The following is a 144,179-nucleotide window of genomic DNA, read 5'->3' as shown; positions in this document are numbered from 1 at the left end:
TATGAAGTGTTTAGGAAATGGAAGCTCAATTTTTCTCATTAGCCCCATTAATATTTGCTTCTTCACATATGGAACATTTATATAGCTTATAACAGCTACTAAATTGTAATTAGTATACCTAATTTTCCAAGCAAATGCTAGAAAAAACAAATGCTATAATCATAACTCTTATTTAAAAATAATTTAGGCAAAAATGAACTACTGGGACCTCATCAAAATAAAAAGCTTCTGCACAGTGAATGAAACAAGCAGCAAAACTAACAGGCAACCGCAGAATGGGAGAAGATATTTGCAAATGACATATCAGATAAAGGGTTAGTATCCAAAATCTATAAAGAACTTTTCAAACTCAACACCCAAAAAACAAATAATCCAGTGAAGAAATGGGCAAAAGACATGAATAGACACTTCTCCAAGGAAGACATCCAGATGGCCAACCGACACATGAAAAAATGCTCAACATCACTCAGCATCAGGTAAATACAAATCAAAATCCCAAAACTCACACCTGTCAAAATGAATAACATTAACAACTCAGGCAACAACATTTATTGTCGAGGATGCGGAGAAAGAGGATCTCTTTTGCATTGTTGGTGGGAATGCAAGCTGGTGCAGCCACTCTGGAAAACAGTATGGAGGTCCCTCAAAAAACTAAAAATAGAACTACCCTATGACCCAGAAATTGCACTACTAGGCATTTATCCAAGGGATACAGGTGTGCTGTTTCAAAGGGACAAATGCACTCCAATGTTTATAGAAGCACTATCAACAATAGCCAAAGTATGGAAAGAGCCCAAATGTCCATCGATGGATGAATGGGTAAAGAAGATGTGGGATGTATATACAATGGAGTATTACTCGGCAATCAAAAAGAATGAAATCTTGCCATTTGCAACTACGTGGATGGAACTGGAGGGTATATATGCTAAGTGAAACTAGTCAGTCAGAGAAAGACAAAAATCATATGCTTCACTCATGTGAGGACTTTAAGAGACAAAACAGGTGAACATAAGGGAAGGGAAACTAATATAAAAACAGGGAGGGGAATAAAACATAAGAGACTCTTAAATATGGAGAACAAACTGAGGGCTACTGGAGGGTTGGTTGGAGGGGGGATGGGCTAAATGGGTAAGGGAAACTAAGGAATCTACTCCTGAAATCATTGTTTCACTATATGCTAATTAACTTGGATGTAAATTTTAAAAAATAAAAAAATAGAAAAAAAATAAAACATATATTCACAAAAACAGAAAAAAAATAATTTAAGAGGCACATGGGTGGCTCAGTAGGTTGAGCGTCCGACTCTTTTTTTTTTTTTTTTTTTTTTTGAGAGAGAGAGTGTGCAAGTGAGCAAGGGGCAGAGAGAGAGGGAGAGAATCCCAGGAGGGGAAGAGGGAGAGAGAGAGAAAGAGAGAGAGAGAAAGAAGTAGGGCTCACCTGAAGTGGGGCACGAGTGGAGCCTGCTCAAGATTCTCTCTCTCTCTCCCCCCCACCCCTTCTCACCTCCTGCTCCTCTCTCTGGTTTGCACTAGCTCTCTCTCTAAAAAATAAAAAAAAGTGAAATATAATAAAAATTATATATGTATATATATTAATGTATATTTATTTTGAGAGAGAGAGAGAGAGGGAGCACAAGTGGGAGAAGGACAGAGAGAGAGAAGGGGACAGAAGATCCAAAGCTGGCTCTGTTCTGACAGCAGAGAGCCCAATATGGGTCTCGAAGTCACAAACCACGAGATCATGACCTGAGCCAAAGTCAGATGCTTAACCACTGAGCCACCTAGGCACCCCTAAAATCAAAATTTTAAATAAAAAAGATAATTTAAGTATTTATTTTTGTTTTAGTATACAAACTTGATAAGAGTTAAAATGTATGAGACTAACATAAAGGAATGTAATGGGCTGAATTATGTTCCTCAAAATTCATATGTTGAAGTCTTAACCTCCAGTACTTTAGAATGTGACTGTATTTGAAGATAGAGCATTTAAAGAGGTAATTAAGATACTATATGGGTGGGTCCTAATCTGATAGGACTGGTGTCCTTATGAGAAGAGATCAGGATGTAGACATGCACACATGAGAAAGACCATGTGAGGACACAGCAAGAAGATGCACATGTGCAATCCAAGCAGGCCTCAGAAGAAACCCAACTTGCTGATACCGTGGTCAGAACCATGAGAAATAAACTTCTGTTGTGTACATGACCCAGTCTGTGTTACTTTGTTATGACAGCTCTATCAAACAAACACAAGGAGTTTTAAAGTATTTTTTTTCAAGGTGAGTTGAAAATGCTTCCTGTTTGCTAGGCACTGTGGGAAATATGAGCATTTTAAGAAACAGTTATTTCACTCAAGAAATTTAAAATATTCAGATTTAACTGGGCTGAAGACCACAGTGGGAGATCAATCCTGTATTCTCTAACAAGCAGAACAATAAACAATATACGTATATATTCTCTTACATTCTTTAATAAACAAAAGAAAATTGAGTTTTCTGTTCATGATCACTAAAATCTTAGTGCTTTTTGACTGTAATACGTAAATCCCCACAATAACATGTAAATGTAGCCGAATCATGGAAAAATTATTAAGGAAAAACATTTTTTTTTCCAGCTTAACCATACTACTGCAAGAAGCACAAATGCAAAAATGATAAAACTTTTACTACATTTAACGGAGAATGTCCTAATGATCTCCAAACAGGTGTTCATTAACAACTAAATACCCCCTGAAAGATAAAAATTTGAGGCCTGGAAACTGATACCTAGAGCTGAGTAGAGAAAGCGTCCATGCACCAGTAGAGCTAGAATCCAAACCACGGTATCTGGGACTTTACTATTAGAAAACAGGAGCAGCTCTTGTATTTGCGATTGTTCTGAAGAGTAATTACAGAGAATTCCTCTCCAGTGAAAAGTTTAAAAATTTATATAACTGCTTTTTCCACTTAAAAAAAAAAACACTGGGTTATTAGTTAAAACAAGATATGTTGATAAATGAGTTTTGTCTGTTCCCTGTGGCTTGGTACAAGCTGTATAATCTGTTCCAACCTACTCATTTACATGACTTCTCTCTATCACTGAATAATTGAAAGTTAGCTTCACATTTGGGCACTTACTGCACTGTCTTCTCATACATTCTTAATATTGTATTGCTAATAAGTTGATAATGTACCCCCTTATATTAGAAATAAATAATTAATTAAAGGTGCTGAACTCTGGGAACATGAGCTAGCAGCTTTCCTTTCCTCCCTAAATATTGAGTTTATAACTTTGATCACTTGGGCCAGTGGTTAAGTCCATCTTTGGCTGAACACTGAATAAGCATCTGCGGGAAGCTCCTTCTGCAAATGAACTAATTAATTTTATCAGAAAAGACAGAAAGAAGCAAGTTTACAGACATATTCATAGTACTTGCTAGGAAATATTCCCAACACATAGTAATTGCGGAAAACTACATGAGACATTCTAAGGCTTTGTCTAAAACTTTTATGATGAACACCGAACAGATTCACTTCATTCATTCATTCATTCATTCAGTCCACAAAGATTTGCTGAATGCCTTCTGTAAGAGGTTATCTTGTATCAAGTCCTAGAAGCAGAGCCTGAGATGAGGATTCTTATTGAAATAATTAGTTGAGGAAGTGATCTCAAGAGGTGAGTGAGAGAGGCAAGGCGGCACATGGGATAAAGGTTAGCAAGGATGTAATCTCATCAAGACATTAACTTCAACTTTAGTCCAGTCCCCCAGTTAATTCTCATCCCATCTTGAGGGAAGGGGCCAACTTATGTGCCCCATGTTAGCCCTTCAAGGGTGTGGCTGCTCCAGTCTCTCTCTGTTCTGCTGAAAGGAAGAGAGCAATTTGCCTGAGATGGGGACATCTATGAATTGCTAACAGCAAATACTCCTAACAGCTAGGGGATTAGGGGTAGACAAACCAGCCAGATCAAGGGAAGGTGGCCACCAACATAGTCCAGTTGATGACTGTGTAAGATATGGTCATGACTTATTAAGCGTTTAGAGGTAGAATGTACTTTAGAGATTAGACAGAACATGACCACTCATTTTCTACATAACCAGCACTGAGGCTCAGAGACATAGTTTTAGGAGTACCTGATTTGGCACAACGTAGATTAAAGATTAAACAGGGGTGCCTGGGTGACTCAGTCGGTTAAGCAGCCAACTTCAGCTCAGGTTATGATCTCGTAGTTCATGAGTTCAAGCCGCCTGCCAAGTTCTGTGCTGACAGCTCAGAGCCTGGAGTCTGCTTCAGATTCTGTGTCTAATTCTTTTGATTAGTATATAGGTTGCAGAAACTTCATCTCTAGTATTTTTCTTTCAGAGAACTAAAGAAGCAGATAATAGAGTTTGGGACTAAATTGAGTTTTGTAATAGGAAAGAACTAATTGCTTGAGAACAGTAACTGGACTTCTCCCACTTGCAATGAATTTAAAAAGAATTCAACATCTAAAAAAAGAATTCAACATCTAAATATAGATGAGAATGAAAAAATTAAAAAGGTAGCCCTAAATTGGAAATAAGAATAAGAAACAAGAGATCAATTTCTTCTCGTCACAAGTGATGAGGCAGAAAAAACCAAAGCTGCAAGAATGCCTAGTAATGAAAGAGCAGAAAGAGATGTCTCATCATTGGAGTTGTTTTTTTGGTTTTGTTTTGTTTGTTTGTTTGTTTGTTTAACAGCACTGAGTCGTTTGACCATGTTTTATGAGGCAGAACTTGAAAGAAACTGAGAATTAGGACTCTATTTTCAAGTGCTTTTTAAAAATTTTTTTTTGAATGTTTATTTATTTTTGAGAGAGAGAGAGAGAGAGAGACAGAGCATGAGTGGGGGAGGGACAGAGAGAGAGGGAGACACAGAATCGGAAGCAGGCTCCAGGCTCTGAGCTGTCAGCACAGAGCCTGACGCGGGGCTCGAACTCATGGACTGTGAGATCATGACCTGAGCCAAAGTTGGACGCTCAACTGACTGAGCCACCCAGGTACCCCTATTTTCAAGTCTTTAAACTTGACACAGATGAAACCCAGGGAATTTGACTTTTCTCTTAAAACAACCTGGCTTAAAGATGTATTTACATTGTCTTTAGGAACCCTGTACCAAATAACCAAAATGTGAGAGTTTATGAATTCTGTTCAATTTATCTATCTGTTTATATCAGGAGTTCTTAATCTGAACTCCTTGGGTACCCAAAAGGTCCATGGATAGAATTCAGAAAGTGTTTGAACTTAATGGGTAAAAACAAAATTTATTTTCAGTAACACTTAACTGAAATTTAGAGAGTCCTTCAAACATGAATGTTGGCAGAAATCTTGGTCCCTGTGACCTTGTCACCATTAGAATCCACAGATACTTTCAGATCACAGTGAAGTTGTTATAGACATATTAAAATATTATTTATGCTAATCACTCCTCAAAAGTACTATGGTATTAACTTTCAGCCTCCCTGTCCATGGACACTCTTGCACTGGAGTACTAATCTGGGCCTTCACCTAGTGAAGCTATATAACCTCATAATAGAACTTTAACTCAACAGCTTCAAAGAATTTTGGTATTCCTTGGGGGAACCTATCCACTTCTTGTTAAGCATCCTCTGGAAACTAATTAAATTTATGATAATATATTTTTGATAATCTGGATTGTAACCAAAAAATTTTTGATAATCTTGTAACCAAAAAAACCCCAAACTGGAAATCAATCGGATATTTTACATGACATACACATTGCCCTGTCAAAGAAAGTTTATTGTTCTTATTCATATTAAGTAACAATGGCCTTCACATGGATAAGTGTTATAAAAATACAATTTAACTTTGATTTGCCTATATTTGAAATCTGTTATGTAGCATATTTTTAAAAATTCATATATTGTTACATTACAAACATAATTTTTTTAAAGTAGGCTCCATGTCCAGTGTGGGGTTCAAACTCATGGCCCTGAGATGAAGAGTCACATGCTATACTGACTGAGACAAGCTGGTGCCCCAGAAAAATAATATTTTATAACGTCGTCAATATAGTTACTTTTTTGGTAATCCTATATATTTTATGTATTCAAAACATTATTCTTAATAGGAATCCACAGGCTTTACCAGACTGTCAAAAGGGCCTATGATATAAGAAAAGGTTAAGAACCCTTGAGTTAGAAGTTATTTCTTATTTATGTAAATCATGACATTTAAAATTTGCTTTCACTGGTCTTTGTTTCTGGGTTCTGACTCAAATCAGTTAATTATTTCTTTAACTCATACATTTTTCCTATATTTATACCTTCATGCCTTTAGTGAAATATGTTTTACATATTATAAAATCCACTCATTTCAGGTGTACAATTCAGTGACTCAGTAACATTATTGAGTGGTGCAACCATCCACCATGAGTCAGTTTTAGAACACTAACATCCCCCCCAATAAAATCACTGGTGCCTATTAACAGTCCTTAGTTCATTTTTAGGCATATTGAAAATGTATCCCATTACCTTATCATTGGTCATCATGCTTTTTATTTATTTATTTATTTATTTATTTTTAATTTTTTTTTTTTAACGTTTATTTATTTTTGAGACCGAGAGAGACACAGCACGAACGGGGGAGGGTCAGAGAGAGAGGGAGACACAGAATCTGAAACAGGCTCCGGGCTTTGAGCTGTCAGCACAGAGCCCGACACGGGGCTCGAACTCACGGACTGTGAGATCATGACCTGAGCCGAAGTCGGCCGCCCAACCGACTGAGCCACCCAGGCGCCCCGATCATGCTTTTTATTTTTTATTTATTTATTTTGAGAGAGAGTGAGCAAGCAAGGAGAGGGGTAGAGAGAGACAGGGAGAGGGCTTGGTTAGTGCAGAGCCCAATGTGGGGCTCTATCCCATAAACTGTGAGATCATGACCTGAGCCAAAGTCAAGGGTCCAATATTTAACCAACTGTGCCACCCAAGAGCCCCTGATTATCATGTTTTTTAGCTTATAGGAATTCATCTATAATAAAAGTCCCATGATTATGCTAATGCTTAGCATGGCATGAGTGGTATACATTTTGGAAACAAGTTTATTTGAAAAATACTCATTCTAGGGGCACTTGGGTGGCTCAGTTGAGTGTCCAACTCTTGATTTTGGCCAGGGGATCATGATCTCACCGTTATGGGATCAAGCCCTGTGTTGGGCTTTGCACTGAGTGTGGAGCCTGCTTAAGATTCTCTGTCTCCCTCTCCCTCTGCCCCTCCCCCGCTGGCACTTTCTCTTAAAATAAATAAACATTTAAAAAAATTCTTATTTTAGTTAGTAGTAGGTAGTAGTCATCAATGGATGCCAAAACTAGTGTGTAAATGTCTGAGGAGTGACAGGATAGTTACAGAATCTCAAAGTATCTTTCCAAAAGTCATTTATTAATTATAAGAGGTAGCATAATAATGTCAGAGTGGAGACACATGACAGATACCCCTTTAGTCAAACGATCAAGGTTAAGCACAAGTAGTGAGACAAATGAACAGTATATGCCTTCTGATGTGCACTGTGAAGAACAGAGCATCCTTTCTGTGATATTCCTGCATAACTTGAATCTAATAACAAGAAAACATCAGACAAAACCTAATTTGAAGGACACTCTACAAAACAATTGTCCTGTACTCTTTAAAGATGTCAGCTTCATGAAATACAAAGAAAGTCTCAGGACTTCCATATTCAAGGAAAGTAAAGAGATACGACAACTGAATGTAATGCATGATCTTAAATTCCTTTTGCTGTAATTGTAACTACTGATCTATTAGTAAGAGCTGAATAAAGGCTGTATAGTAGGTAATAGTGTTGTATCAGTATTAACTTCCCAATTTTGAAAATGTGCTGTGGTCATATAAGAAAATGTTCTTGGTTTTAGAAAATACACACTGAAGTATATAGAAGGAAAGAAGTATTGTATCTGTAACTTACTCTTAAATGATTCAGAAGCGCATGTGCGTGTGTGTGTGTGTGTGTGCATGTGCACATTCACGTGTAGAGAGAGAGAATGAAGAAGAAGATTATGAGACAATAAAAGTTAACATTTGGGGAATCTGAGTGTAGGGTTTTCTGGAATTCTTTGTACTACTTTTGAAATTTTTCAATAAGTATGACATTACGTTAAAACAAAATAAAAGACAGCCAGCTCTACATGTACTCACTGTCATGGCAAATACTGAAAGTTTTAATACCTCAATTTACACACCACTATTGGTTATTTTTAGGTACTGGCAATTTTTCTCCGTAGATTTTTTGGCTGTGCCCTATTTGCTTCTTTCGTTTGAGTATTTGTGCTCTCTTGTTTTGTTTATTATTTCCCTAGGGCAGATGATGCTGAGCTTCAAACATATGGTCATTTTCATTTTCTGCCATTCACCTACAAAAAAAAATGCTAAAAAGGAACAATCATTATGATAAACTAAAATAAGGTATAGAAATGTGGAGCAGAATGAGTCATATTTTGGGAGTCTCCAACTTCAGTTAACTACTAATTCAATTCGTGACCTTGGAAAAAAACCACATCACTGCTTTGAGCCCCATTCTCCTCATAATCTTGTACAATACAGAGTGTTGAAAGGATTAACTTATGATTGTGCATCACTTTAAATCTCTTTGATTTAGGTATTAAAAGAGTTACCACAAATAAATATCCCTATAAATAGCATACTTATGAAAAACTTCTTCTTGGTATATTGGTAGTTGTTTTAGAACTACAAAAGCTTTTCTAAATTTTTTTTTTCAACGTTTATTTATTTTTGGGACAGAGAGAGACAGAGCACGAACGGGGGAGGGGCAGAGAGAGAGGGAGACACAGAATCGGAAACAGGCTCCAGGCTCCGAGCCATCAGCCCAGAGCCTGACACGGGGCTCGAACTCACGGACCGCGAGATCGTGACCTGGCTGAAGTCGGACGCTTAACCGACTGCGCCACCCAGGCGCCCCTACAAAAGCTTTTCATAATGCTCAAAGTATTACCAGCACTGGCCTAGAGTATACTTTCTTCTTGTGGACACTGTTACTGAATAATATTGAGAGAATAGGAATCATGCAAGGGATTCATAGGTCACTAGTATTTTGCCTATTTTGTCTTTTCATTTCTGGACTGAAAATACCTGAATTAAACTTTTTCTTCAAAGTTATTACCCTCTGCACCAGGCCTGTTGTTTTTGTCTGCCTGGCATCCATTCATCTTTTCTCTAGCATTGAGTTTAATTTGGAAAGACATACCTCCTTCAACTCAGTTCATATGGTTTAGCTGGGACTGACCTGGGAGGATGAGGTCCACAGCACAGATCTGACCAATCGAAACAGCACATACTCTTATCTACAATGATTATAGGATTAGGGCACATGAGTCCCTCTTATGATTCTTTCTAAAATGAAGAAACAGGTGATCTCTTTCCACTGAGATCGCTAAACTGGGAGAATGTAAGATCATTATTTCTAGTAGTTATCTTGCCACCAGAAGGGAAGAATATGTCAAAGCCTATTTCCATCCCAGATAAAAACACAGGTGGCAGATAAAGAAAGTGACTTCCTAATGCTTATTTGAACATCTAGATGGGGTATGCCTGCATAGAGACATATGCATGGACATATGATGGTTACAATTCCTGTTGCCATCTTGTGACATTGAGGATAGGAGCCATGAATCAAGAAAAGCACTGTAGACATACAGAAAGTCCTGGATTCCTGTTGTCTTTGTGGAACTCCATCTGGTGTGGAAAGCCCACAGTTGAACTTCTCTTATATAAAACAATAAACACTAAGGTGTTTAAGTCATAGTAGTCAGGTTTATTGCTAGTAGTTGTCAAAATTCTTATGTAATATGATACATCTCTGCAGTCAACTATCAATGGTACTCCATGAAATGCTTCGATTTATTTCCTGTAGTGGAAACTAAGGAGAAATGGAACAAATATTTTTGCTTCAACCTATCACTAATTTCTTTTATTTTTACCTCATTTATAAATTTTTTGTGACAATGATTCTGATTGCTACTACCTCAATTCTTTTTCTAATTCTCTCTACATGATAGAGAAAATTTTAGACTGGTCAAATGTGGCAGTTCAGAGTTATGATACTCTTAATATGAGCTTGTAGATGATCCTAATTTTTTGCCTTCTCTATTCTTATGCTCATTATTCCATTTCAGACCATCATCAGTTTATTATGTGGAATTTCTTGGATCCAACCTTTGTTCACTAGACCCAATTCTCTGCACTGACACTAATCATTCAAATACATCATAATTTCAAAAATTCCTTAGAAAACAACTACCTAAATGAACTGAAGAGTGACCAAAATCAGGCAGAAACTGGAGGGAGGGCAACACTTGAAGGAAGTGGCTACAGGTTTAGATATTTATATATAATTTCTATCTTGAGGGCAGGCTCCAGTGAAGGAGCTAAATTTTGGAGAGAAACCCACATTTTAGCTTCAAGAAATAAACAAAGCATAGAGTTTGGGATGACAACTATAGCTGGAAAGAAAAAAGGAAAATTTCATATAAGAGAGGTCCAGAGTTCCAAATACTCTGCTCATATTTTAGTTGAAGCCTAAGCTCTAGCTGTTCAGGGTATATTTAATGTAACCCAGGGGCACTTGTGTGGCTCAGTTGGTTGAGCAGCCAACTCTTGATTTCAGCTCAGGTCATGATCCCAGAGTCCTAGGATCAAACCCTGTATTGGGCTCTGTGCTGAGCATGGAGCCTGTTTGAGATGCTCTCTCTCTCTCTTTCTCTCCTTCTCTCTCTCTCTCTCTCTCTCTCTCTCTCCCTCTCTCTCTCTCTCTCTCTGTCCCTCTCCCCTGCTGATGCTTTCTCTCTCTTTCTAAAATAAAAAGAAAATAAAAAATAAAAACATAAAGTAACCTAGATAAGGCCAAAAGATCTGAACAGAGATTGCAGCTGCTGCCCTCCATAGGAAAGATCCTGTGAGTTCAGTGATGTTAACTACCTTAAACAACAACAAAACAAAACACAACTCTTAGCCAACTAGGAATAGAAGCAGAACTTTTTCAATTTGATAAAGCACATCTACAAAAATCTGAGAGCGAATGTCATACTTAATAGTGAAAAACTTGAAGTTTTCCTGATAAGATCAGGTACAAGGCAAGGATGTCTCTGGCATCATTGCTTTTCAACATCATACTATAAGTCCTAGCTAATGCAATAAGACAAGAAAATGAAATGAAAGTTGTACAGATTGGGAAGGAAGAAATAAAGCTGTTTTTGTTCATCGATGACATGATTGTCTATGTAGAAACCCCCCCCCCCGGAAATTGACCAAAAAAAAACCCTCCTGGAACTAATAAGCAACTATAGAAAGGTTGAAGGATACAAGGTTGATATAAAATCAACTGCTTTCCTATATACCAGCCATGAACAAGTGGAATTTGAAATTAAAAATACATTTACCACATTAAATTAGCAGCACACCCCCCCCGGAAAAACCTATGTATAAATCTAATGAAATATGTACAAGAGCTGTATGAAGAAATTCCAAACAATGAAGAAAGATTTTACGAAGATGATCTAAATGGAGAGATATTCAATGTTCATAGACAGCAAGACTCAGTAGCATCAAGATGTCAGTTCTTCCCAATTTGATCTATAGATATAGTATAATCCCAAACAAAATGCCAGCAAGTTATTTTATGGATTCTAAAATTTATATGGGAAAAAGTCCCAGAATAACCAACTAAACACTGAAAGAAAAGAACAAAGTTGAAGAACTGAAAGATTTACTATAAAGCTACAGTAATCAAGACAGTGTGGTACTGGTCAAAGAAGAGACAAATGGACCAATAGAACAGAACAGAAAGCCCAGACATAGACCTACACAAATATAGTTAACAGATATTTTGTAAATTGAAGTATGACTGACATATAACATATTAGTTTCAGGTGTACAATAAAATGATTCAATATTTGTATATAATGTGAAATGATCACCACAATAAGTCTACCCAAATCTGTCATATAGTTAAAATTTTTTCCTTTTGATGAGAACTTTATATAAAAGATTTTTTAATTAAGTTTTTCCTTTTTTAAAGTAGGCTCCATGCTCAGCATGCAACCTAACACAGGGCTTAAACTCACAACCCTGAGATCAAGACCTGAGCTGAGATCAAGAATCAGACACTTAATTGACTGAGCCACTTAGGTACCTCTTTGACGAGAACTTTAAAGATCCACTTACTTAGCAACTCTCAAATGTGCAATACAATGTTATTAACTATATTCACTATGCTGTACATTATATCCCCATGACTTATTTACTTTGTAACTGTAAGTTTATATTTTTTTAATGTTTATTTTTGAGAGAGAGAGAGGGAGAGAGAGAGAGAGAGAGAGGAGGAGGAGGAGAGATCGTGAGTGGGGGAGGGCCAGAGAGAGAGGCAGAATCCCAAGCAGGCTCTGCACTGTCAGCACAGAACCCCAAATGGGGCTCCATCTCACAAACTGTGAGATTATGACCAGATGTGAAATCAAGAGTTGGACACTCAACTGACTGAGCCACTCAGGTGCTCCCAGAAGTTTGTACTTTTTGACCCAGTTAACCCATCATGCCTCTACCCCCCGACCTACCAATATGTTCTTTGGCAACCACCAATATGTTCTCTGTATCTATGAGCTTGTCTGTTTTGTTTTTTTTAAGATTCCACATATAAGTGAAATTATATGGTATTTGTTTTTCTCTGTCTGACCAATTTCACTTAGCATAATGCCCTCAAGGTCCATCCATGTTGTTGCAAATGGCAAGAAGTCATTGTTTTTTACCGTGGAATAATATTCCAGTGTGTGTGTGTGTGTGTGTGTGTGTGTGTGTGTGTACCTTTTTTTAATCCATTCATCTGTCAGTGGGCACTTAAGCTGTTGCAATGTCTTGGCTATTGCATATAATGTTGCCATAAACATGGGAATGCATATCTATTTAAATCACTGTTTTCATTTTCTTTGAATGAATATTTAGAAGAATTGTTGCATCATATGGTAGTGCTAATTTTAGTCTTTTGAGAAACCTACATGTTTTCCATAGAAGCTGCATCAATTTACATTCCCATCAACCGTGCACAAAGGTTCCCTTTTATCCATATCCTTACCAACACTTGTTACTTTTTGTCTTTTTGATAATAGCCATTCTAACAGGTGTGATGTAGTATCTCACTGTGATTTTGACTTGCATTTCCTTAAGATTTGTGACAATGAACATATTTTCATGTGCTGTTGGCCATCTGTATGTCTTCTTTGGAAAAATGTCTATTCAAATCTCTGCTCGTTTTTTGATGAGATTATTTGGTATTTTTTGCTATTGAGCTGTATGAGTTTCTTATATATTTTGGCTATTAACCCCTTATCAGATAATGATTTGCATACAGGCAAATAGGTTGCCTTTTCATTTCACTGATCATTTCTTTTGCTAGCAAAAGCTTTTAGTTTGATGTAATCTCACTTGTTGATTTTTGTTTTTGTTGCTTTCACTTTTGGTGTCATATCCAAAGAACCTTTTACAAGACCAATGTCAAGATCTTTTCCCCTAAGTTTTCTTGTAGAGGTTTTACAGTTTCAGGTCTTATAGACCTTAAGTCCTTAATCTATTTCAGTTTAGTTTTTGTGAGTGGTTTAAGATGGGGGTCCAATTTCATTCATTGTTTTGCATGCTTTCCCAATACCATTTATTGAAGAGACTATCATTTTCTCATTGATTCTTGGCCCCCTTGTCAAATATTATTTGATCATATATGCATGGGTTTATTTCTGGGTTCTTAATTGTTTCATTGGTCTGAATGTCTGATTTTATGTCAGTACCATGCTGTTTTGATTACTATAAGTTTGTAACAGAATTTGAAATCAGGAAGTGTAATGCCTCCAGCTTTGTTTTTTCTCAATACTGTTTTGGCTACTTGGGGTCTTTTGTGATTCCATACTAATTTTAGGCTTACCTTTTCTATTTATGTGAAAATGCCATTGGAATTTTTATAAGGATTGCACTGGATCTGTAGATAGCTTAGGGTAGTATTTTAATAATTTTAACAATATTAGCTTTTCCAATTCAGAAAACTGGAACATTGTTCCATTTGTTTGTGTCTTCTTCAATTTTTTTTCTTATAGTTTTCAGTGTATAGATCTTTACCTACCTTGGTTAAATTTATTCCTAAGTATTTTATTATTTTTGATACTATTGCAAATGGGACTGTTTTGTTTCTTTTTGTTGTGTATAGAAATGCAACTAATATTTGTATGTTGATTTTGTATCCTGCAAATTTACTGAATTCATTTATTAGTTGCCATGATTTTTTGGTGAAGTTATTAGGATGTTATACTCTATTGGCAGTCGTGGAACATTTTGCTACCCATTTGGAAAAATGAAGTTGGTTCCATAATTCACATTGTGCTTCAGAATACAGTTCAAATCCAAAAATCAATTTAAAAAAAAGCCCCATAAAATTATTGGAAGAAAACATGGGAGAATTCTTTATAACCTGGGAGTGGGGATGGATTTTCTAATTGTGACTCAAAATCTAAAAGGCTGTAAACAAGATTGATAAATTTGACTATGTAAATATGGAAATTTCTGCATGCTAAATATATACCATAAGTCAAAAGACAACAAAGTGGCAACACATATCACAAAGGGCTAATTGCCCTAATAAGAAGAGAATGCAATGTAATAAGGACCAACAAACCAACAGAAAAATGAGCAAAAGATTACGAACAGTAAGGTCATGAAAAAGAAATACAAATGGCTCTGGCACTGATGTTCTATTCACTCATAATAAGAGAAATGTACATTATACCTAGATACATGTCATCTATCAGATTAGCAAAATTCAGAAGTTTGATAACATTCAGTTGACAAATATTGTTATGAAATAGGTACACTGGTCCTGAGAGAATATAAATTGATAAAAATCTTCATATATGGTAACTTGGCAATATCCATCAATATTATAAACTCATATGTCCTTTTACCTAGCAATCCCATTTTTGGGATTTTATCCTTCAGGTATACTCTTTACATATACAACTTGGTACATGTATATAAGGTTATTATTGAATAATTATTTGCAATAGAAAAATATCAGAACCAATTCAAAATGTCCCACCAAATGGGAACATGTAAATAAATTGTGATATATTCATAAAACGCTTGCTATCCACTATACAAATGTTTTAAAAAATGATTAAGTTCTCAATTGTAGACTATGGAAAGGTTTCCAAGATATATTAGTGATAAAACCAAGATACAGAATAGGGTGTATGAAATGCTACTTATTGTATAGGAAAAAGTGCATTAGAATGAGACTTTATATTCATATGTGTCTGTGTATTCATAAATAAATTCTGGAAGGATACTTACAAAAATAATAACGAATGGTGTTTTTGTATGTGGAGGAGATGAGAAATGAGTGAATGGGAATATGTTCCTGTTTTATTACATATACAAGAATTAAACTTAAAATGTGTCATATTTTATCTACCATGTTTAATGTTTTTAGCTGGAAAGTTTCCATTTTAGTTTCATCCACCTTACCAGAACCAGAAATCTTGGTTAGAAAAATTTTTTGGAAGTGCAGGCTATTGGAAAAAGTAAATGGAAAGAATGTAATTTCAATTGCCTGACATTTCTAAATAAACTAAGTGATATTGATGTCTTCTATGTGAATATATTTTTAACTGAAAGACTTTTTATGAACACATTTTATTATTTAAATGATAACTACATATTTTTCAGAATCTAACACCTTTTAAAAGAGAAAATATTTTCAATAGTAAGTTAAAAAACATAGCAAAAATGTTTGAGCTCCCTCTGCCGGCTCTGTAGTAGCATATCAGAGTGTATTTTGGTTTTATTTAGAAACAAACTAGCACATGGTTAATGCCATTAATTCATTTGCCAATATTAAAGAGAGTAGTTTTAAACTGTGTGTTTTCCATAATCTTATATACGTTAAGTTCTGCTAATATACCACTAATATTAGCAAGTAAGATGAGCATTTCAATATAAATGTTAAAGTTTTATTCAATATGTCCCTGTTCCTCTTAATACATCTTTAAATATGGTACCACATAAGTGGATTGTACAACAAAAAATCTCTACATGCACAATATATACACGAAGGAGTATTTTAGCTTTTTAATTTATTATGGCTTTCAAACTACAGTGAACATAAATGTTACTGTTGTTAGTATATTAATGTTTAATAGATTAAAAATATCATATGCATATTTTGAAGCTAAGAGGAATATAAAATATTTGCATAGCTAAAAAATAATTTACATGACAATTCTGAGTATCTATAGTTTTTTGTCATGGCAGCGCAATCAATGATGTACTAAACTACGATGTGCTTTGCAAAATTACAAGTTACCTCTTCTCTTTTTATGATTTCTATTTTTATCTTCCAGATCATTGATTAATGTCTCAGTGGTGACCATCTTATCCTTCTCTTTATCTACTAAATTCTTTAATTTTGAGAGGGGTTGAACTGAAATCTCTTTAAGGATGCCTTTTAGAAAAAACAATTCAGGGGGAGCCTGGGTGGCTCAGTCGGTTGAGCATCCGATTTCAGCTCAGGTCATGATCTCACAGCTTGTGAGTTCAAGCCCTGCGTGGGGCACTGTGCTGATAGCTCGGAGCCTGGAGCCTGCTTCAGATACTGTGTCTCCCTCTCTCTGCCCCTAACCCACTCTGTCTCTGTCTCTCTCAAAGATAAATAAACATTAAAAAAAATTTTTAATAAAACAAAAAAAATTCAGGTTTTCATCCCTCTTTTTTATCAGTTTCATTTTTCTCTTGTTTGTTCTGACCGATATTACTCTCTTAAACTACTTGTGCTTCTTGTTTCATGTGTTCAATTCTGGTTGCTGAAAAATTGAGAATACCTCATATAGTGGAAGGTAAAGGTGTTTCCAGTCAATGGTGTGCTGGAGCTGGCTGTTAGCACCCTGTAAGAGCTTATTTTCAAGAATTTTACAAGCTAGAGGTTTATACAACTTGTATTAAAAACTATCTAAGCTTAAAATTACATCAGTTGTATTTTAAAAGGCAATAAATACTAAAAATTTATCACTTCTTATTTATTTTATTATTATTTGTACACCTTAGGTTATTTACAGCTATTGTATCTTCATGGTAGAAATACTACTGTATAATGATGTGTTCCTGTGAATCTCTTTCCAACTCTACATTCAGTGATATGCTGATAACCCGAAATTGGCTATTTTGGGAGCATTTACACCATGGAAATTGGCAATTGCTACAGAGCTGGGCTTGATTTTTTGTTTCATTGATTGTCTAGATGTAAAAAAATGATGCATACAATGTTACAGATACAAGCATTTGGTAAAAGTCAGCAAAAACATGGTCAGAATTGATGTGTTATATGGAATTCATAATAAAGAGTATTATATATTTTATCATTTGTTGTGTGCTACATATCTTTTACAGCAGTAAAACTTATATACATACATATGTATCCATATATTCTATTTTCTAGAAAGCCAGTTGCTAAATATTAACCAGCACACCACCAGTCTCTATCTGCAAAGGTAGTATACGCGGGCAAACAGTCAATTCTCTGCCAGGGTTCCTGGAGGAATCACTGATGTCCTACTCACCCAGTCTCATTAGAAGTGCTGTGGTTTTCAAATATGTCCACACATTCTTTGATGCACCTCCTTTCTAAAGATGAGGCCTAATTCTCTTCCCCACCAAATGTGGGCTGTATGGTGACTCTAAAGAATGGAATGTGGTGAAAGTGACAGTGTTAGATTTCCCATGCTAATTCATAAAAGACACTGTGACTTCTGACTTGCTCTCTCTTGCATTGCCTGTCTTGGGGAAAACCCACTGCCATATGATAGAGGACACTTAAACATCTATGCAAAGAGGCCCATGTGGTGTAGAACTTAAGACTCCTACCAACAACCATTTTGGAAGAAGATTCTTCAGCCCCAGTCAAGGTTTCAAAGACTGAGGCCCCAGTAGCCATCCTGACTGCAACTTCATGAGAGACCCTGAGCCAGAACCTATCAGCTAAGCAGCTCTCATTGATCACTACTACTTCTTCAGCTCCAAGTAAGTCTTATATGATGATAATTTCTATTGGTTTTGTTTGGGGGTATTTGTGAGCCTGAGTGTTTTATTTGTGATTTGAATTTGCCTTTTGGACATCAGCTCTCAAATTAAATTAATATCCACCTTCTAGAAAATTATATGCAAAGAAGATCTTTTATTGAAGGAAAAGACTCAGAATTTTAATCTTGTTAGTGTTACTGTTTTAAAGTTGCAACTTTTAACATGCCAACTGTGATAACATGCTTTGTCCTACAACTTACGTTGGAAGTAAAATCGCTCATTGGGTGAATAGGAATATATTAGATAGGAATATAATCAAGCTAAGTCAATTAGCTTCTCTATACCTATTATTCGTGTCTTGAACAGAGAAGCTCAGAGTGGGTGGTTGTTATTGTGTCATTGGAATGCAGGAGCATTCAATAGAAAAGGTCCAGGAAGGAACAAATTGGCTGGTACGATTCTTAGAGGTGTGCTGGTTCTGTTGCTTGGGAGGCTTGTTGTTAAACATTTTTTGATGCCATGAGTTACCTTAATTTTGTTTTAAAAAATCTCCTTGATATACATAAATCAACTATGAATATTGGTTGAATGAATGATGGAATGAGAGTTAAGTCTGTGTCAAAAGAAGAGTATATGTTGATAGAGAGTATAGGCCTCAGTGTACATTGGCGTTTATAACAATGTTTATATAACTAGCCAACTCAAACTAACCACCACCTAGTGGCTTAAAGGCATTTATTATTTCTCATCATTCTGTGAGTTGCAACTCACATTATGAGCATGATACCATGATAATTACCACGCAGAAGACCACCAAAAAGCAATAAATGACAATTTAAAAATGTATCATCTTGTTACTCCCATTTTAGAAATGAAGAATGTAAGGTGCAGAAAGCTTAAGTAACTTGCCCAAAATAAGCCAAGGCATCATGATTCAGACTCTGGTGGCCTAACTACAATTCAGGCTCTCATTGGCCACACTATATACCACTGCCCCTAGTAGGAACAAATATAGGGCAAAGGGACCAGGTCATTCTTAGGTTAAGTTAACCAGTTGATACAACTAATCCACAAGCACACTCTATAGAAAAAAAAAAAAAAAAGATAATTCCTTCATTTTCAAAATGTGCAGTTGAGGGCTCATTAGCTGTTGCCACCACTTTTCCCTGATGCTGTGAAGACCCTGAATGCCATAACAAAAATTGACACAGATCATCACTTGTCCAGAGTCTGCAAAGATCTTTCTATGGTCACAGCTCCTGATTGAGAGCACCTGTCATTAGTTAAATAAGCAAATCACTAGGTTGTAACAAAAAGGTCAATACAAATATATCTGCTAACTGGTTGATGCACCCATGTTCCAACAAACCTGATTGAAGCTCCACCGCCCAAGGGCAATCAGCATTTCGGTTCTTAGCCTTTTGGATTATCTCTTGCTGTCCAAGGAGTAACACTGGCTGAGGACACTATTTTAAACCAATGAATCCCAGTGATGCATGCAAACAGGGGCAGGTCTGATGCAGAAAGGGGCAGGGATGGATAAAGCTCTGTCAAGTCCCCTCCTCTTGGCCCTGGCACTGCCCTCTCTCTCTACACTGCTAGCTCTCCAGACATCTGACTGCCTGCTCTGTTCGGGATGTTCTGTACTTCCACAAGCTAAAAGATCTCAGACTCCTTAAGGCCATGTGGTAGAAGAGGCTCTGAAATCAGGCAAATTGGGTTGAAAATTTGGCTCTACCACCTCCCACTGTGCTATGGGCCCAAATCCCTGCAGTCCTCTCTGCCTTGGTTTCCTCATCTCTACAGTTGAGGAATGAATAGTATCTACCTTATGGGATTGATGTGAAGAATAAATGCGTGTCAGCTCCCAGAACCCCATAAATAAAAGCTCCTATTCAGGAACCTGGATTGATTGAAGATGATGACATATTTTTTCTTTAATTTACAAGGACATAGACATTCAAATGGGCCTTATGCTCTACAAAGCAATTGCTTTAAGAATATCTCTAAGCAGCATTTTTTCCCTAAAGGTCTCTTTGCTTAACACATTCTTGGAACTTTTCTTCTGAAGTTGCCTCCAGCATGAATATCTTTACTGGTGACAAATCTCTTTCCTTTGGGGATGCATTATGACCAGAATGGTCAATCAGAACCAAGTTCAGTATTAAGAGGGGAATCCTTTTGGTTAAATGGGGGCAGGGGACGGGCAACTGTAAAGTCCTAATCTGGTCCCAATACATGTGTCCAGCTCTATTCAGCTGCCACAACTCCTCACTCAAGGCGCTCAGAATTTCTCAAACCTCACCATTTCCTGAACAAGCGGAGCTTTCCTGCTCCCAGGGCTCCACACCAGCTATTCCTCCTGAATAAAATGGCATAGCCTTCTCTCTCTGATCCATCTGGAAGTATCCTGCTTAAAACTGTCCTGCTCCAGCCCACAGTCAACTCTTTTGTAAAGCTTCTCCTCTACCAATGAGGCACATCAGCACAGTGGTTAAGTAAAAAAGATGTGAGAGCCCAAGAACAGGGCTCAAGAGAAGCAGCAAAGTGGCCTGGGCCTGAATCCTGCCTCTACAATGTAGTCACAAGCTCTGTGATCTTAGATGAGTTACTTTATTTCCTCAAGAATCAGTTTCGTCAACAGTGAAATAGGATAAAGAGTGGTAGCTACTTCAAAGGTCTGTTTTGGAGATTAGATAAGCACCTAGAACAGTTCCAGCAAATATTTGTCTAATGAAGTCCTAGATCTATAACATCTTAGCTAGGTTAACCATTTTGCATCTCAATTTCTTGACTTTAAAATGAGGATAAGAAAAATAACATCAATTTCATAGGATTTTTGAGGATTAAATAATGTATGTAACTTGCCTAGTACATTATCATATATAGAGCTTTACATATGGCAGGATTTCAACAAATGGTAGTTGAAAAAAAAAAGTTGGCTGTTTCTTCTGAACTCCACAATGCTTTATTCATATCTCTATTATATCAAGTTATAATAGCCTAGACTGGGAGCTTCTTTAGAGGACAGGAGCTTTGTCATTATTCTTTAGATAAAGGGAAAGACTAGTTAAGCTGGCAACCAGGATGTGAAAAGGGAACTAAAAGTTGAAACAGAAACCACAACTTGCAAAACTGTATTGTCACTCACAAAATAGCAAAACTGTATAAACCCATGACATGCACTACAAACTATCTTCGGACCCTTAATACCAACTCATTAGACCCATGGTATTCTGAATAAGACCACAGGCAAACAAACTAACCTAACAAAGTCATGTGTCCTAAAGATAAGACCACTGATGGTTCTAGCAACTTTCTAATTTACAAATTTTGACCAATTCCTGCCAAGGCCATCCTGACTAATTCTGGTCCTTCAAACTCTATAGGTATTCTTTCATAACTGCCACCTGTTGAAATTTGAACTCTCCATGGTGTACACTCTCCCTTGCAGCAGCCACCTAGTAAACCTAAATATGAAGAAAAATAAAGGAAAGGAAAGGAGAGGAAAGAAAGGAAAGAAAAAAGAAAAATACTGTCTATTATACATTAGATATTTGGAATAAAACAGTGAATGGTAAAAAAGCTTTTGCCTTCAAGGAACATAATCCTTCAATGTGGTAGACAGACAACTATTAACCATACAAGGTGATATAATTATAACAGGAATAAATACTGTGAACACTCAGCCCAGTCAGAAAAGGTATCCCAGAGGCAGTGGTTTTTAAGTTAAACACTGAAGTGTGATTAGGAGCTAAATACAGAATAGAATTGGGCATGGTAAATGCTCTAAACAGCAGGGGCTCCTTGTGCAAAGGACAGAATAAAGGGCAGTGTGTTTTGGAACAGAATAAAGGACAACTAGGAACAGACTGAGGATTTTATAGGCCCAATGCATCAAGAATATTATAATGCTTTGCCATTTGAAATTCAAAATAAAAATAATGCTAATGATAAAATACATGCAGAAAATTCCTTCTGTCTGGTTTTTCTTATCATGTTCAGTTTGATACTTTAAAAGAAATCCCTTGGATGCCTGAGTGGCTCAGTCGGTTGAGCGTCTAACTCTTGATTTCAGCTTGAGTCATGATCTCACGGTTTGTGGGTTCAAGCCCTGCATCAGGCTCTATGCTGACATTGTGGAGCCTGCTTGGGATTCTCTCTCCCTCTTTCTCTCTCTGCCCCTCCCCCATGTTTTCTCACTTGCGCTCTCTTTCAAAATAAACATTAAAAGAAAGAAAAGAAATTCCAAATTCTCTAAAAAATATATTCATGTTCCTGTTTTGATGTTTTCTTCAGAATATACCAGTTCATTTATTGCAGAATGCAGTATTATTTGGGGAACTACAAATACTTTGGTAAGGCAGTACTGTAGAGTGTGAAAGGTGAAGAAGTGAGATGAAGCTGGAGAGCTAGACAGATACCAATTAATGAAAGATTTAGTAAAATGTGGTTAAAGATGTGGTCTTTGTTGTTTAGTGATCTGAGTTCAAGCTCTACCATGCTTGAGCACTCACTGAATATATTTAGGCAACTCAAGACTTTAATTTCATCAGCTATAAAATGGGAATGCTCAATTGTGAGGATTAACATTCTCTCTCCCTCTCCCTCTTTCTCCCTCTGATATTCTGTCTCTCACACACTCTGTCTCTCTATGGCACTTAGCATGGTGTTTAATACCATAAAACACGCTAAATTTCAATTAGGTATTATTATGAATAAATTTGTACTTCAGCCTGGTAAATGGGGAGTCAATAAAGGATTTTAAGTAGTAACATGATTAGCATGGACTTTTATGGATTTCTTTGGCTTCAGTGTATGGCCTGGGTTGAATGACAATGAGTAGATTCTAGGTGTACTTATGAGGAAGACTCAATAAATACTAAAGATTGATTGGATGGAGGGTGAAGAGATATATGCATACATGCAGGTATATACATTACATATTCATACACACATAAGCACACATTTACAAAGTTCTTGTACAAACTGCGATAGATGATGACAGGTATAAATCTCCAGTATCCAGATGGGGAAAATGTGTAATATTAAAACCATCTGTCAAGGAAATCATATGATATGATGTTTACGCTGTCAAAATAATTTGAAATGGAGTAAGAGGAGAGGATGGAGTATCAATGAAATAAGATTGATCATGGGTTGATTATTGTTGAAACTGAATAAGAAAGATTATACTCTTTTCTGCTTCTGTGTATGTTTAATTTTTTCCAAAATAAAAATAAAAAGCCTTTAAAAAAATCTATTGAGGTAGGGACCTCGCCTGTCTTGTTTACATCTATATTTCCAGGACCTAGATACATATATGTATGTGTGTATATATATATATATATATATATATATATATATATGATGAATATATATTTGTTGAATGAATTAACACTGGAGAACAATTCCTATAACCTGAGTGAGAGTCTGACAGCTTAGGTTGAGAGCCAAGACTCCTGGGGTCCCTTTATCTTCATGCTACATATAGCATTCCATTAGCTATTGTAAAGATGAATGCCTGAAAACAAACAAACAAACAAACAAACAAAAACATCCAAAGAGAAAGCAAAGCAGATCGACAAAGTTCATTTTGGAATTCCATGAGAAGTAGGTATTTACATGCTTATATGCATAAGATCCCCAGAGAGCTTCTGTGGGGACTCTGCCATATCATTTCACTTCATTGCTTTTTATCCAACAAATATTTACTGTGGAGATGTGTTTGTCCTTCAAGCCAAGAATCAGAAGAAAATTGTATATACCCTATTGTCCCTTCCCTTCTCATTCTCCACCTGAAATAAGGGGAGGAACAGTCTTTTGGAGAAAGTTCACCTAGATGCTTTGTTTTTGTTTCCATAGTAGCCCTAGGACAAAATTGTCTATTATAAAAGTAATGACGTAGAACCTTAATTAGGGCTTTTGAAATTCAAGCCCACTTTTATTGAAGGCCAGTACCTGACCAGAGGAAAATGACCAATGACACTGAAACAACAGACATCAGCCACAATTAAATACCCACATGAGACACTCTCTAAAGTTTTAAAGCTGCGCTGTCCAATAGAGAGCCACTAGCAATGTGTGGCTATTGAGCACTTGTGATGTGGCGTTGAGGTGAGCTGTAATTGTAAAGTATACACTAGATATCAAAGACTTAGTAAACAAAAGAAGTAAAATATCAATAAATTTTATATTAATCACACATTGAAATGACAGTATTTTAGATACTATAGGTAAAATAATATATATTAAAATTAATTTCACCATTCTTTTAACTTTTAAAAAAATATGGCCACCAGGAAATGTAAAATTACACATGTGGCTCCTATTATATTTTTATTGGATAGTGCTTTTCTAAAATGGAAGAAATTTTCCTCTTCTTTTAAAAAAAATCTTTTTATGTTTATTCATTTTTGTGAAACAGAGACAGAATGCAAGCAGAGAGAGAGGGAGACACAGAATCTGAGGCAGGCTCCAGGCTCTGAGCTGTCAGAACAGAGCCCAATGCAGGGCTTGAACCCACTAGCCATGAATTCATGACCTGAGCTGAAGTCAGACATTCAACCAACTAAGCCACCCAGGCGCCCCTGGTTTTTTGTTTGTTTGTTTGTTTTTTAAGTGGAGAGAGGAGGTAGAGAAAAAGAATTATACAGAAAAGATCCTGAGCAATGGTAAGAAGGTGAGAGAAAACAATATATGTCAAAACTCAAGGAATTTCAACACAGGGCTCTAACCTACAAACCATGACATCATGACCTGAGCCGTAGTTGGATGCTTAACCGACTGAGCCACCAGGGGCCCCGCCTCTTCTTACGAAGAGTTCAGTGTATTAGTAGCACAACTTCTAGTCCTCTTACTCTGTACTGCTCTGCTAGGTTTTAGATCCCTTCCATTAAAGTACTGCTATAGGGAGTCATTATAATCAATTATGGGTATAAATGGAGTGCCCACTAAAGAATTGGTGATTGTCCTTCAAATTCTTTTATTGCCACCAGAAGTACTCTGATCTTATTAAGGAGGAAATGATAGTATGTCCTCTGCTCCTAGTTTACACTATTAGCAACCGCTGAAGGGTTTCCTCTTGAATTACCTAAGGACATACTTCACCACGGCACAAAGCATTATTTCTCTTTCCAAGTTATTGGTTTCTAGTCTCAGATGAGAAAACCATATTCCCTTTATTAACATGATCTTGATTCTACTTCTAGGGAAATAAAAATCCTAGCGTTACATTAAAAGTGATTTGCCTCCTTTTTGTTTTTATTTAAAACTCCAAAACTTGAAAGGGGACCCCCTCTTGCACTGTTAGGGATGCAAACCATTCAGTGCTGGGAAACACTGTGGAGGTTCCTCAAAAAATTAAAAGTAGAACTACCCTATGACCCAACAATAGCACTACTAGGAATTTATCCAAAGGATACAGGAGTGTTGATTCATAGGGCACATGTACCCTAATGTTTATAGCAGAGCTTTCAACAATAGCCAAATTATGGAAAGAGCCTAAATGTCCATGAACTGATGAATGGATAAAGAAGATGTGGTTCATATATACAATAGAATATTACTTGGCAATGAGAAAGAATGAAATCCTGCCATTTGCAGCAATGTGGATGGAACTGGAGGGTATTATCCTAAGTGAAATAAGTCAGAGAAAGAGAGATATCATATGTTTTCACTCATATGTGGAACTTGAGAAAACAGAAGACGATGGGGGAAGGGTGGGGGAAAAACAGTTACAGAGAGGGAGGTAGACAAACCATAAGAGACTTGTAAATACATAGAACAAACTGAGGGTTGATGGAGAGGTGCGGGGGTAAGGGGAAAATGGATGATGGGCATTTAGGAGGGCACTTGTTGGGATGAGCACTGTGTTGTATGTAAGCGATGAATCATGGGAATCTACCCCCAAAACCAAGAGCACACACAATAAATAATATTAAAAAAATAAGTTAAATTAAAAAAATAGATTAAAAAACTCCAAAATTTAATTAAGCTTTCTCTTATGAGATGTTCAGGTTTTCAATTCATCCTGCCACATTGAAACCTTCTCAATGGCTTCTCGTCATATTTTAAATGAAACCTTGTTTAAAAATCTTAACCAGGGCGCCTGGGTGGCGCAGTCGGTTAAGCGGCGGACTTCAGCCAGGTCGCGATCTCGCGGTCCGTGGGTTCGAGCCCCGCGTCAGGCTCTGGGCGGATGGCTCAGAGCCTGGAGCCTGTTTCCGATTCTGTGTCTCCCTCTCTCTCTGCCCCTCCCCCGTTCATGCTCTGTCTCTCTCTGTCCCAAAAATAAAAATAAACGTTGAAAAAAAAAATTAAAAAAAAAAAATAAAAATCTTAACCTAATTTACCTAATTTGACCCACATTTATGTTTACCTAATTTGTTTACCTAATTTGACCCACAGCTATGTTTCCTCCTCATTCAACATGCTTTCACCTCTCTGGCCTTTAAGATGCTGGCCCTTCCTTACCTTGAACATCCCACAAGCTATCATGTAGGCTTGGAATGTTCATCTCTATTTTGTTTTACATGGCTAACCTGTATTCATAATTCACTTTCCTAAACCATTTAAATAACATACCCTCAGAGAAGCCATGTTTGAGCATTTCCAGTCTAAATTGCTCAAATGGTTCATATTTCCCTCCTTATAATACCTAACATAACTTGTAAGTATAAGTTTTTTCTTATATGATTATTTGTTAGAAGTCTGCCTTCTTTATTAACTTGTAAGCTCCTTAGGGCATGTATCATGTCTTTTTTATCTACCACTATATTCTCAGCAAGTAATGGCATGATGATATGGTATTGTCAGCAAGTAGAGCAGACCTTCAGGAAACATTTGTTGAACATTGCCATTAGAAAGGCCCAGTAGAGTACAAGGGTTGAACACAGGAGATAAGGAAGTAACTGATCAAAGTACTCAAGGAGGCCACTGGGGATTACATTCAGAGCATTTGATGGAGGATAAAGTATATGTACACTAAAAAAATAAAATGACAGGTACTAAATCAATGATGGACAGAGCAAGTCAAAGGCTTGTTAGAATGTATGTTTTGGGAGACAGTGTATTTTTTTTAATGTTTATTTATTCTTGAGCGAGCGAGAGAAAGACAGAGCGTAAGTGGGGGAAGAGCAGAGAGAGAAGGAGACACAGAATCCAAAGCAGGCTCTAGGCCCTGAGCTGTCAGCACAGAGCCCAATGTGGGGCTGGAACTCATGAACCGTGAATCATGACCTGAGCCGAAGTCAGATGCTTAACCAACTGAGCCACCCAGGAGCCCCGGGAGAAAGTGTATTAAATTGAGTCAGGTAGGGATGGTTTCAAAGAAGTAACTGGGCCAGAAAGTATGGTTAGATTTTGTTATTAACTATGAATTTTTTTAATTTATGAAAACAGAATTAGTCAGATGACTTAAGTTGTATCATAAGTTGGGCTCTCTGGGGAGATGCTGAGATGAGTTAGAAGTACAAAAGATTTATTGCAGAGTGGCACTCGTGAAAGGGAGAGAGCAGAAGCAGGACTGGGCAGGGGGAGCCATGTGACTGCCATGCAGGTCTGACAAAGCTTGTCTTCCTAATGTTGAGAAGGTCTTTATACTATGCTTGACTCAGTCATTGGCTGAGGATGGGCATGGGGGAAGGGGCTGCCCTGAGAATAGTGTAACTTAAGCTTGAAATCTGAGGCAAACCCAAAGTTAACAGCCGGAGGCTATCAGCTAAGTACATGCCTTCAGCTGGGCAGTGGAGTCCTTTCTCAAGGCAGAGCTGAAGTGTACCTGCGACTGCCATACATTATAGGATGCCAATTCAACCCAAATTAATCTATAAATTCAATAAAGGATTTTTTTTGATAAGCTCAACAATCTTCTTGTAGAAAGTATTTGGAAAAAGAAAGGTTTATGTTTAGCTAAGTAAAATTTCAGGGGAAAAAAGAGCAAAAAGGAGGGATTTGCTCTGTTAAGATAGTCTGTAAGATGATGGTAAATATAAACAACATGGCACTGGTGTAGTCATAGACAAAGAGACCAACTAAGTTCAGAACCAGAGCCATATATAAATAGAAATATGACATATGATAAAAGTGGCATCAAAAATAAATGAGGAAGGGACAGGCTATTGTGTATAATTACAGAGAAAAATTGGCTTGCCATCTGGAGAAAAATAAGCTAGATCCCCACCTTACACCAAATAAAGGAATATATTCCAGAGAGAATAACAATCTAAATGTGATTCTCTGGAGAGTAATGAACAATAAAGGAAATAGAAAATGTAGGCTATTTTTGTGAAGTCAAAATGCAGGCTGAGTTTTTAAACAAGAGCCCAAAAGCAACACTGAGAGTGATAAGATTATATCCATCAGCTAGGAGAGAGAACTGGAAGAACCCAAGGAGGAGTTATGTACACTATACAGAATATTCCTAGGATGAGGGCAGCTAAGGAAACCACAAGGAGATATAAGTCTGTTAGGAAGTGTCATTATGACTTGCCTGTCCAAAATATTTTCCCCTGCCTCTACCTCCTTCCTATTTAAAATTAAGCACATATCCTTCAATAAACGTTTTTGAGCTCCAGACACTGTTAAGTATAGGAAGTACAAAGACGAATATGCTTGAGTTCTAGTCCTTAAAAAGTTCATAATCTAGTCAGGGAGACAGAGCAGAAAACTGAATGTTTTAACTCCTATCCTACAGGTAGAAACCTAGAGGCATCTACCTTCGCCTAGGACATCAGTGAGAAGCTGTTTTTTTTTTTTTTTTTTTTAATTTTTAAAAAAATATTTTTTTATTTTTGAGAGAGAGAGACACACAGAGTGAGAATAGGGGACGAGCAGAGAGGGAGACAGAATCCGAAGCAGGCTCCAGGCTCTGAGCTGTCAGCACAGATGTGGGGCTGAACTCACAAGCCACAAGATGATGACCTGAGCTGAAGTTGGACGCTTAACCGACTGAGCCACCCAGGCACCCCGAAAAGCTGGTTTTTGAGCAATGAGGAAAGTCATTCCAGGCAACATCACTAACAAAGAAACAGGACTTTGAAAGTTTATTGGAAAATGTTAAGTAGGTAACCTAATAATGGACATTCTGAAATGTTTGTTATTGAATGCAGAAAGTACTTTATGGAGGTTATTTTAGTCTTCCCTTAGCAGCACTGATAATCACACTAGCTAATTATCACCTTTGAAGGCACAGCCAAAGAACTACTAAAGTGATAAGGGGTAAATGTTAATGGTTAAGAAAGAAAAGCATGCTGCAAAGCACTGACGACTAAGCGTGGAGTAGTAACAACTGTATAATGGATTTAGAGGAGGAAGAGGTTGCTGTCAGCTTCATTGGTCAGGGAAGATCTCATGGAAGCGGCAAAGCTTCACTTAATCATTCAAGAATTGAGAACTGGGGCGCCTGGGTGGCGCAGTCGGTTAAGCGTCCGACTTCAGCCAGGTCACGATCTCGCGGTCCGTGAGTTCGAGCCCCGCGTCGGGCTCTGGGCTGATGGCTCGGAGCCTGGAGCCTGCTTCCGATTCTGTGTCTCCCTCTCTCTCTGCCCCTCCCCCGTTCATGCTCTGTCTCTCTCTGTCCCAAAAATAAATAAACGTTGAAAAAAAAAAAAAAAGAATTGAGAACTGACTGTATATATCAGGAGCTGTGCTTGGAGCAGGAACTTCAAAACTCAAAACTATAGTTACTGAAGGACAGATAATCAGATACTTGCAAAAAATAAAGCAATGAGTGTTATGACAGAGGCAAGCATAGGCTGATGTGAGAAAACCTCAGAGGGACCCTTGCTTTAGAGCAGGGAGGTCAGAGATGGCTTTCCAAAGGTGATGCTGTATGCACTGAATTATGATGGATGAGTAGGATTTCATCAAGTGAAAGGGAAGGAAAACCATTCCATTTAGTGAGAGTGGCTCCATTTAGTGAGAGAACACACCTCCCTCAAGGAACATGGAATAATAGCTCAAGGTAATGGCTGAAAGGCAGTGAAGGAAGTTTCTTTTCTTTTTTTTTTTTTAATATTTATTTCTGAGAGGAGGGGAGGGGCAGACACACACACACACACACACACAGAATCCAAAGCAGGCTCCAAGCTCTGAGCTGTCAGCACAGAGCCCCTTGCAGGGCTAGCTCAAACTCGTGAACTGTGAGATCATGACCTGAGCCCAAGTTGGATGCCCAACCAATTGAGCCACCCAGGCACCCCTGTGAAGGAAATTTCTAAGGCAAATAGGTAGAGATTTGATTATGAAAGGCCTTTTATAGAATGTTAAAGAATTTGGAATTCTATCCTGAAGACAACGTGGGAGTTGATGAAGATTGTAAGCAGGGAAGTGACATGACTAGATTCAAGTTTTACAATGATTACTATTAAAGGCAATGATGATAAAGGCAATTGAAGATGAACTGATAATGGGGGCAGCCTAAGAGGCAGGGAGATTAAAAGGCTGTTGCTATTATTTATGGAAAATAAAAAAAGACTTCAAACATATACTAGCAGTGGTACCAAGAATGGGTAAGGTTTGAGCAGCCAGAGAAAGAAGTAGAGGCATTCCTCGTAGAAATGATAGGTATAAATGTTTGGAGAAGGGGAGGGTGAGCAGATCAGTTTGCCTGGAGTATACAGTATTTGACAGAAGAAAAATGATTCTAAGGCTGGAGCAGAAGGCCAGGTACGGAACAGTTGGTGATGAAGTTGAAAACAATGTTGGGGTCAGCCCGTGACAAACCTATCAAACAGGCTAAACAATTAGGATGTTGCTTTTCCCATAGCAATATTAAATTAAAAAATCACTTTTATTGTGGTTAAAATATACATAAAATTTATGACTTTTATCATTTTTAAATGTACAATTCAATGACATTCAGTACATTTACATTGTTGTGCAACCATCAACAATGTTCCTCTCCAGAACTTTTTCCACATCCCAAACTGAAACATTTTACTCATTACAGAATAACTCCCCTACCCGCCCAGCACTGGCAACTACCATTCTACTTTGTATCTCTGGGAGTTTAGCTACTCTAGGTACCTCATAAGTGGAATCATACAATATTTGTCCTTTCGTTTCTGGCTTATTTCACTCAGCTAAATCACTTTAATCAACACTCTGATTATGCAGTGGTTGAATTCTAATTTCATTCTACTCTACATGCTATATTTTAAAACAAATGTCTAGCTTTCTTGATAATCTTTCCCACTTATTGCTTAAGGACACTTCAATCTAGCAAATTATAAAAAAGGGCTCCTAAGGGCAATTTTACTCTACCACTATCTATCATTAAAGAGCTTTTCATTGTCTACTTACTCTAAGCGTCTTTATATTGCAAATTATTTTCATTTCATTATAGTTTTACAGGTACTGGACCTTTTGCAAAATCCCACCTAGTACCTTTTTTAAAATTTTATTTTATTTATTACTTTCAGAGAGAGAGCGCGTGCGGGAGCAGGGAAGGGGCAGGGAGAGAGAGAGACAGACAGACACAGAATCCGAAGTAGGTTCTAGGCTCTGAGCTGTGAGCACAAAACCCAACGGAGGCCTTAACTCGTGAACCGGGAGATCACGACCTGAGCCAAAGTCGGAGGCTCAACGACTGAGCCACCCAGGCGCCTCCTACCCCGTCCCCGCCCCCACCTCCACCTAGCACCTTAAAATGATAGTAAATAATAGCAAATAGACCAACTCAGGCAGGATCCAAACTTCCTCAGAAGGGAAGTTAATTTAGGATGCTGATATGAAGGCTCTGTCTTTTGATACTATTTATTTTCCCTGTGACTGGATCGGTTCTACATAAAGAGAATTAAAAACACACTGTTCTTCTCTTTAACCAGGGAAAGTCTGAAGTTTCAGATGCTTGAAAACTATTAGAGAACTAATAAGATTATCTCACCTTTCTTTTGGGGCATCCCTAGATCATTACTGTTCTACCATCAAGTTGAGTAATTCTGGACAAAACACTAATCCTCTGGAAGTTTCACTGGGTTAAATTATACCAGCCTGTGCTTCCCAACCTTGTCCACACCACAGCACACACTATACGGTATTGCAGGACACTGAGATAAACGGAGGAGGCAGTACAGCACACCTGGAACCCGCTGGCCGCCGTGCGTCCTCGCACAACGTGTAGACGCTCTCAAGGAGCGCTCCAGTCCGCAGGTTCGTTCTGGCTGATGCGCCACAGCGGTCTATACACAGGACGAGTGGGGCTCCCGCTGTTTCTGAAGTCAGAGGCCTTTCCCTCCGTGCATAAAAATAAAGTCTTTATTCCATAAGCGGACCAAAGCGTGGACCAAAGCGTAAAAAGGCACAAAGGCCTCAAACGAGGCAAATACGCAAAATATCAAAGTACCGCACTCGCCCAGCGCGCTCTCCGCCGAGCTTACGTCTCTTCCCAGCAGGCTCCGGGAGTCACCGCGAGACTTCATCAATTCTCGCGAGATTTATCGGCAGCCATCTTCTTGGGGGTGCTGGGAGCCGGGAAGACCCCCCGAATCGTTCCCATTGAGCTGCCCTTCGTCTTCGCTTTCTTCACTTTTGCCTGTTCTGCGTTGCCAACACCACCTGGTTCCGAGGCTGAGAGAAAGCTCGGATCTAGGCGCGTGTCGACCTCCCGGTCCAAGAAGATTTGCTTGGGTGGAGGGAAAGGGGAGGGCTCGGGCAAACCGTTGCTGCCTCAGCCCGGGCCGGGGTCCGGGGACGGGGAGCTCCTGGCACCCCGTGGATTCGCGGCCTGCGACGGTACCCGCAGAGCTGTTCGCCGATCCGGGCTCGCGGGAACCTGCCACCGGCGCCTCCCACCGCGGCCCACGCGGGCGGCGCGCGGAGGAGGGGGCGGGGGCAGCGGCGGCTGTAGCGGCCGAGACCTGGGCGGGCGGAGGAGTGTGACGGGCCTCGGGGCCGCTGTGGATGGTTTCTAAAATGATCATTGAAAACTTCGAGGCACTCAAGTCCTGGCTCAGCAAGACTCTCGAGCCCATGTGAGTATCCGGGGGCTATCTCCTTGCAGGGATGGAAGTGGGAGATAGGCGGACACATAGATCTGTGCAGTTTCCCCCAAGTGCCTGTGATGGAGGCCGAAGCGGTGAACGGAGGTCCCAGGGTTTTTTTGTTTTCTCCTTCTTTTCCACCGTCGCTCCCAGGTTTAGGAGAGCCTGAGCTGACCTTTATCTTATCACCGAGTTGGTCCTTGAACTGGTATCTTCTCTTGTTTTCCCGTTATGTGTAGATCGACCCCAAGCCGCACACACATTTGACGAGGGCCCCCAAATCGGTTTCCTTTCGTTTAATGAATCCAATCATAACGTCTTGCCCACAGACTAATATACCTTGTTTCTTTAAGTGAAGTGAAATGGCCCTTATTAGGGATTAGGGCAGTTGTAGTGCAGGCCACTCACGTTTTACATAAATACAGTCCCTGAAAGAAAGGCCACGTTTCCCATGTGCTATCTGGCTCATCCGCACCTCTTCTAACTGATTGAAGACGTAACAGGTGCTAAGGTACCCAGTAAGATTCCCTTTTCCCACCTACACGTTTGTTAAGTTGGAGAGGAGGAAGAAAATGTTATCTATCCATATGGAATATTTAGCAGTTTTAAGTGGGTTGCTGTAGATGGATTGTGTGTGTGTGTGTGTGTGTGTGTGTGTGTAGATTTGTGTGTTCAGGGTGCCGGAATGTTTTAGATTGAAAAAATGAGTGTTTTAAGGATTTGTCTTTACAGTAATACATACAAAATATATCTTGATCCAGGTGCTTTATCAAGATTGGTTGATTTACAGTAAACAACTTAAAATATGGAAAATCCACTCATTTAATGAGTTTATCCAGTGCCTGCTATGTCCTCTGGGAGGCTTTGGTAGAGCTTTTAAATTCCGAAGTTGACAAGACAATAATAAAGGAGCATTAAATAACTTCAGATAAAAATAGGAATGGCGGTTGTAATAATACAGGATCATATAAAAGGGTGATTAGAAGACTTCTCACAGGAGTTAGCGTTTGAACAACACTTAGGAGAAAACCATCTGTGTCAGAGTCTGGAGAAAGACTTTTCCTTGCAGAAGGAACAGCAGGTGCAAAGGCCCTTTAGCAGATATGATCACAGTGTGTTCCAGGAAGACAAAGAAGGCAATGTGACTGCAAGGAACCTTGTGATGGGGGTGGGAGAGAATAGAAGGACATGAAATTGGAGAAGTTGTTAGGGCAAATTATGTAGGATTTTCTAGGCCATGGTCAAGAGCTAGGATTTCATTTATAATGAGAAGACCTTAGATACTTTAAAGCAGGCAGGGACTGGTTTGAACTCTTTTTTTTTTTTTTAAATATGTTTATTTATTTTTGAGAGAGAGAGAGAGACAGAGCGTGAGCAAGGGAGGGAGGGTGGAGAGGGAGACACAGAATCTGAAGCAGGCTCCAGGCTCAGAACTGTCAGCACAAAGCCTGACGGGATCCTGACCTGAGCCACGAGATCATGACCTGAGCTGAAGTCAGATGCTTAACCAACTGAGCAACCCATGTGCCCCTCATTTGATCTTGTTTTTTTTAAATTTTAATTTAATTTTAATTTATTTTATTCTTGAGAGAGAGAGGGAGATACAGAATCCGAAGCAGGCTCCAGGCTCTGAGCTGTCAGCACAGAGCCCGACGTGGGGCTTGAACTCACAAACTGTGAGATCATGACCTGAGCCGAAGTCGGACGCTTAACGGACTGAGCCACCCAGGCCTGTTCTTGTTTTAATGCTGCCTGCTTTGTGGAGATTAAGGGGGCAGGCATTAATATGAGGAGACTGTTCTGAGGGCATTGTAGGCAGAAATGTGAGTAGTTTGTATTAGAGTGGTAGTGGAAACAACAAAATATGTTTTATAAGTGGATCTGATAGAACTTGCTGATATTGATTGGATGTGGGAGATGAGGGAAAGGGAAATCAAGGATGATGACCAAGAAGTTAGCGACTGGATGGGTGATGATAGAGAAGGCTGGGAGAACACATTGAGGGGAGGAGGAAAGATAGTTGGTTTTGATCAGTAAATATAAAGTGTTTGTTATACATCTGAGTTAGATGTCAAATAAGTTGTTGGGTTATGAGTCTAGAACTCAGGTGAAGACTAGAGAAATTTGGAGTCATGCAGATAGTGTTTGAAACTATGGAGTTGTGGGAGATTTCCTAATTAAGAATGTGTTGATAGGGAAGAAAGGAGGGCCAAGGTCTGAGGTAGAAGGTTGAGATTTATGTTACTAAAGAAACAAAAGAGGTGAGTTGTCAACTTGATGGGATGTTACAGAATGGCCAAAAAGGATGAAAGCAGATAAGTGGCCCTTAAGTTTGGAACGGTAGAAGTCATTGGTAGCCTTAGCAAAACAGCTTCATTGAAGTGGGGTGCTCTAGATCCCTTATTTCAGCAAATGGAGAGAAAATATGCAACAGTGTAGTGTAGTAGTTGAGAGGACAAACTCTGGAACCAGAATGGCTGGCTTTGAATATCGTCTCTGCCACTTTGCCAGCTGCTTAAAATTGGGTAAATTACTTAACTCAGTGCCTCCTGTTTCCTCATCTGTATGGGGGAAATAATGAATATGTATTAATCTTTGAACACTGGCTGGCTTGTAATTAGTGTTCAATAAGTACTAGGTGAACAGAAAACTTAAAATGTTTTAAGTTGAAATAGCATTCCTTTTTAAAAAAAACTTTTTTGAATTTAGTTTACACATAATGTTACATTAGCTTTAGGTATACAATATGGTGATCCAGTATCTTTATATTTTATGCCATAATCTAAAAGAAGGTTATTTATAGTTACTTCATGTGTATGCTTGTGTTTTTATTCAGTTTCAGGTATCATATAGCTTACTCAGATGACTGTAGCACTGCAGTCATTACTGGTAGAATAAATAAGGCACTGCTAGCTAGAGTACAGCCTAAACCCTGGTAGGAATTGGAATTGGTCCTTTCATAATGTACATTGCTGTGGTAAAATTGAGCCCTTATCCAAGTTCCTGTCCCTTTAATTGCATTTCAGATGAATTCTTGGTAACTTTGAAAGCTAATTCCAATTATTTAAGATTTGTGGTTTCTAACCTTGGTTTTGTGAAACTTTAAGGTGTATTTGTTATCTGAAAGGATTTTTTTTGTTTTACTTTAAAACTATAATTGCCAAATAGCACCTGTTTGAAGGAGAACATTTGAAGGACCAAGGGTAAGATGTAACTCAGAACTTGTATGGAACTATCTAGCTACTCATGCTAGTAAAGCATCTCATGGTTTTGGACTTCTCTGCATTTTGAGTATGTTAATTCAGCAAACATTGAGTACTTAATCTACTTTGTACTGAGTGGTGTGTTAGATATTGGGGATAGTGGGAAATGAGCAGAGAGGACTGTCTTCGTATTGTTTACCACTTAGCAGGGAAGACGTGTTGAACAAGTAATTACAAGGCCAGTGAGTGTTACTAAGTCCAGAATGCTGTCAAAATATACGTCTGGGAGGTCAGGAAAGGCTTTGCTGATATGATAACATTTGATCTTAGCCTGCAAGGATGAAGAGCAGTTTGCTAGGCCAAAAAGATGGGAATGGAGAACTGTGAAAGCATCCTAGATTTTGAAAAACAGATTGTATGAAAGCCCAAAAATGGAAGAAAAAAAGTGTCTTGGGGAAATTGAAACAAGTTGGAAAAAATAAAAAAAAGCAAAGGGAAGAATAGCAGTGGATAGCTCAGAGAGAGAAGCAGGAACATTCAAGACTTTGTTGAGTCATGTTAAGGATTTTGGATGTTAATTGAAGGATAGTGGGAAGCAAGTGAAGGGTTTTAGAAGCCAGAGAGCTTTCAGATTGACATAAAAACAAACAGGAAATCCAGCCTGGTTGCACTGTTTTAGCATGAAATGAAAGTTGGCAGATCTGCATTTAATGATGGTAAGGTCTGTAGATATGTCAGGGTTTTGAGTTTTGTGGGTTTTTCACATAAATTATTGAAAATGTAGGTGTTAAAATTGGCATCTTAAAATACTTAAGATTGATACTATATTCTCAAACATTTGCTTAGTCATGCTTGCTAATAATAAAATGAAATTAGATGTTGGTCTTTAACATTCATTTCTTTTTGCTAATTTGAAGTCCTGGAAAAAATTTTAAGCTTTTTTTTTTTTTTTTTTTTGATGTTCGGTTTTTCTGTTTTTGTTTTCTAAACAGAAAAGATTTTCTGCTGTATTCTAAGACTTTTTATGAGTTTACACATCACCAAGTGTGGTAATTTAATAAAATCATGGACTTTTTTTAGCTGGAGGGAAGCCTTAAAATCAAGTAAAAATAAAAAAAAGAACTCCTTAATTTTTCAAAAAACGGAGAGGCAGATAGACTTAATGATGTACCCTTATTTTGTGACCGTAATAGTAAAGAACACAATGCCGCGTTTTGTCCTCCTGCTGCTGTGTAGTGCTGTGGAGGTAATGTGTAGTGGAAAGAAGCCAAGCTTTGATCCACGTGGACTGGTGTTCACATCTCAGTTCTGCCACTTAGTAATCTAAGCAACTGAACCTCCTCTTTCCTTACTGGCATAATAGGTAGAATTATACTTCTTCTGTAGTTGAAAGAATTGAGACACATTTTTAAGAGTTTACCCCTTCGACCTTCCTTAAATACTGCTTGGTTAAACACAAATAGGTTACATTACTTGCTACTGTTACTATTATCACTACCACTGCTGCTGGCTACCCACCTGTATTTGCATACATTGTTGAAAGGTTTCTATGAGGTAAGCACTGTTACCTCCATTTTGCAAGTGATGCCACTGGGGCACTGAAGCAGGACGTTAAGGTACTTGTCCAGAGACACACAGCTAGCTATAGCATGTGACTAAACAGTAATTTAAACTCAGACTTTTTTGATTGTAGAGCCATGTTCTTAATTTACTACTACACAATACCATGTATTCTTTCTTGTAACTGTATGCACTTTTTACTGTTACATTTTCATAATACTAGCTGCAATTATAAAGGAATAAAGTTCTAAAGTGTCATGGTTATCAGTGCTTTACAGTGTAAGAAAGAAACTTCTTCGGGAACTTTTGTAGTCTTTCTCCCTTCACTCACACTTGTTAACTATACCTTTCTCACCACGTTACAATTATTTTTGTTCCTGTTTTACAGGAAGAACTGAAAGGTGGTCTTTTTACTCCTGAACTTTATTCCTGTTTCCCTCCTTTGATCTTTCTCTTTTTACAGACCCTTTTGGGCTTAGAAACTCATTTTCCTGGTCTTTAAGGAAGAAAAACTCAGCAACAGTAGTAGTGAAAACAAAAAAATAAAATCATACTTCTAGTTACTTTCATACTAGCTTTAGCTTTCTTTTCCTTTTACTAGTAAATCTAGAAATAGTAGTCTTTATTTTTTCATTCCTTTGCCCCAACTATTTACTTCTTAATCCCTTGTCATGTAGTTTCTTTCTGTTTATATTCAAACCAAATTGCATATTTCAGTGTTACCAATTTATGCTAATTAAATGTAGAGATTTTTATATAAATTTTATATTCTTTGTCCTATATGTATAACATTTAACAATGTTGATGCTGCCTTTTTAACATCACATATCTTGAATCCCTAATGCATTGCTTCTCTTTCTTCGCAAATCAGCCCTACCCTTTTTAGTTCTTTTTCTTGCCTTTTAATTGTATTTTTTCAAGTTCTGTTTCCATGCCTTTTTTTTCCTCAACTGTTTCTACTCCTGTCCTCTCTTGCACATTCATTTCCATGGATGGTTTCTATTATCTGTGGCAGTGGTTCTTAAAAACCGTGTGTGTGTGTGTGTGTGTGTGTGTTGTAGAGTCTTTGAAAGTTTGATTAAAGACTTCCTTCCTTAGGATATTGCATATGCTATATACACATTTGCATTGAATTTCAGAGCTTTTCCAAGAGAACCTCTAGTTTCTGCATTACTTTTTCACATATGTACCTTTAGACTTGATCACTCTTCAAAGCCTTAACGTCTTATACCAGTTGCTAGCTAAATACCCACCTGGTTCTCCCATGAACTTCAAATTACATTTCTGAGAATAAATGTTCTCTGAATTCACTGATTTCCATTTCATTTCCTCAGATTTTCCAGGCTTGGAATTTTATTTTTTGGCTTTTCCTTACTTCATTCCTTTCCTGCATCAGTTAATCATTAGGTCTGTCTCTTTCTTTCCTGTTTTTTTTTTTTTTTCAACGTTTATTCATTTTTTAGAAAGAGAGAGAGACAGAGGGCACATGGGAGAGGGGCAGAGAGAGAGGAAGACACAGAATCCAAAGCAACCTCCAGGCTCTGAGTTGTCAGCACAGAGCCCAGTGCAGGGCTCGAACTCACGAACCGTGAGATCATGACCTGAGCTGAAGGTGCCCCTGTCTCTTTCTTTTAATAATTCTTAATAATGACATTGCTCAGTAGGGGGCCTCGCACTCCTTACCTAAACTTTTGGGTTTTTTCTCCCCTCTAGTTCCATCCTGGGTGCCCAGCCTTGTTTATATCTTCTTGTCCGATCAAAATCTTTAGCACTCCTAAATAAGTTGCGTACATTTAGACTTGGCTTTCAAACATATACAGTAATCTGCTTACCTTTCCAGTTTGTATCTTCCTATTTTTTGTGTGTGTCTTAATTTCAGCAAGGCTGAACTTTCATTGTGATTCTGTGTCATCACATTTGTATCATGTGTACATTTGTGATACATTTGTATCATGTGTATCATGTATATGTGATTCTGTATCATCACATACTGTCCCCTTTTCCCAACTTTTAGAAGGTAACATTGAGCGCTTATCTTATGCTAATCATTGTGTATTCATTGAGTGTGAGCTAGATTCTGTTATCTCAGTTTTAAATATGAGGAGATTGAGTCTTAGGAAGATTAAGTAATATGCTTCATTCATAGCTAATAAATGATGGAGACAAGATTTGAAACAAGACATTTTGATATCAGAGCCTTGTAGATTATGATATACTGCCTTTCTCTGTTTCGCTTCTATATAAGTTGAAATCAAAGGTCAAGGGTGATTCTAGTTCTTCCAGAAAGTTATTTATAAGATCCATCCATTTGGAAGGCGTGACATGATTCTCCGCCTAGAACTAGTTTGTGTCGATTGTGACAGTCATCACTTGCACACTTGTTTAGTAATCCTTACTTATTTTAGCTTCATTATTAGAATCTCAGGTTCTTGAAAGTAGACTCCAAGTCTTAAATTTTAAATGTCTTCCTGTTGTGTACAGCACCCAGTACAATACCTTGTGTGTGGTATGTTTAAATGCACTGGTTGATATTTGTAGTTTATATAACCATAACCTAAGCAGAAACGAGTGTAAACTATAAAATCTGCTATACGTTGGGGCACCTCGGCTTTCTCAGTTGATTAATGTTCCCGCTAAGAGGTCGTGATCTCACGGTTTGTCAATTCAAGCCCCGAATCGGGCTCTGTGCTGACAGTGCAGAGCCTCCTTGGGATTATCTCCCTCCCTCTCTCTGTGCCCCTCCCCCGCTTATTCTCATTCTCTCACTCTCTGTCTCAAAATAATAAATAAATAAACTTAAAAAAAAAGAATCTACCGTACTTTAGAATTTTATTTCAGAGCAGCAGATATATGAGCAGTTTGAAAAGTTATTAATTCCTGGGTCTCTTTCTCTTTATTTTTACTTCATAGCATCTTCAGATTATGTAAAGCTTAAGTGATTTTTTTTTTAGGGGGAAAGGACAGTGAAGAGTATTAATGACATTTACTCAAAGCATTTTTGAATACTGTTATGTGCAAGCTGCTGGCCTCCATGGAGCTGCCCGGAAAAGAATTAATATATGGTAATTCTAGTCTAATGAATTTTACAGCTGGTAGAAGAGTTTTTCTATAATTAATTATTGGCTAAAATATTTTTCATTGCCTTCTTCATCCCTTTAACATTTGTTGAGTTGACTCATCACCACATTTCACTGCTGCATAGCAAGCAACTTGGCTTTTCCATGTGAACGCTGACTAGTTAAAATGGATTTAGCATTTTCTATATGTTTTAGCACTTTCTTATCTTGGGCTTATAATGTTTTCAAATAAAATTATTCTATATGCATAAATCAAGAGACAGGGATAGTATTATTAGCAAAACAAAAAATAAGATATTCCAGTGTTTGGTGTCTAACATCAAGAATGACTAATTCAGGCGTGAGCTAAATGGTTTCTAGGAATTTTTTGTCTTCCTCCTGCTTCCTTAGCCCCAGAAACTAGAAAATGAGAGAAATGAGTGGACGGTATAAGCCCTCCCCTACCAGACTTACTTACTTACTCCCATTACCTCTTCTCAGTGGAAAAATCTCAGTGGAAAAATCCTCAGTTAGTCAACAAATAATAACCTCAAATTGGTAAAAGTTTATTTTTAACTTGGGGTCATATTTACTATTGTATATGTGTATGAAATAATGAAATTCACTTGAAATCTGGTACTCAGTGATTCTTAAGCTATTTTACCAACATACAAGCAAATAAGTTTATGTATTCTTTCTGCTTCTTATATAATTAGTATCATACTTGGCTGTCATTCTGTATAATACATAAAAGTGTTGTCTTTTTTTTAAGGCTGCATAGTATTTCAGTGGATATGCTATAATTTAACCATCTGTATTGATGAACTGAACAAATACTATTGTAGTGTGTACATTTATCACATGATGCACCCATATGTACCCATCACTTAGGTTCTGCTGTTAACATTTTAGTGTACGTGCCACTATCCTTTGATTTATTTCAAAGTAAATTGCAAATGTCAGTGAATTTACCCCTAAATACTTATCATGCATATCATAAGAGTTCAGTATTTGTAATTTTAAAAAAGTTGATATAATTTATATACAGATCTTAAAGTGTACTCTTTGATAACTTTGACAAATGCATACATCTTTGTAACTCAATTCTCTATTAAAATAAAGAACATTACCCTCATTCTGGAAAGTTTCCTCATTCTCCTCCCCATACTCCCATCTATCCATACAAACAATCACTATTCTGATTTTTTTAATTTACTATATATTAGTTTTGCCTATTATGGAACTTCATATAAATGGAATTTTAAAATGGGTACTCTTGAACAAGACTTGTTTTTACTACTCAAGATGTTCTTGAGATTTATCCATATTGTTGCATATATCTGTAGCTCCTTTTTATTGCTGTGTAGTATTCCATTGTCCAATGCATGCTGTGTAGTTATAATAATGCCCATGCTGTTTTTAGTTTTGACTAGTTAATTGGACACAGTTTTTGTTTTTAATTAAAAATAATACATATTTGTAATAAAATTTGAACAGTATAGAAATATAAACTAAAAGTGAGTCTTCCTAGCCCCTTCTTGATCCCTGTACATAAACACATAATTGTATATATATAAAAATATACATGTATTATGTTTATTTAGGTGTGTACAGTTGACCCTTGAACAACCCTGGTTTAAATTGCATGGGTCCATTTATACATGGATATTTTACAGCATTTTGGATGTATTTTCATAATAACTCTCAACATTTTCTTTTATCTAGCTTTATTGTAAGAATACAGTATGTAATCATATATAACATACAAAATGTGTGCTAAATGACTGTTTCTGCTCAGGTCATGATCTCACTGTTTGTCACATCCGTGGGTGGCTCATTCAGTTAAGTGTCCAATTCAGGTCAGGTCTTGAACTCAGGGTCATGAGTTCAAGCCCCACATTGGGCTTTTCCTGTGCATGGAGCCTACTTTAAAAAAAAAAAAAGAAGAAACAAAGATGTTTGCAGGAGTCAAAAGTTATACACAGATTTTTGACTGTGTGGGGTTGGTGCTTCTAACCCTTGTTAGTTCAAGAGCTGACTGTAATTTTTTAACATAGGATAATTTTATTCATTTTTACTGTAACTGATATTACAGGTAACAGACATGCTACCTATCCTCTCATATGAGTATATTCTTAAGTAGTTTCCTGTTTGTTTTTTTTTTTCCCCCAGTGGTTCCATAGTATTATGTTATGGGAATATACTATAATTTGCTTTTTTTTTTTTAATTTTTAATGTTTATTTTTGAGAGAGACAGAGTATGAGAGGGGGAGGGGAAGAGAGAGAGGAAGACACAGAATCTCAAGCAGGCTCCAGGTTCTGAGCTTTCAGCACAGAGCCCAATGTGGGGCTCAAACTCATGAACCGGAAGATCATGACTGGAGCTGAAGTCAGACACTTAACTGCCTGAGCCACCCAGGAACCCCTATAGTTTGTTTTAATAGTGTTTTATGTAAGACATGGTCATTACTTTTTAGGAAAAAAACACCTTAGTGGGGTGCCCTGGTGGCTCAGTCGGTTCAGCGTCTGACTTCACCTCAGGTCATGATCTCACGGTTTGTGAGTTGGAGCCCCTGCTTGGGATTCTCACTCTCCTCTCTCTCTGCCCCTTCCCCACTTGCACTTTCTGTCTCAAAATGAATAAACAAACTTAAAAAAAAAGGAAGAAAAACATTAACTTATTTTCTTAAAGTATTAAATTCCTGCACATAGTTACAAGAAGGAAAACTTCCCAGAAGGCTTTGAAATGAAAAGTTAAAGTCCTCTTCATATTTCCTACCCTAGCATTGTTAATATGTAGTGTTTATACTTTTAAAACAGCTGATTCCAGTTTTATTGAGTGATTCTTCCATAGTTTACTTAGCCATATTCTTGTCATTTAGTTCATGTCCTAGGTTTTTTTTACTTTATAAATAACTGCAATGAACATCTTCCTGTATGTAGTTTCTTTTCTCTTTCTCTCCCTTATTCTTTCCTTCCTTTCCCTCCCTCTCTTTCATTCTATATCTCTCTCCCCTTCCCTCCCTTCTCTTTTTTCTTTGTTTCTCCTCACCCCCACTCCCAGTCTCATTAGAGAAGAATTCTTTTCCAGATGTCACCTAATGCTGCTGTTGGAGGCCTTTTTAACATTAAGACATGTGTATTTGAAAGCTTAACCAGGTGTACTTTTGGTGGTGGTGGTTTAAATCCAGTAGTTCAGATGAACTTGTTTTATGAAGTTGCGTACCGCGTTATGGCAAGTAATTTCTCTAGTTTTCTTGCCTCAGCCATTTAAAAAGTGACAGAAGGAGAGATAATATGTCTGTATAAATTCTGGTCTGTTTTTGCTTTGTAACTTTCTGTGTCCTGCTATTCCTACACTCCCTGCTTCTATGCCCATTCCCCAGTTACTACTTTTCCATTGCTTATGCAATTTCCATTGCTGGCAATTAAAAAGTTGTTATGAAAAAACGTCTATACAAACCTTAAATTTAAGATTCATACAAATCTTAAAAAGTTACTGCAAATGATAAATAATTGAATGATTACAAATTATGCATATAAGCATTAAAATATGCAGTTCAGCAGGCCATTTGTTGCTCTTTGTAATAGTTTCTTTTAATTGAATAAATTTGCTGGGTAACTGTAAGTTTAAGGTATAAAGCATGTTATTTTGATACATTTATATATTTTCATATGTATGATTGCCAGTGTAGTGATACTTATCACATAATTATAATACAATATTATTGTCAGTGTCCATTATGTTGTGAATCAGGTCTCCATGACCTATTTCATGACTATTCATTACGAGTTGTACCCTTAAACACCATCACTCTTATCTCCCTTCTCCCCCCACCCCCACCCATTCCCTGGTAGGTATCATTTTACTCTGTCTTTAATAGAGTTAACTTTTTTAGATTTCAGTGTAATGTGCTGAAGGTCCATCCATGTTGTCAAAAAGGGAAGATATCTTCCTTTCTTGTGGCTGAATAATATTCCATTGTGTATATGTACCATATCTTTTTTATCCTTTTATCTGTCCACGGACATTTGAGTTCTTTTCAGATCTTGGCCATTGTGAATAGTGTTATGATTAAAATGGGAATTCATATATCTCATCAAAATCCTGTTTTCGTTTTCTTTGGGTATATACCCAGAAGTGGAATCATTGGCTTGAATGATAGATCTTTTAAAATTTTTTGAGGAACCTCCGTGTTACTTTTTGTAGTGGTTGGGCCAGTTTATGTTCCCACCAATAATGTAGAAGGGTTCTCTTTTCACTACATCCCTACCAGCATCTGTCATTTCTTGTCTTCTCAGTGGTAGCTATTCTAATATGTGTGAGGCAGTATCTTGTTGTTTCTGCATTTCCCTGATGATTAGTGCTATTTAGCATCTTTTCCATGTGTCTGTTGACCATTTTGATGTCCACTTTGGGCAAATGGCTGTTTAGTTCTCATTTTTTAATTGGAATGTTTGGTTTTGTTTGTGTTTGAGTGACCGTGTTCTTATATCTTTTGGATATTAACCGCTTCCAATTTATGCTTTACAAAAATCTTCTCCCTTACTGCAGGTTGTCTTCATTTTGTTGACAGTTTGCAGAAGCTTTTTAGTTTGATGTAGTCCCACTTGTTTGTTTTTGCTTTTATTGCTTTTGCTTTTGGTGTCTGCTTCAAAAACTCATTGCCAAGACGTATGTCAAGGAGTTTATCACATATATTTTCCTCTAGGAGTTTCATGGTTTCTGGTCTTAAGGTTAGACCTTTAGTCTATTTTGAGTTAATTTGTGTATATGGTATAAGATACTGGTCCAGTTTTATTTATTTATTTTTTTGCATATGGCTGTCCCAGTTTTTCCAACACCATTTTCAAATTATTATTTTTATTTTGAGAGAGAACGTGAATGGGAGAGGGGCAGAGAGAGAGGGAGAAAGAATCACAAGCAGATTCCACACTGTCAGCACAGAGTCCCCACATGGCGCTCCATCCCACGAACCATGAGATTGTGACCTGAGCTGAAATCGAGTTGGATGCTTAATCAACTAAGCCACGCAGGTGCCCCTCCCAACACCATTTATTGAAGAGACTATAGACTGTCCTTTCCCCATTGTGAATTCTTGGCTCCTTTATTATAAATTAATTGACCATTTGTGTGTGGGTTTATTTCTGGGCTTTATTCTGTTCTGTTGATCTGTGTGTCTGTTTTTATGCCAATACCATGCTGTTTTAATTACTACAGTTTGTAATATAGTTTGAAATCAGGGAGTATGGTGCCTCCAGCTTTGTTGTTTTTTTCACAAGATTGCCTTGACTATTCAGGGTCTTTTGTGGTTCCATACTAATTTTAGGCTTATTTTTTCTATTTCAGTGAATAGAATATGTAGGTTATATATATATACATATATATATGTATATATATATGTAATACATATATATAATGTATGTATAACAAATATTATATGTATATTTTATAATAGAATATATACATTATATATTTTTTCTATTTCAGTGAAAATGACATTGTAATTTCTATAAGGATTGCACGAGCTATAGATTGTTTTGGGCAATGATGGACATTTTCATGATATTAATTCCTCCTGTCCATGAACATGGGATGTCTTTCCATTTGTTTCTTTGATTTCTTGTATTTTTTGTTGTACAAATCTTTCACTTCCTTGTTTAAATTTATTCCTATATATTTTATTATTTTTGGTGCTGTTGTGAAAGGGATAGTTTTCTTTATTTTTCAGATGATTCATCATTAGTATAAAGGAATGCAGCTGATTTCTGTATGTTGATTTTGTATTCTGCAGCTTTACTGAAATCAGTGATTAGTTCCAAAAGTTTTTTGGTTGAGTCTTCAGAGTTTTTTCTTTTAAATAGATAAAATCATGTCATCAGAAAATGATGACAGTTTTACTTTTTATTTTCCAATTTGGATGCCTTTTACTTTTTTGTCTAGCTTAATTGCTCTAGCAAGGACTTCCAGTAGTATATTGAATAAGAGTGGGCATCCTTGTGTTATTCCTGATCTTACAAGAAAAGCTTTCAGTTTTTCTCCATTGAGTATAATATGAGCTGTGAGGTTTTCCTATATGATAGCATTTATTGTGTTGACTTCTGGCCCTTCTCTACTCAGCCTGTTAAGATTTTTTATCATAAAGGGATATTGTATTTTGTCAAATGCTTTTTTTACATCTTTTGAGATGATCGTGTGATTTTTGTTTTTCGTTTTATTGATGTAATGTATTACATTTGTTGATTTGCATATGTTGAACCATTCTTCCATCCCAGGGATAAATCCCATTTCGTTATGATGTATAATCCCTTTAATGTGTTCTTTAATTTGGTTTCTAATATTTTGTTGAGAAATTTGCATTTGTATTCATTAGGGATGGTAGTCTGTAGTTTTTTTGTTTTTTTTGTTTTTTTTGGTGGGGGGTGGGGGGGTATTCTTACCAAGTTTTGGTGTCCGTAATGGTAGCCTCATGAGTTTGGAAGTGTTCCCTCCTCCTTGCTATTTTGGAAGAGTATGAGGAGGATTGGTGTTAACTCTTTAAATGCTGCTTGGAATTCTCCAGTGAAACTGCTTGGTCCTGGAGTTTTCTGTGTTGGGAGTTTTTGATTACTGATTCAGTCTCTTTACTTGTTATTTGTTCAGATTTTCTATGTCTTTTTATTCAGTTTTGGTTAGTTGTATGTTTCTAGGAATGTATACATTTCTTCTAGGTTATATAATTTGTTGACATATAATTCTTCATAGCAGTACTTTAAAATTTTATGTGTTTCTGTAATATGAGTTGTAATGTTTTTCATTTCTAATTTTATTTTTGTTTTTTGAGGCTTCACTTCTTTTCCTCTTAGTCTAGCTAAAGGTTTGTAAGGTTTGTTTATCTTTTCAAAGAACCAGGTCTTCGTTTCATTGATGGTTTCTAATGTTTTTCTGGTCTCTATTTCATTTATTTCCACTCTGATCCTTACCATTTTCTTCTTTCTGCTAACTTTGGGCCTAACTTATTCTTCTTGTTCCTTGAGGTGTAAATTTAGGTTGTTTATATGAGCTATTTCTAATTTTTTAAATTTTTTTTTTCAATGTTTATTTATTTTTGGGACAGAGAGAGACAGAGCATGAACGGGGGAGGGGCAGAGAGAGAGGGAGACACAGAATCGGAAACAGGCTCCAGGCTCCGAGCCATCAGCCCGGAGCCTGACGCGGGGCTCGAACTCACGGACCGCGAGATCGTGACCTGGCTGAAGTCGGACGCTTAACCGACTGCGCCACCCAGGCGCCCCTAATTTTTTAATACATGCATTTACTGCTATAATTTTTCCTCTCAGAACTGCTTTTGCTGCATCCACAATATTTGATATATTGTGTTCTTATTTCATTTGCTTTGATATAATTTTTTTATTTCCTATTTGGTTTCTTCTTTGATCCATTGGTTTGGAAGTGTGTTGCTTAGTTTCCATATATTCGTAGATCTTACTTTTCTCTTGTTGGTTTCTAGTTTCATACCATTGTGGTCAGAGAAGATAGTTGGTATGAATTTAGGCTTCCTAAGCTTGTCATGATTTGTTTTGTGGCCTACCATATGCTCTGTGTTGGAGAATGTTCCATGTGCACTTGAGAAGAATGTTTATTTTGTTTATTTTGTTAGATGGAATGTTCTATATGTCTGTTAAGAACACTTGGTTCTGAAATGTGGTTCATTCCAGTGCTTCCTTGTTTATGTTCTGCCTTGATAATCTATCCTTCACATAGTGGGATATTGAAGTCTCTCATATTTACTTACTGTATTGTCTGTTTTTCCTTTAAGATTTGTTTTAGTTGATTGATATATCTCAGTGCTTAGGATTTGGGAATGTATATATTTACCATTGTTATATCTTCTTGATGTATTAACTCCTTTATCATTATATAATGACCTTTGACTCTTGTTACCCTTTTTGGCTTGAAGTCTATTTTTTTTCATGTATTATGGCTGTGCTCACCTGTTTTTTTTGTGGTTTTTTTTGGTTTGTTTGTTTTCTTAGAATATCATCTTCTGTCCTATCACTTTTCAGCCCGCGTGTCATTAGGGTGGAATGAGTCTCCTATTGGCAGCATGTAGTTGGGTCTTGTTTTGTTTATATATCCAGCCACTTTGTGTTTTGCTTTGTTAAGTTTATTTTGAGAGAGACACCCATGCATACAGGGGAAGGACAGAGGGAGAGAGAGGGAATCCCAAACAGGCTCCATGCATGGCTTGATCCCACAAACCGTGAGATCATGACCTAATCAAGAGTCAGATGCTCAGGTGATTTGAGCCACCTGGGTGCCACCACTTTGTGTTTTGATTGGTGAGTTAATTCATTTATGCTTAGGGTAATTATTGATATGTAAGGATTTACTACAACCATTTCATATTTTTCCTTCTGGTTATTTTGTTTCTCTCTTGTTTTTCCTTTTGTTTCTGTCTGTAAGTTGGTTTTCCATGGTGATTTGCTCAGTCTCCCGTTTTTTGATGTTTCATGTATATGCTGTAGATTTTTGCTTTGTGATTACTATGAGGTTACACAAAACATTTCAGAGGTAATGAAGTCCTTTTTCTGCTAATGAAAAATTTATCTTCATTTGCCTATAATGGTTCTATCCTTTTACTCTTCCCCTTTTATATTTTTTTGATGTTGTAAGTTATGTCTTTTTATATTGTGATTTCATTATCAGGAGGTAACTATAGTTATTTCTTAATACTTTCTAAAATCTTTATGCTGTAGTTAAGAGTTTAATATACTATCTTAAAAAAGAGTTACAGTATTCTAATATTGAGTATTCTGAGTATTTATTACCTTAATCAGAATTTTCTGTACTTTGGTCTTTTCATTTCAGCTTGAGGCACTCCTTTTAACATTTCTTACAAGTATGTCTAGTGATGGCGAACTCCCTCAACTTTTGTTTGTCTAGGAAATCTTCTCTTTATTTTTCATAGCTCAAAGATAACTTTGCCAATGGAGTATTCTTGATTGTTTTTATCATTCAGTGTTCTGAATGTGTCATTCCATTCTCTCCTGGCCTATAGAGTTTCTGCTGGGAAACCTGCTGATAGCCTTATGGGGTGGGGTACCTTTGTAGGTTACTGTCTTTTTTCCTTAGGCTGCCTTTATAATTCTTTATTGTTGACTTTTGACAGTTTTCATACAATGTGTCTTAAAGAAGTTTTTTTTGTGTATGTTGGTATAATAATGTGTTTTGTCAGCATTGTGGAGTTGTATCCAGTTCTTTCCCTGGGTTTAGAAAGTTCTCAACTATCATTTAAGTACACTCTGTGCTCCCTTCTCCCTCTTTTTTTTTTTTTTTTTTTTTTTTTTTTTTTTGAGATACCCTTATTATGGGGCTTGAACTCAAGACCCTGAGATCAAGAGTCTACTGACTGAGCCAGCCAGGCACCCCAGGGTTTTTTTTACTTTTTAAAAATCTTAAATCTGGGGCTCCTGGGTGGCTTGGTTGAGTGTCAGACTTTGGCACAGGTCCATGATCTCATGGTTCAGGAGTCAAGCCCTGCATTGGGCTCTATGCTGACAGTGCAGAGCCGGCCTCAGATCCTCTGTCTCCCTTTCCCTCTGCCCCTACCCCACCTCTTTCTCTCTAAAATAAACATTTTAAAAAAATCTTAGTTTTTTCTCCCCTTCCACCTGGATCATTTCTATATTACTATCCTTGAGTGTGCTAATTCTTACTCTTCCATATGATCTGTTTCCAGGGTATTCTAATTCATTCTTCATATATTCATTTCTTCACCCCAGAATTTTTTTTTCTTTTTTTTAGAATTTTAACCTGTCTGGCAGAATACTCTTGTTTGTTAATTTTGTTCCTGGGATCATTTATTGCCTTTCTGAGTTTTTTTTTTTTTTTTTTTTAATTTTTTTTTTTTCAACGTTTATTTATTTTTGGGACAGAGAGAGACAGAGCATGAATGGGGGAGGGCCAGAGAGAGAGGGAGACACAGAATCGGAAACAGGCTCCAGGCTCTGAGCCATCAGCCCAGAGCCCGACGCGGGGCTCGAACTCACGGACCACGAGATCGTGACCTGGCTGAAGTCGGACGCTTAACCGACTGCGCCACCCAGGCGCCCCGATTGCCTTTCTGAGTTTTTGAGTGGCTCATTGAATTTCTTCGTAATAGCTGTTTTATAGTTGTTTTATAGTCTTTATCAGTTAGATTACAATATTTTATGTCCTTTGGGTTCAGTTGCTGGAAAACTGTCATTTTCTTTTTGTGATTTCATATTACAGATGGAAAGTGCCTCTGCTCCATTTGAAGTAGTGAACACCTTTCTTATTTAGGCAAGGTTTTGTTTACTTTGATTCTTAGAATTCAACAGATTTGTAATTAGGAGCCTTCATTTTGTTTTCCAGAAGGTGGCACTATAGCACAAGTCTTTCGTTTCTCTTACCAGAACTAACTCATATTAAGGTTGTAAGCAGATGCATTAAAAGGGAAAAGAAAAAGGAGCAAAGGTGGCTGCAGAGCTTGAGGAGAGGTGTATATTTAGCACTTGGGGCTTTGGGTATGCCAGGGGCCTGCTGGGGAATCTTCAAGGTGGGGTGGGTACCAGAGGTCCATGAGTTATTCTCTTACTCCCCCTTTCCCCCTCCTCCCCCTGGCAGATAGCAAGAGACACTTCCCTTCAGTTTTCTTTGCCTACTTCCCTTTCCTTCTGCTGTTCGCAGGCACTGTGGTCTCTCTTCAGAGAGAGCAGCTGGGTTTTGCCGCTACTGCATGCATGGTCAGGTAGACAGACTCCTAGTCTCCCGCCTTTACCTTCCACCTCCTGTACCAGAAAGGCTTGCTGGCTTGCTGCTGGACCAGCCACCACCTTCTTTGCTCTTGTTGCAGCCTCTCTGGTTCAGTCCACTCACTTTAAGGTGCACAGACGGATGGATCTCTCAGGTGTCCTGGTATCCCGTGTGGAGGTACTTTTTTTTCTCCTTTGGTTATGGATGTCCAATTAGTTGTAAAGCAAAGAGGAGAGAAAAAGGGAATGACTCAGGCCACTGTGATGCTGATGATTGTAATACAGTTTAAAATGTAATAAGTACTTTAAGATACGTAATGTAGGACTTCTTTGGGGCATTTTATAAGAAATTGTCAATGTGTTATATGTTTGTACTATTTTTTAAATGATATCTCCAATTCTTTAAAAAAAATTTTTTTTAACGTTTTTATTTATTTTTGAGACAGAAACAGAGCATGAGCAGGGGAGGGGCAGAGAGAGAGGGAGACACAGAATCTGAAGCAGGCTCCAGGCTCTGAGCTGTCAGTACAGAGCCTGACGCGGGGCTCGAACTCATGGACTGTGAGATCATGACCTGAGCCGAAGTCGGACGTTTAACCGACTGAGCCACCCAGGTGCCCCATGATATATCTCCGTTTCTTATTTTACTTTTTCTTTTTTTTTTTTTAATGTTTATTTATTTTTGAGACAGAGACAGAGCATGAATGGGGGAGGGTCAGAGAGAGGGAGACACAGAATCCGAAGCAGGCTCCAGGCTCCAAGCTGTCAGCACAGAGCCAGACGCAGGGCTCAGACTCACGGACCGTGAGATCATGACCTGAGCCAAAGTCGGAAGCTCAAGTGCCTGAGCCACCCAGGCACCCCCTTATTTTACTTTTCATAAAGTTTAATTCTTTATAATAGGAGACAGTGCAAGACACAGATCCCATTTTGAAAACTGTTCATAAACTTTCAGTGACCAGTCTGTGAAGTTTTTCATGCACCTTCTCAAATTGGATTGTGTTAAAGTTTTGATCTTCTGGTTACATTAAATAGCCAAAATTGGAAAAACCATTCTGTGAGGAATTATAGCTATTCATTTTGGTTAGGAAGAGTCTTTTGAATCTAGCTAGCGTTTGTTGGTTTCAGAGTAAAGAATAGGTTTTATTGCCATGCTGAAATGTTTGGACATTTGGGGGACTAGGTTATGGAATACTGGGGAAGATCAAGCTGGGGAGTAACTTAATTAGATCTTTTTTTTAAAGAATGGTACTGTGGTGTGTAGAGATTTGATTAGATTGTAGCATTTTGGAGACATAATATTAGTTAGCAGTTTTTTTCTTGTAGCTCTAAGAGTGAGTTGTGAATGCCTGAACTTGGACTTTGGCAGGAGGTACAAAGAGAGATGGTGATATTCTTGGGAGTTTCTGTACTAAATGTATAGGAAGACCATACCAGCGGTGAGGGTATAGGAGGAAAAGGCAATGAGGAAGGACTTGTCAGTGTGCTAGGAGATGTTTTATTGACTTTTTTTGTATCTGTGACAGATCTTTAAACTTGTTAGTACACCTTTATATGTGTCATAATTGGTCTCGACCTAAACTGAGAGTTGTTTTTTGTGAGTTTTTGTTGATAATGCTCTCGATTTAGTATACCCTTACATAATGTGATAATCAGTAAATATTTCTCAACACATTGTGGTCAGGTCTGGGGTAAAGGTAGACATAGTTACCTAGAATCTCTGTAGGGGAAACAGACAAGCATACCAAGAGTAACAATTTAATAGTGATAGAAATATGTGTAGATCTTAAGGTCTGGCAATTTATAAAATGTTTCTACTTGGTTGAATTTTGTTATTATTTATCTCTCCCAAGGTGTTAAAATTTGCTCATGAGTGTTCAGAAAGGGGGATTCTATGACTGCTATTTCTATTGGATAATTCTGCTGCTTCTTGGTCATGAGAGAAAACACTTCCTAGCTTCTTCCTTCCTTAGTAACTGAAGGAATGAAGTACTTCAGATTTGGTTTATAAGTAGGTAGAATGTGAATGAGTAACTGAAGGGGATGCCTTTGGAGGCCAGAGTCCTTTCCCAGAAAACTCAACTTTTCCATGAATTGGAATGTAAAACATGTACTGAAATGTGGGGTTTTATTGTGGGCTGCCATATCAGCACCTCACTTCCGGTCCCCACTTTTCTTTTAAGAAAGAGTTCTGTGACGACATGCTATAACCACACGTGTCTGTGCTCAGTTTACCATTTGGGTTATTTATTACTCTTTGCACTGAACAATATAGAGGTTTGTTTCTTTTTTCTTTTTTCTTTTTTTAAATCCAAGTTAGTTAACATATAGTGTAATAATGATTGCAGGAATAGAATTTAGTGGGTTCATCGCTTATATGTGTTTATGTATAATACCTAGTGCTCATCCCAACAAGTGCCCTCCATAATGTCCATTGCCAGTTTAGCCCATCCCCCCACCCAATACCCCACCAGCAACCCTCAGTTCTCTGCATTTTAAGAGTCTCTTATGGTTTGTCTCCCTCTCTGTTTTTAACTTCTTTTTGCTACCCTTTGCCTATGTTCATCTGTTTTGTTTCTTAAATTCCACATATGAGTGAAATTCTGTGATATTTATCTTTCGCTTATTTCGCGTAGCATAATCCACTCTAGTTCCATCCACATTGTTGCAAATGGTAAGATTTCATTCTTTTTGATCGCTGAGTAATGGTTCCATGAACAATACGGTTTTACAATCTGAGTTAGTGGGTCTTATCTTTGAGAAGCTGACGACTGACTTTGTCTTTGAATTAGATACTTAACAGATACTTTCTAAATGAATTTTAAAGTTTATTTATTTTGAGAGAGAGGGAGAGAGTGCATGCGCAATAGCGTGAGCAGGGGGAGGAGCAGAGAAAGGGGGAAGGAGAGAATCCCAGGCAGGCTCCGTGCCCAGCACAGAGCCCTACTCAAGGTGGGCCCAATCTCAAGACTGAGACCATGAACTGAGCTGAAACCAAGAGTCAGATGCTCAGCTGACTGAGCCACCCAGGTGCCCCTCTAAATGAATTTTAAAACAGTGGTTCTCAAGTGTGGTGGGACGACTCCTGGGCTTTCCTGAGACTAAGGTCTGTGAAGTCCTCACTTTTCCAACTATTCATCTGTTTGAGGTCAGATTTCTCTATGTATTTCAACCAGAATAGCATATCCCAACAGATTGAATATAAAAGTAGATATTAGAATTGGTCTGTTTTCTTTTAAACCATACATTTAATGGTGTTTCCAAAAATTGTGAAACATCATCAGTCCTCTCACTACATTTTTATTTTGTTGTGGAAATATAATTATCTTTTCATACAAAAAAACCAAAAAAACAAAAAACAGGGTATTTAGTTTCAGAGGAGGCTATTAGTCATGGAACTCTGCCCATCCCTGCCTTGTGTAAGGATAGGACCCAAACTGGAGAAGATTAGTTATTTTCAAGGACCAAGGGCAGCTGCCTTTCTCTGGATTCACTAGCTATCAGAATGCATAAGCCTGGAACTGCTTAGGGTCATCTCTGTTGCCACCTGGAGAGGGCCTGCCTTAAAATGAAGTGAATTCTGGGCAAAACAGAATGGAAAAGAGGGTCCTGGTGACATCATTTCAACTCCTGGATCCAGCTATGCCTAAAGTTAGCTTTAGCTTTACACTTCCCATTTATTAAATTCCTCCTTTTGATTACCCCGCCCAAAGGGCTATTTATGTTAAATTGTAGATTTGTTATTTTTTGACTTATTTATATAAATAATTGTTATACCTATTTTATGATTTGTTATTTTATACTAAATAATTTAAATTATTTTCAGTTTTAATTTCTAATTTGGTAAATACTGATAGATGTAACCCTTTTATTTTTTAAGTTTATTTATTTATTTTGAGAGAGAAAGGAAGTGCATGTACACACGAGCAGGGAAGGAGGGGCAGAGAGAGGGAGAGAGAGCCCAAGCAGGCTTGTGTGGCTTGAACCCACACAACATAAGATTCAAAATCAAGAGTTAGACGCTCAACCAGCTGAACCACCCAGCAGCCCCAGATAGATGTACCCCTTTTAAATAAAAGCTCTTTGGAGTTCTCTATAATTTTTAACATGTAAAGGAATCCTGAGACCAAAATGTTTGAAAACTACCATTGTTAAGGTATTGCTGCTATTTCTTGGGGGTAATATAGGGAATGAAAGAACTGACTGAACAGTTTTCAGTGTTGTAATTATATATATTGTGATAAGTGTTTGCAGTGGTAAGTGATTTGTATGATGCTCATGGATCGATCATGTTTAGATATGTTTATATTTTATATTGTAGAATGAAGTGGTGTGATAATTCTAAAGAATAACCTTTCTTTAAAGATTTTTTTCTCTGAACGTTTTTGCGGTAGCTCATCACTGCATACAAATAATCTATTTTTGCCTCCTTACTTGAATTGAATGAAGCTGTATAATAAACTATGGAAATTGAGTTTTTCAATATATGCATTATGTTTGTTGCAATGGATTTGGATTTCTAAATGATAATCCTAAGCATAGAATAATAGAACTATGACTTTGATGCAAATTAGATATTTTTCTTGAATATAAAGTGAAAATTTGGTAGGAACAGATGTGGGTGTATATCCGTGTTCTAAAGTTACTGAGTTAACATATTTAAATTTAATTTTTAATTTCCACTGCCACCTCCAGCTACACCTTCTCAAGATTACCGAAAATGGAAGCTTGGGTTCAGTTCCTTCATTTATCTTCCACTGAGTTTCTAAAGCCTTGCTTGAGAAACTTGAGTAAAACAAAACAAACTTCTTTTTGAAAAAATGTACTAGAAGGGTACCTTTTTTAATTTTAATGTGCCATTACTATTTTGAAACTCCTAAATTAAAAGGTAAAAACTAATATGAAAAGTGTGTTAGGAGGATTAATTTACAATCATTGTAACTAGGGGCAATTTCATTCATGCTGTTTAAAGTATTACTTAATAAAAGTCTCTTCCTCTGGGGTATTTTATTACTTTTTTTAATGTTTATTTTGAGAGAGAGTGAGCCTGTGCCCACAGGAGAGGGGCAGAAAGAGGGAGAGAGAATCTCAAGCAGGCTCCATGCCCAGCACAGAGCCTGACATGGAGTTCCATCCCACAAACTGTGAGATCATGACCTGAGCCAAAACCAAGAGTTGGGATGCTCAACTAACTGAGCCACCCAGGCGCCCCTGGGAGATTTTATTTTAGCATTTGACTTTCTGAATTGCTTTGGCTTCTCCAACTTACTTAGTGTATGTACTTCCCTCCCCAGATACTGTTGGAAGAGAATGACCTTAGACGGTCACCCGTGCTAATGCTTTTCACTATTATTACTCTATCCTTAACATAAATTCAAAGATTGTTAAAATTTTACTTTTATGTCTTTACAATTTTTGGTTTAAATGACTTCATAGTGATTTGGACTTTTAATTTGTCAAAGCTCACTGAAAGAGTTAATTTTAAATCTTTACAGAAGTGAGAGGTTAGAAATCCAGCTGTTCATGAATGCGGTCTTTGCTCCATTCCACTAGACTTCTGTGCCTCAAGTGTCAAATAAGCATCCACTCCAGGCCTTTTCTCTTGAGTTCCCTTGGTCTAGGCTGTCCTTTTTCCAGATAGCCCAAAGCTGGTTTGTACTCCATTTTGATCCCCGTTTAGATTCAGTTTAATGTTACTTCATCAGGGTCCTTCCCTGATGATCTTATCTAATATGTATTCATTCATTCCTCTCCTCTTTCCTGTTTCTTCCTCCTTCCTTTGCTTCATTCCTTTTACTCTGTTTTATCCCCATACTTTACCTCAGAGCACTTGTCTACATGACACTATGTTGTGTATATCTATGTGTGTATTGTGTCTCCTCACTATACCCCTAATGTAAATTCTGTGAGAACAGGAACTTAAGTTTTTTCAAAGTTGTATCCTCAAGATCTAGAATAGTGCCTTACATAGTACATGCTTAAATATTTTCAAAAGATGAATGTGATATTTGGAAGATAATCAGTAAATCATGTTATTTTTGGTACTTTATGAAGATGAAAAAGAAAGGATCCCTGAGAAAAGTGAGCGGTTGATCTAGTGAGATAGATTTGAATATATTTTCTTTCTCTGTCTCAGTATTTTGTCTTAGATGCTGTGTTAGGCCCAGAGGCTACATATGTGAGTAAGAAGTTTTATTTTTGGATTTTCATATGTTTTTGGTAAAATTCTCTTATATAATAGTGTATATTTTGTTTATAATGCCAGGTAACTTAATTTTTCTTATTACTAATATTTACAAGTCCATAATTATAAACAATACTGTATTATCTTATATTTCATATATCTGCATGAACAAAATTAAACCTAAGGGATTAAACTCTTACAGTTTTGTGAGCGATTTACTATCCATTCCAGTGCTTATCTGCCAGGGGCTGTTCAGCTTATGCTCAAAACCATTCTGATGATGGAAAACTCCCTTTCTTCTAAGCAGTTTATTCTGCCTTTGGGAGGCTTCTGGTTATTAAAAAAAGTTCATCTCTATTTTAAGCCAAAATCTGTTGCTTCCACTTACTGGTTCTAATTATATCCCATGGAGGATGTATTGAATACGTGTAATCTTTTTTGTGATAGCCCTTCAATTATTTGAAAACCCACCAAGTTTTCTCTGACATTTCAATTTTCCAGGCTGAGAATCCCTAGTAAGCTATCTGATAATGATACTCATTTACTATTCTGGTCATTTCCCAGGAATCCGTTTGAGTTTGCTTATGTGGTTATAAAAGGTGGTACCTAGAAATGAAAGCTTTGGCTCTCTTTACTGTATAGGAGAGTTGCACTGTCCTCTTTAGTACTTAGTTTTTTATTTTATTGCATCTTTATGATTTAAGTTTTTCCCCAACCACTTCACACTTTATCTCATATGACTTCATAACTAAAATACCTAGTTGTTCCTCTTCCACTCCATCTTTCACAAGTGCTGTTGGCAAATCATGTCTTATGTCTGCTTTATTTTGTAGTTTATGGTTTCTTTGTGTTTTGCCCACCCAGCCCTCTTCAACCCCCAACACACACACACACGCACACGCACACGCACACGCACACACACGCACAAGGGTAATTAGAGTTGGGGCACTCTGTCGTTAATTTGATGTTTTATTGGCAGATTATGTACTTGCTTGGTTGAGAAGTACTTAATGGAACTTAGATTCAGGGAATTTGGCCTGTTTTCTAAGATAGGGATGAAGTTGGTCACTAAGTGTTCTTTGTACTGAAACTATTTTCAAAATCTGTTCTTTCTTTCGCTGTCTCTGGTGTGAAAGGAGATTTCAGTCTCATTTTTCTTTCACTGTTTCTAGAATGCTAGTAACATAGCATAGGGTACAGTCTAGCTCTGACAAGATATATTTATTCAGTCTACAAACCCCTCATCAACAGTGGCAACTGGTGCAGTAAAGTACCACATGAACAATCTTGCTTGCCATGGAGACTTTTTTAAATAGCCCCTTACTATTTTAATATGATTTTCTTTGGTTAGGTGATTTAAACGTTTTTACTGCATTAATTTTGCATAGCAGGTTATTGCAAGGTGTTCAGGTAATGTAGCATTGGCACATTTAATTAAGATAGAAAAGAGAACACATATTTTGCCTTTTCTTCTTGATTTATGACATTGTGGCATATTACTTCTGTAGTTCAGATTTTTTTACTGAGCTGTAATTTTCAAGTACATACCTTTTTTTATTTTTAAAAATAAATATGAAATCTTACAAGATTTAAGAAAAATTGCCTCTCAAGTATAAATTTACCCATTTTTCTGTTAAATGTGAAATTATAAACCTTGCTTCCACCATATAATTTACAGTCTAACAGATTTTAAAAAGTAATTTGCCCTTTCAGACAATTTCAAGCATTTAGAATATTTGTGTATGGTAGTTGATTTGCTGTGGTGGTTGTTATTTTTATTGGTTTTTGATTTGATTCAGTTGCTTCCTGTAGAAGATGTTGAGTAATCATTGTTCAGAAATGATTCCGTCCTGCTGTTTTATAAAATTATAGTCTGTAAACCATAATATTACAGAAATCGCAAAGGTTTTTTTTCTAGATTTTTAGCTGGTAAAATTTTAATTGACTTACAGTGTCCTGTTTAGAAAAATAATGCAGCAACAATGAGATAGATTTGGTGTTTAGTTAAGAGAAATATAAAGTCACAGTTAAGTCATTAGAAAAGCCATTACTAAGTTGAAAATTCACCACAACAGTCAGACCAGTGTTGAATTAAATTGTAGCATTTGGACTCAGTGTAGAGAGTCTGAATTGGTTTATTAACAGCAGTGCAATAAAACAGTATAACACAGTGATAGTATTATGTATCACAGTGATTTCCAACAAATTGAAGTTTGTTTAGCTTGATGTCTGGTGAAGTAAGTGTTTAGTCGACTGTGTTTATTCAGGTTACCTAACATGAATAGGTATTGTTTCAGGGTCTCTCATGCAGTATTACCAGATTGCTGGATCTAAGTAAAGCTATAGGTACATCATGAGATTATATTTGTCCCATTTCTTCATGCTTATTTTTATCACAGATGTAAATATTTCTATGCCCATTATGATAAAACATGAAAAAAATTGCCATAAATCATTTTGTCTCTTTTCTTTAAAGTGTGAATTTAAGTACGTATATTGAAATAAATTTCAAAGGAAAAGTCTTAAAAATTTTTTTTCATGTACCGTTGGAACAGATTTCTTTTTTATTCTTGTTTAGGTAATAGCCCATTTCAAGTCTTTGTAAATAAATGGAAATAGATCTATGAGGAAAGTTGACTTATGATTACTAACAAATTACCCTGAAACTTAATTTAGTAGCACGGCAGACATTTATCACCTCATGACCTTTATCATTCCTGTGTCAGGAATTTAGAAGCAGGTTAGCTGAGTATTTCTGCCTCGGCATCATGAGATTGCAGTTAAGCTGTCGATCAGTTCTGTAGTCTTCTCAAGGTTCTACTGAGACTGTAGAATCGGCTTCCAAGCTCACTCACATGTGGTTATTGGCAAGAGACTCAGTCGTCTGGCTGTTGGCTAGAGCTCTCATTTCATTGCCACATGGTGCTTTCCATAAGGCTACTTGAGTGTCCTTGGAACATGGCAGCTGATTTCTCTAGAAGTGAATCCAGAAAGAGAGCATTCTTCTGCTGTTCTGTTCAGTTAAGCACCTAAATTGAGCCCTCTCTCAAAGGGTGGGGAATCGGGCTGTACCTTCTGAAGAGAAGAGTGAAGAATTTGAAGACATACTTATCACAGCAATGTAGACTAGGAAGTCTTATAGTATATGATAAATGCTATATACTATTTTCTTAATAGAGTAGTTGTCAATTCTGACACTGTATTAGACTTAACCTGCAGCCTTTATGAAACATTGAAGCAAAACATAGATGGTTGTATTAGGCCTGTTGATTGACTTGCATTCAGGTTTTTCCATAGGTGTTTCTCTTGTACAACCAAAGCTGTTCATGGTCTTTTTTTAAGATGTACTTTTTGATTCAGTGACATAGGTTATCGCTATACTTTTGTAGAACTGTTACAGAATAGAGCTAAATACAGTATGTACAGTTCATAGCACAAACTAGATTAGTAGATATTAATGTTTGGCTATTGCTAGTATTTTATTGTTATTCACCCTGACTTGTAAAATGGTCATTAATTAAATAGGTAACAATCTTAGCTTAGTTGAAAAAGAGTTATCTGACTTTTTGTTAGGGTGGGCATGGCCCAGGCATCAAAAACTTTCTCCCCTCACTCTGTTCCTCCTTCACTTGTCCCCGCTACCTGCTCCCCCCACTCAAAAAAAAGAAAAAAAAAAGAAAAAGAAAAAAACAACCAATAACCATAATTATTTGTTTATACTTTCACATATTTGTTATTCAAACATAAGCCAATCCAAATATATAATTTCTTCTCTTTTTCCCACACAAATGGTAACATACCTGGTTTTCTCTACCTTTTTAAACTTGCCTCTTAAATTTAACAAATTCATGGGGAACATTTCTGTAGTAGGAAAACTTCTTCATTCTTTTTTGCATTTTTTTGGTGTATCCCATTCCTTGTGTAGATTTACTATACTATAATTGCTTTTTCCAGTCCTCTGTAAATGGACATTTGCATTTTTATTTTCAATCAGTGTGACAGTGAATGACTTGTACATGTGTCATTTTGAGTATGTAAGTATGTCTGTGAGGCAACTTCAGAGAAATAGAACTGCTGTCCGTTGTACTTGTGATTGTAAGCTGCCATACCTTAGGGGCTACTGCTTTCCTCACAGCAGCCACGGTGTTTGAGAAAAACTGCTTGTATGCTCATAGCCTTATCTCCAGAATATATTTTCATATTTTTTAGATTTTTGCCAATTTTATAACCAAAAGATAGTATTTCAGTATAGCTTAAGTTTGAATTTATCTTTTGGATGAGGGTGTATTTTTACTCATATTCAGACTGACTTTTCTTTTTCTGTTCAGCATCTATTTGTATTCTTTGTCTTTTTTCTTTTATGGTTTTGGTCTTACTAATTGATAGAAACTCTGCATATTAGGAGAATTCACCTTTTGCAAAAAACAATTTGAGCTTTTTTTATTTGTCTTTTGACTCTTCATTCTGAAGTTTTGCCTTTTTTTTGTACAATCAAATTACTCTTGTGATAACTTGCCATAACTCAAAAAGTCTTCATTATTCCAGAGTTCTAAAGTAACTGTCTTATTTTTTTCCGGATACTTTAATGCCCTTTATAAAAGCTAAAGTTTCTGTTGTTAATGTACTATGTAGTGGGTTTTCAGGTTTTATTTTAGTGCCCTCTCTGTCTGGATTTTCTTAGCTAATTTAGTTATTGGGATGGAGGGGAAGCCTTTTTGGATTTTTATTGGTGCCACACTAATACTACGTTTTTGATGTTTTGATACTGTTTTTACTTTGTTAAAACTTCTCTTTTAAATAATAGTAAAGCCTGCTGAGTTTTTAATACATATGTTAGTATATATGTGGAAGGATACTGAGTAATGGCCACATATATCATGTAAAATACATTACTATAAGAGAGAACTTCGATTTCTTCATTGCTTTATGGGCTAGGTGCTTTTTACATATGTTAACTCACTTAACTACCATACTGACTGAGTCAGTTTTATAACTGGAGTTTTTAGAATGTGTAATTGCTTATGGCTAAATTTCCTTCAACATTGTTTTTTTCTTCAGCTGTGATGCAGATCCATCAGCCCTAGCAAAATATGTTCTCGCTTTGGTAAAGAAAGATAAAAGTGAAAAAGAGTTAAAGGCATTATGTATTGATCAACTGGATGTATTTCTTCAAAAAGGTAAAAAAAATCTTTGGTTTAAAAATACTAGTTTATTTCAATAAATCATTTAAAGGAAGATTTTCCACAATATGAAAGAAACTCAGAGAACAGGCTCTAATTGTCATAAACAGTATTATTACTCATGTTAGCCATATATGGAAGCTTTTTTTCCCTTAACATCTTTATTCTCTTTTTTAAAGCATGCTGATACTTTTCCTTAAAAGATTAAATGACTGAATGCTTGTTTATTTAAAAATAGTACTGCTTAAGAAACTGCTTTGAATGTTGTCTAGATAGTGCTTCTAACTTTTTTCATGTTGCCACCATCTAGATAATGATGATATTTATGTTTGGCACACAGGGCACGGGGTACATGGAGACAAGTCATGGCTGGAAGCAACTGGCCTAGAAGCCCTGGCCATCCTAGTCCCTCTACCCTGAAATTGAATGGATTAGTATTACCATAGGATTTGTGCCATGGCACACTGGTTGGAAAGCTCTTGGTGTTAATAGTGTTCTAGATTTATAAAAGTCAGTGTATATTTCATCATATTGAACTCTGATGTGTAGAGGGGAAGAATTGATGTCTTAGCAAATCTCTTTAATCTGTGGTGTTTTTTTTGGTTTTATTTGTAGAGACACAGATATTTGTGGAAAAACTTTTTGATGCTGTGAATACAAAGAGTTATCTACCTCCTCCAGAGCAGCCATCATCAGGAAGCTTAAAGGTAGAATTTTTTCAGCACCAAGAAAAAGATATAAAAAAAGAAGAGGTAAGGATTTGTGTTAAACCTTGGATGTTCTTTAAAAGCATATAAGGAGGGGCGCCTGGGTGGCTCAGTCGGTTAAGCGTCCGACTTCAGCTCAGGTCACGATCTCACGGTCCGTGAGTTCGAGCCCCGTGTCAGGCTCTGGGCTGATGGCTCAGAGCCTGGAGGCTGCTTCCGATTCTGTGTCTCTCTCTCTCTCTGCCACTCCCCCGTTCATGCTCTGTCTCTCTCTGTCTCAAAAATAAATAAACATTAAAAAAAAAAAATTTACAGCATATAAGGAATTAGGGGTGCCTGGGTGGCTTAGTTGGTTAAATGTCCGACTTCGACTCAGGTCATGACCTTACGGTTCATGAACAAGTTTGAACCTTTCATCGGGTTCTGTGCTGACTGCTCAGAGCCTGGAGCCAACTTTAGATTCTTTGTCTCCCTGTCTCTCTCTCTCTCTGCTCCTCCCCCCACTCATGGTCTGTCTGTCTGTCTGTCTCTCTCAAAAATAAACATTAAAAAAAATTTTTTAAACATACATGGAATAATTAAACTGAATTTTACTTTTTGTATTTGTATTGAGATTTCTCAAGAACATCCCTTGGAGCAGTCATAGGATTTAGCCTGTGTCATACTCACGGCTGTGATTTCTTACAGCAGAATCAGCATAGGGAAAAGGAAAAAGTGGGTGTTGCAAAGTTGGGGGAAAATAGGCACAAGCTTCCATAGGGTTCTCCCAGTGGAATCACAGAAGATCTTAACAAGTAGTTCAACACGTGAACCAGGGAAGCTCTTAGCGACTCAGTGCCCAGGGTTTCAATTTAGGGCTGGTCACACATGAACCTTCAGCCTAATATGTACCAACATTTCAAACTCCCAGAGGAGAGCATGTGTTCAGCCTAAAACCATATTGTTTACGCAAACAATTCAGGCATATAGTGAGCTATTATTGTCAGGGAATGATGGGAACCCTTCAGAAATCAAAGTTCACAGATGCAAGCCAAGAGCTTACCTTACAAGAAGCAGGCCTTTCTGGGGCGCCTGGGTGGCGCAGTCGGTTAAGCGTCCGACTTCAGCCAGGTCACGATCTCGCGGTCCGTGAGTTCGAGCCCCGCGTCGGGCTCTGGGCTGATGGCTCAGAGCCTGGAGCCTGCTTCCGATTCTGTGTCTCCCTCTCTCTCTGCCCCTCCCCCGTTCATGCTCTGTCTCTCTCTGTCCCCAAAATAAATAAAAAACGTTGAAAAAAAAAATAAAAAAAAAAAAATTAAAAAAAAAAAAAAAGAAGCAGGCCTTTCTGAGGCTAACAGTCTCAGGTTTACTTTTAACTCTTTTATGCATAGTATCTTACACTATGGACTCGCATTAAAAAAGGCTTTTAAGCAGTGTTTCTCAAAGTTTGGCCTAGTGATAGGATTTCCATTTTTCATCCAACATAGAACACTTTTGACAGTGAGAGGCTCCTCCCAGAGGGATATTGGAACAACTGGCATAAATGGACACAGTTATATTATCCTGTAGACTGCCTGCATCAGAATATCTTAGACTTCTTGTTAAAAATGGAAAACCTTGAGCCCTGTCATATTTACAGAAGCCACATGTTCAGTATTTCCTCTATTTTTTTATCCTCTGAATCCTGTTTTTCCTGGTAACACCTGTTAATGTCCTATGTAACCTGTGTTCTAGACAGTACAGCATGGAAAATTCTGGCCTCAGAAAAGTAGCATTGGTAAAGGGAATATTTTCCAGGGGTGCTTTCTATTAATAATGTAATATGAATGGAGGCCCCTTGTAGAAAGGAGGAATGTATACCTGCTGTACTGCTATGAGAAACTTGAAGAACTGTTTCACCTTGTTTATTGTTTTTTCATATGTCTCTCTTTCTGACTTGGTTAGTTTTTTGTTTATTTTTGAAAAAAAATTTTTAAATTGTTTTAAATGTTTATTTACTTTTGAGAGAGAGAGAGAGAGCGTGCACACGCACACACAAGTGGGGGAGGGACAGAAAGAGATAAGGAGACACGGAATCCGAAGTAGGCTCCAGGCTCTGAGCTGTCAGCACAGAGCCCAATGCGGGGTTCAAACTCAGGAACTGTGAGATCATGATCTGAGCAGAAGTCGGACGCTTAACCAAATGAGTCACCTAGCTGCCCTTTGACTTGGTTAGTTCTAATGCATTCTCCTATATTTATTAATGTGTTTGGTGCCAGACCAAATTCATGAAACCAAAACATGAATGTATGTTGGAATTTTGAAAGAAGGAATAAAAGTGGCTTTAGACTAATAATGTTAAAATGAGAACACTTGTCTAAATGTTTTTTCACAGCTGTTACTATCTAAGATAAACATTTTTGAGTCTTGTTTGAATTTACTTTAACTTTCAACAAGCCTTTTTTCTATTGTTAAATGAAATGATTGTACTTCAAAATGTATATTTTTAATGCTTTTAGAAGAAAACACTTTTCTGTTTTAATATCAGTTAAGTCACTGAAATAGTAATATGGCAAGGAATAACTTGCTAAACTTAGCAAATTTTTCTTTGTATATCAGATCACAAAGGAGGAAGAGCGAGAGAAGAAGTTTTCCAGAAGGCTAAATCATAGTCCTCCCCAGTCAAGTTCCCGATACAGAGAAAATAGGTGATCGATTTATTGAACCATGTTCACTGTTCAGACATTGGATATCTTTTATATGAATGCTTAGACTGATTATCTTTTGTTTAGGGGCAAGTAGTGTGTACTCTTCTATTGGTCTAGGACAGTGCAACTCAGTCCTTTCTTACCAAGAGTATTTGTGTCGGATTGGTAGGTTCTGGAAGTGATGTTTAGAAAAGTGCTTGGCATGCATTAATTATTGCTATTGTTTTTATTTCCATCTTCAAATTCCAGTGAAATTCATGCGTTTTTTGCTTGAATTTTTCCCTTTAGTGTGAATAAATTATTTTTCCCCACTAAGGCTTCAAAAGCATTTAGAGGCCAATTATATGTGATACATGCCTGTAAGTATGAGTTATATGTACAAGATTGTATGTTCTATACGACAGGATGTACAGATGCTAAATGTAAAAATGTCTTTGTGTATAAAACAAAGGACTGAGTTATTTGGGAGTTTTTTTTTCCTTTAAAGGGTTTTAGAGTTCTTGAGCAGATCATGTTCAGTTTTTTCAGTTTGAGTTTCCTATATTTGCGGTGGGTTAAAGAATCATAACATTATAAGAATTAAATAATACTTTTGCATTTAATGATTCTTTTCCTGTATCCACTTAAAAATTATTTTCCTAAAAGTGATCATTTATTTCTTTAGAAGTCGTGATGAGAGGAAAAAAGATGATCGTTCTCGCAAAAGAGATTATGATCGAAACCCTCCTCGAAGAGATTCATACAGAGATCGGTACAATAGAAGACGAGGCCGAAGTCGCAGTTACAGCAGGAGTCGGAGTCGAAGTTGGAGTAAAGAGAGACTTCGTGACAGGGATAGGGATAGAAGTAGGACTAGAAGCAGAAGCAGAACACGAAGCCGGGGTAAATAATTCATATATATGTATATTCTGATTAGCATTCTTCTATTGTGAAAAAACTGTATTTGAGGGTTTTAAAAACAGTTTTAATTTTTGTTAGTGTTGTCTTCATTTTTTCCATTTTGATGTATTTTGTGGTCCAAGTGAATGCTTTTTTAAAAATTTCTTCTAAAATTTTTATTTCATGCACATTTTAACCACAGTGAATCACCACTGCATGCCTTTCAGAATGACTGAAAGTGAAAAGGCTGACTCTATCTAGTATTAGTAAGGATGGAGATAAACTGAACTCTTTGGAACATACTTTTATAGTATCTTAAAAATTAAATCTATACATACTGAATGACCCAGCTATCCTAACGCCTGAGTATTTATGTAAGAGAAACAGAAGTGTATTTCTACGGAGACTGTACATGAGTGATCATGGTACGTTCGTTTGCAGTAGCCAAACACTAGAAACAACTCGGATGTCATGTGAATGGATAAACTGATGCATCCGTACAGTGGATGAAAAGAACAGAACTTTGGATAATGTGTGTGACACAAGGATGGATCTCAAAATAATACTGCTGAGTGAAAGAAGCTAGACGAGAAAGAATATATTTATATATAAAATTTTAGAAAATGCAAATTAATCTATGGTGATAGGAAACAAATCCGTGGTCACCAGGCATGGAGTAAAGGACAGATGACTTATTAAGGAGCAAAGGGTACTTTTGGGGGGTGATGATTATGTATTAGTGTGTATATTATTTTGGTTACGGTGTTTGGTTTCACATGTGTATACATAGATACAATTCATTAAATTGTATAAATGTATTCAGTTTCTACCTTAAAATTAAGAAAACAATTAAATTTCTCATTTCAGGTGTGTGTATTTGCAAGAGCATGTCATTTCCAACATGTATAATTTTTCTTCCTGTGTGTGTTATTGAAAGGAAGAAACCATAGGAGATAAAAACAACTAAAACACCTTCAAATAAAACACCTTTACTCAAGCTTAGATTTTTTGCTACTCTTTCAGCCTATATTGTACAGTCACCTTTAGTTATTGGGAGACAATATTTATTTCTATTATACCAAGTCTGCGTATAAGCTTTATACTTCTGTTACTTTTTTCTTAGTGTTTTCCTCCTCTGTGATCTAGGTGTACTAGGCCTTTACACATATCGCTTTATGTAACTAGTCTCCTTAATCCTTTTCTCTTTCCTTGGGACCATAGACAGCCTAGCTAATGTTTTTGTTCATGTTTAATATGAACTTTTTTTCCTTCCTCTTCGCTCATCCATTTCTATCTTCAATAAATAGCTTTCACCATTAATATTATTAATAATGTATGGTATTTATTAAAAAGGCATGCTAGGAACTTTAGGTAGATGACAAATGTTCATCACAGAAAAAATAACCATATTTTAGTTATATGTTTTGTGGGCTGAAGTTATGCATACTAAGATTGTAGTGAAGAAAATAAATCTCTTTTTTTCTGTAAACAGAAAAAATGTTCATTAAGTATAGCAACATGATATGTAATTTTATAGTATAGGTCATATTGAAAAGAAACCGCTGATCTTGGAACATTGTATATTCGTTTAGTAGTTTTCAAAAGAAAAGGAGGACTGTGTAAAGTATGAACACTTTTTTCTGTTCAGCAAAATTACCACTGTTTTGTAGATCTGGGACTTCTTTTTAATAGAGTATAATTTTATAAGTCATTTATATTTTGTTGCAGAAAGGGATCTAGTAAAACCTAAATACGACCTGGATAGAACAGATCCACTAGAAAACAATTATACTCCAGTCTCTTCGGTACCCAATATATCATCTGGTCACTACCCTGTACCTACTTTGAGCAGCACTATTACAGTAATTGCTCCTACTCATCATGGTAATAACACTACCGAAAGTTGGTCTGAATTTCATGAAGACCAAGTGGACCATAACTCATATGTAAGACCACCCATGCCAAAGAAACGGTGTAGAGACTATGATGGTAAGTCTTTCTAATGTTTCATGATGTACTGAGTCAGTATTTCCAGTTGACAGCATTCCATGAGTCTAGATTTTATAGTTACTCAAAGATAATTAATGTATTGGAAATGGTGGTAAATTAGTCTTAGGCACTTCTTGAATTCCTCATATTATTTAAACCTTCATTAGTCACCACTGACTGTTGTATACCAATTTAAAGATATTGCTTATTTACACATAAATCTTAATATATTTTTGAAGTTTACCAAACAAAAATATTTACTGAGTTATTTGAGAATCTGCTACTGAAACATTCTTGACAAAACTTACTTCTTTAGAAGTAAATAGTTACTGGCATGTAAGCAGAACCTAGACATGTGACTCTCACCTGTATAAGAATTTTATTAATGAAGACTCTTAAAGTTTTACTGTAAAAGTTTTATAATTTGTATTAAGGCTGTAGTTGCTATAAAGTTTTTGGTGAGATTTAAATGAAATATTTCTAGTGACAAAAAGTATATATACTATATAATATGTATATTATGTTATAAAAGTTATATATTATGTCTTGCTAGCTAAGTAGACTTATTTTAATTTGGTGATGTATTTTTTAATGTGTGTGTTAGCTATATTATCTACTTCAAAATTATATTACTGGAAATTAGCTCTTATATAGTTAAACTGGCCCAATATTAAAATTTTTTTATTTTTAAAGGTCTTGCCTTTGATAACTTATAGAAAGTTTATATATCCAGCACTTAACCATATTTTTAATTATTCTTCCTTACAGAAAAAGGTTTCTGTATGAGAGGAGACATGTGCCCTTTTGACCACGGAAGTGACCCCGTAGTTGTAGAAGATGTGAATCTTCCTGGCATGCTGCCTTTCCCAGCACAGCCTCCAGTTGTTGAAGGACCGCCTCCTCCTGGACTTCCCCCACCTCCACCAATTCTTACACCCCCACCTGTGAATCTGAGACCCCCAGTGCCACCACCAGGCCCATTACCACCCAGCCTTCCACCTGTCACAGGTAAGTAACTACATTTGCTTGCTGGTGCCTAATATCTGTCTCTTCATAGTCTTTACAAAGTTAATGGTTTGATGCTTGCTTTTGTTAAAAAATATCTAAAGTAATCCTATAGTTGCCTGCTAAAAACTAAGAGCAAGGTACTCTTACTTAGAATATACTCTGACTTCGCAGGCTTTGCCAGACCTATGGTTTACTGTGGTTTGGAGTGGCCCTGACTTAATGCACGTCCCTGATGAATCCCAGCTGCCAGTAGTCCTTTATAGCTTATAAGACAAACCTGTTTTTGGTATACATTAACAGGATAGCTTACCTTAGAAAACTAATACAGTTGTAAGAACTTGGGAGTTTGTAGATATTATAATTGTGCTGATAAATGAGAATATCATGTTTGGATATATAGTAACTTATTTTATTTGTTTGCTTTCAGATGATATTTCTTATTCTTTGGTTTTGACAGGACCACCACCTCCACTTCCTCCTTTGCAGCCATCTGGCATGGATGCTCCCCCAAACTCTGCAACCAGTTCTGTTCCTACCGTAGTAACGACTGGCATCCATCACCAGCCTCCTCCTGCTCCACCCTCTCTTTTTACTGCAGGTGCAGTTTTGCCCCTCTTTGTATTCATAATGTAATGAAGTTTTAGAGCAGAGTTTTAGGTAGGAATATAAAAACGTCTAGAGACTGACTAGCTCTGTTAGGTTTATTTTTCTCACTAAAATCCTATAGAATAAGATATAGATATAGCGAATGGATGTTAAATGCAAGTCCTCATTTATGATTTGCTTTAAAAACTAAGTTATATTTTGTTTAATAACATTTTCATTTTTATAAAACTAAATTTTCTTTTTGATACATACAGCATGTTAGCTGTATATTAGAATATGTTGTGTAATGTACTTTTTTTTATTATCAATGTAAAAATATTACCAAGTGGCGTTTTATAATTGTTTTTTAATTACAGTTTTTGTATTACCAGATACATATGACACAGACGGCTACAATCCTGAAGCCCCCAGCATAACAAACACTTCCAGACCTATGTATAGACACAGAGTGCACGCACAGAGGCCTAACTTGATAGGACTGACATCAGGGGATATGGATTTGCCACCCAGAGGTACCCCGGTTAATCTTCTCTTCTTATCATTTTCATATCATGAATGGCAAGACATTTGTAAAGAATGTGGTCTTGCATTTATTGGGGTTGAGAAAGGGATGGTGATTAAGTTTATTCCTCTGATGCTTTGGTCTCTCTTAAGAGAAAAGGTAGTGTGTGATTCTCTATTTCTGTTACTGGTGCCACTTTATTCTGCCACCTAAGGGGAAAGGAATTTCCCAAAAGTACATATTTTCTAAGGTAGCTTTTTGGGGTATTTTCTATCATTTGCAGTCTTAATTGGTTCATTTAAGCTCTTGAAAATAATGCTTAATTCCTGAAAATAGATATTTTTTTCATAGATTGGATAATGAAATCAGCTTTACAAACTTGTGGTTGATACGCATTTTACATGTATTGAATTTGTTACGTTAAGCAAAAGGAATTATTTTTTAGGAAGTGACTCATTAGCTTCTAAAATTCTCTTAGAGGAGACAGACTATATGATAAGATTTCTAAATGAGAGAAGACGATAAGAGTTTTGATGATAAAGTCAGAAGCTGGGGGGACCTATGTATAGACTGCTGGGAGCAAAACTGCTGTCCTGGGGGTGCAAACTGATAGGAAGGTTCAGAGGAGGGAGAGCACTGGTATTTGTTTGAAAGAGGGAGCATTTGCTACAGATAGTATTTGACATCAGGGGATGAGGGATTGTTAGACATAATGGAAAATATTATGTAGGCCAATACTTACAGATCTTTTTCCTATATTCAACTAATTTTTAAATCCCATTTTCTTTCTAGTCTTGCCTTGCTGTCTCTTTTTTCTAGTCAAAAAAAAAGTCATGCCTCATTAATCACAAATAAAATAACCCAACTTGTTAATTAACAGTCAGTACCTAATGTGGTTTAGTAAGCTTGTGATTACTATACTTTGCATTTTTTGATTTGTTTGTTGAAACTATCGGATTCTGAGCATTTAACTTCAGTGTTCAAAGCACTTTTTATAATAGAGATATGAGGAACATTATAATTTATATCCAGTTTAATTTATATCGTCTTTGACATCAGAGGAAAGCATTTCATGTGGATGCCACCTTTCCCTTCATACCTTTTAAATTCTCATTGAGGAATTCTAATAGCTATCATTAACAACAACTAGAGAAGAAAAGATTTAACAGTTTTATGTAAGGGACATAAGATTTCTCATAAATGAAAGTTATAAGCCACTTAAGATTGTGGCTCTTTATCCCTCAAATCTCTTACTTGACTAGTTCAGAGAAAACCCTTTTTTTCTTTGGTCACTACTTAGCACGTATTTTCTTTTCATCATGCCAATCAACACTTCTTGCTCTTACTGGAACCTCCCACGTGAAGTCATCTCTTACCTTGCTGCTTTGGAATGGCATAAATATATGCTACTACAGATCAGTCTTTACTAGACCCATTCCAATGCCAGGCAAACTTTTTTGTTGGTTATTAAGGAAAGGAAGAAGGACCACACTCCCTGCAAACAATCTTGCAACAATGTAGAAGTTGCACTGAGGGTAGTTTCAGCTCCACATGCTTGTAGTTACAAGTTACAGGAAGTGGCCCTGTTGAGAGAGAAATGTCTAGTATATATGGTTAGAAATTTAAATGCCTTTTCCTATAGAATCATTGTACATAGTGATTATTTTAGTACTGTTCTTCAGATACACCCCGTACTATTTTTGTGACCTGGTTTAGGAATATATTTTCCAGTAATAACATTGTTTCTCGGTACCACAGAACTGATTTAGCAGCCCATTTAAATTGAGTAGTACTTATACTTCTATTTTCTCAACTCTTGTCATTCTTTCTCCCCCTAAGAAGTTTTCATCTTTTGCCTATTTGGTTTGAAATTTATTGTCCTGGATGCATAATTAAAAGTTTTTAATATTGTTTATTATATAATACTGTATGTACATTTCTTATAGTCTGTAGATGGCCTTAATTTAAATTTGTCACAGACTATTATGTGATAATTATATCATTATGTTTCATACTTTAAACTTATGAGGAATTCTCATTATTAAACAAATGAAAAAATATAGGCGCATTGATGCCTTAGAATTCCTAGTATAAAAGTGACCGAGGGGCTCTGAGAATTGTTCTTTTCAGATTTCTAAGGAGGTAGAGAATTTGATGGATGTTCCCTTCACTGGATATATATAGAAATAAGGGCTGAGTGGTTTTTCATTTGCTGTCAGCAAGAAAAACAATTCATTAAAAGGATATTGGGGGAAAAACTCAGTACATATAACTAATAGACACGTTTGCTAATTGTATACCAAGAAGAATTTGCTTTTGTTTTTTAACAGTCTTAAATAAATAACAATGAAAGAGAATCTGATAGAGAACATAGATGAATTGGAACAAACACATCACAGTGACTGGGGGGAAAACTTACTACTGTCTCTCTTAGTGAACCTTCAAGTAAAGAACATAATAAAGTAAAAAAGGATATTTGATAGCTCAAAGACTTCAGAAAACCTACTGATCCAGGCTTGGGAGACAGGAGTAAGGTCAAAAATCCTGTTGCAGAGTCCTGCAAATCAAGAGAAGATAGGAGAAGAAGGTGATCAACAGCATTTAATACTCTTGAGAGGTCAAATAAGAGAAGGATTGGGATTTATTTATAAGCTTAAGCAACAAGTTAGGACATCAGGGAATTTAGGATGAACAAGTTAAGTTCAGTAATGGAAGCAGCTGCCAATTTCCAGAGGAAATTGGTGGTAGGGAAGCAAGTTAGCAAATGTAGACAGACACCTCTTAGGAAATAGCTGGGGGGGGGTGGGGTTGGGAGGGAGGGAGAGAGAGAGAGAGAGGGAGACACCTGTGTCTGGAGAGGAAGTAGTTTTATGCAGTTTCTTTTAAAAATGGAGTAATTTGGGGGGCCTGGGTGGCTCAGTCGGTTGAATGTCCAACTTCGGCTCAGGTCATGATCTCGCGGTTCGTAAGTTTGAGCCCCATGTTGGGCTCTGTGCTGAAAGCTCAGGGCCTGGAGCCTGCTTTGGATTCTGTGTCTCCCTCTCTCTCTGCTCCTCCCCTGCTGTCACTCTGTCTCTCTCTCAAAAATAAATAAAGATTAAAATAAATAAATAAATAAATAAATAAATAAGGAGTAATTTGAGCTTGCTTCAATTTTTTTTTTTTTAATGTTTTTATTTATTTAGGAGAGAGACAGAGACAGAATGCAAGTGGGTTAGGGGCAGAGAGAGAGGGAGACACAGAATCCAAAGCAGGCTCCAGGCTCTGAGCTGTCAGCACACAGCCCATCGCGGGGCTCGAACTCACGAGCTGTGCGATCATGACCTGAGCCGAAGTCGGCCACTCAACCGACTGAGCCACCCAGGCGCCCCGAGCTTGCTTCAATGTTAATGGGAGGGAAGTGTCAGTTTAGAGGAAGAGGCTGAAGAGGGAGGAAAGCAGCAGAGCTGTGGGGCACTGATTTTGCCAGTTCTTTATGTAGGATAAATTTCTGGAAGGAGAATCCAGAAGCAGAAATCCAGTTAGTACAGTAGATTACGTGAAAAGTAATGCAAGTTTGTACTAAGATTGTCTCAGTGAGAAATGAGAGGAAATATATGCAAGATGAATTGAAGGGATATGGGCAGAGTCAGAAATCAATATGATTGGGAGAATGTTAGTTTCATTGATAGTAATGTTTAACAAAGATTTTAAAACATACATTTGATATAAAGATAATTTGTATTTTGTATATACTGTAGTGAATTTTGAGAAACCTGTAGGATTTCCAGAAGATGGCCAAAGAAAACCAACAAATTAAAAATTTAGGACTTATTCTTAGAGCAGAGCTTGTGTGTGGTAGAAAGATTGATACGATCTTCTGTGTGGAGATCATAGTTGTAGCCATCCACGAGAGAGATTGTGCTGAAAAATCCTCAGTTCCTTTGGTTAGCTATTTGTTCAAAAATACTAAGAATAGGATATATGCAATCAATGTATCCATTATATTTTTCTGTGTGGATTAAGGTTTGCATGTTTTAAGCTTTAGGGTCATTTGGGAATAACAGGTTAAATGTACTGTGCTTGTCAAATTCCAACAAAGTAAATGTAAAGTGTTGAAAGTAGCAGATATATATAGCTCTTCTGCACTGTATTTCAGTCTTGAATATTTACTTTTTAAAGTCAAGTATACTTTATGTTACTATGTTGGTACTTAAATAGGCAACTCACTTCAGTCGCAACTCTGAGTTATCAGTTCTTAAAGAAAGGTCATTGGATTAATATTAAATTTTGAATCTTTTAGGTTGTGCATTTGATTTCAAAACTATGAACTCAAAGCCTCAAGATAGTTTATTTGTTGTTTATTTGTACATTTACTTATTTATGGCGAGGGTGATGGCAAATGGAAACAGTGATATGGATTTTACCCTCCACACCCCCAAAAAGTAGCTTACAAAGTCATATTTAACTTGACATGTAAGAATTACTGAGTCTTCTTTACTTACGTATGACATGAACTCAAAATAAGTTAAAATCCCTTAAAGTACTATATGTGAACATACATTTAACTGTTTCTTCCAAGAATGTATATTTGGACAAAAGCCAGAACTTTGTATTCACTCTGCATTTAAGGAAATAGCTATGATAAACAGAAAATATTAATCTGTGCTCTCTTTTCTTTTCAAATAGAAAAGCCTCCTAATAAAAGCAGTATGAGGATAGTAGTGGATTCTGAATCAAGGAAAAGAACCATCGGTTCCGGGGAGCCTGGAGCTCCTACAAAGAAGACCTGGTTTGATAAGTAAGCTGGCAGGGAAAATTGAGGAATTTTATCATGCAGTGATTTTTAGAATACTGGAATATTATTATGACAGTATAGTATACCCTTTTAAAATGAACGCTCTATAACTTTGTTCTATAGGCGATGCCACACTAGTGTGTACATTGGTTTCCAAAAGTTTTTAAGTTAATTGGCACTTGGGAGGCATTTTCAAGTGGAATTGGTGTGGTAGTTGAGGACACAGTTTTTCCTCTTTCTGTCATCCTGCATCTCCCCATAAAACACCCCTTCACTTAGAGATGTCACTGAAAACTACCTATATAAAGGATAGTCATGAGCCCATTAAGGAAGGAGGTTGGGTCTGGTTTGGGAGGAGGCTTTAGCATGTAGGCCAGTCCTGTTAAGAGCTAGAAAGTGATCTTTTGGGGAGCAGGGGAGGCTGGATAGACACAAATTGTCAGGGAAGGGCTTCAGAGAAAGAGGTAAGGAATCTGAATTTTGGGGTGCGTGTGATGATTCTCTTATGAATATTTGCAAGTTAAAGGAAAGGATCACACTTTCATACTTTAATATCATTTAATGGCTAATACCTAGTTCTGGCTCTGCCTGTAATTCTGTGATTTAAGGCAAGCAGGGTAACTTCCCTGGGCCACAGTTTTGTCCTTTATTCAGTAGTCAAATTTATGGGCTGTAGTTTTGACATTTTTTCTGAGTTGGAAAGTGGTTGAAACAGTCATTTCTTGTTTTTAATCAGTGTTTTAGAATAGGATACATTTCAGTAAGCTAGCTTTTGCAGAAGTACAACAAAAATTATATATGCAAATTTATTGAAAGAGGGTGCTGGATCTTTCCTGCTAAGATTTTAAGTAGGAATGGATTTAAAGTGGAACATGATAAATGACAAGAACCCTTCTCATTTGGCTTCTATGAAAGATATATATACTACTAATAGAAATTTCAGTTTTTGGAAGAAATTTGAATTTTCTTTATCAACCAGTAATTTCAGTTTTGAAAAAAAAAATTAAGCTTAAGTTGTAAAACCTCATTAATCTGTACTTGATAGGGGTCAGGATTTACAAATGAATGTATTAATCAGCTTGATTTTTGTTACAGGCCAAATTTTAATAGAACAAACAGCCCAGGCTTCCAGAAAAAGGTTCAGTTTGGAAATGAAAATACCAAACTTGAACTTAGAAAAGTTCCTCCAGAATTAAATAATATCAGCAAACTTAATGAACATTTTAGTCGATTTGGAACCTTGGTTAACTTACAGGTAAGAGCTATGAAGTAATTTTGTGGTTTTTGCTTATTTTAGGAGGAAACTTAATACAGTGGAAGAATACTTTTATAAAGGAATATGGAAAATTTGCTTATGTTCTAAATTTGGAAAATTGGAAATGAAATGAAACTATATTTTTGAAATATTGTGTGATTTTGAGTAAGTTTTTTTACTTTAAAAAAGCAGGAGTTTGATCACATTTTATGTACTGTTTACCTGATAGAAGTTATCATAGAATTATAAAAACTTTAAATCATCAAACTAGGAAAATCTAGTCTTTATAGTAGTGTTCATTTCCTTAGTTTCTCCACATTATTACTGCAGAAAGTTTCAGTCTGATTATTTTTGCTGCCTGTATGTGTTGGGAAGCATGTAACAGATACCTTTGGGGCCCAAATAACCATGTAATCCATAATTAGTTTAAACATTTACTTTTTCCCCTATCACTTTTGAATGTCCTTCAAGATTAAATATCAATGTAATTTGTATTTGACTTCACCTAAAATCAGACCTTGGCTGGAGTGTATGTTAACTTGTAAGGTTATTCAGTATTAAGTTTACATTATTAGGTATACTGAAAGTGTTAAATAATGTAGGGCCTTTTTTTCCCCCCATTTTTGTCAGCTAAAATAATTCTTTCCATTAATCTGATGAAAATAAGAATAAATTTTAGAGAGTACAGCTGATGTTATTTGGAAAATTTTGCTTTCTTGACATTTAAATTTTTCTTTTTTTAGTGTTTATTCATTTTTGAGAGAGAGAGAGAGAGAGAGCGCGCGTGAGCGGAGGAGGGGCAGAGTGAGGGAGACACAGAATCTGAAGCAGGCTCCAGGCTCTGAGTTGTCAGCACAGAGCCCAATGCGGGGCTTGAACCCACGAACCTCAAGATCATGACTTGAGTCGAAGTTGGACACTTAATCAACTGAGCCACCCAGGCGCCCCTCTTAACATTTAAAAAATAATATAAAAGTAACATGAAAAAAATGAATGCTTTCTTGGTATGGGGCAATAGAGATTTATATAGAATTTAAAGAAAGTGTTTCTCCTTCAGCTGTGTGTCCTTCTCAGTTCCCCTTACCATATATCCCCATAATTACATTATTAACAATTTATCATGTATTATTTTAGATTTTTTTTTGTATTTCTGCGTCTACTTATCATTCAATCAGTACATCAAAAACATATATATATTAAAAAATATATGATCTCACACTTTGTGAGTCTGAGCCCCAGCTCAGAGCGTGGAGCCTGCTTCGGATTCTGTGTCTCCCTCTCTCTGTGCCATGCTTTGTCTCTCAAAAATGAATAAATGTTCGGAAAAAAATTTTTTAATAAATAAAAAATATATAGGCCTGTGGTATACGTATTACCCTGTAATTATCTAATCTTGAATGTCTCTGAATATCTGTTTACAGCAATACAATTGTATCTCCCACATTTAGATCCCGACACAAAAAGTTTTCAGAATATTCTTTTCCTTGTGCAGTTTAACTGCCCTGGTAAAATTAAATTTAAGAAATTTTTCAAAGCTGAGGAGCAAAACACGGTATCTCACTGTTGTTTCAGTTTGCATTTCCTCAGTTACTAGTGAGGTTAATATCTCATCTCTTTACTAGGCCTTTTGCTGTGTATGCATACGACCTGTATTATTATTTGCAAAACATGTTTTTAAAAATCATTTAAAAATGAACTTTATTCTGATTAGGCCTATGGGTAAAATTGAAGTTTTAAATTCCAATAAATGTATGATTATTAACATGCTACCTAAAATCACCCTTGTAAAAGTAAATATTTATTGAATACTTACTATATATTCTCTGTTCTATATAAATTATTATTTGATTCTTAACACTACAGAGCGAGGTATTGTTATCCCATTTTTGAAGAGGAAACAGAGTCACAGGTTAAATAACTTGCTCATGGTCTCCCATGAACATAGCAGTCAAGGTTTGAGTCATGCAGTTTGATTTAGAGTCTGTGCTCTTAGTCCCTATTTTGTATTGCTTCACTATCAATGACTTGGGTACCACACTTTAGAAAACACTACTATTACTGAGAGAACAAGAAATTTGAAGTGAAAAGCCTTGGATCTGTTACCTGTTATTTGTATGGATCTGCAGACTCACATACTCTGAATCTCATTTTCTTTATGTGTAAAGTGTAATTGCTATTGTTATGTAAATCCCCCCCCTTAAATTTTCTCACACTCTTGGAAATATTTTTTGACAGCTGCGAATATGGAAATTTTTACAAATGGATTTTTCTGTAATTTTTAGTTAGAGTCACCTCTTTCAAAGTAGTTTACTGGCTTCTCCTGACTCTGGATCTTGGCCTCATCACTCATTGATATAGGGATTATTTCTCAGTATTAATACTGGGGGTAAAAAATGAAATGTTTTGATTGCTTGTATATAACATTTGTGCAATGAGCGTTCTTTACAAAGTATTACATAGAGGAGGCTCTGGTTCTATTCTGAACAGTACTCAGTTTACCTTTCTTCTGGAGTGAAAGTAAACCATGGTAAATAATCTAGCTTTAAAGAAAGGGTAAACAAAGAATAGTACCGGGAAGGACCAGAATCTCATCTCTTGAGGAATTTTATTGGATGAAGCACTGGATTCATTTGTAATTCAGTGTTCTTCATATTTTAAATCTTAGGTTGCTTACAATGGGGATCCTGAAGGTGCCCTTATCCAATTTGCAACATATGAAGAAGCAAAGAAAGCAATATCAAGTACAGAAGCAGTACTAAACAATCGCTTTATTAAGGTTTATTGGCACAGAGAAGGAAGTACCCAGCAGTTACAAACTACTTCTCCAAAGGTAGGAGAGAGATTTGTGTGAAATTCAGTGCTTTCCTTAGAAAGCTCTTAGCATAGTGTTTAAGAACAGAGTTACTGCAGTCAGGTAGACTTGAGTTCAGATTCTGGCTCTTCCACTGCTGGCTGTAGAGACTAAAGGAAGTTACTTAATGTCTCCAACCTGTTCTCTCATTTTATTATGAAGTGAATTCCTAGTTTAGACAATTATAGGATGCTAAGTTAGAGAAAGGTCCCTGGTAGGCAGTAGACACTCAGTATATGGCAGCTATACATTTTCCAGAAACTCAGACTGTGTGTTCATCTTGGAAATCCTTCCCTTCCTCTCTCCCTCCTTCCTTCCCTCTTTCTGTTTTTCAGTCATTGAGCCAATCAGTCTGTAAAGTTAGATCAATTGCTTGTAGGAGAGTTTTATAGCAATTTGTTTCTCGATTTAACTTTCTCCTTTTCATTTAAAAGATACAAAAGATACAGCGAAGGGTAGATTTTTAATTTTTTTCCCCTAGTTTACAAATAATTTATGCAAAAAAAAGCGTTTATGGGTATGTGTGAAGGAATTTGGAAGACAGGTTTTCATTGTAAGCTGTGCTTTTAAAACTGTATCTGTGTGGGCAATTTAATAACAAACTAGAAAAAGTTACTTTCCAAGTTCATGAACTAATCCTCTTGGTTAACGTTTTTTTCTTGTTCTGAGGTAATGCAGCCCTTAGTCCAGCAGCCCATTTTGCCTGTTGTGAAGCAGTCAGTCAAAGAGCGGTTGGGTCCGGTACCTTCAAGTACTATTGAACCGGCAGAAGCCCAAAGTGCCAGTTCAGACCTTCCTCAGGTAAATGAAAAGTCTTAACATTGTGTCTGTCACATAGCAGGTTCTCAGTAAATTAGTTTCCCTTGTGATTTGAATTATAGTTAATTGTATATATTTCATACAGAAATATCATAGTCTGTACATATTTGAACGCCACCTGTAAATTTTCTTTTTACCATTACCATAACATTTTCATATTCTACTTTTTCCTATAGTATTCGAATTTTAAATTCCTCTCTCTCATTAATACTTATTTTTCTTTCACTTTGTGGAGGAGGTACTTTTCAGGCAAAACTGCCCGAAAAATGAAGTTCAGTGTAGTAAATCTTATTTTTCCTGTCATCTTTTACTTAACTAGAATTTTATTCCAGAGAAAATTGTACACCAAACTCAACCAAAAGCTTCTGGGAAGGGAAGGGATAAACCATCAAGTTTAAGCACGCTTTGATACTATCCTGTTTCCAGTTATATATGCAGCAGTCTCCGAACTTTGCATCACTTATTCCTGACTTTCAGATTTTCTTCTGCACATGTCATTCCCTTCCCCTCCCTTCCACACTTGAGTGGCAGTTTCTTGTTTCTACACCCTAAGCGTCTGAAACTTAGCTTTCTTTTGTCTCTAGATGTTTAAGCATTTGCTGTTTAGAGGTAGGATGTTGATAGGATGCCACTTCCTTAAAATAGTGTTCCTAGATAATTCCTGAAGCATGAGGTATTGAGATTCTATGAAAACATGCAGAACGGAAATTGATAAATTCTTAGTTACTAAAAAAAAAAAAAAAAAAAAAAAAAAAAAAAAAGCCCAGTCCTGTGATCTCAAATCATCACCAGATCCAGTATATTTGGCTATAAACCATACATACTTTAGGAAAGAATGGCATTTACTTTTAAGCTCGAGAAGCAGTCATATATTTTAATTACTCATACTCACATCTAATATTTACAATGTTCAAACTTCCTACTTGTCAACATAGGATTCTAAGAATTTATGATTCTGTATTGATGGAGGGGGCTTTTAGTAAGTACCTTACTGCATCATTTTTTATGATTGAGTAATACTGCATACTGTTTGTTTTTCCATACACATTTTCTTTCTGTCACTTTGAAAATGGCCCAAGTTTTTGTCATTAACATCAAAATACTTAAAAGAGTCAGTATAAATTAGTAGAATCAGAATGTTCAAAATCCCAACAGACCTATATGTTTGGGGAAACACTGAATATGTCCATTTTAATTTTTTTAGAATGTAACTAAATTATCTGTGAAGGACAGGTTGGGTTTTGTATCAAAGCCATCTGTTTCAGCAACTGAAAAGGTAAGAAGAATAGCATGATGTGTTTGTCTTGGCTTCATAAATGTTTTCAGGTGGCATCTTAAGTTTTTAATTTTTTTCATAGTTCCAAACTCTTGCTTCTTAATAGTATCTGTACCTCTTACTCCTACCCTTTTGCTTTTCATTTGCTGAAAAAGAAAACTATTTGCCCGCCTTTGTTTACTTTTTGCATTAGCATTTTAATATCTGCCTTTCAGTATGTGTCCATGTGCTTCCTTCTTTTTGTTTTTTCTTTTTATTTACTATATTTTCTTTAGAGATATTGTGCATTTTGATTTGAAAACTCTGGCAGCCTAATAGAAAAGGCCACAAAGTAGGAATTTACCTGAGTTTGAGTTTCTGGCTCTTCACATACTAACAGCATGAGATTGGGCAGTGCTCCTAACCTTTCTGATTCTTCTTCCTCATTGGTAAAATGATGATTGTAATATTTGTCTTGCTCATGGGGTTTGTGAGGATTAAATAAAATGATTGATTTAAAAGTATTTAACTGGACAGGATGATGTAAATGCAAGTTTTTTATTTATTACTAACAGCTATTGTGCATAGCCTGACAGTTTGTCATTTCTTTTTTTAAATGAGGATATAAACACTGATTAAATTAAGACTATTTATGTACCTAACAGTTCGGTGTAGATGTGTTGTTATTGTTTTTTTTTTTTTTTTTTTTCTATTTAGGTATGAGTGAATGCTTTTGTTCTTTAGTCTTATTTGAGGTATGTGGAATTATAGAATAGAATTAGGTAGTCTTTCTCATTTCTATGTCCTCACTTTAAAAGGAAGGTAAGGCTCAGATAGATACATTAGGAATTTTGAGGCAGGACTGGAATGTGGGTCTCCTATTTCACATCTGTGGCTTTTTCCATTATTAAGATTATGTAGGAAGTTGACTTCATGTGTCCATAGACCAGCATCCCATGAGATGGCTGACTTTCTTTCTCCACTGGTTCTTCAGTGTATTCTTTTCCTTATTTACCATGTTAAACTAAGGCAATTGTAGAAATTTGAATCTGAATCTAATTCTGTATATCCGATTTTCATCTTGGGCACCTCAGCAATACTTCAGGTATGATGTGCCTGAAATGACCATTTCCCACATAAATGAATTTCTGGTACCCCAACCTGTGGAAGTTACATCAGCATTTTCTAAGTTGTACTGTCTCAAAAGCCCAAGAGTCATTCACTTGTGTTTGTCACCCACTTCTCTCTTTCTGCCACCCTCAGTTTCCAGCCTTTAGCTGTGGTGTCCTAGCTGCATGTTCCTCCTGTACTTTCTACTACCACCATCCTGCTCAGAGACTCACTTCAGTGTTAACTCTTGCAGAAACTTTCATTTCCCCGGCTAAATAACTGCTTGATTTATACTTCATCAGACCTCAGTTATTCTGGCGCAGTTACCTCTGCTCTAGTCCTTCCTTTCTACCTTAATGCTCCCTTTTCTGCTCATTGTTTCTCAGTCTTGCCTGCCTTTTTTTCCTTCTTTTGGTGGTGATTTTCCTGGATTGCATTTTCCCCTTAGGTGGATTCAAATCATTCTTTTAAAGATTGAAAATCTCTTTGTTCTCTGAAATCTTCAATTTTTTTCCATATCATGCCTCCTTATTTCTGTGAATTTGTCCATGTATTAATCTATTGTACTGAATTTAGCTGTATCTAAATATTTACTTTGATTAGGTTTATTTTCCTTGATAATAAGTAACTAAGGAATAAAGAAAATAAAGTCTGTTATACTTTGTGTAGTACTGAACAATTCTGGAGAGGCCTAAAAACCTTATGCTTAACATCTGTTTATGTTAAGGTTTCAACTCTGAAGTTGATGTGTACTTATTATAGGTTTTACAGAATCTTTCTGGTATGTTTGCATCTGCTTTTGTTTTTTTAAATGTGTTTTGTATAGCTTTAGGATAAAAGGGATATAAACTTGGAATCAATAGTATACATTTACTAATATAGATACCAAAAACTAAATTTGTGAAAAATCACTAATGGTAGTGGGCTGTTTGTGAAAAAGAATTACTTAGGAAATACTGTTAAGACTCTTTTGAGGAAAGCCATAATGTACAAATGTGTAACTTTCAGTCATCTTCAGGGAACCTGTTTATAGAATAGCGTTTTGTTTTTGCTTATTCTTGGTTGTTCCTGTTCCCCAAGTCTATACGGGTTTTCTGTGAAGAATCCTTAGAGGTTAGTATTTCAGAGAAGTCTTAGGAAGGTTAGAAGAATGTTTCCCGTCATCAAATATTGTTTAAATTCTTTTTTTATTCTTCTTAATTGAAGGCTGGGTAGTACTCAAAGCTAGTATTTATACAGTATTTCTGTCGTTATTAAACCAAAGAAGTACACATATACACAGATTTTCCCCTTTCTATGAACAACACTGAGTAAACCCTTGAGTGATTCTTTATTCTAGGATTCCATTTTTGTGAGAGGGTTGAGAGAGGAAACTTAAAACCTAATTGATTAAATCTTAAGGTATTGCAGTAGCTGTTAAATAGGTATTATTTGGAAAGAGTGATCAGTGAAATGATGTTTGAGTACCTGTCAAGAGATAGAGCAATTTATCAAGAATAAGGTGGCACTTGTGTGTATACCATCCTGGTTAGTCTAGAAAAAAGACTTCTTAGACTGTCCAGATTATCTCCCAAAGCTCTTCTAAAGACTAAGAAGCAAGTGATTAATCACTTGAATATTTAATGTTTGTATGTCAGACCAGTTTTAGGTGTATCAGACTTTTGTGATACAGGATGTTGTTGTTCCTTAGCAGTACTTTTTTTTGTTGTTGTTGCAATCTGAAAATATATCTTGGTCTCTGTGTTATGACATGTTAACATATGTACTATGGAACCTTTGAAAGGGAAATTGTGTGGTATTCTGAAGGAACATGGCATGTCTTTTGGAGACTTCAGCTGTTTAGTTAGCAGCTGACAGTCTATATGATCCTACACAAGTCTTACCCTCTGTTTCATGAGCTATAAAATGCAGTCATCTAAGTGACCGTTTGATTTTTTTAATTTGCATTTGTTGTATAATTTTGCTGTTGTAAATATAAAGGTTAAGGGAATGTATGATCATTTCCTACTTTTGATTTTTTTTTTTTTTAATTTTTAACATTTATTCACCTTTGAGAGACAGAGAGTGAGCAGGGGAATGGCAGAGAGAGACACAGAATCAGAAGTAGGCTCCAGGCTCTGAGCTGTCAGCACAGAGCCCGACGAGGGGCTTGAACCCATGAACCGTGGGACCATGACCTGAGCTGAAGTCGGACACTTAACTGACTGAGCCACCCAGGGGCACCTGATTTTTTTTTTTTTTTTTTTTAATTCATTAACCTCTCTCAGGATTATTACCTAGATTATTTAGTTAGAATTATTACGATTATTTTTCTTATGGAGAAATATGATTTCTATAAAATTATTTGCTATGCTGGATTTTTTTGGAAATCAAGCTGTTGCAGCAGCAATTGATTACTGACTACACATTTTTTTTCTTTGACATTAAAATGTTTTTTGTAAGCTCTTTAATCCCTTTGTCTCTTAAGCTGCTTATATTCTTGGGGGAAAAAACTTGTTAATCCCTGAAAATATTTTATAAATGTAACTTTATTTTTTAAATATTTTTTTGATGTTTATTTTTGAGAGAGGGAGACAGAGTGTGTTCAGGGGAGGGGCAAAGAGAGAGGGAGACACAGGATCTGAAGCAGGCCACAGGCTCCGAGCTGTCAGTACAGACCTGACCCGGGGCTTGAACCCACGAATCATGAGATCATGACCTGAGCCGAAGTCGGACGCTCAACCAACTGAGCCATCCAGGCGCCCCTTATAAATGTAACTTTAAAGTAAAATGCTATTCTCGTTAGAATTCCCAATTAAGGTTGTTTTTGCTATAGAAAAAAACACATCAGTTTGCTGCTTTATGAGAATATCATATTAATGTTTAGATTTGTTAAAATAATTTACTTATAATAAAAGTTGACCATACAATAATTGTATTAATAAGCTATATACACATAACTCCTCACATATTCTCTTTTTATTACATTTAAACAAGGCATTTCTGCTGTAGAAACCTGTTAGAGCTAGCTTAGTTTGATTGTCACAGTGAACCATAGTAACTGTTCCTTTTATATTTGATTCCAACTTGGACATTAGTTATTAAAAAAATAACACTGATGACTTTAATATGTAAGTCTTCTATTTTTAGTAACTTTTACAAAACACTTTTTTTTCCCTTCCACTCTTATCCATGAGAAAAATCTGTTTTTCTTTACAAGTACTAATGGTAGTTGTGGCTGGTAATATTTTACATTGGAAATAAGATAAAGAGGTATTAATGGATTTCAACTTCTTTCTTATTAGGGAATTGTTTTTTGTCTTGAAGTAAGAGGTATGAGTGATGTACATTTTAATAACGAAGCATATACTTTTCAGCTCACCTTTTGAATTCAACAGACCTTTGACACCAACCCTGACAAGTATATTACAAGGAAGGAAAATTACAAGCCAATAGCTCATGAATGTAGACATAAAAATCCTAAGCTAAATATTACCAAATGTTGGGGCGCCTGGGTGGCGCAGTCGGTTAAGCGTCCGACTTCAGCCAGGTCACGATCTCACGGTCCGGGAGTTCGAGCCCCGCGTCGGGCTCTGGGCTGATGGCTCAGAGCCTGGAGCCTGTTTCCGATTCTGTGTCTCCCTCTCTCTCTGCCCCTCCCCCATTCATGCTCTGTCTCTCTCTGTCCCAAAAATAAAAATAAACGTTGAAAAAAGAAAAAATTAAAAAAAATATATATTACCAAATGTTTAGTGATATGAAAAAAGATAATACATCCTGGCCAGGTAGGATTTATTCCAGAAATGCAAGTTTGAATTAACATTTGAAAATTGGTTTAATTCACCTAAGGGGGAGAAGGGTGGGAAGAACCTCTTATGATTATTTCAGTAGAAAAAGCATATGATAAAATTTATTAGTCATAATAAACAATGTGCAAAGTAGGAATAGAAGGAAACTTCCTTAATTTTATCTACTAACATACTGAATGGTGAAGTATTGGATACTTTTCCTCTTGAGATCAGGAACGAGAAAGGATATCCATTCTCCACTTTATTCAGTAGGGTGGGGCCTAACCAGTTCAGTAAGGCAAGAAAATGAAATAAACAGTATAAAGGTGGCAAAAGAAGAAACAAAATTATATTTACTCACAGATGACATGGTAGTATATGTGAAAAATCCAAAAGAATTTACAAATCTTTGGAATTCACAGGTGAATGCAGTAAGGTCAATATATAAAAATAAAGCACATGAAGAAACTCATTTGGAAAATAGAGACAGTGTGGTTGTTTGAAAGGCCACAGCCTATGCTTTGACTTTGTTCTTCGGAATTGCAGCATCTTCTTTTCTGTTGGATTTGTTACTTCATTCCACTGGTTTCATTTTTAACAGATTTTCTTCTCTTTTATCACAACTCTGTTCTTTTGAAAATACAGATGTCCCTTGCTATTCACACTCTTACTTTCTAAACTCTAGAATCAAATAGATTCAAATACTGAGCAGTATTTGGATTCATATAGTTCATTGTTTCTAAGACATTTTGCTTTCACTTTTTAACACTTGAATGTCTTACGGTATTGGTGCTCATGGTTATAATTGGCACCCTTTTCGTCTTTAATAGCGGTTTATTATCATAATGTGTTTCATAGTGATGTCTTGAGCTCAATGAAATATGTTAGCTGATGTTCTGTTTGTACAGAAGGAAGTTTCTAGATAAAACAAGGAAGTGGGATACTTTTAAAGGAGGCTTGTCATATACTTTTATTTACTTTGAATCACCACTTCTTACTTAGCCTGGTATTAGTTAATAAGTATACTTTGAAAAAGGAGTATACTGAAATTAAGGAATGCTGAATTAAACAGATTGCATTACATGGGTTTCTTTACTTCAGGCTCTCTCACAACTTTTATGGTAATAGACATTTTGAAACTAGAAGATAGGGTTATGATATTCGTTACTTCCAACTTATTTGAGTATAGAAATCTTTTTGGTCACAAGTTTTCAACTTGTCTTGGAACCCTTGTGAAGAAAAGTTTAGGAGACACTCAAACTCTGTCTTTAGCATATAATGTTGTGTTTCTCTCTTTATGAAGTTACTGTCTAATCCTTGTACAATCCTGCAGTTTAACATTGTGTAGTATGGTAAGGTAGCATGGAAGAAATTTGCCTCTAGTGTTACAGAGAACAGTGACTGAAGTCAGACTGCAAAGTAACTCTAGATTTACTCCATATTTTACTGAATGCAACAATTTCATTATTTGTTAGTGATGCCAGGGTATTACTTTTCATTATATAAGAAAATTACCAGATTTGATATATGTCAAGTATTATAAAGAACTTTTATTTTTAAACATCATCTGCCTTGCATGCAACCAGTATAATAGTATGCTAAGCTTTTTTTTTTTTTTTTAAGTTTATTTATTTTTGAGGGGGGGTGGAGAGAACAAGGTATGGGGGCAGAGAGAGAAAAGGGGAGAGAGAGAACCCCAAGCAGGCTCCACACTGCCTGCAGAGTCCGATGCAGGGCTCAAACTCATAACTGTGAGATCATGACCTGAGCCAAAATCAGGAGTTGGTCACTGAGCCACCCAGGCACCCCAACAGTATTCTAGATTTCTGTTTCACATGGAGGCTAAAACATTCTTGAATACTTAGAACAGTGATGAATTGCCTATTCTTTGTGATGTTCCCTAATCTAACTGTATGATAGATGATTAGAAAATAGTGTCTGCTTGTTACTTCTCTAATAGACCTGGATGTTTACATTTTACTAGCTAAAACGGTGGGCTCTTTTTCTCATTGATAATCTTGTTTGTGTAGTTCCTTTAACCTCTTTTAGGTCATGAACTCCCTTAACTCTTTGGAAACTTCTTTTCCTCTGGAAAGTTACACTGTTCACACATATGGTTCCATGTTTAGTTTTTATAACATTCATGGATTTCCCTTAAGGGATCTCTAAACTCCTAAGAACCAGTAACTAACCACTCCATTGAACCTACAACTTTTTGCTTTTGAAGGATAAAAAAGGTAGCCTGTACAGTTTATTTTCTTGAGTTGACCCTTGTGTAGAAAAGATTGTCCATCCTGATCTATCATCATTTCAGTTTAATTTGGTGCAAAAGTGTTCATTGAGTATTGACTACGTGCCCTGGCACTGTTTTAGGCACTGAAGATAGAGTGATAAACCAAGCCAAACATCCCTGCCCTCATGGAATGAATTTTTGAATTTGTAAGGACGTTAGATGCCATCAACTGAAACATTCTCATTTTAGAGATGATCAAGCTGAGGCCCCAAAAAAGTGCCTAAAGTTAACCAGGGTCTCATAATTATTGGTAATAAGGTTTAGGTACTAGAAAAAGCACAAAGAGGAGAAAAACATGGTTTTGTAGACAGAGAGAGAGACACATAAATTAATATATCATCAGATGATTTTTATTAAATATTTGAGTAACTGTAGGAATAAAATTTCATGGAAGGATCTGGGTAGAAGAAATAAATGATTAGGGCTTTGTGACTATATCACGTCAGTGTTTTTTTCTTGATTTGAAGTTTTTGTATGTTCTTTTTTTTCTATAGGTATATTCTGTTAATTTTTTTATTTTATAGTTTAAGCCTCATTCATACCCTTCCTTTCAAATCACTAAATGTGCTTTAGTTATTATATGTATATAATACATTTATTTCAATGTACTGAATTTTGACAAAAGTGTTTTAAAATTGAGTTTTATAGAAAACAAGATAGGTAATCATGAATGTTTGGTACATTTTTTAAGAAACTGAATTTGTATTGGTAGGTGTTGTCTACATCTACTGGCCTAACTAAAACAGTATATAATCCAGCTGCTTTGAAGGCTGCACAGAAAACCTTACTTGTTTCCACCTCTGCAGTTGATAATAATGAAGCACAGAAAAAAAAACAGGTAAATACAGTTAGCAGTGTACAAAATTTGCATGTAGGAAAGCTTTTCTGTGTGTGTGTGTGTGTGTGTGTGTGTGTGTGTGTGTGTGTGTGTTTTAAGGGTTATCACAAAATAGAGCTAAAAGAAAAGTGTATGTTGGCTGCCACTGAACTTTTATTTTTCATTGTATAGCAGTAAATATTAATTTGGGAAGGGGGACAAAAGGTTCTCTTGACTGGTCTTAGGAACTTACATACATAGTTAACTTTTGCATACCAAAACTTTGTATTTAATTGTTATTGCCAAGCTTCTGCATCCACAACCATTTGTCTCCTCTGGAATATCTGTTTATCAGAACAATAAACAGTAAGTATACTAGTGATATTTTGATATCTTTCTCTAGGAGGCACTGAAACTTCAGCAGGATGTAAGGAAAAGGAAACAAGAAATTTTAGAAAAGCACATTGAAACACAGAAGGTAAAATATTTAAGCTAGATTTGGCAAAATATAGATGTTATAATTTTGAGTAAATTTAATCTCACACTATATAGTTACTTTTAAGAAACTTTAAATTGATAAGGGTAACACTGAAATGTATATAAATGATAATGTGTATGTCAGTTGATTAATGTGTATTGGGGATGAAGAGCATACATTAAATGGTGAACTGGGGATTATATTGGTTTCAAGGAACTGTGGTGGCCGGCGAAGTAGAAATAAGGAATGTTTATCCAGATACGCTGCTGCACAGTAGTTTGTCAACAGATAGTGAATTGGAAACTTTTTCTCAGTGTTGAGATATGTACCTTTCTTTAATTTTCTTGGGATCCTCTACTTTTGTGTTGTCCAGTGGGGTAGGTAATAGCTACAACCAACTTTTGAGAACTTGAAATGTTCCAAGTTCAAACTGATATGTGCTGTAAGTATATAAAATATAGGGGCGCCTGGGTGGCCCAGTCGGTTGAGTGTCCAACTTCGGCTCAGGTCATGATCTCACAGTTCGTGGATTTGAGCCCCGCGTTGGGCTCTGTGCTGACAGCTCAGAGCCTGGAGCCTGTTTAAAATTCTGTGTCTCCCTCTCTCTCTGCCCTTCCCCTGTTCATGCTCTATCTCTCTCTGTCTCAAAAATAAACAAACATTAAAAAATTTTTTTTTAAAAAAATACATACCAGATTTCAAAGACATAATATGAAGAAGAAAAGTAAAATGTCTCAATAATTTTTGTTGAAGCTTATAACATTTTAGATATACTGAGTTTAATACAGTATTAATTAACTTTACTGGTTGGGTGTTTTCTGTTTTATGTTTTTTTATCTTTTTAATGTGGTTGCTAGAAAATGTAAAATTACTTATGTGGCTTACAGTATTTCTTTTGTACATTGTTGCTCTAGGTTATGACATTTAATTAGTGCCAGTTCCTGATTATGTCTCGTAATAAAGGTTATGGCATCTCAAAATATTAAAAACACAGAAACTTTTTACATATTGGCTTAAAATGTATCTTTTCTAATTTAAATTTGGGTATACAGTACTTGATAAAGAAATCACAGTACTTGACACCAAAACCTGAAGCTACCTTGACTCATAAAACCTATAATATGTGGTATCTTTCACCCCATATTACCTTGTTTATCTTTTGTTTCCTGTCCACGTTGGTGATACCATTCATACGTTAGCCAGTTCCTATTCCCTGTGACAAAGAAAGTAATTAATTGTTTTAAGATCTCATTATGTGAAGGGAACCATAAAACTTCTGTGCGTCTCTCTGGGTTGTAGACTACATTTGGAGTGGGAATACTTAGAGACCATAATACCCACAAATACATTAGAAAGTAAAAGTATTACTTTTTGAAGTATTGCTTCAAATTGACAGCTTTTCAGTTGAATTTCTTAAGGTTGTATTCTTTGAACTTACATTCTGAGAGACCAGTGGCAATGTAATTCTTCACAGAATGTGCCAAGATTAAGCCTTGAGTTGAGATAGCATCACCAAATCTGTTCTGCTGTCTTAGTGGTTGTAAGCCTTGCCATGAATATGTAAACTAAAACTAGTAGTTACTTATTTTTATATTTATTTTGCTATGTTTACTTTGTGTATCTTAGTTTTTCTCTTTTTAAAAATTTGGCAGATGTTAATTTCAAAACTAGAGAAAAACAAAGCAATGAAGTCTGAAGATAAAGCAGAAATAATGAAAACTTTAGAAGTTTTGACAAAAAATATTACCAAGTTGAAAGATGAGGTCAAAGCTGCTTCTCCTGGACGTTGTCTTCCAAAGAGTATAAAAACCAAGACTCAGGTATTTTAATTTATGTTGTTATTCATATTACTACTTACTGAAAACATTACAGTGCTGCATTGTTTAACATTGTTTTCCTTTTAGGTAATAACCTTTGCTTAAAATCTGACTATTACATGCTAACATTTTTCCCTCCATTAATTAATAGTAAACATATACAAACAAAACTCTATTCGTCTTTTAAACTTTTAGATTTCAGTTGGAAAAGTCTGTAATTAGAATATTTATGGATAATAGTAATAGTTAAAAAGATATCTTGAGGACAAAGTGATACAGGTACTTGAATGTTTGATGAATACTTGACTGAAGAGTTTGAACTTTGTAAGTTCATAGTCTGAAAGGTTAATAAACAAAAGTAACATTTTGACAGCATTATATAGAATTGATTAAAAGGAGGGAAATTTAGATAGATCAATCCATTAGATATAAATAAGGAAGGAAGATAATTTCACCTGATAAGCGATTTTTTTAAAACTTCAGAGTTATATAGTATTTATACTTGGTGTTGTGTGTATGTACATACATGTGTAGAATCATGAGTTCATATTGATATTTCTGATTCTAATCCAACACCCCAGGGTTCTTTTCCTCCTTATTCCATATTTTATCTTCGTGTTCCCTTCCCATAATGACAACTTGCTTCCCACTAACACCAGTACGGTACTCATTTGCACAGTCATTTAATACATTCCAAATAGTTCCAGAATTGCTACAAGAAGCCCACTTCCAACGACTAAGTAAAAGATTCAAAATTTATTTGTACTCTTTAAAAGTTCACTGTATATTCGACTAAGGATATAGAATCAGAACTGTGGCCTAGGATTACTTTTTTTTTTTTTTCTTCGGTTATGTTATCAATTTGGTAAAGTTAGGTGTATTTCTATTGATAGTCTGTTTTGAACCCCTTCCCTTCATTCTTGCTGATTTAATATTATTTTGAATAAATAAAACATAAACATGATTGAAAAGTTAAACTATATAAAAAGGTATATATAGAAGACCGTTTCCCTTTGATTCCTGCCACTCTGTTCCCATTCTTCCCTCCCTCTTGGCGTGTATGTATTCTTTCCTACATAAAAGCATACTGTATAGCGCTCATTAACACTTTGGGTTTTTTTGTTTTTCTTTTCCCAGTTATTTCCTGAAAATTAGTTCATATGAGTCCATAGAAACCTCACTTTGGCTTCTGTACGGAAAATGAATTATAGGGAAATCAGCGGAAGTAGGAACAAATTAGGAAGCTATTGTAGGAGTGTAGACCAGACATGATTGATGGCTTGGACTAGGGCTGTAGGACTGGATGGAGATAAAGAAGGAATGTATGGATTAAATGGGAATGTATAAAAGTTCTTTGTAAAAAAAAAAAAAAATATATATATATATATAAAAATACAGAAACTATTATATACATAAGTAATATATATATTAAAAAACATTTTTTATTAAAAAACATTTTATAAATGTAGGATATGAATTATTGTCATTTAAATTATTAATTACCATTTTCTAGATGCAGAAAGAATTGCTTGATACGGAACTGGATTTATATAAGAAGATGCAAGCTGGAGAAGAAGTCACTGAACTTAGGAGAAAGTATACAGAATTACAGCTGGAAGTACGTTTCACCACAACTACCCAGTATGCTAAAGATGAACAGATGTAGTAGGCATGGTGGTCAATTTGAAAATGTATCCCCTCATCCTAATCAGTAATTGTTGGTAGTCTCTGACAAATACAGGAAAGAGAGAAGAAGTTAGCAAATGTTTCAGACTTGGTAGATAAAATCGTTCATTTAATGAGGGGTGGCAGCAGTTCTACCTCTACACCCAAGTCCCTCTACTTCTAGTAAGTTTGGTTCCTTTTCTAGCTCTCCTCCCTGAGACCAAAATCTATTAAAGCCTTTTCAGGTATTCTTACAAGAGATCTTCTGTACATATATAGGCATATTATATTAAATTGCTATAAGGCCCAGACTTTTACTGGAGAACTGTATTGAAAACATGCTTACTTAAGTTTTGCCTATAGATGGTGCTGTGGATGTTTATAAAGGAAAATAAACTACTTTCTTCTCTAGTTTAGCTATATGATTATTTTTTGTAAGAAAAATCTAGTGACATTATGAAATTATTACAAATTAGCATTTTGTAACATTTAGCAAAAAGATGTTTAAAATTAAATGTAAAAATGTTTACATTTTGAAGTACAGAGACATTAATGCCATCAATGTAATTGGTACTTGCCTATATTTATCATCGTTTGATGCCACAGTTAGCATTTTTTTATGGTTCAGGTTATTTTGCTTCATCTGAGAATTATGGGTTTTTTTCCCAAATTTGTTAGCACCCTGGTGATTTTTTTTTCTGACCTAGGACAAATCTGAATTTAGCACTGGCGTCCAGGTATTACGTTAACAGACTTCACATTTAGCAGCCACTTTGATTGTATTAAGGTTCTGTCTTGTTTGTCATAGGAAATCATAGGATGGCCTCTAACCCTGTGTACATCTTACGTTCTCTGGAAAGTTGGTAGGGCTGCCTGTACATCTTAGACAAGATAACAGGCTTTGAAAAAGATGTGTTTCTTTTATGTTAATATAGAAATTGTGTTTTCTTTATTATGGAGGATACTTGCTTGTGTTGATGGGACTTAAGCTACCACATAAAAAGTTTTGGCGCATAAAATTTTAGTAAATAATAGTTCTACCAGTATTCTTTATTAGTCCATGCTTTGGTTCTCTATCATGATCTAGGTAAACACTGAATGGCATTTTCTGCTTTTCTTTTATGATCGCTAAACTTTATAGTTTGTAGTTACTATTAGCATATGTAGATATTATAATGCAGTATTTCCCAGAGTGTGTCATTTAACATGCCAGTTCCATTCTTTGTTAACAGATCTTAGTGCAAAAACTTCTAAGGCCAAATAAATTTGGAAAAGGTTAAACATTCTTTTTGCCATAGGATTTCTTAGAGGTTTTTAATTTGTTAATCCCTAAATATACATAATCAGTATTCCATATTGCTCAAATTTATTTGTCCATGGACCCCCTTTTTCAGGCAACATTTTGAGAGAGTATTCCTCAGAGCATACTTTTGTATATGCTACTCCCATTATGAACATTAAGCCTTGACCTGTGAAGTTTATTATTTGGATTTTAGGTTATTACTTTAGCTAATGTTAATTAAGATGAATTGTCTTGAGATGAAGAAACAAATATTAATACTTGAAAAGGTCTGTCATTGGTGCCTGCTTGACATTTCCACTTGGATATCTCACATCGTCAGACTCCCACTTGTTCAGAATTGAGCTTATCTTGCCCCTAAATTCCATCTACACAGTTACACAAACCAGAAATCTGGGAATCTTCATTGATTCCTCCCTTTCCTTTATTATCCATATCTAAGTAGTTACCAAGTGTTATACGTGTTACTTCCAGTATGTCATAAATATGTTTTCTTCTCTCTTACTTGTATTGCCACCAGTGTAGACATAGCTTCCATCCTCAGTTGTTGGGGCTACGTTAGTAGCCTACCAACTGCTTTCCCAGCTTATTCTCATCTTTCTTCTACTATGTTCTTAAAACTAGCAAGAATAACATTTTAAATACTGATTTATTGTATCACTCTACTTCTCTACTTAAAATGTTTTAACTGGTTTTCATGGCTCTTAGGACAAAAATAAAAATCTTTAATTTAGTGATCCTTAAAATTTTTCATGATCTGGTTCTGCTTATCTCTGTAGCCTCATTTCTTCATCCCATGTGGTCCAGCTACACTGGATTTCCTGTATTTTTGAGTATGGTGTTTATTTTAGCCTTGATTCCTTTGTTCATGTTGTAGCCCCTACCCCTCACCCTTACCTTGCTTGTTCTTTGTTTCTTCTTTGAGTCATTCAACACATACTAAATATCTACAGTCTGCCAGCTGCCATTGTAAGTGCTAGGGATCAGGTGGAGAATAAAACAAGGAAAAAATATCCTCATGGATATTGTAGCATATTTATTGCAGATCTTGAATGTTCTGTTCAAGTCTTTAAGTAAAGCATTTCCTTACTTTTTTAATTACTTCTCATTAATATAATTAAATAACTTGGTTGCCAAATGTCTCTTTACCCCTCTAGGATTTGAGTTTCAGGAAGGTAAGGACTCGAGCATAGGAAGTGCTCTTTAAATATTTGTGGAATGAAGGAACGGTGTGCTTTTCATGTGGAGCACTGTGGCGGAATAGAAGTTAAACATGCTACATTGGTTGTATGATGATGTTAGTGTAAGTGACCAAAGTGATAATTTGAGATAATTATACCTACTGAAGCCACCAGGCAGATAAATAGACACACTGTATTCAAAGGTCCTAAGTGGAAAAATTAATTTATTGTATATAAATTATGTATCTATGTATTAAACTGGTGAAGTAACATTTTCATACCGTGTATTATTTGGAAATCAAGAATTGCTGGTCATCTAATGATACAATCTGAGATCTTGGAAAATAACGAACTTAGTAGAAAAAGGCACATTTAACAATTTTAAACATGACTTAAATATTACTTTGTTTTCTAAATGCATTAGCTACCTAAGTTCACGCTCACTTTAAAAACTAAAGCCTTAACTTAAATTATGATACCCTTTTCTAAGCCAGTATTTGAATATGATATCAGATTGTATAAAAGTTTGATAGAGTATATATAACGTGTGGCTTGTGTTAGAAATTGTGGCATTTAACTTGTGTGTCTATAATCTCTTCAAGGCTGCAAAACGAGGGATTCTTTCATCTGGTCGGGGTAGAGGAATTCACTCAAGAGGTCGAGGTGCAGCTCACGGCCGAGGCAGGGGTCGAGGTCGAGGTCGAGGTGTGCCTGGTCATGCTGTGGTGGATCATCGTCCCAGGGCATTGGAAATTTCTGCATTTACAGAGAGTGATAGAGAAGATCTTCTTCCTCATTTTGCGGTACTTTCTTACTGTCCAACAAAACAAGTACTGATAGTCATTGTTGGGGATAATGATTAAAGGAGAAATTATGAAAATGATGAGTAATTTAATCCCATTAATCTGACCAAAGGGTTTGATTAATCTATAATTATCTTTTGTTAATTATTTAAAAAGCAGATATATTTTTGTTTGTTTATTATCTGGAAGAAACATTACCATTCTTAACAGCTAGTAGGCCTTCAGATACTGTGAAATGAATGATTTAAACTTTGCTATTGCAGAGGGAAAAGTTCAGTAGTTTAGTGTCATTTGATACTTTTAAGGGAAAATTTAACATATGTAAGCCATCCAGATTTTTTTAAATTACGATGGAATTTTATTTGTTAATACTGTATTCTTGATCTAGCTGACCTTAGAAATGAAGCAAGATGAAATTTTGATATATGATCTTGAAGTTGCCTTAGTCAGTGCCAGGGTATACAGTCTAATACAGACTGACTGACTTATGAGAAAGGAGAATGAGATTCTAGTCCTGGCTAAGCCATTATTTAACTTGGACTTCCTGGGATCCATTTGGCTCATGTGCAGAATGGAAATTATATTTGTTTAAAGGCCGTTTCAACTTAAACGTTGTGATTAGTGGTATCCCAAAGGTTAGTTACTAAGCATCAGTCATGCCCTCAGGCCTATAGTAATTGCTCTGGAGATATGTAGGAAATAACCAGTTCTTTACCTTCCAAGGATTTTATATATATTATTTTAACACAGATGAGTTAAAGTAAATTATAAACATAATTTATGGCATAATCAAGTTACATTTATTAAAAACTGTAAGTAGTAACTTAGAGAAGTATCTTTTACACAGGCATATGATCGAAAAAGGATAGTAGAAAATTTCATAAGGCAGTAAAACTGGAACTTAGATCTTGAAGGATCAATAAGCTTACAGAAAAGATTAAATCTTTTTGGAAATTCAGATTTATATGTTTGACAGTCACATTCTAAGCTGTTAACAGAAGTTACAAAGGTGAAACTATACTTTGTTGGGACATAGAGAGTTACTGAAAAAAGTGGTATATGTTTATGAAATTACTAAAATTAATATTTAAGGAAGAGGAGTCTGGAAAGTCCAAATTTAGTAGTGGTAATGCACATTTAAAAATGATTAGTCTTTAAGAATGCAGGTTTAAAGCGTAGTTCTCTGTCTCAACCTGGAATTTGAACCTGTGGCAAGTAACAGAAAAGAACCTACATTTTCATAGGACTGTTGACTGTTAAAAATTGTGATTAACGAAATACTTTCTTTAGTTTACCCACTGGGCCCGGTGGTGGTGGTGGTGGTAGTAGTAGTGGTAGTAGTAGTAATAAAAATCATAGAGCATTTATTTCGTGTCAGATATTATTCTGAGTGCCTTATATAATTCAATATATTATGAATTATTTCAACAACTCTCTGAGGTAGGTGCCTTTATTATGCCCACTTTAGAGATGAAGATGAAGCATGAAGAGATTATGTAACTTGTTCAAGTTCACACAGCTAGTACCTGACAGAACAGATTCTAGAGTCCATTATCTTTATAGAAATTTTCGATACAGAGTGTGTGCGTGTGTATTTAATGAGATTATAATTATAATTTTATTTTGGGGTAAAAAAGAAGAAAGGTATTAGTGACGATATATAAAGGACTAGAAATTTTATATGATAAAGGTTGTTTGTAGAAAAATTTTTCTACATATGGAAAAAATAAAATCCAGCAAACCAGAAGTAAGCATTGTTTAACCTGTTTAACTCTTTATAAGAGTGTGGTGTACAGGAGTATGTGTTAAGAGTGAAAGCAGGGTCAGTTTGAATGTTAAACTTAAAAGACCTGGACTCTCCTGGTATTTAACTAAATTACTTTGGGAAAATTATTTAAATTCTGACTCTTTTTATTTGCACCATCTTTAAATTGAGAACGGCACACACACAAATATGAATTCTGAGGATTAAATATTCTGTTTTAGAAAGAAGGTAGCATGTTATGGGATTGGAATAACGAGTGTACAAGGAAAGGCAATAAGGAAACCCAGTGTTTGACACTCTTTCGTTGATTTAAAGCACAGTTCAATCAAGTATAAGTTTCCCTAATTCTAAAAAGTGTAGAATTGTAAACAGGACCACTCTTTATCTTGTAACATCAAATACTAAATGAATTATTCATCTTTTTTTCTGTTAATCACCATGAATTGTTATATACTCTGGGTTACATTTATTGGTGTTTTAAAAACCATTAGGATTTTGGATGTTTCAAAATATTTATTTGGAGAAAATACTTCTTTTTAATTTAAAGCAATATGGTGAAATTGAAGATTGTCAGATTGATGACTCTTCACTTCATGCAGTAATTACATTCAAGACAAGAGCAGAAGCTGAAGCAGTAAGTATTAGAAATCTAATTTATTGAAAATTCAGATTTAAATGTTTTATAAATATTTCTTTTAAGTTTTAATATAAAGGAAAACATTTTAACTTACTAGATAACTGCACTTTGACAGTAGGTAGGTCATATGAATTGGAATTCATGGCCACAAAGAATGTCCTAAAGCAGTTAGGCAATTCTGTTTATAACATGATAGAATAGTTACCAAGTTGAATGTTAAGTTGTATTGTCTTGAGACACCAGCATTTCTCCTTCCTTTCTCTTTCACCTAGGATAGGGCCATCCCACTTTCCATTACCCTTTTTCTCAGCTGGCCCAGAACAAAGTCTGCTTTGGGAGAATGAGTGATGAGAGATAAGGTAGAAGCTAAGATACAATCCTGATGGCAGTCCTTCTAAGCCATCTCTCATTCGCCACTTACTAGTCCCAGTAAGCTGAACTCTAAAGAAGTGTCCCTAGCTTAGCATACCCCCCAACTAGGCCTCTACAACTTTTTGCAATGTATGATATATAGCTCTAGCTTTTAGGGTCTTTATAGTAATCTTAAACTATGTATCTTGAATTGTCTTTACAAAGAATGGCCAAGTATATGCAACCTTGTCTTTCATCTGGGTTTAAAAGATTTAAAAAAAGGAAAATGGATATGAGGTGTGGGAGATTTATAGGAAATGTTTTTAGCCTTGTGTGTTCTTTCTTCAGGATTATAGAGAGATACATGTACCATTTTGTCCTTGGAAAAATGCTGTAAGAGTTCCAAACAGTTAACCTAATGTGAATGGAAGAGTGGTATGCCTTTCAGAAGTTTTAACTTGATTGTGGTCTAAATTAAAGTTTAAAAACACTTTCTAAATTGATTTATCTTCTTTATAGTGAATACTCCCTGACAACACAGTGATACCTTATGGGGGACCTAACCTGGTAGGAGTTGCTCTTGGGGCATTATAACCAGTAAAAGAGTGTGGGTCTGAAAAGTCTTAGTTAAGCATTCAGCTGGGGCCCTGGAATAACCAGTTTTAAGATCAGTGATGTAGGAGGTGGATCATTTTATAGAATAGGAATGGATCCTAGAGTTATGTTTTTTTAAATCTCGTTTGGGTAATCTTTTCACTTAAAGATCGTTTGTGAGAGTATTACTGATGAGAGTTTAAAACTTCTTGAAACTTGTATGTATATATGTTACATTAAAAACTAAACCCTTTTTAAAATACTTTATAAATTTTTTTTTTTTTTGAGAGAGAGAGAGAGGAAGGAGTCAGGTACTTAACCAAAGTAAATCTTTGATCAGGTTTTTTCAAAAAGTATTATTGAGTATAAGTTAAGAATAAGCTTCCTTTAATTGATGCTTTAGTGACAATTTTCAGTGTAATGTTAGGTAGCTTGAGTATGTCTCTTTATGTTCTATTTTGTAGGCAGTAGTCATAAAACAATGGTAGCTGTCATTGTTAAAACTTCTCCTTGCTTATGTGACTGAGGAATAAAAACCTCTTACCCCTGAAATAAGTATTGGAAGTTTTGCCCTTAGAAGATTTATGGACATATACCTTTTTTCTTGGGTGTTGCTTTTTCCACCTCACGTGTGTGTGTGTGTGTGTGTGTGTGTGTGTGTGTGTGTGTGTGTAAAATACAATTCATGTTTTCCAAATGAATAGCAATCAATTCAAAAGACTAGGGATTAATGCATAAACAAGACTTTAACGCTGAATTATATGGAGTTTGAATATGTGGCAAAATAAGTTAGATATAATAAAGAATTACCTTTTCAGAGTAAATACCATTTCAGTTGGAATTATTCAATAGGCTGAAACGAAGAACTACCATTGCCATGATACACATTTGAAATTAAGTTATGCAAGTTGTTAAATCATAATCATTTGCTTAAACCAAAAAATTCTTAAAATTTTGTAACCTTCCTATTGTAGAAGAGAATAGAAAATTAAGTTGAAGCTGATCTTCTACAAGCAGGATATATAGGCTAAGGCATTGGTTTTCAAACTTCTGGATATCCGGGATCATTAACATTTAGGAATTTAAAAATTAATGTGTTGACATAGAGGTATCAGTTTTTAATTTTATCAAGGAAAATGCGTTAAAAGTACAAACCAAATTTCATGCACCATCATCATCATTTTATAAAATAAATAAAATTTTAACACCAAAAATATAAGAGGATGTAAACTCAAGGTAAGTGATGAGTCTTCCCAAGGGAAAAAAAAAATTGTCAACCTTTTTCAGTGTTTATTTCCAAATATATCATTGTTCTTACTGAACCATTGTCCTAGATGAGTGAATGAATGTCTCTGTATTTTCTATAATCAGTAGATGCACAATATTTCAAAGTGAAAGTATAAAATAAGGTACATGAGACATTCAAATATGACTGAAAAGTGAGAGATTGTCCCCAAATGGATATACCAAACATAATCAACCATGTTAATGGACTTTAAGTTGTTTTTATTCTTTTACAGTGTAGCAGTGAATATTCTTGGTGAATATTTCTCTATGTATGTATGTGAATATGACTATAAGATATATTCTTGATAACGTTATTGCTGGATGAAAGGATATATGCATTTAAAAGTTCTGAAATTGCCCACCACCCACCACCCATATAGGTTGTACCACATTTGCTTGCCCACCAAAGATGTATGAGAGTGCCTTTTCGCCATACACTTGCCATATGTGTGTTCTCTGCATGGTGGTTTGCTTATGTAAAATACATGGGTACATAAGCCATCGTGAGATATCAGACAATTTTATTTTGGTAAAAATAGCAACTCATTTTTAATACACTTTTATGATTGAAGTCGAACATTTTCGTGTTTAAATACTCTTTATTTCTGTTTCTGTCAACTATTTGTGTCATTTGCCTATTATCTTGCTGAGTTGTCTATTCTACTGATTTTTTTTTTTCTGAATGAATTATGGGAATTCTTTATATACTAGAAAATTAGCTCATGAGTTCTAAACATTTTTATGAAAATTCATAAGAATTTTATTTGATGTAAGGGATAAACTAGGTGTCTACTTGATTTCATTGAGTAAAGCTAGTTTTCCCATAATTTCACCTGTAGGATGTAAGGGTACTCTTACTTAGTACTGTTCTCTTCCATTGATCAGTTTTCTTTCCATGTGCTTCTTCCTCACCTTTAATTAAGCTAAACTTTATAATATATTTTAATAGCTTTTCAAGGCTGTTGTTTGAATTCCCTCTTATTATGCCCAGCTATTATTACTCATTTTCAGAATCTTCGTGGTAGATGTTTATGTGTTTATTTTTCATATAAACTTTAGAAATTACTTACCTGGTTCTAAAAAGAAGAATACTTTATAGTAGAATTAACATCTTTATGATACTAAATACTCCTCTAGCATATCATTGTATTTCAATCCTTTTTTATCCTCTGAGAGCATTTAAAGATTTTCTTTATATAGATTAGATATATATATATATATATATATATATTTGTATGTATTTTATTTATATATAAGCTATAGGTAATATACATGTGTTGCAGATTATATAATATAAAATATATATAAACAATATGTATAATTTCTTTGTATAGGTAAATATATTAGTAGTTCTCCCCAGTCATTTAAAGTTACTTTAAACGAGGTATTTTTTCCATTGTATTTTCTCTTGATTGTTTGTATGTAGAAAAACTATTTGTTTTTATTAAATATGTAACTGTCGTTTTACCAAATTATCTTTTGATAGTTTTATATTTTGTTCTTTTGGGTTTGTCAAGTATTCATTCAATCATAACACTAAGTAATGGTAGTTTTACCTTCGTCTTTCATGTTTATAACTTCTTACTTTGTGTTGTTTAATTGTTAGTACCTTCAGAAAAATGTTATTCAATAGGGCCACCTGGGTGGCTCAGTTGGTTAAGTGTCTGACTTCAGTACAGGTCATAATCTCACAGTTCGTGAGTTTGAGCCCTGCGTTGGGCTCTGTGCTGACAGCTCAGAGCCTGGAGCCTGCTTCGGGTTTTGTGTCTTCTGTCTCTCTGTCCCTCTCCTGCTCTCTCTCTCTCTCTCTCAAAAATAAATAAACATTAAAAAAAAAAATTAAAAAAATAAAAAAAGAAAAATGTTAAATAACAGTAGTAGTAGTTGTGTATTTACTCATTTACTCACTCATGAAATGTCATTCGTTGTCTTGTTCATGAAATGAATGAAAATGGTAAATGAATGAAAACATTTTTAATACTTTTAGTAATATATATGATGCTGACTTTTTAGGTGAAGGTAGCATGCAAATGATTCCCATTTTTGAATGCTGTAGAGATTTTTGGGTTTTTATCAAAAACAGATTTTATATCATAACTTTTGTGTATTTGTTAGAAATTTGAGGGTTTTTGTTTCCTTTCATCTATTTATATTGTTTCCTAAAATTGAACTATTTGCTTCTGGTATAAATTCCCACAGTATTGTATTTCTTTGATAAATCCCTGAAATCTGAAGTCTGTTCTTTGGTTTTTTGTTTTTTGTTTTTGTTTTTGGTTTTGTTTCACTTTTTAAAAAAAATTATTGAGATATAGTTGACATACAGTGTTATATTAGTTCCAGGTGTACAGCATAGTGATTTGATAATTCTCTACATTATTCAGTACTCACCACAAGTGTAGTCACCATCTGTCACCATGTACATTATTACAGTTTTAATATTTCCTGTATTATACTGTTCATTTTTGTGACTTTTTATTTTTAACCAGAAGTTTACCTTTTAATCTCCTATGTGTATTTCGCCATTCCCCTACCCTTTTCCCGGACTCTGGCAACCACCATTTTGTTCTCTGAATTTAAGAGTGTTTGTTTTTGTTTTTTTAGATTCTGTATGTAAGTGAAGTCATGTGGTATTTGTCTTTTTCTGACTTGACTTAGCATAATAGTCTCCAGATTCATCCATGATTTTGCAAATGACAAGGTTTTATTCTTGTATTTATTTTTACTTTTAATTCAGTTTTCAAAACTAAAATTGGTTTGTAGGTTGGGGGAGCGGATATTATTTTTTATCAGTTATCCGTTTTACCTGACTTCATAGAAACTACTTGAAAAGTTTCCATCTTTTGCTTTGAGTTAATTTTAAGTAGCATTGGAGATATATTTTCTCTAAAGTTTAATAGAATTTATCTGTGAAATTATCAGGGTTTACTGATTTTAGACCATGTAATCTTTTTTTTTTTTTTTAACGTTTATTCATTTTTAAGAGACGGAGGAAGACTGCGTGAGTGGGGGAGGGGCAGAGAGAGGGAGACACAGAATCTGAAGCAGGCTCCAAACTCTGAGCTGTTAGCACAGGGCTCCAACTCACAGACTGCGAGATCACCACCTGAGCTGAAGTCGGACGCTTAACTGACTGAGCCACCCAGCGCCCCCTAGACCATGTATCTTTTTAAAACCTTTTTCTTTAGAAAAGATTTGTTTATAATATATATATTTTCCTTTTCTGGCTTTACTTTGGTACTTTGGTAATTTTTCATTTGGATTATCAACTGTTTACATTGAGATGAGCAAATTTAATTTCTTCCTCTGAATCTTCCTCATATCTTTCTCTGAAGTTACTTGCTCCCACTTTCCTTTCTTATTTTGTATATTTTTATGTTGAGCCCCACTTCCACCTTTATGACCACTGCCACCTTGCTCAGATAAGCATCCCCTGGAATATATTTAAACATGTTTTTTTATTAACATTTTATAAGTAGTTATGAAGTTCATTTTTTAATGTACATTTTAATAAAATGGTGGCAGAACTCTTGAAGCAGATGCCACAGAAACGAAAAGCACTGATCTAGCTGATACTATATTATTAAGCATCAGTAACACAGTATGATACTGGACTTGGCCAAAAGATTCCACAGGTCATAGGACAAAATAATGTCAGAATAACCAAAAATATTCTGAAAAGCATACCAAATTCATTATGAAATAAAGAATATAGTAATGGTATGGATAGAGACTAGGATAAAATTGATCTAGAAGAGACATAATAAGTATATATAAAAATTATAGAGGATTACAAGGAAATGCTTTATTTAAGTCAGGGAATTTAAATTTACTGAATAATCTGTAAAGAGTGTTAGGACAATGGACTGTTAGGAAAAAAGTACATTATTATGTATTTTTGGTATCAAAATCAAGATGAATAAAAGTTTTTTTTTCTTTTTTTAATACATGTGACTAGTAAAAAGCTAGGGGATCTCTGAAAATAATCCTAGTGTGGAAAAGGCTTTTTAAAGGACTGGCACAACATAGATAAATTACAGAACATGAAAATTTAAGCTTCTTTATGACAAATACAACAGCAGTAAAAACATGCATTATAAACAAAAATCCAGATCCATTTGAGAAAAGAGTATTTTGCCAAATATGACAAAATTCCATTCAAGAAATTAGTTTAAATATGATGTAAAGTATGTACCCTTTTAGTATGTGTACAGGACTTTTTTTAGTGTATTGCAGAGCTTTTTCCCAAATTCTTCATGGAATGGTGGTTATCTCTTTGGGAAGGATTAATCATGAATTACAATTTTTTATATTATGTGACCTGAAATTTTTGAGTTTTTTAAATAATAAAATGGGTGGGTTGCAGAACTTTTTTTTTTTAACTTTAAAGATTTTATGTCGCAGATTATCTAAAATAAATTTGCCTCTTCATAAAGCAAGGACTCCGTTATCTCAAAAATTTATACAGCCAAATAGTCAAAAGTTTCTATTGGAGAACATTGATAAAATGTTGAGTACATCTGACTTTGAAAATCATCCTGTAAAATGTTAAAATTAAAACTTTAGGGAGTTGTAGACTCACCTTATAAATTTGAAGATGTATGTGCTAAATATAGAGATTTATAATACTAGGTCATCAGAAATGTTTGTCAAGAACCTATAGAAAATGTCAGTGAAATTTTTGGCCTTTTTTAACTAGATGAAAAGATGGACTTTCTGAGTAGACATTTTGCATGAGTCTATTCGAATTCCTTACGGTAATATATGTATATATATATATACATATATTACTGTAGTATATTTTTATGTAATAGTTACAGGTTTAAAAACTTGCAAGTTGTTAAGTGGAATATCATACATAAGTACTTAAAAATTCTTTCAGTTACGTGACACTGTGATGAAGCCATGGACTAAAAACTCCTCCTGAGCTGCATTTTAATAGGCACAGAATCTTTTAAATTTATCATAGATTTTTATGTGCAGACTTAAAATTTATACCTAGAGACTTTAATGTCATACAACTTATGATCAGTTGTCATTGAACATGTAATTGTTTCTAGATTTCACATTATGCTATACTTTGAGGTTGTACTATAAATCTTTTGTGACTATGAGTTATTTCAGTATGTTGCTAACATTGATTTATATTATTAGTTCATGTTACTTTAATTTGAATGGACGATTTCTTCACCAGCCACTTAATGTAACAAATACTAAGTTTAACTTATATCCTATGCAGTTCTGAAAGCTTTGTAGGAAGTACTTGAGTTTCAATAGAAACATTCAGGGTTTCTTTTCTCATGGAGATACTTACGTTTTGTAACAGTGATATGTCATACATCGTAAATTTAAAAATAATGTGATACTTTAAACTACTGATGTAATTTTAAAATAATATGATACTTTACGCATGCAAAATTATTATATTTGTTCAAGGTTTCCAGTTTGTAGTTACTACATATGTCATTTGTAAATTAACAAGAATTAAAATGCATTAAGATACATTTAGTCTTGTATTCTCATTGAGACTTCAGTTCAGAACCTACAGCCAAGATCTTGAAATGGTTTGAGATTGTTGCTTGAATAGCAGTTATCATTGTATTATAAACATGTAGACATAGTTCTCTAGTCAGATACCGGCCAGTAGTAAAGTAGTTCCGTTGAAGTATGAGAAAGTGTTCTTGTTTCCTGTTTAAAGGTATTTCCAATCACAAGACTGATTTTAGAAGTAAATAACCATAAAAAGTAAATTATAAATATAATAATAAATAGTGAATGGAGAAATAACCACAAAGTAAACGGATAGCTGTCTTCACTTTTGTTTTACTGATTTAAATATTAAGTACTGTAACATTTCATTGTTTTCTTCAGAAATTATTAATGTTCTACATTCTAATGTTCTTAATTGTTTTAGGCTGCAGTTCATGGAGCTCGTTTCAAAGGGCAGGATCTAAAACTGGCATGGAATAAACCAATAACTAATATTTCAGCTGTTGAAACAGAAGAAGTTGAACCTGATGAAGAGGAAGTATGTTTTTTTTTTTAATTTGTCTTTGCCCTCAAATGTTCACATTTTTTATGAAATGTGATTTTATGGCTGTGATTTTAACATAAAACTTTTATTCCTGAGCCATATTCCAGGCAGGGGATGTCAGATAAATGCAGACAACTTTAAATTTTCTGGATTAATGAGAACTGTGGATTGCTAATCCAAAAAAAGAAAAGAAAAAGAAAATCATATATATATATGTGTGTGTGTATATATATATATATATATATATATATATATACATATACACACACATACTCAGTTTTCATTTACTCTTAGAAAACAATAATTATTCATTAGATTTTTATCCACAGGAAATCTTGTAATATTTTAAGTTTAGAGTATATATCCTACTCATTTGCTTTATTAACATTTCAGGTTTCCTTTATTTTAATTCATATTGTTTTAGTTCATTAGAGTGAATGCCTGCTAAATGGTAGATACTGTGATAGGCACAAAAATGAATAAGACACGGTCCCTATCCTCAAGGAGCTTATAATCTGGAAAGGGGGGTGGTGACAGACACATAAAAAATTAATTCTAATGAAAGGCAGAGTGATATGCTCAATAAAGATTTGAACAATACGCTGTGGGAACCCACGGGAAGGAGTGATTATTTCTGTCCAGAAGAATCTTGAAGAAGGTGGTGACAGTGGAGCTGAACCCTGAAGGATAAGAAAGCTTTCCATAACCAAGAGCTGGGACTGGGAATATAGTTGAGAGAGGCATTTTAGGTGTGGAAGAGGAATAGGTATGGAAGAGTCCCTTTTTCTTGGGTACAGCAATCAGTATGGTGGCTTAGAGGTGTAAGCACAAGGAACAATGAAATGGGAGAGCACTTTGAAACCATACACTTAAAAATAAGCAACTCTATTTTAATCATGAAATAAGCTGTAGGAAAAAGTTGAGGAAGTTAATAAATAAAGGTAAGGTGGGGAACTGATTCCATGTTTTACCTTTGTTAGATTCTTGTAATGGCACTTCATTTTGTTTGAAGAGCATTCGAGGCTGTTATACATATCCGTAGTCAAATGCAAGAATAAAATGTGTATTTTGAAACTCATATACATGATTTGTCATTTTATATTTTAGATTATACCTTTGTCCTTCCATGAGTTTGAATTGAATGGGGAGAAAAGCAGGAGAGCTCCTGGTATTAGGTATTTTGAAAAGTTTGAAAAGCAGTCTGAGAAGCTTTTATGAAGGGAATGGGGAAAAGCAAGGAATTCTATAAAAGAAATGTTTGTTACATATAGCAGAAAAGAAATATAAATCTTGATAGACTTTTCTACAAGTTAATTGGTTGATTTAGTGTCCAGGGTTAGGGTAAGTCAGAGAAGATTTATTGATGTTTTCTTTCTTTCTTTTTTTTTTCTTTTTTCTTTTTTTTTTTTTTTCCAACAAAAGGTATTGAGCAATGTTTTGTAGGTGTAGAAGATGGCATAATTTGAGTGAGGCAGGAGAAATGGCATGTACAAAAAGCTTACTTAGATATTTTTTTAGTGCCTGTTTGATAGAAGCAATAGAATAGATACTGTAGAGAAACCATTGAGTGGATAAAGGTTGCTTTTCTTTGTTTCTTGAATATTGTAGCTATAGAAATACCTTTTGTATTCGACTCTGTTGAGAGAAATCAGTATTTAAAAGTGTCACCTTTTTTCTTTTCTTTTTTTTTTTTGGGTAAATTCCTAAATGCATTTTAACCTAAAGTTTCAGGAAGAGTCTTTGGTGGATGACTCATTACTTCAAGATGATGATGAAGAAGAAGAGGACAATGAATCTCGTTCTTGGAGAAGATGATTTGACTGATCATTGATCTGCATATGCTAGAACTCTACCTGTGTTTCATTAGTATTATCTAATGTACTTTTACATATTTGTAAAAACAATTTTTTGGTAAAATGTGATGAAGATGGATTTCACAAATAGACAAAAGAGAAGAAAACTACCTTCTGATCCTGTATTTTGAAAGATTGATGTTTGCATTTTATTTCAGTAAACAATTGCTAAAGACATCACACTAGAAACATATGCAATGTTTTTATTACATACTTCTACTGAACATTACAGAATTCTTTGGGTTCTTTGTAATTTAATGAATAGGTCTAAAAACTTATGACCAATACTTGTTATAACTTAGAGGATTTTGTTTTACTCCAAATAAGGAATGAATTTGCATTTAAAATCTTAATGAATGTTTTCAAAAATGAATAGATAACATAGTACTCTAACTAAAGTCTCCAAGTTATGTATTCATAATATTACATAGTAGTATGCTTAGGCTTTACTATGTATTAGCCTTTTGTTGGACTTGTGTATGTATTTTACCATATGGGTTTTAATGATAACGGTGTATGACTGCTTTGCATATGAGTCCTTATACATTCAGATGTTAAAAATAAAGCGGAATGGTCTCTTGAAAAGAACAGAAAAGAGAAGAAAAGAAAATGACAAAAAAAAAAAAAACCCCACAAAGACCAAGACAATGTTCCTTGATTTTAAAAAAGAAAAAAAAAAAAAAAAAAAAAAAAAAAAAAAAAAAAAAAATTAAAATAAATAGACCATTCCAGATGGTGATCTACCCTTCCCCCCAATTATCACAAAAGGAGCTATAATCACTAACTTATTAATAATGATTACTGGTACCTTTACAAATAATGTACAATCCAATGTTAAAAATTTATACCACTTCAGTTTGGTTTGATCCTATAAATTTTCAACAGCTGTCTTAAAATTTAAAAGCAGGCTGATTAGTTTGGAACCAGACTTCAAGTAGAGCTAACATTTGGTGAATAAGAAAACATCACATTACATTTTGGATGTATGAAAGAAAACTTGACCATTTGAAGATGTATGAATAAAGAAATGTACTATAGATACTACTTTAGGAAAACACTGTTTGGTAAGTGTTCCAGTCTGATATTTTAAGTGTGCATTTCCTATACTTTGTATAAAAATCTTTGACATTTGACACAATATTGTGATTTTTAAGTGGATTTCTCTGGCAAATGAACGTGATCATTGAAAGTTGATAAAACAGCAGTTTCAGGAAATAAATGCATTCTTTGTAGATTGAGGGGGTGGGAGATTACCTATTTATCTTTTAAAATTCATCATTTCAGTTGCAAGTGTTCCTGCCCCTCCTGAGATTATAGTGATTATATTAAATGTCACATTAAAAAAAAAATCACTTTCTTCCCATACTGGGATCCTCACAGTCACAACTGTAATTCCAAACACCATAATCTTCTGTCAGTGGGGTAAATAATGGATGCTTTTCCTCTTTTTTTTTTTTTTTTTCCTCCCACACTTAGGGTTAAAGTTGTATATATGTTCCTGATGATAATGCTATTTCATAGGAATGTTTGGGCTTGCAGTTGGTACACGTGTTAATATTTAAAATTTCAAAATCAATTTCTTTTGTCAAAATAGTGACTTGACTCAAAAACTTCTTTACTTAGATCTGTGATATATTTTTATGTAGTCTCTTGTATGTTGACTATGTGCTATTCTGATTCATTAGGTAAGTTTGTTTTCTTTTCTTTTTAGTAGTCGTGAAAGGTGCCAAATTGGCAGAGGCTCACGTTTCTTCTCTTTACACCAAACAGGTATTATAAAGAAAGAAAATCTTTCAAAGGCCAGTTAAATCTCCATGCTGATTTTTGGCTTTATAATTTGATTAATACATTTTAGCCTGATATTTTAAAAATTATTGTAGAATAATTACTTCCTACTTATTTAAATCCATAAATAGCTTATCAGTTTCCCTAGTCTTAAATTCTCTAGTAACCCAAAATTAAAATGTTTTCTTAAGCCATATTGCTTTGAATGAATCAGAAAACAAGCGTTTCAGTTTGGTCCCAAAGTATGGGGATTAAACATTACACACATTCATTAGGGTCACAATTATTCTCATTAATAAGATCTTAGCTATAAATATTACTTAGTATTTAATGATTGGATTTTTAAAATTAATGTTTATAAATACTAGTACTCTGTATGTACTATCATGTTTCTGATTTAAAACTTAAGATATCCCTTTGAAGTAGTTGCTGATTCCCATTTTACAGATAAGGAAACTTAGGCTAATAGAGTTGGAGTGACTTGCCCAAAGTCACAGCTAGTAAGTAAAAGGACTAGATTTAAATGCCAGCATTCTGATTTCAGTGCCAATTTTTTTTTTTTTTTTTTTTTTTTACTTCTACATTGTTACTCCTTCCTAATTATTGATTGAGCATGAGATTGTGTTTGCAGTAAATGTGGTAGTTCTTGCACAAAATTAGTAGACTTCCTGGTCATTAGTTAGTTCATACCTTTACACTCCCTTCTAATACAGCACTTTGTTCATATCTCTGTTACAGTACTTATGTTGTAATATAATTTATCTGGTTTATATGTCTGTCTTCCCCACTAAATTACAAGCTCCTCTAGGAAGGGGACCATGTCTTATTCATCTTTTTATCTCTAGTGATTATCACAAAGCCTGGCTCATAGTGGGCACTCAGATGTTTGTTGGATGAATTAACGAATGAATGCATATTTAAATCTCCAATAATGGAGTGACAATTACCACCCTTGTTAATTCTTATCAATTTTTCAAAAGTCTCTCCTGAAGGTCTTCTCCGTTATTGAGACTATTTTGCTAAACAAGTGATACAGTTAAGTATTGCAACAGTGGGGTTACAAATACTGTTGGAGGAATGTACATGTAGTCCTAGTGGAATTTCCACAGCAATTAAGTAACACATTAATAATTTGGAGTATTAAATGTTGTCAGTTTCAGGAGTAAAACAGCTTTTGGTTTCTGTCAGTGTATAAGAATAGAAATACCAAGAGCCACCAATCTAGTCCATCCCACTAATTTTCTTTATATCCAAAGATGACCTCGCATAGAGTACCAGATAAGAGATTTAGCTTATGGTCCCAGCTCTGCAACTAACTCTCTGGCCTTAAGCAAGTGTCAACCAGGAGTGTTTCCTTGTCTGTAAAATGAAAAGGCTTGGACTAGATGATCTGTAAGGTCCCTTGCACATCTACAGTTTCCTTGGTGGTATATTAGTATTTGATCTAAAACAATTTAATATATCTGTACCAGTTCTCCCTATCTGTTGCCATTATTTCTGTCATCAATGGAAGCAACTTAGATTTGGTTATGATAATCTGTATAACATGTCTTGGTACAGTTTTACATATAAGTCTTCCCAAATGCTCACCGTTGGTTGGTGCAAAATTCATTTAACCTTTATAGATAAACTTCCAAATTCACTAGACTTTTCCTACCTATAACTTTTCCTTTTGCTTCTAAACTCAAAGGCTAAAACACTTTTGCTATTACAATATGCTACCTAAAACTTGAAACACATTTTAAATTCTACAGTTCTCCCAACAAGTTCTTTGTTTTAGTATAGATCTGGGCTGAATTTGAAGTCAAAAAGGATTGAGAACAATGTAGTAGTCACTGCTTACAGGAAAAAATTGAGAGAAATTATATATTATTGGTTAAAAGATTGATTAGGATTACTTCAAGGGATGGTTGAGTTGTCATTTTACATATTTCACTCAATATTTTATGTCTACTTAAGCAGTGTTGTTTAAATGTTACTGGATAATTGTAAGATTTAAAAAATTAATTTTAGTATTTAACTGATGCCCAACCATTTAATGAAATCATGTTGCAGGAATGGGAGAGTATTCCATAGCTCTTGTTTTACTGTGATATGATCAAGTGTATCAACCAGTAGTTTACTATAAAGATGAGACTTTAGTGTTTTAGCTGATGACCTGTAGAAAGTATGGCTGAGCTTAAATGTAGGAAATTTCCTGTGACTAGAACTGTTTATGGGAACTGTATTTCCAATCTTACTTGGAACACTAATCATTGACTCTAAGGGTTACTTAAGAAAGCAAAAACAGTTGCTTGTTTGATATGTGGAAATATGAATGGTTATTTTAGAGTGTTATACAAACTTTATCAATCTATATATTATTTTTTTTTCCTTCCCCTTACACATGATGTGAAGCAGTTGTAGAAAATTAGTTTTAGTCCTTCTAGAATTTGTATAAATATTTGTAAGCTTTTTTCCTTCCCTTCCCTAACCTTTTAGCCTTTTAAAACAAAGGCTGCATGAAATTCTGCATGAAATTCTGGCTAATTAAATTAGTTCACTTTTTGGTCTTTTCTCTCAGGGCTTCACTTACTCTTCTAAAGCCCTATAAATAAAAATGAAAATTCAATCTAGGATTAAACCATCAGGGAATGATGTGTGTAAGGCAGAGAGGAATATTTCCTTTTCCCAGATCTCAGGAACTACCTTGTTCTTGTTAACTTCCTGAACTGGCTAGTTATTCTAAGGTATGTATACAGGCTTTTAGAGAAGAGTAGTTTTTTTTTTTTTTCTCTCTCTCTGATCATTATATACCTATCAGATGACAGATTATCTTCCAGATTAGCTACCTAAAAGTTCTAAGAAAGAAATAAATCTTGGTGAAATGACTGCCATTCTCAGTAATTTCTAATTGAAAACGTCATACTTGGTTAGTAGAAAAATTCTTAATTTGGTAAATAACTTTCTTGCAGTTTATCAGTAATATGTACTCATTACTTAGTGTAACTGAAAGCATTTTTTTGCGTTTTTTTGTATCAATTTAAGATTACTTGTTTCTTTCTAATTACTCCTCCCTATTAACTTTATTTCATCCATCCACTTATCTTCCCATCATCCAAAGTTAGTCTTCTTTTGTATACCAAGCACTGTCTCATTCTGATGTGTTCTTTTTAATTTTGGTTGTTAATCATTGTGTTTAGTATAGAATTTTATGTCCTATATTAATTAAAGAATGAAGTCATTATCATATGGAGCTTAAGGAAAGTAGATCCAACTCACAATTACTTTGAAATCTTTGGGAAATTTAAGAAGATTGTTCTTGCTTTAATTTTTATATACAGTGTCTTGGAATTTGTTCATAATTTCTTCAAACTACTTTGCCTACCCATACTTCTATAACAGTTTACTATTTTGTCAGTCACTGCATTTCCTAAGCAGAAATTGTAGACCACAGCCATGCTGTAGTGCTGAGATCTTTGTGGCTTAATGTTTTAAGGAAGCATGATGCAGAGAGGTTTTGTTAAAATCATTAACCCAAAGCTGATTCTTTGTGGAATTTGTTTCAACTTTGATTTTGATTCCTTTCTGAAATAGATTTTTTTTTTAATGTTTAGAAAAGTTGGCGATCAATTTATGGTGTGATTCAGTTTTTAGATTTACTTACTATTTTCAAAGTTTTTTTAATAGTCTTCTCTTTTTCCAGCAGAGAGAGATCATCATTGCCTGAATTTAGCTTTGTGACTACAACAGCAAGACCTGTTCCTGTCTGGAGACGACTGTTAAAATATCATCCTATCATTTTATGTTTGCTCTTTATCAATTTGAATAGATGTTTACATGTACTATAATTGGCATTTTGTCTCTTCACAGTTCTCTAATTGGTACATCCGAGTCCAGAAGTATGTCTGAGTGTGTGCTTTGTCTGACCTTATTCTTAAACGTCTTCTCCCCTTACTTTATATCCATTTATTTTTTAAACACTAAGAAGGAAAAAGACCTTTTGGTTTCCTAATATAAGTTCAGTCTCAGCCACGTTGAAAATTGTGTCTAAGAAATCTATAAAGCCATGATATTGTGTTCATTAGCATGAACAATTTAGAATGAAGAAAATGATTAAAAAGTTAAGCATGGGTTTGGTTTTAATTTTTCTGGGTTTTAGGATACATTTCTGGGGTTAAGGTAGTCACTTAAATGATTTTGAACAGATGCTAAAATACTTTTTTATACACTATAATAACTTGCCTATTTCTTCTAAATACACTTACTGAGGTTGTTGCCAAGGCCACTTACCCAAATAATATTTTTAAAAAATTTCTTAGCTCTTCAAAACCAACAAGGAGAATAATTTTCTTTCTTTTCAAGTAATACAGGATGATCTGTGGATTATAAATATTGAGAAATTTCTATTAAATGTCTGGTTTACACAGTTTGTCCATATTTTCCTCACTTGCAATCAAGACATCAAAGACAATCTTAAAAGCAAGGGGAAATTGTGTTGTGTGTCTTACATTGTTAAAGATTATAGTTTTCCTGTCTTAAAAGGTGTATGTCCATATTTATTTATAAGCAATGTGGCTTAAAATTATTTATAAAGAGTATGATTAAATCTTATCCTAAATATTCACCCAAAATACCATTTTTTGTAATGGGCACCATATAAAGAAGTTTTCAGAAAATTAATTTCTGAGTATTTCTTCATAGATTTTCATGAGGCATTTGAGAAGTTTGGAAGTTGTTATTAGTAGCAGCTCTTTATTAGAAAAGTGGAAATTACACTTGATTCTATTTGCCCTGGTTTTTTTTTTTTTAGTTTCATTCAGCTGTGCTCATATTTTCATATTTTTTGTGCCAAGTTGACTATTCTGCAAACACTTCTTTTTGAGTATTCAATGCATTTGTCTTCGTGAAAAATAAAAAGAATGAACACATCAATCATAATGTAAATTATCTATTTTGATCCACATTAGTTGACAACAGCTTCCTGAATATTAGGCTTGATTTAAGGGAAAAGTACATGTTTCAGAAAGTCTTCTAATATAATTATGACTTGGTAGCCTGCAGGGCATTTTTAAAATTAGACTTTTGTTTTAGTTCACATTTGCAAACTAGCATATAGCCACAAGAAGTTCAGAGATATTTTCCCAGATTAGTTCAGTAATTTTTCTTTTTAAGGAAAGAAAATTCTCTTCCCCTGTGATAGTGATTTACTTGCTAGGTTAGAAGCCCAAAGAACATAGTCTGAAGAGACCATACTTGTTAACAGTTTCAATTGGTTTTTAGATGTGGACCACATACCAGCCCCCTCAACTTTACTTTGTCATCTTTCTTTTTTCTTTCCCTTGCTTTTAAATTAAAAACAAAATAAAGCAAAACAAAATTGAATATGCCATTGGGAATCAGAAATGGAGATGATTTGATTCTCATTAAGATCATTGTGCTTTTTGAAAATTTCTGTGAGAGCCAATAGGTCATTATATATTTAAATTCTTATATGTTGATTGATTAAAGATGAGGATTTTCATTATTTCATTTTCCTAAATAGGATTCTCATGGAGCTATGTGTAGATAACTGTACAGAATCACTTTTGTGTAATTGATTGAAGCAGTTTACCTCTGCATGATTGCATTATGGAAGCCTTTTATATATCTTTATATTTTTCAATATTCTTAGATTTTACACTATTAGCGGCTCTAGTCATGCTATATTTGTTTTTTTTAAATAGAGTTTATAAATATTTATGCTCAAAATACAGATCAACTGAATATTTTTTGATCTTGTTTACAAGATAAATAATACTTTAAAGTGATGCAGCCCCTCAAGTGTCTTAGGAAAAAGTTATTGGTGCTACAAAACCTTTCAATATCATTTTTGAACCTGTTATCTAGACTTCGCTAGGCTTTAATGTATGATCACTTGTGACTTACTCTAATCTAGCAGCATAATTATAAAAGTGGTCTGTGGTGAGTCAGGAAAAGAGCCCAGTCCATTAGAAACACCCCATAATTTAAAGATACGATACAGAATGACAGTATGCTTATTTGTGCCCAGCTTCCAAAAAAGAAAATAGTCTCTTCAGTTTGTCATTAGCTCTTTTGATAAGAGGAATTTAATCTGGCTAGAATAAAAACAACAATACATTCAGCATGGCTCAGTTTTCCCATATTTCACATGGAAAATTTTTCTGATCCTAAATACTGTGTAATCCTGCTCTGCTTCAAATTCCCATCTATCTTTGCTGAACAGGAGGCAGGGTAATTCTTAAATATTTATAGAACATTTGATGAGTTGAAAAGAGATGTATTATTTACATTGTACAAGTTTTGCGTTGGTTGTGTAGATTGTTTTCTACATCTATAAGACTCATTCCAGCACCTTAGTGAATGTTCTAAAGATACAATTTTTAAGTATCAGCAAAGCATTCATAGATACTTACTTTTGATTCTCAGAATCCTGAACCTGTTTTGGGTGTGTTATTACTTCAGAACATGTTACCTGGCACAAGATTTCCTTTAATAAGTGGTTTAGTTGTACTCAAGTTCTGTGGATTGTTGAACCTAAAAACACCAAAGGAGTCTTTTCTTGTCTGGAGACTGGGTTGTTCCAGTTTTTAATACCTGTGCCCATAAGTATCCCATTTCACGAATGTGTGTTGGCATGGGGAAAAAATTCCCTGCTCTTTGAGTGGAGCGAAAGTAATTGGTTAAGCTGTAGCAGCTTTTTTTTGTTTATTTTTCAAAATGATAATAAAACTTGAACTGAAAAAGGTAAAACTTGAACTAGAAAACTACTCTTGTATGCTTAGAATGTTTATAGTGTTACATGTTTATGTGGGGTTGTCAACATTTTTATTATTTATAGTTGAATTATGTTGTTTTGTTTGTTAAATATCCATAATGTTTATTATTTTTATATTTTGAAAATTTTTAAATAAAATAGTCTTACTAAAAACAGTTGTTAACTTTTTAAAATTGTCCTGCATCTTGCATCAGTTATATGACCTAGTAGAAAGAAAAATTTGCAGCCCTCAGGCATTGTACAATTGAGAATTCTGAAAATGTTTATGTATCTATACAAATGGCTCCAGGTTGCCTCTTCCCCTCTCTACCCTCCATTCCCACTTTAAATTGTTCTGAGTCACCTTTGGTACCTGTGTGTTGTTGGCCTGATGACTCCTTTTCTCACACATCTACAAATCCTCCATACTCTTCTTCCAATTCCTGCCTCTTTTTTGCTAGAATTGATCTCTATTCTGTTTGAAGGCCACAGTGCTTCTCCTTATCATTATCATGAGTAATAACGGTAGAGTACTATTGTGATGTCAAAGAAAGACTGCCATATATTCTGAAGTGAAACGATGTAAAGTGCTTATACTGTCAGCCTCTAAAGCCTTTGAAACTTTTTGGAACATCCCTCCATAGTGTTCCGTTTTCATCTCAACATTTATTCTCCTGGTCTGATTTGACCTGCTTTTCCAGCATTCAGCATGTTCATTTCATATTTAATTGCATTGAGTGATAAATATTGCCATATTCTTTTGTGTTCATTGCAGATAATACCTTCTATCACCTATAACGTGGGTTAAATAAGCTTGGTAATCATCTGTCTTCCACTTGTGACACTGCTTCTACAAGAAAATACATTATCAATCTCAAAGTGCATAAGTCTCGATAAAAATCTAGTTAAAGAAATCTGGTTATGCAATAGTAGAGGACTCTGGCTTGAAATAGTAGAGGACTTTGGTTAATAAATAATGATGTACTTAGTAAAATTGTTCTTAAAACATACTTTATGTAATATATACTTTACATATACAGCCCCTGTGGAATATTTGCAGATTGAGTGTGTTGTCAGCCTTCACTTAACCTGAAAAAATATTTCTGCATGAAATATGAATTTGGTCTTTAAAATTTTTTTTAAATCACATGTCATACCTGTTATGTAGAAAAGCTAGAAATTAAAAAGGATGATTGAAAGCCTGTTATTTATAAGTGATCACAGAGCATTTAAAAATGGGGTTATATAATGTATACTGTTTTGTAGTCTTTTTTCATTTATGATACTAGGTTTATACCATTTTTAAAGCCCTTCCAGTTTGTAGATAAAGCCTAATGTATTGAGTCAATCCTCATTTTAGGCATGTAAGGCCTTTTCATTTTTTATTTTAACATAAATGATACTGTATCCTTGAACATCTTTGATTATTCCTTCAAGATGATTCTCAAAACTTTTGGGCCAAAGTATACTTGTTTTTAAAACTCGTGAGACTTTGTCAGTTGATCTTTTACAAAGGACATAATGTGTAAACGCCTAGATACTTTAGTATTCTAGCTTTGGAGAACTCTGTAAATTCAGTTCTTTGCACGTGTTAAAATTTGTTGAATTTATATTCATGTTTTAGCAGGAACCAAATTATGCCTGATACAGTAGTTCAGCTCGGATGCATTAGTTGACACTATTATTAGTATTTTCTACAATATGTCATTGCCAAGATTTTGTATACCATAGGAAATTTTTTTTCCTTGGAAATACAGATTTTTATAATTTTGTTATGGCATTTTATAAATTTTTAAGAACTTTTGCAGTCTTGTAACTAGTCTTTTGAAAGGTAGAATGATAATCTTTACTACATAAGATTTTAAGAATGGCAGAATCAGGACTGGAATTTCCATTTCTCAATACCACATCCACTCGAATACACGAAGACCATGTAATTTATAGCAACAATAAACTCCCCATATTTTTTATCTCTCTAAATTCCTTTTCTCCAGAAAAAACAATTTTCCCCATGAAATTCATGAACATTTGTTTCTGAAACATAAACATGAAATAGGCTGAAAGAAAATTATAAAGAAGTGGGAGGATGGGTTCCATATGTATTTTATTTCTATGTCCTAAGCCAAAAAAAAAAAAAAAAAAAACAACAAAAAACCTTTTTGAAAAGATAATCCAGATTCTTGAGAAAAATAAAAGTCCTTGCAAACCATGAACATTTTCCTGAGCTATTTATGTAATGATGTTTTATCTAATATTTAATATGCTGTATCATATGACATTAAATTCTAGTATTTGAGGGTTTGGAATGTGGCAGAGTTCTCTCGCCAGTATTTGATACACTTTTTTTTAAAACCTAAAATGTGTTATGAAGTGTACAAGAATGCACTTTGTGTTCAGTGCTAAAGAGAATCATGATTCTGATTATTTAAAATACAGTATGCAATGTATTTTGAAGATTTTGAATTTAGGATGTGGAATTAATGAAAAGACTTCTGACTTCAAGGAGGATAGAGTGCAAATTGCAAAGTAAGCCTTTAAAGTCTTCCACATTTTGGAACATTTTTAATGTTGAAATGTTACTTATTCCAAAGGTCTTATTTAAATAAAATATTTTAGGGACATGACCATCCCCCGCCCCCCCTTTTTTTTTTTTTAGAAATTGGTGTTAGGAAGAAATAGAAATTGTAGAGGTCTGAGATTTTGGAGTAGAAATGGTTAGCAGTCATATTGGTACTAAGTTTAATGTAGTAGTATTTTTGTGTTATAAGTCTAGTAGGTGATATTTCACATTTTTTTTTATCACGTTAATATTCAGAGTTAACAAATTAAAGAAATGATAGAAAAGAAGATCTCTGGCACTTAGCAATTGTCATGTCTGAATGAGGTAAGAATTTAAGCACCCAAACAGGTAACTTTTAACAAAAATATTCTTTGAGTACTGATCTGATTGTTAGCCATGACAGCCCTCACATATGTCATATTTGTAAATACTAAATGGATGAAAACTACATATATTAAAAATGAAGTAGAATCATAACCAACCGTTCTTTGATTAACCTAGAGTGGGTTTTTAAATTTTGTTTTATCAAGATTTCCATTGAAAAATAGGAGAGACTCCTCAAATTGGCGGTACTCACAAAAGAACAGAGCCTTCTAAGGTGCTGAAGATGGGAAGACCAGATTTAATCTTGAATTTGCTAAAGTTCTAATGGAAGGAAAGCATCCTATAAGCAAGTAATACATTTTTATTTTTGTCCCCCCACAACTGATAAACTTTATTGAGTATCAAATGTATAAAAATTACATTAACACGCATCCAAGAATACATTAATTCAGTGTTCCTCTTCCGTTCCTTATGGGAAGCACTCAATATAGGTGTGATGATAGCAACCTGAGTGAGTTCCAAGTTATACCACCACCACCACCACCAAAAAAGACACCCTTTTAATCTGCCACAAGAGCATCTCAGCACAATTTATATTCCCACATGAAGTCATAGGCCAAACCATTCAGATATAATGTCCAACCAACTTCAATTTCCTAAGATTTCCACGGCTATATTCTGTGCCCTACCTGTGACCGCTCTTGCCTGGGAATTTTCCAAAATGTGAACACTTCAGGCCTTCCTATGTGCAGTTCTAGCTATGGCTTACTACAAATAAACATAAAAATTGTATTTTTATATACTAACATTGAGCACTTGGGAGAGTGAAATTAGATACACAATGGTAGGTACACCCATACATGGAAAAAAAAAGATCTACCTAAATGTAAATCTAACAAACCGTGGACAGGGCTTGTGTGCTGAAAACTACACAATGTCCATAAAGAAGACCTCAGTAAACGGAGAGATGCTTCATGGATTGGAAAATCCAACATAATAAGTGTCAATTCTCCAAATTCATATGCAGGTTTAATGCTTATCAAAATCCCAAGAAGTGTGTGTGTGTGTGTGTGTGTGTGTGTGTGTGTGTGTGTGTGTGTAACAAGATTCTCCTAAAATTTATTTGGAAAAGCACTAGAATACAATAATTTTGAAAAAGACAATGTGGAAGGAGTCCAATTCCAAGACTTACAGCTACAGTAATTGAGACTGTTTATGATGGATGGATCTTGATGGGAAGGATAAACACATGGATCAAGGAGACAGAACACAGATCTCATAAAGATGCACGCAAATATGCCCAACTGATTTTTGGCAAGGTAAAAACAATTGGAGAAAATAAACCTTTTCAAGTGATCCTGGATCAATCACCATTGGCAAAAAACAAAATGCCCTGTTTCCAGACCTAAGACTCAATGGATTCAACAATTAACTCTAAATGGATCAATGACTTAAATGTAAAACTACAGAACTTGAAGGAAATAGGACAAAGGAGAAATTCTTTGGGATCTAGGACTAGGCAAAAGTTTAGACTTGATACCAAAAGTATGATCCATAACAGCATGATAAATTGGACTTAATCAAAATTTATTTTTTTTTTAAATTTTTTTTTCAACGTTTATTTATTTTTGGGACAGAGAGAGACAGAGCATGAATGGGCGAGGGGCAGAGAGAGAGGGAGACACAGAATCGGAAACAGGCTCCAGGCTCCGAGCCATCAGCCCAGAGCCTGACGCGGGGCTCGAACTCACGGACCGCGAGATCGTGACCTGGCTGAAGTCGGAGGCTTAACCGACTGCGCCACCCAGGCGCCCCTGGACTTAATCAAAATTTAAAAACTTGCTCTGTGAAAGAATCTGTTAAGAGGATAGATAGTAACATAGGCTACAAAAGTGGGAGAAATTATTTACAATCCACATCTAGTATGTGTCAGCACTGGATACAGAATATATAATTATTTTTTAATACATGTTTACTTTGAGACAGCGAGCAAGGGAGGAGCAAAGAGAGGGAGAGAGAATCCCAAGCATGCTCCACATTGTCAGCACATAGCCTGATGCAGGGCTCGAACTCACGATCATGGCCTGAGCTGAAACCAAGAGTCAGATGCTCAACCGACTGCACCACACAGGTGCCCCAGAATATATAATTCTTAAAGTTCAACAATAAATAGCAAACAATCCAACTAGAACATGGGCAAAAGACAAACATTTTACTGAAGGTAATGTTCAGGTGACAAGCACTGAAAAGATATTCGACATCTGCCATTAGGGAAGTGGAAATTAAAACCACAATGAGATATCCTTACATATTATCAGAATGGCCAAAGAAAAAATAGTGACAAAACCAAATGCTGGCAAGGATGCAGAGAAACTGGATCACTCATAGATTGCTTGTGGGAACGTTACATTGTATAGCCAGTCTGGAAAACAGTGTTTTCTTAAATAGCTAAACACTGCAGCTATCATATCCACCAATAATTGTACGCCTGGGCATTTAACTTTCTTTTTCACACAAATACCTGTACATAACTGTTCGTAATAAAAACCAGGAAACAACCCATATGACTTCCAATGAGTGAGTGATTAATCTGATACATTCATTCCATGAAGTACTACTCAGCAAAAAAAGAAATATTAATACATGCCACACCTGGATGAATTTCCAAAGACTATGCTGAATGAAAAGAAGCCAATCCCCAAAGGTTACATAGTGTGTGGTTCCATTTATATAACATTCTTGAAATGACATAATTATAAAGATGGGAACATAGTAGTTGCCAGGGGATTATGGAGGTGGTGGGTGTGACAACCTGAGGGATCCTTAAGGTAATGGAAATGTTCTGTCTCTTGACTACCAATGTCAGTAAGCTGGTTGTGATCTTATACTATAGTTTTGCAAGATATTACCATGAGAGGAAATTTGGTAAAGGATACATGAGATCTTTATTTCTTGCAACTGCATGTGGATTTAAATTATCTCAAAAAGCTTAATTTGAGAAAAACATAAAGGCAGAGTAACATCTACTTCCATTTTAGGGCACAATCTGGGGAAATGTCTTGGAAAGATGTGTGTTCCTCATAAAGAATAAGGTCCGGAGAGCAAGTATTTGAGGTATATTTGTAAGAAGAGTCAATTGAGTTTGCATGCTTGAGAATTTCTGGAAGTACTGCAGATTTACTTCTCCCACTGGTTACACTACAACCAGTGCCAGTAAATGAAGTAGTTCTACATACATGTTGACCTTTTATTCTTCCAGTCAGCACTGCTGCCTAAAAGAGACTTCATACTGAGGAAGGGCAGAGCTCGCCTATGCAAAGGTGGGTGAAGATGAAAACAACTGATACTTACCTTGCTTTTCCTGCCCTTTACCATAATTCAGGGGTTGTGTGTGTGGGGGGGGGGCAGGGAGCACGTTGAAATCATTCAAAAGAGAAAAGAAACATAGAACAAAAGCAAAGTTATAAATTAAATTCTCTGAAGGAAAGAAGCAGAGTTTTATGGAGTATAAAGTGAATGAACCTGACCTTTGATGTCAGGAAAGTCTTCCCACAAAAAGTGATCTTTTAGTTGAGATCTGAAAGCTGAGTAGGAGCTTAATAGAGGGGGAGCATATTCTTGAAGAATGAACAATTTTGTACAAAAATACTATACAGGGACCAAGTATGGTATATTTGAAGAACAGAAAGAAGCCCAGTGTGACTGCAATGCAGAGATACACAATTTGAGAATTATTTAGCATAGAAATCTTAATCTATAAGATTGAGATTCCTAGAGATCACATACAGAATGAAGAACTTCTGTGATATAGGCAGATTCTGCAAAGAATTAGGACAGCCAAAGAGGTGGGAAGAAAACCAGGATGGTAATTACAAATAGGGGACAAAACAACAACAAAAATTTGTTTTAGGGAGGAGGGAGTGATAAAAGTGTCAAATGTTACAAGGCAAAGTAAGATGAAATATGAAAAATGTCCATTGGATTTTTAGGATAAGGAAGTCATTAATGACTCTGGAATGTTTCTGTTTTGATTATTTTTTTAATGTTTATTTTTGAGAGCGTGAGTGGGGGAGGGACAGAGAGAGGGAGGGAGACACAGAATCAGAAGCAGGCTCCAGGCTCTGAGCTGTCAGCACAGAGCCCGACATGGGGCTCGAATTCATGAGCTGGGAGATCATGACCTGAGCCGAAGTCAGACACTTAACTGACTGAGCCACCCAGGTGCCCCTTGCTTATTTGCTTTTTAATGACAGATATGGGAGCCAAAATGAATAGGCTAAAGAGTAAAAGGAAGATAAGGATATAGAAACAGAGTACAGGTAGGTTTTTTTAGAAGAATTTTAAAGGTGGAAGAGAGAGAGATTAGTAGTTTGCAAGGCAGGTAGGATAATAGAAGGCCAGACAATCATGTTCAAATCTTTACAGAGGGGCCCCTTGGTGACTCAGTAGGTTAAGCATTCGACTCTTGGTTTTGGCTCAGGTCATGATCTCATGAGTCGTGAGTTCGATCCAGTGTGGAGCCTGCTTGGGATTCTCTCTCTCTCTCTCTCTCTCTCTCTCTCTCTCTCTGTCTCTCCCCCTCCTCTCTGCCCCTCCCCTGCTCATGCTTTCTCTGTCTCTCAGAAAACAAACAAACAAAAACAAGACAAAAAACACTTTAAGATCTTTACAGAAAGGAGTTCTAATAAGATAGAATGAACAATAATGGTAGTTTAAAAACATAGGATAAGAAAAGATCCAAAGCACATTTAGAAAGAGTGTCCTTAGATAGTAGTAGACACAAGTCCTCCATTTTAACTGGCAGCAAGGAGGGGAAGAAAATTTCGTGTTCTGGGAAAGTTTGGTAGTAGAACTCAGAGTTTCCGTTAGATGACTTCAGTTTTCTTTGCATCTGGTGGGAATATCATTTGCTGCATGGTCTCCCCACCCCCTGTACAACTGCTGAATAGCGCCCCCCCCTTGCTTTACCTTCTTTCCCAGTTATACCTGAGCATTCCCTGAATATCTGCCTTAACTAGTCCCTCACATTCTTCCCCACCAGATTCAACTGGACCCTTCACCACAGCCTCTATGGCCAATCACAGTGGTCTCTGTTAAAACACTGCTTTAATGGGTGCACCCAGACCTCACAGTGCCTCTCCCCTACCCACACCACACCTTCAGGGTGGCAGTGCTGCACTGCAGTCTGAAGAAGCCACTGACCCCTCTCCAGCTCCATCAGTCTTTGTTCCTGGGACACAATGTGTAGCATCTGTTCTTTCTCGAACACAGCTCCTTTTACTTATTGCCCTAAACCTCTCAAGCCAGTGAGTCAACAAATATCTTACCATCTCTTTTATAATCCTTTTCTGCTCTATCTACTCTCTTTCCTGATATGTAGGGGGAAAAATTCCCATAAATATCAATTTATGAAAATAAACTTTCATACATTGTGCTGACAACTTGGAGCCTAGAGCCTGCTTCAGATTTTGTGTCTCCCTCTGTCTCTGCCCCTCCCCCGCTTGTGCTCTGTCTCTCTCCGTCTCAAAAAATAAACATTTAAAAATTAAAAAAAAGAAAAGTACTGAGAGAAGTGGCCAGGAGCATGAAGCAATTGGAATGTAAAGGGTTTCAAAAGAAATGGAAGCTAGAATAGAAAGAGTCTGAAAAGAAACATGGTTCAGAGCATGGTAAGAACATTGAATTTCATCATGCTAAGGTGTCGGGGAGGCATGGAAAGGTTTGAAAGTTTAGAAGAAAGAAGGGGATGGAGTGGAAGACAGAGATAAGGGCAGAGGAATGTGAAGTGATTATATTTGCACTTCATTTTTTACAGTGATGAGGAGGATGTACTGGAAGCAAGGGAGACACTGGGCATAATAGGGCCAGGGAGACTCCTGGATTCTAGGCTGAGCAACAAAGTTTGGCTGTGTCATACCCTGAGTTGGGCCTGTGGGATTGGGAGAAAGTTTGTAGAACAAGAAAAGGAGTTGAATTCATGTCTGACATGTTGAGCTTCAGGGCCTCATGGGATATCAAAACAGAAATATCCTGTAGGCAGATGTCTGCTATCCAAAGTATAGGAGAGAAGTCTGGGACGGAGATACAAGCCTAAGAACCAGAGACACTATATGAATGAGATTTCCCAGTTAGGACATGTAGCATGCAAAGCAGGAAAACTAAGGATGGTAAACCCCAATATGTGCAAGGGCCAGAGGAGTAGATGAAAATGAGTTGGTAGGAAAAAAAAGAAGACCTAATTGAAAGGATGTCACAAAAGCCAATGAAGACGAGAACATCACAAATGGGGGCTTGATAAAAATAAGACGTAAGATCAGGACAGCAAGGACCCGTGGATTTGCCAATTCAAAAGGCCATGGGCAGTTTCATGGAAGGAGAAGTCAGACTGATGTTTGGCAGAGAATGAATGTAGGAAATTCAGAATGGAAGGCAAAATTTAGCATGGTAGCTTGAAGACTTTGCTGGGTAAAGGAAAGGAAAGGTCTATATTTTACAGACTGAAGGAAGAGAGTCAATGGGAAGGAGGGAAGAATGTAAGAGAATTTGTAACTGATAGACATTTCAGGGTGCACGGTGGAAAGGATGGCAGAATGAGTTGTGAGAAGAGTGACAGAGCACACGAGAACATGGTCATCACAGCCCCATCATTTGAGGACTGCCCAAGTGTGATACGGCAGAAAGAAATGCATGGAACTAATGGAATTCTGTGTTTCAAGTCAGTTTTGATAGAAAGTTCTTTTGCTCAGAACTGAGGCAGCTGTGAGGTGTTAGGATATGTGGATTACTGTTTTCACCCAATCCCTAGAAATCTTAACATTGCTGGAATATTGTAATTGTCCATTACAAAATGTAAGTAACTTGCTGATAGTAATAAGCACCCAAATGTTTGTAAAATAAATGGATTAGGCTACCCTGGAAATTTCTGGGGAAAGGGAGAAGGGAAATTACATTTTATTTATTTAATTTTTTTTAGAGAGAGAAAGAGAGAGAGAGAGAACACAAGTAGGGGAGAAGGGCAAAGGCAGAGGAAAAGAAAATCTTGAGCAGGCTCCACACCCAGCATGGAACCCAAGGTGGGGCTCGATCCCATGAAGCTGGGATCATGACCTCAGCCTAAATCAAGAGTCCAGTGCTCAACCAACTGAGCCATTCAGGCCACTCAGAAGAAGGGAAATTATAAAATAAAAAAGGTGTAGGAAGGACTATTGAGGAGGGGGAGAATCCCAGGGAAGGAAGACAGAATAACAAAGCCTAGTGCCAGAATAAAAACACCCAATGTAAGGGAAAAATGTGTTTGTTTATGCTTGCTGTGAGTAAAAGAAAAAGATTCCCTCCCACCCCCCTGAACTGTTTGCTTCTTTCAAGGACTGTATCTTGATGATTAGGATAATGAAAATCTTTCCAGGGCAAGAGTTGGTACTTTGGTTCCTGCCACTACTTCCTAAAAACAACCGGTATAAGATGACTGGAGAATGGAGGTGGAACACCTGGGGTTTAGTCACTATGTGACCTCAAGCAACTAATTTCAGTGTCCATCTCAGTCTCCTCATATGTAAAATGGAAGTAAAAAAAATACCACCTTCTCACTGAACTATTGAGAAAATCTGACGAAATTATGTGGATTAAGGATTTTCTTGGAATATGGTAATGGCTTAATGGATTTTTACTTATCTGAAAGGCTCAGAGAATAGAAAATACTTCCTATGGGCTCCATGTCTTAGGGAAAAGGAAAGGCCCACATAATTATAAGGAAAATGGATGCAGGCTAGTTCTACCATCTACTCCCAGTGCCTTATTCAGAAGGATGAATTGGATTTGCTCTCAGACCTGGTCTGCTTTAGATATAGAGAATGCTATGGAAAGTCTCATCATTTCTCTTTCTCCCCTCCATCTGCTTCTAATATACTCTGAAGCCCTGATCTTAGGAGGCTTGGAAGCTGTGGAATAGTGAGAGTTGAACTCTTTGTGTTGCAGAGAACTCAGGCTGCTTCAGGTACCTCTTGTGGGCTCAATGTCTTGGAGAAAACTGGCTTCAGAGGTATATATGACCTGGAATTCCAAAATTAGTCAAGGTTGGTTACATTACTCTGTGCCTCTTTTTCCATAATATCTCATCCTTTTCTGTGTCTCTACTCCATTCTGATCCTTCCACTAGCTAAAAACTCTTTTCTGTATTTTCCAATATACATTTTTGGAGGGCTTTTCTAATTGGCTAAATGCACTCTGTTGTCCTACATCAATCAACTATTGCAAAAACAACAGCAACAATGACAACAAACAAAAAAACTACATATGTGTAGGAAAACATCCAAAAAACCCAGTAGCTTACAATAAGGCTTTATTCTTCTGCCTGTCTATAGGTTGACAGTGATTCAGCTGATCTAGAACTGGAGTCAACTGAGAAGCTTTGCTTGAGGCTACGGGTTGGCTTCAGTTATGTTTCATATATGTTCATTCTGGGGCATTCTCTTCTCATGGTAGATAATCGAATAAGTCATGCTTCTTGAGACATCAGTCTGGTACATTGTCACATCTACCCATATTGCATCAGCTCAAGCAAGGCACAGTCAAAGCCACCAATATGGTAAAAATATACTCTTCTTACTCTAATAAACCAATGTCTCATGGGAAAGAGCATGGGTGTAAAATTCTAAAACAGGAAATTATGGAGAATTGTAAACAGTGACTCAAACTTTGTCCCAGACAACTATAATCTATGTGTGTATCAGGTACCCACTCTCATGTAATCGTTGGCTGTGCTTAACAAAAGTCTGCTGAGTAGAGCATCCCACAGTGAAAATAGGCCAACGGGCATGAGCCACCATGACTCATGTCTAGTGTGTGAACTCTAGGAAAGGTATCAATAGAATGAGGGAATAAAGAATAGGAGGAAATGGATAACCCTCGTTTGAAAATTTTCCATGAATTTGCTTCAAAAGTAAAGGTTAGTCAGGTCTGTTTGGAGGCACATTTGTTGAAATGGACAAATTATGATTCAAAAGAAATTAAGTTATGAACCCTCAAATACTTGTCTTTTAAAAAAACTTTTTAATGTTTGTTTATTTTTAGAGAGAGAGTGCGAACAGGGGAGGGGCAGAGAGAGAGGGAGACACAGAATCTGGAGCAGGCTCTAGGTTCTGAGCTGTCCGCATAGAGCCCTATGCAGGGCTGGAACTCAAGAACAATGAGATCATGACGTGAGCTGACGTCAGACACTTAACCAACTGAGCCATTCAGGAGCCCCCAAATAGTTGAGTCTTAATATAAATAACTACAGGCAGTCTTTGCTCTAGACTACCCCAATGTACATGAATTTTACTTACCACAGTTTTAATAACACCAGTCCCACACACTATGATTCACAATCAGTTACCATAGTGTATTAACTGTGAGTGTTTAAAGTACTAACTTCATCACTATCTCCACAAATGACTGTGTAAATAAGAGATGTGCATAATGATCAGTAAACAATCACATTGCTTCTTTCTAAGTCTGTCTGTGATTGGTCACTGTGCATGTTTTATTCAGTTCATGCATATATAGCATGTTGCCTTCTTGTCTCCCAGTGATAAATTTCATGTAACAGTTTACAAAAATAGATAATGGAGTGTTAGTTACAACAGCTTAAAAGTAATGGAGGCAGTCATTGTTCTTTCAACAGCAAAGAATAGAAGGGAACAGATAGCTGTCATGGAAGAGGACTGACTCACAGCTGGTGTTTGGACTTCTAAGGGGATCACACGCAGCTGAAAAAGATGCTGGAAGGATGCACATATGACTGAAGTTGGTGGGGGGGCGCCTGGGTGGCTCAGTCGGTTAAGTGGCTGATTTCGGCTCAGGTCATGATCTCGTGGTTCGTGAGTTCAAGCCCTGCATCAAATTCTGTGTCTCCCCGCTCCCCCTCAAAATAAATAAACATTAAAAAAAAAAGACTGACATGGGAGCGTCTCTTCTCCCCTTCTTCTCCCTGTAAGTCTTCCAGCAGTGCCTCCTATTGGAAGTTAGTCTGGCGAATGTAGTTTGGAGACACACAGTTAAAGCCAAATATAGAAGGGTCCGACTGGGTCTGAGAAGCAGTAGGTAAATAACTGTAACAATTGCCATCACAATTTCTCCTAGGTATTGTTGCAAAAATAGGATTGTTGATGCTTTCCTTTGCTACCTCAGATCTTTGAAGAGGCATTTCTACAGGGCCACTGTCATAAGTCTGCTACACCTGTAAGTCATGCATTGAAATAATGTTGCCCAAATATCAATCAGGGGTCAGTTATAAGCACTTTTTCTTGGTCCATAAAAGTCAGATACTTCCCCCCGCAAAAAGCTATCATTGTTATTTGCTAATGGTTTATTTCATTTTTCCTCAAATGGCTAACCTTTGTGTGATTCCATGTCTAAGAACTTAGCTTGTCTTCTTTCATCTATTCTTGGGCTGTGGGGTTGCTTTTTCTTTCCTCTCTTTCTTATTTGCCTCTCTACTTCTGGTAATGAGGTATCCTGGGTGTTGATTCTTTGAGAGTACTTTTCACTTTGCTACTCAAAGAAAAAGAGGCTAAGGAATCTGAGATTTTAATTTATTTCAACTTTCTCGGTTTCTTTCTTATACCCCTGCTGGCCCACTGGGAAGAAACAAGTCTACCCCTTTGGAGAATTTGAAGCTTATACTCTGGAAAAGAAAACAATGGCTTACACTTACTTCTTAATATATTTTTGGTTTTCTTTTACATACATTCTTTTACACATAATCAGCATTTATGTATGATAAAGATAGATAACTACAGCATTTGAGCAGCTTAAAAAAATACTAATAAGAAGTTTTGGACTCCTACCTGACCCCACTTGTACTGGTGGCAGTGACACTGGAATGGAAGAGGAAAATGTGAAGAGAAAGTTTAAAGTTACTAATTGAACAACCAACTGAAACACTAACATAGGTGATAACTCTTGCTTATATTCTAATTTCAAATATGTCTTTGACATGATAAGAAGCTATAAAAAGGAGGGGTGCCTGGGTGGCTCAGTCAGTTAAGCACTGATTCTTGGTTTCAGCTCAGGTAATGATCTCATGGTTTGTGGGTTCGAGCCCCGCATTGGGCTCTGTGCTGACAGTATGAAGCCTGCTTGGGATTCTCTCTCTCCTTCTCTCTCTGCACCTCCCCTGCTCGCTCACTTGCTCGCTCTCAAAATCAATCAATCAATCTTTTTTGAAAAGAAGCTCTAAGAAAGATACCAAACAGTTAAACTGACCAGTGCTTCTTTTTCATCGCATCCTTTTGTGTTTTACAACTTTTTATGGCAAACTTTTAGAGGCACTTCACTTTTGATTAAAAAAAAAAAAATTAGTGTTTGTTCCAGAGAGCTGGACTAAGCTATTGTTAGTTTTTCAAAAACTATGCCTCCATGGCTTTAAGGGAAGATTGGATTGGTATGACATACCAATGAGGTCTTTATGATACATTGGTCCGCTGACACAATTGGTTGAGAGATAGCAAGCGAAGGCTCTAAACCATTATCTATAACATATAATCTAGTATATAACACATATGTACATATAATAAACAAAACTAACATTTTCTATGAAGTATTCATTCCTATCAATCAAGTATAGAAATAAAAAGTGTGTTCTAGTGGAAAGGGTCTTAGGTGATAAGGGTTTGGTTCAGCCTCTACTACTAATTAGCTCTATGACCTGGGCAAAGCCATTTAACCTCTCTGGGACTCTGTTTGCTTATCTGTAATAAGAGAGAATAGACCAAGAGTGACAAGCAGGATTCATCGTGACCACTAACTCTAGAGAGCAGCCTGTTTGTTAAGTGCTGAGTGGAGAATTCTAAGGCTGAGTCTGGGCTTAATGAGAAGGAGTGCCATGATCGATTAGTGCTGTCTGCTATGGGTGCAGGAGGTGGAGAGCAGCACTGAGAGTGTCATATATTAGCTGTCTCCCTAGACTAGATTACCTCCAAGGCCACTTATGCAATGCCATATAATTCAAGTTATTCATCATGTAAATTTACGTTTGTAAACATAAAATAAACTTGGAAAAACAAACCTCAAGTTTCCCTGATCTAAATATGGATTTTGTAAGAACACACTTTTTCCTTTTGGATGTGAGAATGAAAAAGGAAGGTTCTGACAGAACTTTTTTGAAAGAGTTTTAAAAGAATGTAAATTTATCTCCCTTCACTCTTCCATTCTCTCATGAAATATTTATTAAGTACCAACTTTGAAATTGACACAGTGCTGCGTGCTGAATATTTGCTGAATTGAACTGAAATGGAGGATAGAAAGATGAACAGACACAGCCCTTGCTCTTGTGGAGTTCATGGCCCAGTGGAGATGGCATATATCCTAGCAGGTATAATTCCAATACAACATGCTAAATGCTGCAATGGTCTTATGAATCTCAAAAAATGAAATGACTAACTTTGTCTCAAGGAGTTGCTGCAGGTTCTACAGAGATGACATCTGAGCTGAGTGTTAACGGATGAATAAAAATGTGTCTGGTGGAGAAGGATAGTTTAGGTATGCTGGCACTTTTGAAAAATAATTTCTCCCCACAAATTATTTATATTTTTCATATTGTTTTGGTTGAGGTAGAGTGTAAAAAAATGAAATATAATAGTTAATGAGAATTCTGATGTTTGTTTAAGAAACTTGAGTCAAATGGTGGAAACATAATTTGAACTGCCTGGGAGAGGAAGGATGAGGCATTTCAGATGGAAGTTTAAATATCTCTTGGTGATAACACCAGGAAACAACCTGGTGGCAGAGATGACATAACCATGCTAATCAAGACTGGACATTCAGAGAGAATGGAAGAGGGCATGCTGACTGGGAAGGGGGTTGGGGATTGGAGGGGTTCATGAAGGAATTTGTGTGTGGATTTGGAAAGGGGTGGCCTGATATTAAGGACATCCCAGGAAAGGACCTAGCTTCTCTAGGAAAATAGAGACATAAATAGTATCTTGTGCTGGGGAATGGCAGTGAGGTTAAATATGAAGTTATGAGAATGACAATCAAGATCACTTGGTCAGGTGAACAAGAGGAGTCAGCTGCCAGAAGAAAGGTGATGTGGAACCCAGGGGAAGATAAGCTGATTGCGTATAGTGGGTGAAGATTTCATTTCCAATGTGTGCGAACTACCCTCCACTCCAATAGAAAAAAACACCACAGACCACGACTGCTTCTGGGGAGAAAGTGGGGCAAAGTCTCAGATGAAGGGCCTTCTTGGAGGGAACAGATCCAGATCGCAGCTCCTCCTCCTTGTGAGCTATGGAAAGCTTGGGAAGAAGTGAGTGTGACCCAGACTGTAAATTTGCTGATATAAACTTGAATGTTGTTTGGAGGTTGCTGATGTTTTCAGTTGTGACCATGTCTTGGCATGCCTGGTAGATAGCGTTAGGAGTTGGATTTGCTTCTTAAGCTGTGTGGCTCCATTTCAGCAGCAGAGGAGCCTCATTAGTATCGTGATTGACTTACAGTGTCGTCCAAGCCCTCACCTGTATGAGACTGGCCATGAGACTGAACAGCGGGGGCTCTGTCCGTTTACCCACTGAAAATTTATAAATTTATAAATCAAACAACAGGCCTTTTGTTGTTCTAAAAGGATAAACCCAGATCTGTTAGATGAATAAAAATGTGGCTCATGTTCTGAATAACATAGTGTGGGTCCTGTATCTGCCACACGCAGTTGGGACTTGTGGGAATATACCTAGGTTTAGTCACACGGCACACTTTTGGGGAAACCACTCAATGAACTGATCATTTTCTAGTTCATTCAATGAGCTCTAAGCAGCCTGTGTCCAAGTTGCCAGCCATGACTACCACTCCTTTCTTCTCCTGGTGAGGCATAAATACTATCAGCAAAGCTAAGAGAAATCCATCCAGGTTTCAATTTAGGTGCATTATTTTCCGGCTGAGAATTGTGTCTGTGGCATGTGTATTTAATTTTGGTTAATTTTTTTCTTGCTAATTTTTTTGTAACCTAAAAGAAAATTTCACAGGGCATGGTGAGATTTCCCTACTATATAAAAAGTGTTTGTTCTCCTTTAGAAAGTTATTAGGCCAGATCAACTAAAGCCATGTATTCATATTAAAATATACATGCAGAGGCAATGACCCAGCAATCCCAGTCCTAAATATGTACTCCATGGAAATGAAAATATATATGTCCCAAAGTGAATGTACAGGAATGTTCAGCAACAAACCAAGTGTTTGTCAGAGTAGAATATTCTGTACATCCAATGGAATATTATGCAATGAAAAAGTATAAACTGTCCTTCCACAACAACATGGATAAATGTCCCAGATATAAAACTGCGTAAAGAAGTCAGACATTCCCACCTTCCTAAAAATGAGGTCAGACCAGAAGAGTAGATTTTGTATGGTTTGATCTGTATGAATTCAAAAACAGAAAAAGAGATTTGTGCTGACGGAATTCAAAAGAGTGGTTACATTTGAAGGGTTAGTGGCTGAGAAGGAGCATATCAAGGGTTTCTGCAGTGCTGGTAATGCTCTATTTCTTGATCTTGATGGTGGCTACAGGTGTATTTACTCTGTAAAATGTCATCGATGTATATGATTTGAATGCTTTTCTGCATACATATTTTTACATTCATAAAAAATATTAAGAGGTTAGTTTAGTAGTGAATGTTTTATTTATATTATTCTAGTCTTGCAAAGATAGGCTTAATTATTTCTTACTTAGGAGCATATTAAGGTCAAGTCTTTTGCACAAGAATTGGTATTTTTATTCTGTTGTTTTTGTTAAATACGTTATGTATAGCAATTAATATTTTCTGAATTTTGTGACATTCTCCACAGTAGTTAATTTTGTGGTAAACCGTGATGAACTTTAAGAGGTAGACCAAGGTAACAAAATATGTTTCTTACAAAGAAATAAGTTTCTTACAAAGTAAAAATAATGTCTATTAGCTAATAGCATCAATTGATTGGGACAAATTATGTTTTAAATTTATGTATTTATTTTCTTCAGTATGAGTATTATGTAGCTCATTTAAACACGATTGCCTTTGTTACCATCTTTACTTTCTGTGTCTCTTCCTGTTGTATCGTATTGCTTGGTATTCTTCTGTTTGATGAAGAGAATTTAAGATTATATTTTCCCTTCATGTATGTATTTATCCACAGAGTACACAACCATGGGTTTTTCTGTCTTTTTGTCTTATATCATTGATGTCTTCCCAGAAAGGGATGTGTGTGTGTGTGTGTGTGTGTGTGTGTGTGTGTGTGCGCACGTGCAGTGAAGTGATAATAGAGAAATTGTAGTCAGATGCTGAAAGAAACTGAGGATGATAGTTCATACCCCTGTTTTCAGATAGGAGAATCTACCTTCTGAGACATTTAGTGTTATAGAACACTCTATTAGGAACTTGTAGAGACAATAAAATTGTAAGACCTACATGAAGCAAATGAGACAATAAGCTCTAGTGTTTTCCAACCCTTCTGGCTTGATAGAATCATGGACTGTTAGTGCTGGTTGGGCAGAATGCAGACAGCCTACAACCTCATGGAAATGTCACTCAGGATCTCCTAGGTGCTGGTGACTGTGCTCTGAGGCTCCAGGCATGAAGGAGGTGCCACCCTGAACCTCCATCTCTTTGCAGAGAGACAGTGGAAGGTGAACTGACTGTACCCCCTTTGCAGAGAGGGCCTCTGCGCTGTTGGAGACGGAAGCCCTTTAAGGAGAGGGCTGTGACATGGATTTCCTTCCCCCGTGCTCTGCTTTTAAATTTTTTAAACTTTGCTTCAGTCCCAAGGCCTGTGGTAGAAAAGCACAGCTTTCCAATCTTATCTATTTTCCAGGGTAGGATAAACATGTTGGGTTTAGTTAAATTATGAATGCTGATAATATTCATTTGGTACAATTTATATTCTTCTTTTATCTTTTTATTTTTGACAGTTTAGGCTGGGGCATAAAGCATAATTATATTCTTGGCATCCTCCCTTAGAAGTTTTAAATCAGTTCATGAGGCTTTCAGCTCCGCTCCTGTCATTTATCCATCAGCATTCAGTCCATTTAATCCCGGCCTCTCAGCTGAGCAGCCCCTCGCCCCTGTTGTGAGTGATTGGCCTGCTCCACTGCTCCCAGCTTCTCCTGTCACATCGCATTTGCATAAAAGAGGACAGATAACCAAATTTGAGCACACAAATGAAAATGCGAAGCGCTAAACCTGTCACAGTTGTTGTTCAACTAATTGTGAAAAATTTGATTTGCTCGCCTTTCACTGTTTGTCATGTGGACCCCCTTCTCAAATGTGCCTTGGCTTCTGCCTCTGTATATGTAGCTTTTAAACTCTTGAGCACAAGCAGCCCACCCTGGGGATTACTTACCTCTCCTACCAGCTTTTAATGTTGGCTCATCTTCTTGACTAAATTAGGCCACCATGGCAAACAAACACATAATTAAAAACCCAGGAAAGACAACTGCAGCTGTACTTCTTAAATTGATTTTTACAATGCTGCTGTATGCCTCGGTATGCTCTTCCATTTGATAATTTTACTTCTTTATATAACCTCTGGTAGGAGAAAATTGAGGATGGGTGCTGTGGCAAGCTTTGCTATTTTGAAACCTACGTTGGTATTTTATTTCTTACTTTCTGTTCCTCCAATAACAAAAAATTGTATCATGGGTCTTAAAAAGCACATTTCTATTCCCTAATACTTTACCTGACATGCCAGTATACATTTTTAATCAAGGTTTCAAATGATTCCATTTGAAACAGTATTAGAAACAATGGATAAAATTCCTTGGCTTACAACACTCAATCACATGAGCTCCTTTTAAATGGCATGTGATAGGAGTGTTTTGAAAATTTGTATGTGTAATATATATGGTTTGCTTCAGTGTTCATTATGCAGAGGCTTTAACTATTCTCTTTTTATAGGTGTTAGGTTGATAATTTCTTGATGCCTATGAAAAGAATACATATGGTGTGTCTATAAAGTGAAAAAAACTCGTTTTCCGGGAGTCACATGAGAAAAATGTCTCTTTTGTTGATAACAGAACCTCTGGTTGCTTTACTACATTAATTTGTCCCTAATATTTTAGGTATGTAATGTCCAAGCAACAATGAAGATGGCATTAACTGAAGTTGAAACCTTTTAAAGTTGAGTACAGTTTAAATTACCTTTGAGAATTGGAGGGTTATAGTCTTGAAATTGGGTTGAAGTGAAATGTGACATTACAGTGACAGTTTGTGGTTTGCAGAAGTTAGATGTAACATCGTTTATTGCAGTAGTCCTTTGAGATTTATTTGTAGTAGGTCATAAGACATGGATTGATTGAAGAAATATTTGATTATATATCATTTTATACAGTCCTATCCTAAAGAAAACATTGTGGTTCTCTTTACCATAATCCCCCAAGATGCTGAGGGATTAAATCTAACTTGAAAATTTGAATGTTCACTAATCTCTTTACAATGTTTAATCATATTTTAGTTCAAAGAAATTAGATTATGGTATGAAATGCTCACTACTTTAAGACATACGTGATAAATTTAAGAGTTTAACTTTTTTTTTTTTTTTTTTTTTTTTTTTTACGGAGCTGGGGGAATAACTTTATTCCTATTACTGGTTGTTTGTTTATACTTCACTATTTTTATGTCATTATAATGTCTTGTTTTGTGGATGAAAGTTTCTGTGAGCCTGTATGTATAAATTTCAACTGGATGTGGCTAGTTACCTATGATCAGTATTAACTATGAGATTTTAATGTCTCTAAAACAAAAATGTGGAAAGGACCACAAGATTAATTTAACACTCCAGGAAGGATTGAATGAAACCATTACCAGAGAGCTCTCTTATTATGACAGTACAGGCCCTTACACAGATTAGGAACAAAATAAATTAATAAATCTACTCCATCGCCTACATTCATCTTACTTCCAAGTTGTACTAATTCCTCTTCAGAAATATTTCTTAATATTTATCTATATATTTCACTTCCGCACTCATTAAATTGCAGATTTTGTAATTATGGAGGCAGCATTAACACTGTGGTTGTTAATTGTTTGGGCTTTAGAACCAAACCACATGGGTTGGAAACCTGTCCCAAACTTTCAGTAGCTGTGTGACCTGGGGCACAAACCTGTTGTTAGTTACCTTCAGATTTCCCTTCTACATAATGGAGATGATAACACTTTCCTCATAGAAAAGAGTAGTTATTAGGTTTAAATGAGTTAATGCATGTGATGCTTTTAGATCAGAATTTGGCACATAGTAAGTACTCAAAAATAGTAGCCATTATTATAGTTGCAAAATGATTAATGCTTTTCTTTTTGCCTTTAGCCTATTTTAAGTACTTTTCTAAGGTTTCTAAGCAATCACATTTAGCACTTCAATGGCTTATATAATATCCCATAGTTTACCAATATTTTCCCTAAAATTGGATATTCATATTATTACCAGTTTTTTGTTGTTTGTTTTTTTTGTTTTTTGTTTTTTGTTTTTGTTTTTGTTTTTGTTTGTATAGAAGCACAGCTATGTGCATTTCTCTTCATGCAGGCTCCTGTCTTCCCAGCACCCTACGTTTTGTATTATTTTTCTGAGTTAAGTTTCCAGAGGTTGAGATTTCTGTTTCACATAAGGCATGTAAATTTTAATGGATATCGAACTATATCGCAAAATCCTCATCCAAAAAATCTGAACCACTTTACAATGTCAACTTTAATTTTGGCCCTCACTAGTGTGGTCTCGCTAGAATTTCCTGCCTTTGTGTGTTCGTTATCTCCAAGTCCTGTCCCAGGTCGAGGACTCTCCAGACTGCTGCTTTGCTATGCCTGATGCCCACTTCTTATTCATTTGACATTAGAATAGTTCTTCTTAATCATGATTTTTCTTATGCCAGTGTTAGAATTTTTATTCTGGGGCTTCTACTTCTTTTCGAATAAAGTTGAAAGCTTTTATTAATTAATATAAATTGTTGGGCCAATTGTCATCTACTAAGCCAACTATTTCTATTTTATTTTATTAGGAGGCTGTGTAGCCAAGTTCCAAGAATGCAGGCTTCAAGTCAGACAGATCCAGGTTTGGGTCATGATGCTATTATTTACCGAGTTGTGTAGCCTCAGGTAAATTCTACAAAGGATCCTTACTGAGGATAAGAACAATCACATCAACCTTGTATGGTCTCTATGATAGAAGGTGTGTGAAATCTTGGCGGGCATTAGATACTCAAAAATATTAGTTAATTTGCTCTTTCAATCACTACTATATTCCTATTTTTGCTCTTTTCTCAAAGTATTTCCTGTAAATATTTTTCCTCTTTTATTTCCAAGCCATTATAAACACTGAGATTACTTTTCCCCTCTCTGCTGGATTTCCATATTTTTTTTCTTTGAAATGATTTTTGCTCATTTCTTTATATTGGATCTACTCTCTCTAACAACTACTTGTCTTATACGGGCTTTGAAGAGCTCCCAAATGGATGCTTTTACATATAGATGTTTTTGTTTGAATATTAAATTGGGATCAAGGGCTGAAGAAATCTAGAATTAATACAAAAATAAAAGCTATCAGTTGGATGGAGAAAGGAGAAAAGAAGAAAGAAGAGATTTATGGAACGATTTTTCTTCCCCAGTAATAAAACCATGTTGGTTCCTGAATGGCTTAAAGATGTCTCCTGGTGTTGGTGCTGGCAGAACTTGGGGTAAAAGAAACAGAACAGCCAACAACTCTTTGGCTAATTATGTTTATAAATGTTTTCTCATCTTGCCCTATTTAAAATTTTAATTGTATAAAAACATTTCTCTGACCTTAGGAAATGTACAAGTTGGAAAAATAAACAAAGCATATGTTTAAAAATCACAGACAAAAATTATGAAATGATGCCACCAGCATGACACAGCATGGACCAGGGTTCTCAAACTCAAGTGGTAAGGAAGCTGAAGAGTATATGTAGTCCCTCAGAGTATTAAATTTTAAACAATAGCAACAGCAACAACAACAACAACAACAACACCATGTTGACTAAACAGAATACACCTGAGTGTCATGCTGTGGGATGCTGCTTTGGGATTACATAGTTGTATACAAATTAAGTTCTATTTACAGAGCCAACCATGGTTCAGGAAGAGTTTATGGATGAATTGGTTCTAGGTTTTAAATGACGAGTGGGATTTGAAGTGGGAGATAATATGCTAGGTAGGGACAATGGATGGGGAAAGGCAGAGAAAGAGAAATTAGGTGATCTTTCCTAAAATCAGTGAGTGCTTTGGTTTTGTTTGGGAGGGAGTCACGCCCCATGACAAAACTCCCAATGATGAAAAGGAGATGGTTGTTTATACTGTGTGCAGTGGTAGTTATAGAAGAGTCTTCCCCTTTCCTGGAGATTAACTTAATAAAAGTAATGTTTTGGAATGACTGTGCAGGTGACATGCTGAAATCAGGAGATAGAAAAGCCTAGAGAAAGGGAGATTAGTTAGAAGATGATTTCAGTGGTCCAGGTATGAGTTACTAGGTATAATGATGATAAAGACCGGAGAGGGAGGAGTATGCAAAACAAAGATTTCATAAAAAGAATTAAGTAGGCCTGGGACCAGATAAAATTTAGTCAAGAAACATGAGGAAATCAGAGTTCATTGACAATTACAACTTGGGCAGAATATTAACTAAAATAATGAAACAGAGAGACCTGGCTTTGGAGGAAATTCTGGGTGCGATTCTAGATTTGTGGAGTAAGATATTCAAGTGATGTCACATCCATGTAGCTGGATGATTGAGATTGGAGGTGCTGATTTGGATCAAATTCAAAAGTTACATGGTAGGAGGAAATAGAGAATAATGAACAAGAGTCAGGAGATATAACTTGCTTTAGTAGTTTGACAGTGAAAGGAAAAAGAAAACTGGGGAGATAGCTTGAACAAGCAGGAGAATTATAAGAAAGTTATCATTTTTGAAGAAAGCGGCGGGAAACTGGAAGGAGCCAGTAAAACAGGGGCACCTCTTTCCTGTGTGAAGGTAATTGTTGGTTTTTTGCCTGCCCAATGCAAATCACACGACCCTATTGACTAAAATCCAAACCCACATTTCCTTGGACCTGAGAATTAGAACAGCCCTTTTTGCTGTTCTGTGGATAAAAAAAAAAAAGAGGAAACCCCCTTTTTTCTTGCATGAATTAAGATCAGAGTTTTAGGGTGGGAAAATAAGCTACTATAAATCACAGAATTGTATGTGAATTAAATATGTTTTAGCAGGGTTTTTTTTGTTTGTTTGTTTGTTTGTTTGTTTTTTGCAACCTTTAACATCTGCTTTGGAATTTTGTTAAGTGTTCTGTTGGATTTATGATGTAATGACAGCTTTCTATTAAGAGTTTCGAGACATTATAACTGCCAAGACCTGGTCACCGCACAAGTGATTGTCATACTCACTCACAACTGTGGCAGGCATTAGGACTCCTCTTCAGTGTCTGGTTCTCCTTTGCCTCCCGACAGTTGGGTGGGCGGCTTTTCTCCACCTGCTTCCCTGAGGATAGGTATGCTCTACAGTTCTCTTTGGCCAAGGCCTGTGAGAGGGAGTAGAGTGTGTCAGTTACAGCTCAGCTACCCAGCCTGATGCATGTTGAGGTAGAGATGCCTTCCGGCTCAAGCAGGTAAGAACGAAGGCTGCATGTGGAGGTGAGCGACACTGGAGTGTCCTATTGTCTGTCATCTGGAAGAGCGAGAGAGACGTTTGTTGGACTTTTCTTTTTAAACCACAGCATAATCTAGTTTATCATTGTTAATAAAATGACTGAATTGAAAAAAAAATATTTAAAAAAGCAGTTGTAGGGTGTCTAAAAGGTCTCTCCCTTCAGTTGCCTGAAATTTTTATCGTGATTCAAAGTATGAATCTTTCTACTTTGTCAGATGTATAGTTTTATAATCACAATAATCATGTATACAAAGGATGGTAATAACAGCTAACATTTAATGAGCTCTTGCTGTGTGCCACGGCCTGTTCTAAACCCTTGTAAGCTTTGTGCATTTCTTTTCAGCCCTTTTGACAATCCTAAGAGGAGAGTCCTATTAATAGGGCCACTTACAGATGAGGAAACTAAGGACAGAAGGATTTGTGACTTGCCCATGGTGGGTTCAAAGTTCAAACATAGTCTCTGATTTTAGACGCTGTGTGCTTAGCCACTGCAAAATGGCCTCTGGATGTCTGCGGAAAGGGTGAGTTGTGATTTACACTCTGAATGTCTGAATGTCCTAGATCCTGTGGTTTCCCAGTGTAAAATCTGGCTTTTTCTTTTATTATAATTTATATGTAATTATATATAATTATATAGTATAATTATAGTTATTATAATTTATTATAATTACATCAAACTTTCAAACTTGAGGTCCTTTTGCTACTAATTAGTAAACCATTGAGCTAAAAGACAAGATCTAGGTTATTTTGAAGAATGAAAGCAGTTTGTGAAGATGAGAACCCTTGATTAGCCTATAGGTAGGAATCAGGCACAGCTTGGTTAAAGCAATTTACAGTTGAACCATGAGAAGTAATTTAATCGATTGGTTGATTCTATATGTACAGGGATGGAAAACAAAGGACAAATACCAGTGTATATTTGTCCTCCTCAAAAAAGGACAACACTAGGTATGAGGATTCAGAGATGAACAAGCGTAATACCTTAAGAAGCTCACACTCTAGTGATATGAGATGCTGATAATAAT

General features: G+C 35.8%; 1 protein-coding gene across 14 annotated transcripts; it reads left to right on the top strand.

Moving 5' to 3' along the window:
- Positions 1–32,534: 32,534 nt before the first annotated feature.
- RBM26 (RNA binding motif protein 26) lies at positions 32,535–118,615 on the top strand. Of its 14 annotated transcripts, none has more exons than XM_030312445.1 (23): positions 33,007–33,064; positions 40,788–40,898; positions 62,893–63,011; positions 63,630–63,766; positions 66,299–66,387; positions 67,052–67,269; positions 68,995–69,255; positions 70,024–70,263; positions 70,691–70,861; positions 71,226–71,381; positions 76,040–76,151; positions 77,244–77,403; positions 80,069–80,233; positions 80,924–81,055; positions 82,278–82,349; positions 90,211–90,336; positions 90,719–90,793; positions 92,446–92,613; positions 94,124–94,228; positions 97,359–97,559; positions 99,872–99,958; positions 108,105–108,218; positions 115,548–118,615. In XM_030312445.1, exons 2-23 carry the CDS (start codon positions 40,813–40,815, stop codon positions 115,569–115,571), a joined length of 3,018 nt encoding a protein of 1,005 aa, XP_030168305.1. In that variant the 5' UTR covers positions 33,007–33,064; positions 40,788–40,812; the 3' UTR covers positions 115,572–118,615. The 14 variants fall into 14 exon arrangements, with proteins under 14 accessions (XP_030168295.1, XP_030168286.1, XP_030168278.1 ...); XM_030312383.1 differs by lacking the exon at positions 115,548–118,615 and adding an exon at positions 109,950–110,563 and having other exon boundaries at positions 33,008–33,064; positions 80,933–81,055; XM_030312376.1 differs by lacking the exon at positions 115,548–118,615 and adding an exon at positions 109,950–110,563 and having other exon boundaries at positions 33,008–33,064.
- The last annotated feature ends 25,564 nt before the right edge of the window (positions 118,616–144,179 follow it).

Source organism: Lynx canadensis, chromosome A1, assembly GCF_007474595.2.
Source record: "Lynx canadensis isolate LIC74 chromosome A1, mLynCan4.pri.v2, whole genome shotgun sequence".
Classification (NCBI taxonomy): domain Eukaryota; kingdom Metazoa; phylum Chordata; class Mammalia; order Carnivora; family Felidae; genus Lynx; species Lynx canadensis.
This window is presented reverse-complemented; position numbering and strand designations above follow the sequence as displayed.

Coding starts and splice junctions, on each gene's coding strand:
- RBM26 (XM_030312376.1), top strand. CDS start 40,813: ATGACATTTACTCAAAGCATTTTTGAATACTGTTATGTGCAAGCTGCT. Junction 63,767..66,298: donor AAGATATAAAAAAAGAAGAG/GTAAGGATTTGT, acceptor TTTGTATATCAG/ATCACAAAGGAGGAAGAGCG. Junction 90,337..90,718: donor AAGCACAGAAAAAAAAACAG/GTAAATACAGTT, acceptor ATCTTTCTCTAG/GAGGCACTGAAACTTCAGCA.